A 144,179-nucleotide genomic window follows, 5' to 3' on the forward strand; every position below is an offset into this window, starting at 1 on the left:
TGCAAGGGTTCAAGCATTCACCAAAGGAAAATAACCAAAGAAGTAAGACAACACATATGATAGGAAGAAAAACTAAACGAAAAAACTCAAAGACCTCCTAGTGATAGGGCTTGACTTAATGAGGAAACGATAAGGATTTAGTTGGGAAAAGCTAACATGCCTTAACCAAACTCGAGGGCAATAAGGTGAAGACTACAACACTAATTTACCCTATAACTACGTTACAAGCTTTTAAAAAGATCAGTGGCAAAACAATAAGGAAGTTAAATGTTAGATGTAAGTGTCAACCCAAACCCAGAAGGCCAAGAAGAGGCAACCCACCTCGACTCGATATTTCCAAGCTTGGGTCTGTCTGAGGCAAGCCTGAGCTCAAGCTACCTAGGCTTATCCAAGTGGACCACCGAGCCACCAACATCCTAAACTTACCAAATCTAAGTTGTTTGAGCCTCTTAGGGATGAATTCAACCAAATCTAGCATAACTAGGCCACGAGTATACTTATGTTAGGCCATATCAAGGAGACCTTAAGGTGGTAAGAACTCAACATCAAACACTTGCCAAGAACGCAAGGTCAAGCTCTTTCCAAGCAAGAACTCAAGAGTGAGATCTTGCCAACCACCTTTGCCAGGTAAAATCTCAAGGTCGAGCTTTTGTCAAGGCCAAGCTCTTAACAAGAAAGAATTCAAAGGCAAGCTCTTGCCAAGTAAGAATTCAAGGTTTTGCCAAGTAAGAACTCAATACTAAACTCTTACTAAGAACTCAAGGCCATGCTCCTGTTAAGCAAAAAGTCAAGGTTGAACTCTTGCTAAGTGATAACTCAAGACCAAGCTCTTGCCAAGTAAAGACTCAACACCAAGATTTTTCCAAACAAGAACTCAAGGTTGAGCTCTTACCAAGCAAGAACTCAATGTTAAGCACCTTTGGTAAGAAAAAACTCAAGCCAAGTTCTTGCCAAGCAAGTGTTGTTTTACTTTTGTATACTTAGTTTTGATAATGAAAAAATAATATTTTATTTAATCCCTAAGTTATGAATCAAGGTTGTGGTTTTCAACATAAATCAATTTCAATATCAATGTTTTTTTACTTTTGTATACTTAGTTTTGATGATGAAAAAATAATATTTTATTTAATCCCTAAGTTATGAATCAAGGTTGTGGTTTTCAACATAAATCAATTTCAATATCAAGTATTACTTTATGAGAATGAAAACCAAATGAATTTTAAGTATCGACAATTCAAAGTCATATTTTTCTAAGTCTGTAAGGTTAGCACCCTATAAGGAGACATATATAAAAATGTTTTCATTTTAGAAAACTAACTCCCAGTAATTCAATAGCTAACATTCATTAGTGATAAAATGATTTTTAATGAATTTTTTAAAAAATAGAAAGTGTATATCTTGGAGGTGGTAAAATCACAAAATCCTAAGTTCCTACTAAAACCCAAATTCTACTTTTTTATTCTTATGGATTTTGATTTTTTAGATATTTTTATTGAATCCAAATGGGGGCTACTTTCTTATTTACATTTATGTATTAAAGTAAATGGAAGGTAAAATATAAATTAAACAAAATAAGGACATTTATGTAAATATCTTGTAATATTTTGTATCAATCAAGTGTGCTTATTCATGTTATCAATTGAGTTTTCAGTTTTTCATAATGGATAGTCAACTATGTGGTTCTGTGCTGTCAACTATGCCCTAGGATAGTCAACTATGCTTGATTGTTCTGTCGACTATGTGTGGCTTCTGTCAACTATAATTCATTCTATCGACTATTGTGTAAGGATAGTCAACTATGCTATTTTTTCTGTCGACTATGTTTGTTCGTGAATTTTAAATTTTTCCTTGTATTTTTGATCTGTCGACTATGTAAAAGGATCTGTCGACTATGAGCAGTTTTGGTTGAGAAATAGTCGACTATGCTTTCTTGTCTGTCAACCATGCCTAGTTTTATTTGAAGAAATAGTCGACTAACCCATTTTATCTGTAGACTGTTTGTTTCTCAGAAATCAATAACGGCTAGTTTTTCAATCTCCAATGGCTAGTTTCTCATTCTCCAACGGTTCAATAACGGCTAGTTTTGGGCAAGACTCTTTGAATGCTTATATATACATATCAAGGAGATCAAGAGAAGGCTAATGGACGGGAATGAAATAATTTGAGTTTACTTTTACTCTCGTTTGTATTTACTCTCATTTGTTTTCTGTTTCTCTCTTCAAGGCTTTGATTTTAACTTGTATTAATTCATTCAAGCCTTGTTTTCTTTGTGAGAGAACTTGTAACTAAGAGTGCCAACTCTTAGCATCTCGTTTACATTTGTATCACTCTTATTTTCCTAGCTTTATGCTAGAAGACTTGCTCGTTGAAGCAAGGGGCTATAATTTCTAGCTAAGTGCTAGAGGGCTTGCTTGTATAAGCAAGAGGTTGTAATTCCTAGTCTTGGACTAGAGAACCTACTTGGTTTAAGTAGGGGTTTTAATGGATTGTTTGCAAAATCCTTAGTGAGGAGTTAAGGTAGTGGATTAGGCTTGGGTTAAGCCGAACCACTATAAATCCTTGTATTTCTTGTGCTTGTGCTCTTTGATCTATTTATCTTTCCAAGCATTTCATTATTCCTCACTTGGTTCATATATTTATCTTTGTAAACTTACATATGTCATTTTTATATACTTCACATTTTATTTCCTAAAACCTCAATTTGTGTTAAAAAGCTTTTCAAGTTCAATTAAGTTTTTAAAATAACCAATTCACCCCCCCTCTTGGTGTGTGTCATAGCACCTCTCGTTCTAACAGCAAGAACTCAACACCAAGCTCTTGTGAAGCAAGAACTCAACACTAATAAGTAAAAGTCAACCAAGGAAATTAAAAGCTAATGAAAAAGACTGACTTGGAAGCCAAGCTCTACTCTGAAGCCATGTTTTGAAGTCTTCAGCTTTGTTATTCCCTAAACCAAGTTATACCCATAGCTTAGTTCACAAAGTGGGAGGCAAGTGATCTGGCATAGCAAAATTACCAGAATGCCTCTCCAAAGAAGCCAATCTAACCTTGCCATGTGTCCTAAATTTAGGCCCATGCGACAATGACACATGTCATCTCTTCTAGTCCAAATTTAGATCTAAAAGATTAATCCAGATCTAATTCATAAACCTCAATCTAAAAGGACCCAAGTCAGATTTAACAAAGCTATCCTAATTTAAATTCAAATTAGACATTTCATTATATGGTAATAGTTAAACTTGGGAATCTTGGAAAAAATCTCAAGAATCCCAACAATATCTGACATAACTCTAAATATCTTATTTCATTCAATCTATATAAAGGGAGAATTTGATCTATAGGTAAAATCATCTTACTAGAAGCTCATCGTTATTTTCTTTGAGTGCCATTACTAATTTAAACGTTAAAGGCCAAACTAAAAAACTTAGCCCCATCTTATTCTCTTGCAAGTACAATTTCCAAAGTGTCACTCTAGAGATGCAAATCTTAAGGCAATGCATGGTGATCAATTCTTCATTCCATTATCAATATGTATTAAGCAAGCATATAAATATTTGTACCTAAATTCATTATAAAGGGGTTTGAACTTTAATCATAGAGAATACACTATAATATCTTATTAGTAAGTACAATTCTTTATTGTATAATTTATAATCTTTTTTTGAGAGGCTTAATACAACTCATGAACTTTGAATAATTGGCAACATAAGTAGAGGTGTCAAATAGGCACCGCAGGGCATGTTTGGATGTTTTTTGAAATGGGTCATGTTGGCCTAGCCCATATTACAAAAAGGGAGGCCCGACACAACCGCTAAACCTTTAATAAAAGGGTTGGGTGAGGCTATGAGCCAAGAGGTCATGTCACGTGCCAAGCAACCTTGGTCCTAGTGGACCTGTTTTTAAACCTTTAAATTAGACCCATAATTTTAAAAATATAACTTTAATTTATTGTGATTAATTGTAATATTACTAATGAGGTTTGTCAATGGGTCGTATCATGCTAATATGACAAGTTGTATCATGTTGCAAGTCACATACTCTTAACCTAGCAGGACTTACTTGCTATAGCAACAAGTTATGTTGGGTTAGCTAATAAATGGAAGAGTTAGGCTCTATAGACAAGTTTTTAATTCAAGACTTTTATATTTATTTTTATTTTTATTTTTATTATGATAAAAATTTATAATCATTATCCTTCAAATGGGAATTTACAGATGATTTGGCTAAATTTTTATAGCCTTTTGTACAGAATGAATAGCTCAGAATATAAAATATGAAATATTTGCATTGATTTTTTTGCTCATTATTTTACATGAAATTCTATTTAGTAGAGTTATGAAACGAGATAATAAATATTGACACAACAGAACACTAACGGGTCGGACAAAAACAAGTGTTGAGAAATATTTGCCAGAACCCACTAAAGTTATGAAAAAAATGGGTCAAACAGAGCAGGTGGTTGTTGAAAAACAATTCCAATTATCAAGGCAAATGGTTATATCAAATGATAAACAGTAATAAATAATAATAAATGGACACATTTAATATTAGGATTATGTGAAGAGTAATTAATATTAATGAACATTTAATGCATGTCTGCGCTTGCAGTATCCCAAGGCGCCAAGGCTTGGAGAAAGCGCGTTGGCCATGGCCCATGGCTCATGGCCCGTCGCTGGGCACAGCCACAGGCACTGGCAGGCATTCCCTTTGAGATTATCGGCACAGCATTTAAGTCAAAACTCAGTCGCGGGGGAGAGAGAGAGAGAGAGCCCATGGATCCCGCCCTCTTTTAAGCAATAGTTTATTATACAAAAATTGCTCCACTTTTGCATCAGTCAGTAGTCCTTCTAAAATTACAGTTTGTTGGTTTTTCTGTTCAAAGCCTCAACTTTGGATTAACATATTATTTATTGGTGATGTGATTGGACATGCAATTTGGTTTACCAAATTTAACGCGTGCCTTTCCTCCAAGAGAATATTTGCCTCAGGAGAAGAATCCAACACGTGGAAGCATTAGAGAGATATCAATTAATGACAGAGCACCGCATACTGGGGAGGTATGTGTATTTGGTTAATACGTTCGCAAAAGTTTTGTAATTGTGTTCAAACTTCAACGGATATAATTAAAAATTACATAAAATATATACCATTATGATTAGAAAATAAAAAAATATCACGATTATGGTTACAATTATTATATAAAAAATTATAATCATAATTAATTTGCAACCGTAATTAGAAAAGCAACCATAACCGTAATTAATAATTATCTATAATATAATATTAGTTAAAAATTAATAATTTATTTTTTAATAAAATTATTACCTTAAAATATAATATAACAATATTCACAAAAAAATTAGTAAAATCATTTCCCAAACAATGTGCAATCATTTTAAGATTTTCAATTTAGTTGCTTGCTAGATTTCTTGAGGCTAATTTTAATTTTTTTAATCATCAGTTTAAACTTAATTTAAATGTTTTTTTTTTCAATTTTGATTGTCAATTTCACTTATTTTTGATGTGTTAGTTGTCTATTCTTTAATTTAAAAAAATATTTAATTATGTAATTTGTGAAAATAGTTATGAAAAGAAATTGTGAGTATTGTTAATCTATTGGTTACGGATATAATTATAAAACTTTACAATTAATTACACAATTACAATTACAAATACTGGACCATACTAATTCTATTGAACCTAGCCCGGCGTTAAACTCATAGCTTAGTAATGGGTTCATCCCATCAACGTTAGCTCAGTAACATGTCCCATCGCATCAATGTCATGCTTAGATCACTCATGCCCATGACAAGCCTCAATTGCCTCTGATCGAGATCCTCGGCTCCGTACTCACCTGCAACAAACGACAACACATAAGGGGCTCTCCTCTTCTCCTATATATATATAAGCTAGCCCACCTTCAACAAAGATATGTTGACTTTCAAGTTTCAACCTTAGAAAAAATTTGTTATCTTGAACTCTCACTCATTTGAGCGTCTGAGTTTGCAGGTGTCAGTCATTTCTCATCATACGAATCGTTGTCGTCTCAATCCACCTATCCGATCATCACATTTGAGTTGGAAGAAACAAATACGATTATTTTAAAAACCATAACCGAACTCATCTGCCCCATATATTCCTACTGTAGAGCTTACCCCCATCCTGTCCACGCTAGGAAAAAGCACACTACCAGCCAACTCTACAGGCCTCACGCCAAATGCAAAAGAGTTGTCTAGCACCATAGCACCCTTGCTCAACCAATGTTCCAACAAAGAACAAGCAGCAATGAGGATTGGCCAACAACGCAATCGTTCCCTTTTTTCAGAGGACCATTACGATACAAACTATATGTGGTGGATCACAAATAGCTATAGAATTCTCTATCTCTCCTCTCCCTCTCTCTCCCTCTCTCATATGTATGCAGGTATACCCACTCAATCTCCATCTCTCCCCTCACTTTCGTTTGACTTAAACATTAAAGAGTCAGATTCTTAAAAAATTTAGAGACAAGACCATCGCCTAATATTAGTTATTGGAGTGATACTTAAGACTTTAATTCAGACTTTTAAATAAAATTCAACATATTCCCTAGGTGGTGCAAGAGCAAGATTAATGGGTTATCAAGTGGATTATCATTTTTAGAAATTGTGAAAGGGAAGTCTATTTAGAAATGAACAAGCATTGAATTTTTGTTTCTTCCTCTTATATTTTGTGGGTGTAATTTATTTTTATTTTATATGTCTCCTTAAATCCGAACAAAATAATATAGACATCCCAAATATTCTTTCCTCAACTTGTACAAACAATTTTTTACATAAAATATAATCAAAATGATTTGCTTTCATATATATTAATTCATTTGTTAAGAAATAAAACATCCATACTAATTAATTTCTAGGATTGAACAATACGAGAGTTGGCATTCCTTGGTAGTTTGAAAGGACCGCATTTTCTTATCGCTCATCGGGATGCCCAATTAATTAATTTGAATTGAAGTTGTCGGTGTGGCCGATCGATCAGAGACTGAAACAATAAATAAATAAAATCACCACTCACTCAGCAGGCAGTAGTAGTAGATGACAATAGTAACTGCATCAATTAATACAGCGCCACAATAAATAAGTTTAACAGTAGGGTACAGCAGAAACAAAAGCTGTTCTGCAAAAAGCAAAGAGAAAAGCATTAACCCTAGCCAGCCATGTCTCTCCTTGGCTTCCTTCTCTCTCTCTCTCGCATTTTTTTTTTTTTTTTTCAATTCTCTGCAGACACACCATTGCTAATGCTAGCTAGGTAGCTAGACTTCCCATGACCTCATTAAACCATGGTCGGGAAAAGGCTGAAGCATTGTTTCCATATATAAGCTAAGCTCAGCACTGTGAATAAAATTAAAGAGATAAATATATATATATATATATATAGAAACAAAGGGCTCCTAACAGAAAGAACTTACACTACTGCTCTGTTCTTTCCTGTTACGATCTCAAGAAAACCTTTCTGTTGTGTGATCATTGAATGGAAAAATGAAGTAATTATACAATAAGAAGATGACGAAGAAAATAATTAATAATAATTAAAGATCAATGTGAACAAGACATGAATTTATGTGATTCTACAATGTAACAACATTGCTCCCTTACATCTCATGATTGATGTAGAAAACACAGCTCTTAATTACCACCAGGGTGGTAGCTCAACTGATTTGAAAAATGACGTTCGTCCAAAATGATCGTTGACCAAATCTTGAGTGGAATTAACAAGTCTCGAGCTTGCCATTTGAACCTTGCGTGGTCCTCGGTCAGCATGTGTGGTCTGGGTTTAAGGGGTGAAATAACTTATCATGCTGTCGCTGAAGTCTTAACAATCGATGAATAGTCGCTTGAGTCAAGGATATTACGCAAGCATGTAAATCGCTCTTAAAGGATGGGCATATAACTGAGACTGTGGATCCTAAAAAGAAACAGAGGGAGAGAGAGAGAGAGAGAGAGAGAGAGAAAACCAACTCTTAATGTAGGACAGTCGCTGTTCTTGAAATGCCTTAGTTGTGAAGAGGGTTTGGGCCTGTGTGAACTAGTCTTTTGTCTTCTTCATCGTTGCTCACAGACTGGAATGGACTTGAAGCTGAATGGAAAGTGTTGAAGAACCGGGTTTTTCTTGGGTTAGACCGGCTGGACCGGCCAACAGCTTCTTGCTCTCCAGAAGATGTACATAACCTAGAGAAAATTAAGATGGCAAAGAGGAAGAAACCTGCAATTCTAGATGTGTCTTGGCTGCTTCTTCTTCTCGCCATTTTGCCTTGTGAAAGAACTGTCACTGCACCAACTGTTCTATATATGACCAGAAGCTCTTAATTCACCAGCCAAGAGAAGACCATTGTAGCCCGACTGATCAGATCTTTGAGTCAAAGAAAACACTGTGTTGTATGTAGACTGAACTGGGAATTGGGGAGAGAGAGAGAGAGTGCTTCTATTCTTGATAATGACCCTTGATTCCTCGAACCTTCTTATATATATCTTATTTTCACTTTCTGAGTCTTCGAAGTCTGGAATCTGGACCTTCTAATTGTAAAAGACACCAAAACCTAAAACTTTAATTTGTTTGGCATTTGAGCATCTCTTTTGTTTTGAATTTCTTCTCCACCGTGAATGAACTGTATATATATATATATATGAGGCTGTATATTATTATATTATACATGCATGGCGAAGGCGAAGGGTGGGAAAGTGGGACTGTCCAGTATTAATAGCCGCTGTCCCCGGAATGTTGAAATTATTTTATTATTATACGAAAACGGATGCATTGACCTGCCCAAAAAATTAAAAAATAAAAAAGGAAAGGAAAATGGATGCATTGTTAAAGGAACTTAGTTGCAGTAATAAACTCTTTTCTTTAATTATTTTAAAAACCCTTTTACTATAGAAATTATGAGAATTACTAATTAATATGTTATTTATTATATTTAATTTTATACTATTGTTATGTCACTTTTAATTAATTTTTGTGAATATTTATTAATTCGAGTAACATTTCATTAAATTTAATTCCAGCATATTAAATACTTAATATACTAATACACTTGTAGTGGCATTTTGTATTAATGTCTCACACATTTGAATTAATATTGATACAAAATACAAGATATTAATGTAAAATGTGATTGCAAATATCAAATTTTAAGTGTCGAAATAGTATTTTTAAAATTTAAAATAAACATATATTTTTACCTAATAAAAAGAAAAAGAACCAACCGTTCTTATTTATCTATTAAGCACGTGTAATAAGGGTAATTAAGTTCTATAAATATAAATCATAGACACTTTTCATAGTGTAAAGAGAAATGTATAAAGTAAGCAAATAAGAAAATAATTTGTTCAATTTAGCTAAAGTGAGTAGCCAATTAAGTGTCCCGCGCGCCCCTCAACTTAGATTTCAAAAACAAGTTAAGAAATAACTTTGAAATTTCACCCCTGACATAGCAAATGAACTGAACTATTTGGTAGAAGACAAGAGTGGGCGAAGGCGTATTTAATATTTATAGTGGATAGCGATAGCGTGGACGCCCTTCGTCGAATAAAAATTCACCTTTTAATCTACGAAGTGAAAAGTCTGCACCTGCATGTCACCGAACGAAAAAGGCCAAGTCTAGTCCATACATCATACATGCATATCCATAATCCAACTATATATATATATATATATATCCATGTTTAATTTTCTTTTTTCACGGGCCCAACTTGGACTGCACTAAGGGAGGCCTTCAGCCCACAACTAGACTTTCTCTCGTTCTGAGCAATTTTGCGGGCAGCCTGGCTCGAGTAAGGATTTGGTCACCCTTTTTTTAGCGGGATGAACATAACCCATTAGTTTTTAAAAAGAAATCTACCCTCTCTGGCAAGGTTCTCTCTCAGATTTTCTTGTTAGCATAGAGAGTTCGAGAAAAGATCTATCAAAAATGAATATAAATATAAAAATATTCAAAATTTTTAAAAAATTTCTTTTCATTCCCATATTTGCTCACTATCAATAGCAACCCGAAATAAATATTACACATCTTTTATATTATCATCTCAGCCTTATTGTCCATACATTTTTAAAATAAAATGACACTAAGACTTTAAAAACAAAATAAAATCCTTTATTTTTTGCCCTCACATTACACCCATGGATCTTGAGGTTGCAACATCTCTGTATACATCTAACCAGAACTCGCCTAATGTATTTATCTTCCACTTTCCTAAAATAACAAAAAAAACAAAGTGATTCACAAAATTTAACAAGTATATAACAATTGGAAACATCCATAAAACAATAGATAAAGGCATGAATAACTTAGAATCAAAAGAAAATCACTATCTGACATCAGAGCCCGGCCCAACCAATTTGGGGGCTCTAGGAAAAAAAAAATTGAGGCTTTTTTAAAAGTATTAATTTTTTATAAAAAATAAATAATATATATTTTTTCAAAAAAATTCATCATTTCATTAAATTAAAAAAAAAGTTGAAGTTCAATCCACTACAAAATTTATTAATTTTTTATTTCAATCAATTACATAATTGATGTCATTTTTTTATTTTTATTTATTAATTTTTTAAAAAAAATTAAAAACATCGTTTAATTTTACTAAATTTGTATTCAACATCAAATTCATACTATGGATAAAAAAAATATTATTGGTAGACCTACATTAATTCAATCATTACAATTATTAGTTATAAATTAGATGAGTAATTTAATTAAAGATTAAAAAGAACCAAATAATTTTTTAAAAAAAAATTACATTAAACCCATGAAAAATGTATTATAAATTTATATTAGACCACATCTCAAATCATCTATGTTAAATAAAAATGGTTGGAGATACATGTTGGTTGAAAGTAATAAAATAAAAAAAAAGACAACTAGTTTAACTGTTAATCAATAATCACAACACAATAATCAATAAATTAAAGCCAAAAAAATACCAACACAAAGAATACAAAAACCTAAAAACAACATATGTTGTACACCCAAAAATAAAATTTAAAAGTAAAAAAAATCAAAGTTACCGAACACAGATATTGCTGTTGATATCTGTAGTCTGTTGAAAGGGCAAAGCCTGAAGATTGAAGTTGAAAGCTTGAAGCAAGGCTGCAAATCGCATTGTGAGTTTGTAAAACTAAGTCTGAAGCTTGAACTTTGAAACAAGCAAGCATGAGAGAGAGAGAAGGGCATTGAGAAGTGAGAAGAAAAAGTGAACTAAAGAAGTGAAGAAAAGAACACACAGTGAGCTAGTGACCCAGATTATACAGAGAGGGAGAGAGAGAATAAGGAAAAGTGAGTTTAATTGGGATTTTGAGAGAGAGAGATAGGAGGGGAAAGTGAAAAGTGAGTTTAATGGATGAGTTTAAGAATTGAGATCTGTGAATACATTACAAAATTAGGCAAACAACGGTATAAAATTGGACATAGAGCATGGAAATGAAATATAAAATTAGTGTTTTGTATTTAATTTTTTAATAAAATATTTATTATTAAAAAATAAAAAATATATATAAATTATAAAATTTTAAAAGTGGGGTCTTATACAATTGGGGGCCTTAAGCAACAGCCTATTTGGCCTTACAATAGGGTTGGCTTTGCCCGACATTTAGACAACCATTGAGTTCATGCCTTCTATTCTGGACAACAAAAGCATCCTCAAAGAATTATACTTTCTTATGTTTCATCAAAACACATTTTTTAAAGTGAGCTATAAGATTCGGCCAGTACATAAAAACAATGAAAAATGGATATAGCCAGACTTTCCCTGAACATCTTGTATATCATGTCGTATATGAAATCACACATCAGTCTCATATACATAAACAACACACAATCCATGTCATGTGGTCATATAACATAATACCCAGTCATAACATAAATGCATAGATACACACATAAGGTCCTTGGGCCTACATAAAATGTAGACATTGGCACCCAAGAACCGATATACAAACCTGCTAGTAGCCAAGAGTAGGCTTGTAACTCCCCATTTTCTGAGCGCGCTATAACTTAGGACAATTCTAAAATAATAATTTTTTTTTCAATACTACTAAAACTAAACCATATCATTGCTCTTATTCATCCCAAAATTTTTATACATTTATCTCGAAAGAAAATCAACACAAATATTAAATACGGAAGCTAGAATCAAACCTAACATCTTAACATTAATCATAAATCAATTCTTACATTCTCATTAACCATAAATAAGGTTATACATCATCATTAACTATAAATGAGACTATATATCATCATTCATCAAAACATTCAGAATTCAAAGTAACATAACTTAAATACATCAGTTACATAACATAAATTCAACTCATCATGCACTTTGCTAAGTGTCAATTCATGTCTTATTCATTCTTCTTTCTGTTACAATTTCCATCTGGAACGTTTGAATATTCCAGGGGCAAAGCCAAAGTTAGATGATAAATCATCTAAGTAAGGGAACAAAACATTTAATGCCCATATATGTATGCAATGCACATAACATCATAACTCTCATGTTTGGGTCGACTGCACCTTAAGATTACCCGCCATTTTTACAGTCTCCCTGCTAAACCGGGGTGTATGGGTGCACCCTTGGCAAAGCAACAGCGGCAATACTTAATTCCAAACCCATGCAACGTATGACTGTAAATCTCATCATTCTCATATGCATATTTCATAAATCAAAACATGTAAATGCAATTTACATGACATACTCATATCAAGGCATGACAACATGACAAAATCACTTACATAAAATCGAATTTTGGGTTGAACCACTTACAAATCAAGCATTTTCATAAAACTAAATCTAGTTAGGAAGTACTACTCACCTTGCAAAAAGATAATTTTACTCCTAGCGTAATTTTACCTCAAAATTCACATCAGACTTCCAATCGTACTCAATTATGAACCTTGACGTACCCTGAGCATCATAATTACTTAAAAAAAATCAGATCTCTAATTTTCCTAATTTCTCTCATTTCCTCAAGATTATGAAATAAATATTTTCTCATATAATTTTCTCAATTTCTCTTCACAATAATTCCTAAAACAATATTTTTAAACCCTAGAAATTTCTTCATAATTTTCAGAATTCATGTTCTATTTATTTCTCATTTTCTCTTTGATTTTCAAGCATCTATTGTCTCAAAAATCCATAATAAATACTAATCATCCATTTCTCTTCCAATTTCATAATCAACAATTCTAAAATATCATTCTCATATTTCTAGAATTTTTGAAGAAATTTTCAAAAATAACTCACCTTTCTACAGAACGATTCGATATTCTTCTATACTGCGACGAAATTTCGGTTTGCGTATCCAAAGACGTATTTTGTCACAAATTTTTACACAAACTACTAAACCCAGCCTATAGAATTTTTCTAGAAATTTTTGATATTTTTCTCTATATTGTTTTTCCTATTTTCTTTCTTTCTCTTTTTCAAATCTCTCTCTCACTCTCACTCTCAAATCTTTTTTCTTACAACCTTTTTCTTTCAAATTTAAATTCTCAAACCTTTCAAGTTTCCTCTATTTATACAAGCTTGAATTAAGCTTAGCATAATTGTAGTGACCCACTATCTTTAATTATTTTATTACCTTTCTTAATTATTTTTCACTAAATCTCTCACATAATCTTTAATTATTTATTCACATCATACTTTGTCTCCCATATTTCTCTATTATTTCACCTATTATTTTTTATTATTTATCCACACCCTATTTTGTCTCTCGCATTTCTCAATTATTTCAACTCTTATCTTTAATTATTTTGTCACATTTCTTAATTATTTTTCAATAAATCTATCCCATAATCTTTAATTATTTGTTCACACCCTATTTTGTCTCCCACATTTCTCAATTATTTCACCTATTATCTTTGATTATTTGTTCACACCTTATTTTGTCTCCCACATTTCTCAATTATTTCACCTATTATCTTTAATTATTTTGTCACATTTCTTAATTATTTTTCACTAAATCTTACCCATAATCTTTAATTATTTGTCCACACCCTACTTTGTCTCCTAAATTTCTCAATTATTTCACCCACTATCTTTAATTATTTTATCACTTTAATTATTTTCACTAAATCTTCTTTTGAATAGATCATTCTTTCATTTAATTCATTAATTTTAAACTCACTTTCTTAGCTTACTAATTCTAAGCCAATTTACTTAGTGTTTTATTTTTTTCAATTTAGCCCACTAACTCTAAACCCATTTACTTAGCATTTCTTTTTTCAAGTTAGTCCACTAACTCTAAATCCATTAGTTTTCTCAATTATAATCTCTAATGGATGTCAAAAAATATTTTAAATACAAAAAAATTAATTATTATTATTTTCAAAATACTAGGATATTACAAGGCTACCAAAGACTCCTGAGGTATACGCCAAATCATTCCCCAGAGTCTCAAGAATACCCGTGAAGTATACACCAGATCAATCTCCAACGAGCCCAAACAATTTCAATGTCCCCGATCCAATACCCCCAACCTTTGGCTAGTACATGGTACTTGGTTCAGTACTCCCAACCTTTGGCTAGTACACAGATCTTGAGTCCAATACCCCTCATGCAATGCAACATATAAGGAATGTAATGGTTTTTACAACATTAATGTGATGTCAAGGCCCTCATAAACCAAGTATTAGACCATGTTACGCCCACGTAAAAATTCACACACACGAATGCTCTAATACATATACTCGCCTAACATACATAAGTCAGCACTCACAAGCCAATTGTGTCATGCCAATACTCACACTCCTAACACATACAAAGTATGACCTTCCAATGAATGCATCCAATACAAAAAATCAACGTTTTAGCGACAGAAAATTCCATCGCTAAAATATCAAAATCCGTCGCTAAAAATGGCGTTACTGAAACTTAGCGATGGGACTTTTTTAGCGACGGGTACAACCCCGTCCCTGAATTCAACGATAGAATTTTCGTCGCTAATTAGTGTTGAAATTATTTTCTGTCGCTAAATTCAGCACATGCTCCAAAAATTCAATGCACTCAAGCCCCTGCCCTCCCTTCATGCGCGCCACGTGGTAGCCCTGGGATATTACTCCCAACTATTATCTCAAGCTCTCTATCAAATTCGAACCCCCAACCTCTCATGACCATGTTTCACGCACTAGCCAGCCGATCTGGAAGCCTCATTGTCTATTAATATGTATAAAATATATTTATAGTATTCTCTTCCAAATTTTTCAGAATTATATTTACACTTCAAAATTTCTCAAACTTATTTAATGATATTAATTTTAATATTAATGTTAGTAGAAGGAAATGAATATTAATTTTAATTTTATTTCGTTATTAATTCAAATAAAATTTTATAAACTATTATATTAGTAGTTAAAGATTATGTTCTTATTTTGATTTTAATTTGTAATATGTTTAAAAAATTATTATTTTAATTTTTACTAATATTAATGTTAGTAAAAATTATTATGATATGTTTAAATGTAATTTTTAGTTATTTTAGAGTATCATAAAAGTTATATTTATATTTGTTTAAATAATTTAAATTTTAAATTTCTTAAATAATTTTTTTTAATTATTTAGCGATCGAATATTCTGTTGCCAAATAATTTTAATTTTTAATTATTTTTTAAATTAATTTTACTAAATTTTAAATTTTTATTTAATTTTTTTTATTTTTTAGAGATAGGTGTGACCCCATCGCTAAATTTTAATTTTTTATTTAATTTATTTTTAATTTTTTAGCGACGGGATCACATATGTCACTAAATTTTACATTTTTTATTTTTACTTTTTAGTGACGAGTGTGACTCCGTTACTAAATTTTAATTTTTTATTTAATATTTAATAAATTTTTAGCCATAGGGTCACACCCGTTGCTAAATTTTAATTTTTTATTTTTTAGCGACAAGTGTGACCCATCACTAAATTTTACATTTTTTATTTAATTTTTTTAATTTTTTAGCGACGGGGTGACCCTGTTGCTAAATTTTAATTTTTTATTTAATTTTTTTCAAAATTTTTAGTGATGGGTTCACACCCGTCACTAAATTTTATTTTTTCATTTAACTTATTTTTATTTTTTAGCAACCTGTGTGACCCTGTTGCTAAATTTTATATTTTTTATTTAATTTTTTTATTTTTTAGCGACGAGGTGACTCGTCGTTAAATTTTAATTATTTTTTAAAATTTTTAGTGATGGGTGTGACCCCATCGCTAAATTTTAATTTTTTTTTTTATTTTTTAGCAACAGGTGTGACTTTGTCACTAAATTTTATATTATTTATTTATTTTTTAGTGACGAGTTTTTTATTTAATTTTTGTTTATTTTTTAGCGACAGGATGATCTCATCGCTAAATTTTATTTTATTTTTTATTTTTTAGCAACGGAATTTCTGTCACTAAATTTAATGACAGGTTTTTCGTTGCTAAATTAAAAAATATTTAAAAATATTAGCGACGGAATTTTCATGACTATCCATCGCTAATTAGTGACGGAATAATTCTGTCACTAAATTCCATCGCTAAAAACTATTTTTCTTATAGTGATCTATGACCCACCATTATAATGTGAAACAATATAGTAACACAATGTCATGCAACACAACCACGACAATGCTATAACAAGTGATATTCACACACACCCGCAATTATTACCCATTAATGTTCTTGGTCATTTTACACAATTCATATTTAAATAGATTCCACCTCATCAATTAAGGGAAATTATTTTATAATATTGGTAATCGAGTCAAGGTGGAAGTATTCGCTTCAAAAATTAAAGATTGAATGAAGTTTAAGGAATGAGGATGCTATGAATCAAGCATATAATTTAAAGGAATCCCAACGGCTCAATAGTTGTTCAAATGGATCAAATACGATGCCAAATTGAAGCTTATCGAGTTAGAGTCACAACAAAAAAAATGGATCTTAATTCTAATATCAGGACAAAAAGTTACGATGAAAAGAGTGCAACATGTGCAACGTTAAAAGAAAGGAAAGTCGACTAATAGAATGAATAATCGACTAATGGAAGGAATAGTTAACTAAGGAAATTCTTAGTCGACTGAGCAAATTTGTAACGCCCCATTTTTCCCAAGCATGCGTTAATTCAAGATTTCGGGGATATTTTTTTTTTCAACAATTATTTAACATACACTCAACGTAAATTAAATCCCGACAATCCCGATCTACCATCTCAACATATTAACTTAAAAGAATAAGGTAAGACTAGTAATAATATCACATCAGCGAAAGGAGAATTGAAACCTTAATAATACAAAACCATAATTTCTTTATTCATAATATAAAGTTCGTACCATCGATATTTAACGTGACATCACCAAAATCATACGCCTATAGCTAAATATTTCGTACATAATAAGAAATTACAAAAGATCTATTATGTCACTATCAACTATATCTTGATAACGCCCTTTCCCTTAACGACGTATCTTGACATAAAACAAAAATATTTTCATGAATATATGTAAGATCATAAAACAAAATCGACATATCCCGACATGTCCCAACCCAAGAGAATCTCACACAACACTTAACTATACTTGGGGAAAATACAATCTCTCTAAAGGCAATACAACCACATCGACACATTGGCATAACACAATCCTACTTAAAAGGGACAACCTCAATGCATGAACCCGGGTATCACCCCTATATCATATTAGGCATTACGCTCCCACTCAAAAGCATTCTGGATCTCAACACAACCTTGCCCACAAGATGACCAACACTATCTCCAGAATCAAAATCCACCTAGACAATAATGCTATTTCTCAAAGGAACCTGGGGTGGTGTCCACTCTCAACCCCCGCCACTTGAGCCAACATCCGGGATGGTGTCTACTCTCACCCCCGCCACTTGAGTATCGTAGGTGAAGTCCGTCTCAACCTCATTCCAAGTGAGTCACATAGCATTAATTCTTGACACGCATCTTGAGTGTTATCACTCAAATGCCACGCACGGGTTGACAACCCACATTCCACATAGACCACACATAAACATGTCAATGGCACAACACAAAACATGCATCATATAAACTCAACATTTCAAAGCGTGAATTTATAATGCACGAAATTCGATGCACATGCATAAAACAATTTGGGACAAACCTCCCACATGAAATCAACTATTCACAGGTCAAATCGTTTGTATAAAATAAATCAAGTACATGGTCGAATCACCCCAAATAAACCAAGTTTTTAAGTAAAAATACTCACAAGTTTTGGGTAAGAACCACTCGCAAATCAAACCATTTGTATAAACAAGTCAAGTTTTGATAGTACATTACTTACTTCGAACGTAACTTAGAATGCCTCGAATAACGTGTTCGATCTCGATTTTTGTGTCAAACCTTAAGTAATCGCACTAATGCTCAACCTCAAGGCTCAAAGATCCCTAGACATCATATTCATTCAAAAAAATATCAATATCTATTTTTCTCAATTTTTCATAATTTTCTTCCTATTTTCTCCTTGCAAATTTTAAAATAAATATCTTCTCAAGGTTTTTCTCAAATGTTTTTTCAAAATAATTCATAAAACAATGTTCCCAATTTTCTAGAATTTTTTGGGAATTTTACAGATTTTTCTCTAATTTTCATAATTCTTTTTTTCCTCAAAATTTTTAAAATAAATATTTCTAAAATAATTTCCCAAACTTTTCTCTACAATAATTCCCAAAATATTTTTCTAGATTTTTTAAAATTTTCTAGGAATTTTTCAAAATTGTATCTTTTTTGTTTTCTTTTCTTCTTCTTTTTTTTTCTTTTTATTTTCTTACCTTTTCCGGCAATGGCGACCGGCAACCTGCTCCGATGCTCGATCCGACTTTACCTCATAGAAGATCTTCTTGAGCCGATCACAATGACACCCTCCGATAGTTGAAAAACTCACCAAAAATAGCCTGAATGATCGATTTACAGTTTGGCTTCGATGACTTTGCAATTTTTCGGCAAGGCTTCAATACCCCTTCAAACCTTAATGAAAACTCAACAAACTTTCCAAAATTGCTCCTCAACACATGAAAAATAAAAGCCCCTTATCCTTGACCTTCGATTCACTCTCATACCTAGTCAAATCGATGTCTCTCAAGCTTGATACAACCATACTCTACCCTTATTCAAGTGAATTTTTCTTTGATTTCCTTTCTCGAAAATTCGATGACCCGAGGCCATGCCTCGGCCATGGCTGTGCTTCCTTTTTTTTTTCTCTTTTATTTACACTTTGACCCCCTTAATTTTTGAAATCTCTTTTAGGCCATTCCATGAAGCCTATTGAGTTTCCCGAAATTCCACAATGCCCCTTAGAATTTCCTCTTTCACATTATGCTCTCTGAGTTTCATTTTACCACTTTTAGACCAAAATTCAAAAAATTACACTTAGGCCCGAAACTTATGAAAAATTACGTTTGATTGAAAACTCAATTGTTTTATCCCAAACCTTCTTCGGGGTTGTTTCTTATGCAAAATTTAACTTCTTTCGAGATTCTGTTGACTTCCCAGAAATCATTTATAATTATTCGATTTTCTCAGACCGAATCATAGTTGTACCAAAAACTGTTTCAATTCTGATTTCTTTTAATACCATAAATCTTATCTCGGAAGGCTCGTCAATGCCGTATTATTTTTCTTAGACATCCAGGTTCTAGGGCACTCCCTACAACTGATTCGGCGATTTATTTTACTATCAAACCCACTTTTCGGTATTTTAAACTCCTCTAAATTATGTGACACCCTTATGCCGTATTATAAAATTGATTAGTCGACTGGGCCAAGGGCCGGCACTAAAATATGAGAAAACAGGCATCTGTTGAGTAGACTAGACCCCAAAATTAGTCGGCTAGACCCCAAAATTAGTCGACTTGATGCACACAGAACACACAAAATGCACCCAAAATACCCCAAAACGACCACCACTAGCTTCCTAACCCATAAATGTCATTCCTTGAATAAAAAATAGGGTGAAGAAGCCCTAAGAGACCAACAAAATGACCTAACCAAAGTTTTGACATAACATACAGTTCGAAGAAAATATACAATCAATACAACAACAAAAAATAATAATAATGAGAAGGTGAAGAACCATGAAGCATTTCGATGTCGCAATGAAAAAGAATGAAAGCTTGCACAAATTAAAATAAAAATGTAAGGAGAAATTGCTTTTGAAGATGCTTGGAAGAAAAAGCAATCCATTAGAAGCTTAAACCCTCATCTCTTGAAGCTCCAATCAAAAAGAATGTATGAAGAAAAAGAAAATAAAAAGAAGAAGAACATTTGAGAGAAAGTGAGAGAAGAGCAAGAAGAAGAACAATTAAGAGACATAGGAGGAATGGGAGAGGAGTAACTTTCACACCACCTCCAACTACTCCCCAACTTTTCTCCTCCTATTTTGCCCCTCTACACAATACATACTTCACTAAATATCTAAGCCCCTTTCGGTCATTTGCCTTCTTTTTTCTTTCATTTTCTTATTTTCCTTTTTACTCATTAATACATATCATTTTATGAGCCCAAAGCCCATATCACTAACCCAACTCAAAGTGGCCCATTTTCACCATAGGCCCCAATCAAAATCATTCCCATTTAATTAAAAACACAACCCACTAATACATGGGCTTAGGCCCAAATGAACAACCCAATCTATTAAATTAAACACATAATTTATTTACATATATGTTGTCACATAAAAATATTTTTTACATTTAATTTAATAAGACAAAATTTTCAATTATTATAAATAAAATATTAAAATAAACTTCTAAACGCACTAACAGATGATTACACTTTCTTTTCTTGATCTTTCTCTTATTTTTTCCTTCAACACTTTCCGTTGTCCCCAACCTTCCCGTCGCCTAGTGGCTCATCGTCGATTGCTAAAGGAAGAGACGGAGAGATAAAAAAGGAGGGTGGGCGGGTTTCTTTTTTGTTAGTGAAAATTAATGAGGGTTTCTTTATGTTCACCCCCCTTTAATGGGGTGAAAATTAAAGAGGGTTATGTTTGCCCTCTCTAATGGAAGTGAACGATTCCTTACTCCTGACCATATTATTTAATTTTATCATGCGGAGTCGCTGTGGGCTGTAGTTTTGTTTGTTATTTATTTATTTTATTATTGATACATTAATTTACTTGTTTTTCAAAGCAGTTTGCTTGTTTTGAAATTAATCCATTTCGTTAGCGCTTATTATCTTGAATTTTGACCATCATTTCAATATCAGCGCACTTCTCTGTTTTGGTACTTTTGGCACAAATAAAAGCTTATTGTACTCCATTTCTTTGTTTCCCTGGCTCACAAATGAAGGAATTGTATGTCTTACAAAGTTAATATTTTGTTCCGTCTTTTTGGGTAAATGTGTAATATTATTGTCTATTTATTGCTTACATTTTAAAATATGCTATATTTAGTCTTGCTTGTAATTCATAGAAATACGATTTCTTATTATTGTATCATAGATAAAAGTCTATTAAAATTAAAAATAAAAATTAAAAGTCCAAAATAACATTTTGATCTAAAAAAGTGTAAATTTTCTCTTAATTGAGGGGATCTCACGCAACGCACAAATTAGATAATTTTGATATCTCTCGAGAGTTCCATAAAAAAATAGACGTTATCCTTTAAGAATTCTAGTAAAACTTTAGTATAAAACGGATAAATACTATCTATTAAAAATCTTAATTCTAATGAAATATTAGAATATTTAAATAAACATCATCTATAAAAAATTTCAAACCAACGAAATTTAAGATTACATCATGCTCCTCTATAAAGAAGCATGTCTTCATTCCAGAAAAAAATACTTCTCTGAGTAGAAATTTTGTTCTACAGTTTTTAACATTCTCAATGTCTAATTTAAATATCAGAGTATTTGTGTGGTGACATTTCTCACACCCTCTAACTATTTTTTTCCTTGCAATCTCGAATCACATTAAGTCATTGGACGAAAACCTCAAGACGAAGATCTTAAGACGACGTCAAGTTTCGAGATGAAGGTCTCACGACGATATTAGATCTTGAGATAAAGGTTTCAGCACAACATTAAGTCTCGAGACGAAAAAGGTTTCGGGTCTACGACAATCTTAAATGGCTTGAGGATAACGTTTCTATCTCCATAAATTTATTATTGTGTTCGATCGATAACATTTATTATTCTTACAACTTTACAGAACTTTTAAGAGGATGATATGTTTATGTAAAGTGTTGTATTACAACTATGGGAATAAATGGTGTATTAGAAGATGATTTAGGTTCAACAATTGCCAAATAGAAATAATGAAGAAATCAAAAATTAGAAAAGAATTTGATTCAAAATTTGAGGAATATATATTAGGGCTATGAGAAAAAGATACGAGCGGGGAGAGAAAGAGAGGGGGATAGAGATGGCACTTCATTCATGGTTTATCGGCTTCTTTGTAAAATAAGGAGATGGTGGCACTAGCACCAAGTGATAGATCCTACACATTTTTCTTATCATCTATTGTCTGACTTCTCTTTGTCCCTAACTTTACCTCATCGCAACCCATTAGCTAGCCACACTGGTTCAATTATCTCTCAAAGACGTAACATTATGGTGGCTTACGCAACATCTAAATATTTTATTTGAAAGTCTTGTAATGGTGAATTTGACGTTGTAAGCGGCGACTAAAATAACAAGTTATCAGCAACCAAATGCTACTTTGATCACTTTCTGAATTCTGGTGTCATTGAGTCACTGGTGCAACAGTGGAGAGTGGGGAAGAGAAAATAAAAAATTAAAATTATATATTTTTTTATAAATTCATCATGTAATTGATTCAAAATTATATAATTTATGAATATAATTGAAACAGTAAAAAATTTGAAAGTGTAATTAAATTAAAATTATATAATTTTAGAATATTTTTAAAATAATAAAAAATATATAAATATAAAAATTAAAATATATATTTAACCATTTTTATTATTACCCCCGAGTTTTGATTTTTGTGGGAGTAGTCAATATGAATAGACAAGTACCCCTCGCCACACCACAAGTCTTTGAATTGGGGCACAAAGCCAATGTGCCAATCGAATATCCCCCTTCCATTCCAGGGAAGATTCCTGTATGCAACTAAATTCGCATCCTTTCTCAGGAAGATTCGTGTGCCCATGTGAATTCGCACGTTTTCCCCACCATATTTAACGATTTGCCATTCTTTTTTCCCTCAAGAACGCCTTCGCGGACTCCTCGAAGGTTCGATTCGAACTTGATCAAATACGCGCGCTTGCGCTTGCGCTTGCGCGCGCACACACACACGTAATCGTCTGTGTGTGTGTGTGTACAGAACCTCTGGTGCATCGCCGCATTACACCCTCAAGGTTTCTCTCAATCCGGGAAGATTTTTGGATCCGTTTATGGAATGTTTTGATTTCGTTGGTTTCACTTTTGGTGCATCTGTTCTGTGATTTGTGTTTCCGATTATAATTTGAGACCCCCTTTTCGAAATTTTGAAGAATTTAAATGGCTTATTCCGGAGGGAGTATGGGAAGAAAGGGGATTTTTCTGTTGATTTGGTTCTTCTTTTGGGTGTTTGTTGGCGAAATTTGGGTTAATGCTGATAAGGTGTTCGACAAAAGTTAGCTTTGAAAACAGGAACCAGGTTAGATGACCCAAACTTTTGGGAACTTAGAGGAAATTGAAAGGGAACATCATCAGAAGTTGTAATAGCCTGGAATTTATGCATATTTCTGAATTAAATTATTGATAGATTAGGGTTGGGTCACACCAATCTGGTCTGATTTCAAATTTTAGAATAATTTCATCATCACGAGCTTGAGACTGCAGAGTATGCAAGTTTAATGTTTCATCTTGCTACCCTATTGCTTTTTTTTTCTCTGATTGTTGCTTTGGTAATGATAACCGTACTTGTGTTCTAATCTTGTTCTGGTCACCAGTGGTATAATTGTATTCTATGGGGAAATTCTCGATCATTATAATATATGATGGTATACCAATAATTTTCCAATATAGGGAACACGTTTTTCTAGTTTGTGGTTTAGTGAAGCATCTCTATGTTTCCCTATGTTGTTGATGCAACCTTTTTCAAGTTGTGGTGTTATATATCTTCTTCCATGTGGGTTAACTCACTTTCAATTTTCTTTATGTTATGAAATCATTATTCCTTAGCAAAAGAGTACGTTACTAACATTTCTCTATTTCTATGTTACAGCATAAAGCAGTAATTTTTTACTTGCTGTCTTGAATTGTGACCTCCAAGCTCTTGGTGGCAATCAGTTGAATCGACTGATTGCCGTTAGCTTATGAGTCCCCAGGGTACATTGAACGGCAGTGCAGCCCTAGATGGTGTGCATGGAGTGCATCTTGTGCCTCACTCGCCATTTGCATTAGAAGAGATAAACCAACATGGGGACATTCATCAGCCAATGTGTGGAAATTCTCTTTTTGGAGCTGGTCAGCGTCCGACAGTTCAGTGAGTAAAGTAGAACATCTCAACCATGCAATTATGTTTTACGAAAAAATCCTAATTATGGTTAAAAAAAAAAATCCTATATATTGCTAGTGAAGGTGGTCCAGTGATCTACTCAAATGTTTGTGATATCTCAAAAATTTTGGAACATGGTTGATAGTTTTTTATTGATTACATGTTATTTTACATGTTTCATCAGGAGAGTATGGGAGCAAAGACCTGCTTGTCTGAGGCCAGTTCATTGTAGTCTGAATGGTACTGCACAGATAAGATTTATTTTTGTCATTTATCCTCAGTCTACCTAATGAATGCTTCTAATATCGTTTTCTATTCCTTGCGTTAGGTGATAGGAGCATTGCAGAAACAATTGCTAATGTGATTACTTCACTTCCTTTTGTTGCTCTTGGACTCCAGGCTCCAAGGCAAGATATTATAGTTAGTTTGCAGGATAGCTGCAGAAAAGTTGTCTTGCATATTCTTTAATCTGATTGTTTACTTTTCTGGTGATGCAGGAAGAATCTGAACTGCAAGCTCTATGCTAATTCATTAATTGGAGTTGGAGTTGCCTCAAGTTTGTACCATGTTTCAAGAGGAAAACTGAGAAGGTATCTGAGATGGGCTGATTATACTATGATAGCCACAGCAACAGTGGTAAGATACAATCAATTCAAGACATTTTTAAAGTTCAACCTCGGTATGGTAGCCACAGCAACAATTTAGAGACATAATCAATTCAAAACATTTTGTCTTTGTTCTTCATCCTTTAGTTGAAACTTATTGTCTTTGTTCTGTAACATGGTTTACTTTCAACAACCTATACTCATTCTTCATTTAAAATAACTTTATCCTTAAATGAGAGATTTCGCATATCTAGAATTCTTATGAGCTATGGCAGAAAAGGAAGAAATCTTTTCAAATTGTGGCCATGTTTAATAAGTTTGTTAATTGTCTAATAGTGCGCCTAGATTTCTGGCATAATTATAGTTCATGAAAGTAGTGGTTCTACTTGTTCTTTAGTTGCTTCCATATTGTCTACCTGCTTTTCCTCTTAGAAAATTGAAATATAGTGTCACAATTAGCTAACCAGTTACAGAAATTTTGATTTTTTATTGCTGTAACCTTTACTGTTTCTTTTACTACTGTAATTCTTGTTATTCCTTTACTGCTGTAATTCTATTAGTGAGTTTGTTAGCCTAGAGGTTGCCCACGTGTAAGGGCTGGAATAGGAGTAGGACAAAGGAGTTTGTTTCAATCACAAGGGAGAGAATGATCTGTTGTGGCAGCGTCCCTGGATGTATATACTCCCCAAGGCTCCCTTGGAGAGGACATCGATTATCTAAGAAAGAATTCTGAACTCTTCCTCAAATTCTCTCATCTCTCCCTAATTCTCTCTCTCTTTCTTTCTTCTCTATTCTCCTATGTTTCTTCATTCTTCACTTCCTAATTCATACCGAGTTAGGAGAGCAGCCATTGTCACGGCTTAGCAGTGACATATAGGTGGCTTTTCAAGGATCAAGTTTTGGATTCTTAAAGTGTTATGTCACACTCCTAGGGTTTAGAATGGAATCAGGAGAGAGAATAGAAAGGTGTTAGAGCTTAGATCTAATAATGGGGAATTCTCCTTTGTAATGGTGAGAATTGAATGAGAGGGAAGAAACAGGGAATTGAGGGAGGGTTTGAGAGAGAGAGAGAGAGAGAGAGAGAGAGAGAGGCGGGAGAAGTGAGATATCTATATTCTAGAATGATCATCAGGAGCGACATTAGTGATTATTTATATTGATCCAAGCTCGGTAAAAGGTGCCAATTGGTTGCCAAAATTCAAACAATACATGAGTTTAAAAATAAGCTATAACTACCTAAGTAACTTCCCCACTAGCTACAACCTTACTAAATTTCCCGCCAATTAATTACATCCTATTTCCATGACAATTCCCACCCCCCTTAAGATATTTCTTGGCCTCAGGAAATCTAGAGGAGCCCAGCCGCCTTTTGAAATTGGGAGAGAAGATTTGGGAGATATTCCATGTCTGTAGATAACCCTCTTGTCTATGGTGGCTGAAGGTTTTGGATCCTCTTAGACTTTAGGGAGTAGGGTAGGAAAAGTTGTACTGATTGTGTTGGTCCTTGTTGACTTTTTTAAAAGGGACACATGGAATACCGGATGTATCTGAGAATCTTCTGGTCACTAAAGCCTATAGGCTACCTGCCCCACTCTTGCCATAATAGGCTAGGGGCCATAGTACTTGTGACTTAGCTTAGTGACCTTGCCTTATGCTAGATGGGCATGCCTTAGTTTCAGGTAAACTCTATATCCCACTACAAACTCCCGGTCACTCCTCCTTTGGTCTGCAAATTGTTTGGACCTGTTCTTGGCATTAGCCAACTCCTTCTATAGCAACTTAAGTATGTATTGCCTCTGTTGTAGGTTGGAATCCTCAACAACAACTGTAGTAGGCTTTGAAATAAATTGTATTAAGGATGGTTTATATTCGTATAGGGCTTCAAAGGGAGTCATTTTGATAGAGCTATAATGGCCAGAGTTGTACCACCATTGAGCTAAGGATAACCACCAATGTCAACCCTTGGGTTGTATGAAGCAAAGGCATCTCAAATAGGTATCAAGGCACTGATTAACTCTCTCAGTTTGACCGTCTGTCTTTGGGCGGTACGCAGATGATATTTGTAATTTGGTCCCCAAAAATCTCAACAACTCTTTCTAGAATAAGTTGGTAAACACTTTGTCCCTATCAAACACAATGAATTGAGGTATTCCATGTAGCTTAACTACGTGGTCTAAGAAAAATCGGGACACTTCCTGTGTTGTAAAGGGATGTGACAACCCGATGAAGTGGGCAAACTTGGTGAGTCTGTCCACTACCACAAATACACAATCCTTCCCCTTTGACTTGGGTAGTTCCTTAATGAAATCCATAGACACACTGTTCCATGCTTGCCCTGGGGTGGCTAACGATTGCAGCAACCTAGGAGGAGCCACTGTCTCATGTTTACACCTTTTGCAAGCATCACACTTCATAACATACTCTACTACCCATGCTTTAAGGCCAATAAAAAGAGTTGTTTAACTCGGTGAGAGGTTTGTTGTATACCTGAGTGGCCCCCTAAGGGGGGGTCATGCAAGGCCTGGAGGATCTTATCCATTAGCTGATCATAATCTCCAATCACCAGTCTTCCTTGGTACCGGATTATCCCATTGCTTAGGGTGTATTCTGTTCTACTACTAGAATCCAAGATGAGTTGTTCCAGTAGTTCCTTTGACCATCCCCCTTCTCATAACTGGCAATGATGTCCTGATACCATTCAGGCACTATTGATGTAATTGAGGCCAGGGCTCATTTTGCACAATGAGATAAGGCGTCAACAACCTTGTTTTCTTTCCCTTTTCTATATTGTATTACATAGTCTAGCCCCATAAGCCTTGTCATCCCTTTTTTTGTAGGTGGGTATGTAATCTTTGTTGCAGCAAAAAATTTAAGCTCTCATGGTCAGTCTTTATGATGAACTGACCCCCTTCTAGGTAGTGTCACCACTTAGCCACTACAATGAGTACTGCCGATAACTCCTTGTTGTATACATGTAGGCGCTGGTGTCTGGCTGCTAGGGCTTGGCTAATGAATGCTAGGGGTCTCCTCTCCTGTATAAGAATTGCTCCTACTCTAGAGCTGCTTGCATTTGTTTCTAGCATGGAGGGCTTAGAGAAATCCGGTAGACCAAGTGTAGGTACTTCAATCATTGCTTTTTTAAGCCTCTGAAAGGCTTCTTAAGCCTTTTCACTCTATTGGAACCCATCCTTCTTCAGTAGATCTATAAGGGGTTTACTGATCACCCCATAGTCCCACACAAACCTTTGATAGTATCTGGTAAGCCCTGGGAATCCCCTCAAAGCCTTCACATTCATTGGTTGTGGCCAGGCCTTCATAGCAGCCACCTTCTTAGGATCAGTGCTCACCCTTGCACTGGATATAACGTGTCCCAAGTATTCCACTTGATGTTATGCAAAGGCACACTTCGATTTCTTAATAAATAGTTGGTTGAATCTAAGGACCCTTAATGTGGTTCTCAAGTGTTATAGGTGTTGTTGGAATGAATGGTTGTATACCAGGATATCATCAAAGAAAACTAGAATGAATTTCCTAAGGTATGGCTCGAAGATTTGGTTCATGAGGTCTTAGAATGTGGTTGGGCGTTGGTAAGCTTGAAAGGCATTACTAGGAACTCATAATGCCCATGGTTCATGCGAATTTGGTGACACCCTGAATGTAGGTCCAATTTGGTAAATACAATGGCATTTTTTAGTTCATCAAGTAGGTCTCTATGATTGGTATAGGGAATTTGTTCTTAACGGTAAGGGTATTCAACTGTGTAGTTGACACAAAAACTCCAACTATCATTTTTTTTCTTTACAAGAAGTGTAGGGGATGCGTTAGGGCTCTGGCTAGGTCTGATGATGGACTTTTGAAGCATGTCCTTAATCATTTTTTCAATTTCTTCTTTTTGTTTGGGTGGATAACAATAAGCTCTTGTGTTTACTGGTTCAAAATTAGGTTTAAGTGTCGCGGAGTGATCAAGGGATTTGTTGGGAGGAAGGGAATTGGGTTCCACAAATAGGTCCTCGTATTCAACCAACGGTTTATCTAGAGAATTGAGTTGGTGTACCTTCCAGTGAGGTTGGGCATGGCTGTTAGCAGTCAGCCTCAATTTGTTCCCCTGCTCCTGATCTTCCTCCTTTTGTTCCACTGCATGAACGGAGAAGAGTTGGGCCACCTGTGCCCACTTATTCTTGAACATCTTTTGTAGTCTTTTCCCCAAAATCATTTTACATACCTTAGTCTCCGTACTGCCAGTAAGTATCATTTTCCTCCCCTCTTTTTCGGAAGTCACCTCCATCTTGTTAAAGTCAAAGCTAATGGGGTTTATTCCTTTCATCCAATCAACCTCTAGAACAATGTCACATCCCCCAAATTTAAGCAGCCTTAGATCAGCCTCAAAGGATTCCCCATGCATTTCCTAGCAAAATCCCACACATGCTGATTTATAGATTACTTTGTTACCATTGGTCTCGGTAACCGATAATGGTTGGGTTCCTATGTGCTCACATCTCAATTTCTTGGTTGTGTCCTTATCTAGGAAGCTATGGGTGCTTCCACTATTGATTAAAACCTTATGTATGCAGTCTTGGGCCTTCCCTTCTACTTTGACGATCTTGCTATTAGTTAATCTTCTTAGAGCATGGAGTGAGATCTCCACACTCTCTTCCCTTTCCATCTCTGTTGGCACCATAACTTCTCCTTCGACTGCCTTAGATTCTTCCTCCCCTTCCAACAATAGGAGTTGTCTTTGGCATTGATGTCCCGAAGTGTATTTGTCCCCACATCTAAATCACAAACCTGCCTACCTCATCTGCTCTATAATTCTTCCATTGTTAACCAGAGCAAGGACAATGGCAGTTGAGTTACTAACTCCCTTCATGCTTTGGTTACCTCTTCCATTCTCTCTAGTGAATCCCCTAGTACTAGCTTGAATGATCCCCGAATTCAATCCCTTCATCTGCCACCTTTGTTTCTTCATTAAGGCCTGAATCGATAGCTCCTGTAGCCGTACGCACTTGGCTGCTTGTTTAATAGTCTTAGGGTATAGCATCTCCACTGTGGGTCTCAGCTTTTCACTCAAGCCACTCACAACGCTAGAAATGAAATAAAAGTGTGGATTTAGGATCAACATGAGTGATTTGAGCTCTTCAAACCTTAGTTGATACGATTGCACTGTGCCTTCTTGCCTTAGATTATTGAATTCGTCCACGACATCCATCATATTCCACTCCCCAAATCGTTCACACAAATCTTCCACAAATTTAGACCAACAACAATTCTCCTTATCTCTTATCCATCCCTAGAACTACGCATCTCCCGCGTCATTGAGATAAGCAGCAGCAAGGGTAACCCTCTATTGTTTAGGTATGTTCTATACACTGAACATTCGCTCACACCTCCATACCCACCACTGCAGATTCAATTTGTTGAACAGGGGAATTTCCAATTTATGCCTGGGAAAGCCAAGTTAATGATGTACAACCTGAGCTCCTTGCCCCCCTTTCCACTACATTCTCCACTATAGCTGCCAGATCGACCTCGAATTTTGAGGATCCTTTCATTCGGTGGGTAGTGCCATGCCTTGGTAAGATCGGATCTAATCTCTCTCTAGGGGGAAACTCAGGAGGGAGTCTTGGTTGTGGCTCATGAACATTTGCATAAATTGTTGCATTTGGTCTCTCAATTGGTTATTCTGTTCTCGGCTCTCTTTGTGCCACTTCTCCATTGCTTCGTCTATTCTCCTTTCTACCACCGTTTCCACCATTGATTCCAAACTTCCCATCCTTACTTGCATTTTCACCACTGCGGTGGTCACCTACTGCAATTGCATCTCCATTTGTTTCATGCAAGTTCCGTCAGCCATCTGTCATGACTTTGGGGATACAGTTGTAATTGGGGGGGTAATCCACGGTGTATAGGTTGTAGGAGGGCTAACTGAAAGGGGTTAAGAGGTTCTGCGAGAAAAGGGAATAACTAACTCTTTGTTAGCGTGGCTGTTAGAGTAGTTAGGTGGTTGGAAACGGATGGTGATGTGGCTAGAGGCTTTTTAAAAGAGACCTATGGCAGATTGGAGAGATCATCAAATGAATATACAATCGTTTCTCTCTCTTACATCTCTCGTTCTTGCACTGTGAATTACCTAATTGCCCAGCCCTAATTCAAGGGCTTGACACCATCACATCGGGCGCTGCTCGAGACCGTGCTCTAATACCAGAATTGTCAGAGTTTAGATCTGATAATGGGGAATTCTCCTTTGTATCGGGGAGAATTGAATGAGAGGGAAGAAACTGAGAATTGAGGGAGGGTTTGAGAGAGAGAGAAGGATAGGTGGGAGAAGTGAGATATCTATATTCCAAAATGATCATTAGGAGCTGGATCAGTGATTATTTATACTGATCTAAGCTCGGTAAAAAGCGCCAATCGGCTGCCAAAATTCAAACAATACATGAGTTTAAAAATAGGCTATAACTGCCTAACTAACTTTCCTGCTAGCTACAACCTTACTAAATTTCCCGCCAATCAATTACATTCTATTTCCATGACAAAAGGGAGGGAGAATTAAGAAGAAACGAGAGAGAGAAACAAAATTTAGATTTCATTTATAAGCTGCTATTCTCTACTTCTTTAGCCTATTTATAGGCTGTTACATCCTTTCAGTTAGTAACAAACTAAAAGTACATGCAAGAGAACAATTACTCCTTTGTCCTTTGGCTTGTGACAATCCCCCCTCCTTAAGAGTTTTCTTGTCCCCAAGAAACTTATTACAACTGTGCCTCCTTCGTCACCCAATTTTTGCCGGTTCTTCTTCTCCAGTTTCGTCCTCTACTACTCCTATATTCAGTAACTGTCTTTGACATTGTGGCCGGGACTGAATTTATCTCCACATTTATAACATACTCCCAACTTCCTTCTCTGCTCCATAGTAGATGATTTAGCTGCATTAGGGTTAGGGTAAACCCTATAATTTGCATTTCCTTGATTTCCTTCCAATTGTTGATTGAACAAAGGCTGAATTTCCGTTGAGATCGTGTACTTGTTGAAAATCGCTTCCAATGCAAGTTCTCGTAGCCTTGCCTTCTTAGCAGCCTGCTTAACAGTAGCAGGCTGCATCATTTTTACAATTGGCCTTAGTTCATCCATAAGGCCATTTATGAAGCTGGAAACAAAACAAAGTATTGCTCTGTTAAAGCAGGCTGAGAATTCAACATTAAAGACCTTAATTCTTCAAATCAGATCTGATACTCCATCACAGATCTGTCTTGCTTTTGTTTGTTAAATTCTTTAACCACGCTGGTCATTGACTTCTCTCCAAACCAGTTACATAGATCCTCCATGAACTTAGTCCAATTGGCCTCAAGCCTTCTCATCTTATTCCAGCCTTGATACCATGAATTAGCCGTATCTTTGAGATAGGCTGCTGCAAGGTTAACCCTTTGTCCTTCTGGTATATTGTAATGCTGAAAAAATCTCTTGCATTTGCTGATCCACCATCTCGGTTTTGATTCTTCAAAAATTGGTATCTCCAACCTTGGCATGGGAGTATAGTGAGAGGTTTGAGAAGAACCTCTTACCTGGACTGCTGGCTCTACAATCAGTAATTCCTCAACTGAAGCTCGAGGAGGAATCTCATCACCATGCAAGATTGGATCAGAAGCAGATCTTGGCGGGAACTCCAACTCTGAAACTTGAGGAAGAATTCCATCACCCGGCAGGATTGGATCGGAAATGGACCTTGGTGGAAAATCAGCTGATAAACAAAATTGAGGCAATAATGTTGACAACAGCATGTTGAACATGCTGTCTATTCTCTGGCCATATCGATCCATTGTTTCCCTGTTCTTCTCCAATTCTCTTTGCATACTCTCTCAAGTTGCAGTGAGATCTTGCTGCACACTCTCCCGTATGGCCGAGCTTTCTTCCTTGCTGGGACTCACCGCTTCCTGAATCTGCAACATCCCCAATTCCAATGCCTCCATCCGTGCTTCTAGCTGCTTCATCCTAGTACCTTTGGCCATCCCTCAGCAGTCTTCCCTGAATTCACCTTTAATACGCATATAATTGCTGACCCCATTCACTACACTGATCGCCGATGATCACGATCACCAATGGCATGCAGTGAATTGCTGACTCTGATATCGGCACTGAAACAGTCTCCTGAATGGATCAACTGTGATAGCACCTCCTTAAGTTGATCAACTCAGTTGTTCTATCAATTCTATTGCTGCTTCCTATGAATCACCTACTCCAATTCTGTAACCTAGATCCAGCCACTCGGATTTCACCTGGATCTGCTTTGCTGGGACTGCTTATTGCAGAATTGAAAGTATATTTTCATATTTCATTCACTGTATAAAGGTGTATATATACAAGGAGAACCCAATGAAATCTTACCTGATTGGACTCCTAAGAATCATCAATCAATCTCCTAAAATTGATCAATCAACCAACTAGGAAAGCAATAAAATCAAATAACTGAAAACAAATCAAATCTTCCTAGCTGTAATTCTGTCTGGCTGTACATATTTTAAACTAGCTGTATCTATTTTAAATTGTAAGGGATTAAATGTTGAGAAATGAGATATATCCACACTCCCCCTCAAGCTGGGGTGAAGATATTATTCATCTCAAGCTTGGAACTTAGATCTTCGAAGCATTTTCGTGACAGGGGTTTTGTTAGAATATCTGCAGCTTGAGAACTTGTTGGTGTGTAGACTAGCTTGATAACATTTCCTTCGATTTTCTCCTTAATGAAGTAACGATCAATCTCTACATGCTTAGTCTGTCATGATGAATTGGGTTCTTGGCAATACTAATGGCAGATTGATTGTTACATAAGATTTTCATAGGTCCCTCGGTTCTCACTCTAAGTTCTTCAAGTAACCTTTTTATCCACATATCTTCACAAATCCCATGAGCCATGGCACAGAGTTCTGCTTTAGCGCTACTTCTGGACACCACTGATTGTTATTTGCTCCTCCAAGTAACTAGGTTTCCCCACACATAGGTACAATATCTAGATGTAGACCTCCAATCTATGACTGAACCGACCTAGTTTGCATCACTATAGATTTTCACCTTTCGATTGGAACCTTTTCTGAAGAAGAGACCTTTCCTGGGTGTTAGCTTCAAATATCTTAAGATTCTGAGAACTACCTCCATGTGAGTTTCTCTCGGATCACTTATGAATTGACTAACAACACTGACTGAAAACTCGATATTAGGTCTAGTACAAGACAGATATATGAGTTTACCTACTAGCCTTTGGTATTGACCCTTGTCAATTGGAGTACTCTTCTTTTCCCTCCCAAGTTTGGTGGTGGCTTTCATTGGAGTGTTAGCAAGTTTACAACCTAGCATCCCGCATTCCTTTAATAGATCCAAAACATACTTTCTTTGAGAGACAATGATTCTACAACTAGATCTAGCCACCTCCATCCCTAGGAAATATCGGAGATTCCCTAAGTCTTTGATCTCAAACTCTTTGGCAAGGATTTTCTTTAGATCACTCATCTCTTCTGTGAAGTCTCCTGTAACAATAATATCATCAACATATACAATTAAGATTGACATTTTACCTTCGAAGGACTTTTTCACAAATAGAGTATGATCGGCTTGACATTGGGAGTATCCATGAAGCTTTACAACTCATGTGAATCGTTCAAACCATGCTCTTGGTGACTACTTTAGACTATATAGTGACCTTTTTAGCTTGCACACTTGGTTCTTCATAGCTAGGGAATCTTCATATATACTTCTTCTAACTCCTCTTTTAGAAAGACATTCTTTATATCAAGTTGAAATAACGACCAATCTAAGTTTGTTGCTAGGGATAGAAGAACTCGTATGGTATTGAGTTTGGCCATTGGTGCAAATGTCTCTTGGTAATCAACTCCATAAGACTGGGTAAATCCCTCTGCAACAAGACGAGCTTTATACCTGTCAATACTTCCATCTTCCTTGTACTTAACTATAAATATCCATTTGCATCTAATTGGATTTTTACCTATAGGCAAGGTGGTAATTTCCCAAGTTTGATTCTTTTCTAATGCCCGTATTTCATCCATCACAGCAACTTTCCATAAGGAATCAGTGAGAACCTCTTGAATATGAGTCGAAATCCGAATTGTATCCAAACTGGTAACAAATGCTCGAAGCTTTGGTGAGAGACTTGTAAGACATGTAATTGTAAAGAGGATGTTTTGTACATGATCTTACCCCCTCTTCCTTTGAGCAATTGGCCAATCCAATTCATTCTTAAGTGTCTCACTAGCAATATTTTTAGAATTAGTGTTACCTTCATTCATTGAATCCGGATTGGATTGGTGGTCAGATTCAATTTGTGCTCGGTGGTCTCCTTGATCTTAAGCAGTTCCTCTCCTGGAGTAGACACGAAACTCTGTAGTTGGTAAACCTTGATTGGTTGGATTAGGTGAGTCCATGGGATTAGGAGAAACATGAGACTCCAAGTGAGTATCAATTGGTTAGACTGGAGATGGGATAATGGTAACAGTGGGATTAGGAGATAGTAATGATGATGGACAATCCTCAACATCCCAAGATTGATATTCCCTTGTGGTGAATTCACTCTCCCCCTGAATGGTAGGATTGGGATAAAAGGGCTGAGATTCAAAGAACGTAACATCCAAAGAATGATAATATTTCTTGGTGGAAGGAGAAAACCACTTATACCCTTTTTGATGAGGAGAATATCCTAGGAAAATACATTTGAGGGCTCAAGGATTGAATTTTCCATGAGTAGAGGCATGAATATGAACAAAGGCTGAACAACCAAATACTTTAAGGGGAATATTGGACACAAATCGAGAATTCTGGTAGATAGTGAAGAGTGATTGGATCGGAGTTTGAAACTTTAGGACTATAGAGGGCATCCAATTGATTAAATAGGTGGCAGTGAGAATAGCATCCCCCAAAAAATGTGCTAGAACATGAGTAGAAAACATGGGAGACCGGGCAACTTCAAGGATATGTTGATTTTTCCATTCAACAATGCCATTTTGTTGCGGAGTATTGACATAAGAACTTTGATGGATAATGCTTTGGCTCAAGAGATAATCACCTATGATGGAACTGAAATATTCTTTGGCGTTATCTATCCTTAGAATTTGAATGTTAGTATGAAATTGAGTTTGAATCATTATATTAAAATTTTTGAAGACTCGAGCAACCTCAGATTTTTCTTTTAAAAGGAAGGCCCATTTTAATCGAGTGTGATCATCAATAAAAGATACAAACCAATGATAACCCAAAACATGTTTAGTACGAGAAGGTCTCCATACATCACTGTGAAACATGGCCAATGGACGAGAAGATTTATAGGGTTGAGATGGAAAAGAATGGTGAGTATGCTTAGACAATCGACACACATCACATTGCAACAAATTGGAAATTTCATTCTTGAATAGTGAAGGGAACAATTTTTCAAGATAAGCAAAATTCGGATGCCCTAACCTAAAATGCCAAAGCATGGCCGGATTATTAAAATTGAGAATAGAAACGGTGAAAAAAGAACTCAAAGAAGCCGGATTACCAACTTGCAAATCTGGTCTACTTGTTGAAGGAGTGCTTGTGAGTAGGTAAAATCCCGAACACAGCCTAGCACTACCAATCATCCTCCTCAAATTCAAATCTTGAAATTCACACGAATTTTTTAAAAATTTACAAACACAATTATACTCATGAGTAAATTTGCCGATGGATAACATATTGCAATTTAATTTAGGGACAAACAAAACCAAATGAATATTAAAATTGGGAATAGAAACGGTGAAAGAAGAACTCAGAGAAGCCGGATTACCAACTTGCAAATCTGGTCTACTTGTTGAAGGAGTGCTTGTGAGTAGGTAAAATCCTGAACACAGCCTAGCACTACCAATCGTCCTCCCCAAATTCAAATCTTGAAATTCACACAAATTTTTGAAAAATTTACAAACACAGTTATACTCATGAGTAAATTTGCCGGTGGATAACAAATTGCAATTTAATTTAGGGACAAACAAAACCGAATGAAGTAGAAAACCCTTGGTTAACTGCACTGTTCCCACGCTGGCCACCTGGGACTGTGTTCCATCAGCAATCTGAACTGTCCCCTTCTCTCTACAAGGGCTGATATGAGTAAACAGCCTAGAATTGCCTGTCATGTGATCTAAAGCCCCGGAATCGACAATCCACACATTGGACTGATTGCTGTTAACAGTAAGGGCATTTATAGAATTACCTTTATGAGCCACAGTGCCAGTTGCAATTGCTGAGGAAGACGGACTGCTTGGTGGCAGGCCAAAGATTTTCTGCAAAAACTCCAATTGCTCTTTGCTGAAAGGAGTGGCTTCGGAGACATTTGATTTATCCTCTGAATTCACAACAGCACCTCTACTTTCTCGTCGGTTCAATGGCTTTAGGTCTGCTGGTTTGCCATGTAAATTCCAACATTTGTCCCAGGTGTGGCCAAGTTTATGGCATTAATCACACTTTAGACGATCCTTCTGCTGCTGCTTGTGGTTTTGGGGGGGGGGGGGGTGTAACTGCCACAGGCAGCAAGGGCAGTGGATTCGGGAGACGGATTAGGAGTCCCCATCATCACCTTTTTCCTGCTTTCTTCCCATCTTACTTTAGTGAAGGCTTCCCGAAGGCTTGGATCCAGATCAGAATGATCCGGGTGATGGACGACAGGGACAATGACACGGAAGAAGGTGCAATGGGCATTACAGAAGTGTAGAAGGTACTTCGTGATCGAGCAGATACTTAAGCTCAGTCGGAGATGGATGGGTTGCCAGCGATTATGGCCGGAGAGGACAGGCCAGAGAGGACAGATACATAAAGGATTATGCTCTGATACCATGCAGATCTGAAAGTATATTTTCATATTTCACTCACTGTACAAAGGGGTATATATACAAGTAGAACCCAATCAAATCTTACCGGATTGGACTCCTAAGAATCATCAATCAATGTCCTAAGATTGATCAATCAACTAACGAGGAAAGTAATAAAATCAAATAACTGAAAATAAATCAAATCTTCCTAGCTGTAAATCTGCCTAGCTGTACATATTTTAAACTAGCTGTACCTATTTTAAAGTGTAAGGGATTTAATGCTGAGAAATAAGATATATCCACACTTATGATCAGCAATCGCCAGGGACTTGCTTCCAGCAGTCACCTTCCTGATTTGCTTCAGTAGCTGAGGACTGCCTGGATTCACAGCCGAGAAACAGAATTCAGATTTCACTCATAAGCTGCTATTCTCTACTTCTTTAGCCTATTTATAGGCTGTTACATCCTTTCAGTTAGTAACAAAACAAACTGAAAGGACAATGCTACAACAGCCTAAGGTACAACAAAGAAAAATACATGCAAGAGAGCAATTACTCCTATGCCTTTGGGGTTGTGACATGTTAATGCTCTTCTGGAAATAAATTGTGCCCAAAGCTGCAAGTTTGCTAATGGTGTTTAACTAGATTGCTAGAATTGCCAATTGAAAAGCCAGCTTTTTGTGAAGAGGTGCCTTCTCTGTATAAATGTTGAATCAAGATTTGAACCCAAACTGAAGGGGCTGCTGGCCTGTTGTTCGATTATGGTGTTCTCTACTTTTGTTCTTCTCTCTTCATTTTATTTTATTTTGTTTTCTTTTCTAAAAGTACTACTTATCTTCTTTCTACATTGCTTTTCCCTATTAATAAAATTTTGCATTGCCTCAATAAATTAAAGTTACTCATGTACCTGCACACCTGCCCCCCCAGAAAAAAAAAATAAAAATAAAATAATGGTATAACCAGTAAAGATGACCCATTGAAAATTGTGGAGATAAAGTATACAACAACAACATACCAAGCCTTTATCCCACATTGTGGAGATAAAAGTATGCTTTCAAAAATTTGAAGTTGCTGAAATACTATCCTTGTAGTTCTCTTATAGAAATCACTAGTCACCTAATTTGAATATAAGCTATAACTAGAATGTATAGCTCTTCATATCATAGGGAAACAATTTTACAACTTTTTCAATGCTCATATTATAAGAAACTATGATTGGAAAGTTGAACTTTTCTAGTGCTGCATTATCTGGAAGTATTGGACTGACTCATTATTATGGAATGGTTCTAATACCCTCATTGCTTGGCCTCTGGTCCTATCATGATGTTTTTTTTATCAGCTCAGCTATCCACACAATTCATAACTGACTTCGTTCTTGTAGTGTCTGTCAAGAGCCCTGAGTAATGAGAACCCAAAGTTGCTGATGGCTGCATCTGCAGTGTTTCTCCCAGTGCAGCCGCTCATGGTTTCAGCTGTCCACACTGGGTTGATGGAGGTAGTGATCTGCAATTCTTTGCAAATGGTGTTTCTTGAGTATACCCACCTAGTGGGATTAAGGCTTGTGATTGTTGTTCTTGTGATGTTGAGTATATTAAATTCAAAACTGACCTCACTCTTTTTTCCTTTATCATCTGAGTTCTTTTTCACTATGTTCTTTTGTCAATATTTATTTGTTGATGTTTTGCAGCTATGCCCTATGATGTTTTCCTTTCTGAGAATCCTGTACACTAGTTGGACCTAGGATTTAGGGAAGAAAAGAAAAAGGAAAGGAAGATAAATATTCTTATGTTATCTCCTCCTGGGACAGTCAACCGATTCTGCGCATGTTTTAGTGTTTCAACCTGCAACTTGCTAGAATTTCACAAGCTGCCCCAGCCCCATGTTTTATATATCCTCTTATCAGACACATTCATATAGCAGTAGATGGAAAGGGCTAGAGAAGTTGCTAAAAAATTTATCTTTTTGTGTTTTGAATGGTCTCTGGAATTCTTCCAACTCTACGCTCATAGTAGGCAAGGGGCGTGTATTTGCATTTGGTTTGCGGAACATGCACCTAAAGGTCATTATCGTCCACATGTTGAAAATAGAAGGCAACTCTTGACCAAAGCAAAAAATGATAGTCGACAAAAGCATTTCTTTGTTGCTTCCATTTCAATGAGCTGCTTATGGATAATTAGTCATTAATTGCCTCACACCGGTGACCCAAAATTCCTCCCAACTTTTCCAATCTGCCATGACGAAAAATTTTGCTTGTAGGTCATGTTGTTGAACTTATTCGCCAATTTCATTTTCCTGGCAGGTAGCCTTTGCAAAAAGAGCATTGCAAGATCCAGAGCTGAGGATGGCTCACAATTTGCACAAGATGTCGTCGCTTTTAGGAGGCGCCCTTTTCATTGCCGACGACGTCTTCCCGGAAACTCCATACCTTCATGCTGCTTGGCATCTCGCTGCAGCTGTAGGTGTTAGTACTTGTAACGAGCTTCTCAGGTAGTGTAGATATCTCAAATCCCATTCTTTATATTGAATTTACCCTTGTTCCCGGGATTTGTTACAAGACCCGGATAAACTTGTGGCAATGTCCGTTGCCATCTCATATATCGAGCAATATGAAACCAATTGACGTGTTGTTTTCTATCTGCCATTAGAAAACCTTCACACGCTACTGTTAGGGTTGGCAATTATATCCTGGCCGATTGAAGGCGAGGATCCAGATATATTGGTATCGAGAGAGAATACACTCTACTGTTAAGAGGGATGAGGTCAAAGATTTATATATTATACTCCACCAAAACGCAAGCTGGGACACAGGGTATTGGTATCGAGAATAGGGCGGTGAACAAAACTTGACATTCCCGTGCTCTTAAAAAGATAAAACGGACTCAAACACCAAGCTAAGCTTTTTCTGTAGTAGAAAAGAAGGGTTCTTAAGTAGATAAAAGCATTTGTTGGGTCTGCTTTTATTATGACAGCTATTAGTTATTTTTCTATTGTAGGGAAGCAGCAAGAATTTGAAATTTCTGTTGAACAAGGGTGGCAAAAGTTAAAATAAAATAATAATAAATAAAATTATTCTTATAATTAATTAATTGTTACGACAGCAACACCAAACAGCTCTCTCATCAAATGCTTGAAGATCTATATAAACCCAATGAATTATTGAGTTATGGTGGTTCTAAGAATCTTTGCTTGAATCAATGCTATAAATACATTGGAAGGAAGAGTCTTCAGGAATGAACCAAAATGGATGAATAATTTGCTGAGCTTAACAGGATTTCATGAAGGCCTTTCGAGCATGATACTCCCTAAAATATTTGATACTTCGCACTTCGGCTAAATCACTCTTAAAACATATTTTGCTCCTCCTTTTCTGATTTAGCATTGAGTGGTTCTTTTTTTATTTATTTATTTTAGCAAGCCTAAAGACAATTTTCACTTATTTCTGTTTTGTAATAAGCTCCCCAATACTTTTTAGAGGCTGTTTGCCTCACCTCTTTTATCAGTAATTTAAAAGTTGTTAAGCTTTAAGTTGGTGTAAAGTTTAAAAATTAGGTAGCGTTTAAATTAATAACGTATTGGATAAATGTATTTTTAAGTTATCAATTTATAGTTATGTGTTTAGTTTGAAAGATTTATAAACTATTAGAACTTGATAAAAATAGATAAATTGAATAATATAAATAAAATTTATAAAAATATTAAATATATTAATTTAATATATATTTAACTATATATACAATGAACGAAATAGAGAGAGGAGGCGATGGACAACGATGGCAAAGGTTGGGGTGACGACGAAGGTGGCGGTCAAAAATGGGTTCGACGACAGCGGCAACAGAATTTTGGCAAGGAAAAAAAAAAGATATAGGTTGAAAATTTATGTTTTGTTTGAGGGTAAATGTGTAATTTAATCTATCAACGCAATAAACTCTTAACGACGTTTTTTGAAAAGTTGGAGGGGGAGCTTTTGGCAAACGTTGGTAGATGAGCTTTTAAGTTTAGTAGCATTTAAATTGTTGGATGCTTGCCAAATATTAAATAAAATAAGGTTGACAATTTATAAGCTAAAGTAATATTTATTAATTAAGATATAGATTGAAAAAAATAAAATATAAAAAACATCTCAAACTAAAGTACTTTTCATTATGTTTGTTAAATTTATCTGAAAAGAAATCATGTAACTTCTTATCTTGAATTTTTTAGATAAATTTATCTCTCATTTGAATAAGTTATTTAGGATTTTATAGATAAATTATTTTGATATAATTTTATCTTACTTATTTTTAACAAATAAAACTTAAATAAATAGCTTATAAAAGATCAAATCGATAAGCTAAACACCCTCATAGTGACATCTTGCAAAGGACCTCAACAAATATAATGGTGGTTGCTTTATCACAAGGGTTCTATTCCTTGTATGTTTTAAAGCAACCATGACGTCTTTTTTAGAACTTTTAACTATACTCAAAAGCGAAGTTGTTCTTCTTTAAACACTAATTTTTTAATAAAAAATAAAATTATACTTTAAAAACACAATAATACCCTATATTCTCATATTTAATTATTACACACTACTTTTATAATATTTTTTTTTTTATTTGTGCACACTTCTTTTACGCAACCATCACAGGACAACACAATAATAATACCATATTGAATATGTATAATGATCCAATCTGCCAAGTGGTCTCTAATAATTATCTTTTTAAAAATATGTTTAAAGCTTACAGACCCAATTTCAATTCATGAAGTTGTTCTTAACCTTACCTCTTTTTTAGGTAAATAAAATCCAACCTTACCTTTAAAAAAAAACAAAGAATCCATATGTCAAAGAGAGGTCCAAACTACAATGAATGGCCATTAATTCTGCTACCAGAATGGTATTGCATCCATTTGGAAGCCCATCATCAGACTTGTTCACCCCAACCAACTTTCTAATACTCTTTTGAGTTTCCACGTAATGTGTACGCACGTGTTGTAACTCATATTTAATATTTGAACAGTTACTTGTAATATTTTTAGTGACACTTGTACACTAATATATCATATTTTATGTGACATCAATACATAAATTTATTAAAAGGATCGCAATTAAATGAAAAAAAATAAGATTACCATTATAATTGTTGCATGCTCAGATTACAATTTCCCACTTCTAACTCATAAATCTCGACAACCAATACCATTCATATTACTTTCCAAATATGTAATGCTCTCTCCATCAACATGCATGAGTAATGCTATATGAAAATAATAATTTCTGAACAGCATAATTCCCCTATAGAGTGATGTGATGTGACTCATTTACAAACGCATGCATTAAAAAAAAGAGCAAAAGAACTCACTAAAGTAAATTATCAATACAGAAATCTTTTGTCTTAAAAAGAAATACAGAAAATATCTATTCTCAACTACCAAATTCGGAATCACAAGGACCATGTATTAAAAGCATTGGGCTTAGAGGTTGAAGCCCATGCGCATTAGTATCATTAATATACAGACTTAAAAAGTTTGCTTGCAGATAAGGTTCATGAACTGAAGTCAATAATGTAATTCAATATAGGTGGCCTGGTACATGATACATGATACATGGCTGAAGTAACAAGTTTAAAAAAGCCACAGATATATATGTTTCTGTAGTGTACTTTCAGAGACACAGAGCAAATAATTCAGCGAATTATTGAGCTTTTGGTTAAACTTAAGACCCCACTGTAGAACACTTTGCTGCTGCAAAGTGTCCCTATTGTAATGATGTCTAGAGCCCAAAAGGGGGCATGGGAGTTAATGTTTGAGAATGCCATTGAAATATGCACGAGTGGGGGAGTTATCATCCAAGAATAATGAACAAGCAAAGATGTTAAATGGTCAACAATAATGGGTCCGAAGATGGTTGAAGCTTCCCACCCGGAAAACCCTAATTAAGGACCCTGCGGCCACTATGTTAAAGACAAGCACTTATATTCTTGACTAAAGTGAGAGTCCATTTGTTTACAATTGGTTTTGTATGGGGAAAAACAAAGTGGAGGGAATGAGGATGTCGAAAGGCAAAATACCAATTAATTTTTTACATCAAAAGTAGCCAACCACTGAAAGGCAAGTTAAAATGGATAAAATTGCTATATTTCAACTTTTAACTTGCTTTTCGCATCAAAAGTAACCCCAACAATGAATGATATGCAAGTTAAAACATGAAAAACACATCTCACAAACAATGTATGTTTATTATACCTTATTTTTTTAGTAAGTACAGTGTATTTTTACACATCTCACATACAAATAAAAGTATTTAAGGTCTGAAAACAAGATATAATGAAAACACTTTTTTTTTAAAAAACTGTATTTATATAACATAAGGGGAACCCCTATTTTTTATTATATAGATAAATAGCTCCTGATTTTGGTATTAAAGCTCTATTAAAATGATTTTTTAAAATATCATTACATATTTTACTTAAAAGCTAAAAGGCACGCAACATCACACACCAATTCAACTCAGGACTACATGTGAGAACCACTTAACAAATGAACTACATTCAAATTTTACTTGAAAACAAAATGAAAAACAAAACTATAGATACCAAATATCAGTTATTGAAATGAAATCCTTTTTTCTTTTTTTTTGAAAAAATTATATTATTTTACTTTTACCATGCACGAGCTAATTCTCTAATTTTATATGATTTAAAGTCATTATGTGAGACAAGCTTTTTTTTTAAAAAAAAATTATTGAAAACAGTGGGAAGTGTGAGGGTAGTTGAAGAATCATAAAACAGAGAGGGGGGGGGGGGGGGGGGCAATTTGGAAAGAGTAGAAGGGTGAAGGACACAGTCTAGGGTGATGAATGATAGATGGCGAAGTTTATCAGCTCATTACACTATTCTCATGATTGTCAACTCACATTTATTTCCCTCCTCCCAACAACTCCAAGAGAATTGTAAACCCACCCTCCATCCCCCATACATAGACATACACATGCACATATGTATATATATGGATAATGCTACTAGTTCACTGGCGTGTATATATATATATCACACAGTTAATATTCTAAACCTCTAAAACGCGGATGATGATGGGCTGCTGCAGTGGTGATGGTGCTGAATCAAAGAAGTCAGATGATGGTCATTCACATAATTATAAAAAGTCTATCAATGGCCGGAAACTTCGCCCCCTCATGCCACGGCTTCCCACACACTCCGCCGCGCAGCCCAACCTTTTCACCTCCAACGATCACCATCCTCGTCCTGGTACCAGCTCTACCTCATCTCATCTCCTCTTCATAATCTTTGATGAGTTTTTTTTATAGATTGCATTCGGTTATTACACATGAATGCAAGCGTGGCTTTTGTTATGAATCAGAATGAATCAAGAGTCTTCATTACTTGAAGGGTGTGTACCGGCCGAAGCACACCTAACAGAGTTACTTCAAGTTTCATTTTGATATTTCGCAGCAGCGCTTATAGTTTAGTAGTAAATAATAGCATCGGTGATTAAGATTTCAAGTTTAATCTCAAGGGCCTTAGTTATAATCTCTTGCTTACCCAAAAAAGATGTATATACTGCAGTTACTACCATGAAGAAGAGAAGTAATAAGGCAGATACCAACACAGTGCCATTGGTGAGTGCAAGGTGGTGTCCGACACCGGAGCAGCTCCATGACCTAGAAGAGATGTATTGGAGCGGAATCCGAACGCCGACGGCCGATCAAATCCAGCAAATTGCTGAAAAGCTCCGGCGTTTCGGTAGGATTGAAGGGAAGAATGTGTTCTACTGGTTTCAGAATCACAAGGCCAGAGAGAGGCAGAAGCGCCGGCGGTTACTGGAATCAGTAGCTTCACAACAGCAGCCGCCATGTTATATAGAGTGCAATCTTGAAAGAAATGAAAAAGGTTAATTTGATTTGTAAGATCAGAATCAACCTACGTTGTTTCAGGAAATTATAATGTCAGGCTGATCAATTTGCTTTGCTTTAATTTCTTCATCCCTACAGGTTTTGAGGTTGTACAGGCAAAGAAGAGGGTAACTTCTTCGAATGGCAGTACACTTTCAGAGGTCAGTACATGTGTAATTATATATACATACATACATACATACACACACACACAATAGCTTTATCTTATATTGGAAATGGAAATATCCAAGTGAAAACAAGCGAGTGAGCCACCCCCCCCCCCCCAAAAAAAAAAAAGAGCAAGTACTTGTCCCTACTCTTCAACCCAAAAAATTAGAAGGATGGATAATTGAAGGGGCAAGAAAATGAGGGGGAAAAGTCAAAGATGTGTAAAGCAGAGAAAAGGGGTTGGGTAGCTGCTTGCTTATATAGACTACTTTCTGTTAGGTTGAGTTGTTCTCAGAAGGGGTAGAATTTTATGGGAACCGTGCAAATCATATATCTGATCACAGCTTTTATTATGTTGTTTATATATATAGGAATCTGTATCAAAGGGTAGAGAAGTTCCATCAAAAAGTAGCACAGAGGACTACTACTGGCTTCAATTAAAGGAGAGGGAATTAATGCAGCAAAGAAGCAGCAGCAACAGTAGCACAAAAACCAAGGATTTCTCTTGCCCTTTGTCGGAGACACAAGTAGTCAATGTCACCAACTTTGAGGAGGAGGATGATCAAAGAAGAAGAGAAGCTCAAACGCTTCACCTTTTTCCACTTGATCATGGCAGTAGCAGCGGGATATTTAAAAGTAAAACCACGATCACCAAGAAACCTCCAGTGCCTTTGGCAGCCATGGACGCCGGCTTCAGTACTCCAAGATTACAGTTCTATCAGTTTCTTCCACTGAAGAACTGAAACAATTAGAGCTTGCCCTTTGAGTTTAAACAAGTTATTGATGGTCCATTTCAAGCTCATGATGATTTAGTTTTGTTATTGTTTGGAACCAGTACGATAGTGGCATATAGGGTGAGTGGCGGGGTGGATGAATGTTATCAAAATCACGAGTTTAACTTGGCCAAATAATTTCATTAGCTAAAACAATGGTCACCAATGGTGGAAGGCGAACTTATCTTGAACTATTCTAGGCATTTCTAGGCACATATATGGACATCATCTGCGTGGGAACAAGATTCGTGCATGGAGCTAGTTCCCAAGGAACAAGGTAAAATTTAATATTAAATTTTTTCAAACTAAACCTCGAACTGGACTATTTTCCAAAACATAACTTTGTTCTTCATGTCAAATTGACAACTCCAAAAGGCAAAAACCGCCAACACCCAGTGCAAAAATCGTCATATGCTATTCTGCTAAAAGGCCAAAACTGCATTTGTGGTTTTTGTTTCTTTAGGCAGAAATTAATAACGTATGGGGAATTTGTGGTGTCAGTCTAAATCGAGAGAGAGAGAGAGAGAGAGAAATCGCATTTGGTCCACACTTTGTGCAGGTTTTGCTATAGAAACCTCAAATGGGATTCTACCCAGAAAGGCAGACAAGATTTTTGCCTTCTGGCAATTTTTTTCATTTTAGTTATCAATTTTTTATCTTGACGCAACTAGGATAGGTAAGATAATTAAGATAAGACATGTAAAAAGAAGACAGAAAGTTGATAAATAAAAAAAATAAGAAAAGAGGTAGAGGAAAACGAAAGCAACTTAATAGAAAACTCATAAAAAATGAGCATATAAAATATAATATACTTACAAATGAAATAATATGGACGGAAATGTCTACAAATGTAGAATTCTTATAGATAATCTACTACTCTAGTTAATGAGATTAAAAATTTCTGCTTGGAATTAGAACAGAAGCAGGTTGCTAATCTATCAGCAAAGAGATTGAATTGAAATCAATGTTTGCCCCTTCGATCTCAAATGAATACAACCACCTTCGTTTTCAAGCAAGAAACGGGAAAAGTTTTAGGGCAACCATAGAAACTATTCCGAGAAGAAACCATATATAAATATAATAGTCAATAATTGATGCAAACAAGTAGTCCACCAACATGGTCCATTTCTTATGTACGTACGAGAGGGATAGAGACAGAGAGAGATCACTGTTTGGCAGAAGAGGGGGTAAGGGGTTTGCTTATTTTTTGCTGCCAGGCCAGGCCCGCCCTTTTCATCCTTGACTCGGGGGAACAGCACAAACATTTATTACATATACATTCACTGACATCTCTCTCTCTCTCTCTATATATATATATATGTGTGTGTGCAGAGAGAGAGAGAGAGCGTATTGCAGAGGAACCGACCGGCTAATCTTGCAAACAGAATCTAGAAGGATTTCACACTCACTTTTTCACTGTTGGCACAGCTTCCTACAGCTATCAAATTCTATTTCATGCATTTAGCTCCACGAATGCCGCCCCCCCCCCCCCCCCCCCCCCCTCCCGGCACCACGCCTTCGCCCACTCTCTCTCCCCCTCTGAGCCCCCCCCCCCCCCCCCCCCCTCTCCCGGCACCACGCCTTCGCTCACTCTCTCTCCCCCTCTGAGCCTAAGCAAAAACCTACTTCAACTATTATATATACACATATACATACATATATATGCGCATGCAATGCGTGCAGTTTCTGTAGGTGTGTACTGTCGGAACTCTCTAATATGGGGGTCGCTTAGTTGTGGAAAATAAATCTCCAATTTTATCTTTATTTAGAATTTTTTTTTATAAAATTTTTAATTTTTATTTTCATAAAAAAATTAAAAACACGTGTTCAAATGTTAGAAGTAAAGAAAATAAATTCTAATTTAAAAAATTAAAACATTTCTTCAGAAAATATAGAGAGATTTGAACAACTCGTATAACTTGTGTTAGAAAAGAAAACGAACATGATTTGAGAAAAAATTTGTAAAGAACTGCATTTTTCAAATCTCAAATTAGTAAAGAAAATTTAGAACTCATCTTGAAAAGTTTTCTAAGTTTGGAGAGCCATGTTTTCTAAGTCTCTATTTTTTATTTAATTTTTTTTTTTGTATTTGAGCAAATTCTCTAATTTTTCATTTTTCGTGAAATATTTTTTCTAAAAACTAAGACTGATTACCGTAACTAAACAGCACCTAAATTACTCACATGAATTATAAGCAGAAGAAGCTATATTATTATTGAATATTTCTCTCACGTATACTGAAGATCCTAATCTCCATAAATATGTATTGTAGTCGCTGAAATCCTTTTCTTACAATACTTCAGATTTAAATCCTCTCCTCATTTAGTATGAATTATTACCCTAAATCTGCTAAACATTGGATTAACTATTACTAATTTACCTAAAATAGTTAATATTGAGACTTATGCTTGATTTATCTGTCTATAGTATTGAAAGAAGTTTGAAGAAATATACCATAAGTGAGCATCTATGTATGCTTCACTAATAATGGCTAGCTTACTAATTTTACTTCCTACACTGCATCGTTCACCTTCATTCACCAGCTTTTTGAATGCTAAAACGTCACATCTCCATCACATTATCATTTCAACATTTAAGAAAAAGGTCCCTTTCATGTTTTTTTCCTTTTAACTTTTAGTTTTGGCATGTGGTGAAAAGCCACCATTAAGCATCTTTATCTTATTAGGGAGTTAGACAACCTTGACATGTGTTGTACCCTCTCTCCGGAGGTCTCTTGAGAAGAATCTCTCCAAAAGACGCTATTGAGAGATCTCTCGAGGAGGAGTCACCTCCGACAGAAGAGTCCACTCTTCGAAAGACGCTATTGCCTCGGATGCATCACTTCCGGGGTCCTCTCCGAGAGAAGAATAGTTGACCCACACCAGACCTCTATAAAAGGCAAGACACAACACAATAGCAAGGATCGGAACATCGGGTAACCCATTCATATTCTCTCTAGATTTTCTCTTTCCGAAGCACTTGGATTCCTTTCTGCAGCTATTTCCTTTTTCCTGGGTGCTAACTTGCTCGTCGGAGGGTCTTCACGGGAATTTCTTCCCGCAAGCCTTCTAACTTTCCTTCCTAGTTGCATCCCTTTCGGGAGCCCCTTTGACTTTCCCTGAGAGAAAACCTGCTCTCTCCAAGTCCTTCATAGCGCCTTCCCGAGAGAACCCCCAGCTCTCTCCGGAAGCCGATCAAAGTCTCCCTTACAGCCGTTACAATCAAAGCCTCCGAATGCCAAAGAGCTACCTCATTCCTTGGAAAGACGTCCATCCGCAAGACCGATGATGCCTCCGTAAGGGTCCTTTCCACAATTCCTTTCCGAGAGTTCTCCTTCTCTCCGAAAGAATTCCTTCTCCCTGAGAGGATTTTCTCTCCATAAGGACTACCCTACCAGCCAATCCTTTGGGCATCGAGCGACGGTTTCCCCTACCTTGAAACAAATTATATTGTCGTAGTTTTCGGGCTGCAACAATTGGCGCAGTCTGTGGGAGGAAACTAGCAAAAAGCCAAAATGACAAGGAATGCTCGATCCATCGGCCTAGGAAGTCTGTCACATCCAATGCGGAGGAATACTCGTTCCCGAACAGCGGCTATTGTAGAGGCTAGCCTGGTGCCAACTCCACAGCCAGCACCTATTGGCCCTAGGATCAGGAAGCTCATTCCAGACGTGTACCCCAGTCAAAAAACGATCGAACCAGCGAACATGGGGGCAATCAAATTGCCCAGATGGGTCCTGTAGTCGATGTTGGAGGCCTTGGGCAGTCAGAGCAGGGGGAAATACGCATTACCGATTTGGGTTCCATATTGGCAAGACAAGGGAGGCAAGCCACGCCCCCGCCCTGTGCGATTCTTGGGCCGAATTCTCTTGGAGAGTCATCAGCCCCATGGGGAAGCCCAACCCTATCCTGAAGGGGAGTTTCTGGACGCTCTGGAGTGGCATCCCCCGTGGTACCCCTTGTCAATTATGAAAGACTTCAGAAAAACTATGAAGAATTGAAGTATCAGAATGAGGAGCTACAGAGAAGCAATGAAGATAACGTGAGAAGAATGCAGGAATTGATGCCTAACATATACATTCCCCATATCGGACACAATGAGGTCAGAGGAAGTAGTTCCAAAGGATGAGGCCAGGCCCCGAGGGTAAGACAACTGGGGATGAGAACCGAGATACCAAGGCAAGATGACCGCGTCCCTAGACCGTCAGGACCGCCAAAAGAAAGCAGCAAGCGAGCGAGGAAAGCTCCAATGTATGAAGAGACAGCCGAGAATACCCATTCCAAGGCTCTCTACCTCCCTCCTCTTCAAAAGGAAGAAGAAAAGAGCGAAACGCTAGACACGACAGGCGTTAAGAAGCTTATAGAGGAAGTGTTAGAACAGAAGCAGGTGGCGATGACACCCATAGAGACCTCTAGCAAAGGATTCCCTCTGTCAAAAGAGCTCCAGCAACAGCTTGTCCAATTGGGATTCAAGCTGTCACAACTCCCTGTTTACTTTGGAAAAGAAGACCCTAAGAGGCACCTACAACATTTTGTAGCCGTGGCTGTGCTCCATGGTTGGAACGAGGTGACTAAGTGCCGAGCTTTCCTTCTCTCCTTAGCAGGGCAAGCACAGCGGTGGTTCACAGATTTGCCAGCCGGGCACATACAATCATTTGGGCAGTTGGAGAAGGAATTCTTAGAAGTATTCTCGACCTACGTGCCAAAGAAAAAGAGCACGATGTACCTGATGAGCTTACAGCAAAGACAGGGTGAACAGTTGAAGCAATACATGGAATGATTTCGGGTAGCCACGTAAGAAGTACGGGATCTCCCGATTGGATTGACAGCGTCAGCTTTACTCCACGGGACTATTTATGCACCGCTCAAAAGGTCCCTAGCCTTCTCTGAGCCTAGCTCTATGACCGATTTGTTCGCCCAGGCAGAGCAATATATAGTTCAAAAGGAGATTCTAGAAGCCTGGGTAGCAAAAGGGAGAGGAAGACCGACCGAGAGAATCGGAACCCGATCGGCCAGTGAAAACGCAAAGAAGGGAAGAGCCTACCAAGAACCAGTTTCGAAGTTTCACTCCCCTTAGAAAGCCTAGGGCGGCGATCCTCTCATCCATTGCGCACATGGGGCTATCAACTTCCCTTCTCATTCCAAAGAGCCCCTGGGAAGAAATAAGGAAGCCTTCTGTAAGTTTCATGAGTCCTCAGGCCATGATACAGAGCAGTGCAAGGAGTTACGTAACCAAATTGAACAGTTGATCCAGGATGGGAAACTTGATCGTTTCATATTGGACAAGCCTAAAAGCCAGCAAAACAGGGAGGATGGGCAGAAGAGAGGTAATTAGAGAAGGCCCCCTCGTCCAAGGGATCACTCCCGAGACAGGGGAGATAATCGGCAGCGCTGGGAAAGAGAAAGAGAAGGGAGTTCCTTGAGAGAACAAACGAGACCAAGCACCGGATCAGCGGACAATGAGCCCACCATGGATAAAATTAATATAATCTTAGAGGGAAAGAACATAGCAGGAGATTCTAATGCGGCATAAAAAACCTACGTGCGTCAGGCGCTACATGTGGACTCAGTGGCGAAAGTACTAGAGGACGAGGATCCCATTATTTTCACGCCTGGAGACCAAGGGGACGTGCTATTACCCCATGATGACCCCCTAGTGATCTTTGCAGTTATCGCAAAACATCCGGTGGAACGCTGTTACTATTTTGCCTAATGTAATTGGGTGCTGGAATTATGGGAGAAATCAGGAAGAAATAAGAGATGATTTGGCAGCAGTTAGTTAACAGGACATAAATGTAACTAATTGTATTTTCTAAGGATAGTTTTGACTTTTATGAGTTAGTTATTCTTCCTTTAGTAGTTCCGCCTCTCTATTCTATAAATAGAAGTGGGCGGAGGTCAGTCTGATCATCGAAATTGTTATATCTTTCATTCCTTGTGTTCGAATACAGTGAGAGACGACAGAAAGAGCTGTGCAATTATAGTTCTTGTTGTCTTCGTTAGAGTACTGTATTTGAGAGGCGAGGTGTGGTGAAAGAGGGGTGTTCTTGTACTGGTTTCTCATACGTTTCTAGTGGATTGGTTGCTTCTTGGATTGCTGGATGTAGCGCCATGTAAATGACTTGAACCAGGGTATATCATGTGTGCTGCAATCTGGTTTGGTAACGTTTTCTTTACATTTAATTCTATTGTATTGTTTTCATTTCAATCTTGAATGTTGTTTGAGTTTCAGTAAGGTTCTTGAGTGATTCTTGAGAGATTATAGTTCTCGATTTCAACAATTTGATATCAGAGCTTTAGGTCATTTAATCAAGAAGATTTTAAGAATGAAAATATATAGAGATAGGAAGAATAAAACTCTTCAGCTATCCCAGAAAGTCTATTTACAAAAAATTATGAGAAAATTTCATATGTTAGATGCAAAAGTACTAAATATACCATTTGCTCAACATTTTAAACTTTCTCATGCCCAATCTCCAACAGATGAAAAGAACCTATCAGAGATGAAGAGAATTCCCTACTCTAACGCTGTTGGCAGCATTATGTATGCAATGGTGTGTTCTAGGCCTGATTTAGCCCATGCCATGAGTGTGATAAGTAGATTTATGGCAAATCCAGGGAAAGAACATTGGGCAGCAGTTAAATGGGTATTTAGATATCTAAAGGGGTCAATTGACAAGGTTTTGATTTATGGTGGAGCTGATGACTTTGAAAAACCAAACATTATAGGATATTTTGATGCAGATTATGCTTCAAATTTAGATAGGAGAAGATCTACAACTGGGTATGTATTTCAATTGTGAAAGTCTATAATTAGCTGGAAATCTAACCTTCAATCAGTTGTAGCACTATCAACAACAGAATCTGAGTACATAGCTGTAACATAGGCTGTTAAAGAGTCTTTGTGGTTGAAAGGTTTGGTTAGCGAACTCCTAGGATATGATGTGAGGATTATTTTAAATTGTGATAGTTAAAGTGCCATTTATTTGGCCAAAAATCAGTGTCATCATGAAAGAACAAAACACATTGACATTAGATATCATTTTATAAGAGAAGTCCTTGAGAGGAAGGAGGTAGAGCTTATAAAAGTTGTTGGAAGTGAAAATGCTGCAAATATTTTCACTAAGGCAGTCCTAATGTCCAAGTTACTTCATTGTTTAATGTTGTTAAAGTTTGATGTGTTTTCAGGTTATTCAAGAAGTGAGCAGAGCTAGAAGGTTGAAGTTCCAGAATTATTTAGAGCAAAATGGTGGAGATTTGTTACTGTTTTGCCTAATGTAATTGGGTGCTGGAATTATGGGAGAAATCAAGAAGAAATAAGAGATGATTTGGCAGCAGTTAGTTAATAGGACATAAATGTAACTAATTGTATTTTCTAAGGGTAGTTTTGACTTTTATGAGTTAGTTATTCTTCCTTTAGTAGTTCCGCCTCTCTATTCTATAAATAGAAGTGGGTGGAGGTCAGTCTGATCATCGAAACTGTTATATCTTTCATTCCTTGTATTCGGATACAGTGAGAGGCGAGAGAAAGAGCTATGCAATTATAGTTTTTGTTGTCTTCGTTAGAGTATTGTATTCGAGAGGCGAGGTGTGGTGAAAAGGGGGTGTTCTTGTACTGGTTTCTCATACGTTTCTAGTGGATTGGTTGCTTCTTGGATTGCTGGATGTAGTGCCATGTAAATGGCATGAACCAGGGTATATCATGTGTGCTGCAATCTGGTTTGGTTTTCGTTACATTTAATTCTGTTGTATTGTTTTCATTTCAGTCTTGAATGTTGTTTGAGTTTCGGTAAGGTTCTTGAGTGATTCTCGAGAGATTATAGTTCTCGGTTTCAACAAACGCATTTTGGTGGATAATGGAAGTTCCGTAAATTTGCTGTATTGGAATGGTTTCGAAAAAATACACATCGCGCATGATCGATTAAGGATAGTTGCATCGCCATTGTACAGCTTTACAGGAGAAACAGTTTCAGTAGTGGGGGCGATCCAGCTTCCTATCACTCTAGGGAGCTACCCACAAGTGGTCATTAGACAAGTAAGCTTTATGGTGGTCAAAACCTTCTCCCTCGCCTACAATGTGATTTTAGGGCGGTCTCTACTGAATGCCATGAGGGCGGTCATTTCACCCGGATATCTCTTGATGAAATTTCCCACACCTCAGGGTACGGGCCAAGTAAGAGGTAACAGAAGCAGGCTAGGGTATGCTATGTTAGCTCAACCAAGAGTAAAAAGAGAAAAGAGAAATCGACAGCAGAAAAGACCCTCAACAAAGAATCCCTTGAAGATAACAAACCCTAGCCAGTTGAAACACTTGAGGCAATCCCTTTGCATCCCGGCAATAACAGTAAGCAGGTGCACGTAGGTCCAGTACCCCAGAGAAAGAAGAAGTCATCAAATGCTTCGGTCTTACGTAGACGTATTCGCTTGGACTCTGGCCGACATGCCTGGGATAAGCCTAGCAATCATATCTCATCAACTAAACATACACCCGGAAGCCCGGCCAGTTAAGTAGAAAAAGAGGCATATTGCCCTAGAGAGGTTGAGGCACCTGGAAGAAGAAGTGGATAAACTCTTAGAGGCAGGATTCATTAAGGAGGTCTAGTACCTCGAGTGGTTAGCGAACATTGTGATGGTGCTGAAAGCCAATGGAAAGTGGAAGATGTGCATCGATTTCACTAATCTCAATAAAGCCTGTCCGAAGGACTCTTACCCGCTCCCTAGAATAGACAAGCTAGTGGATGATACTTTCGGGTACGCGGTGTTAGGCTTCTTGGACGTGTTTTCTAGATACCACCAAATCAATATGCATTCACCCGACACAGAAAAAACAACATTCATCACAGAAAATGGGACATATTGTTACCGAGTAATGCCTTTTGGCCTGAAGAACGCTGGGGCCACATATCAGAGAATGGTCAATAAAGTATTTAAAGATTTGTTGGGGGAAGTGATGGAGGCTTACGTGGATGACATGATAGTGAAAAGTAAGAAGGGTGAATCACACGCCCAACAGCTAGAAAAGGTCTTGGTTGTCTTCTGGGAGAATAACATGCGTTTAAACCCAAACAAGTGTGCTTTTGAGGTGAAGTCCAAAAAATTCTTGGGATACATGATTACTCACAGGGGAATAGAGCCCAACCCAGAAAAGGTGCAAGCGATAATGGACATGTAGCCCCCTGCATCAGTACAAGAGATCCGAGGTTGACGGGTTGGCTGACAGCCCTAAGTAGGTTCCTCTCGAAATATGTCGAGCGCAGCCTCCCCTTTTTCAAAGCCTTAAGAGGAGGAAAAAACTTTCAGTGGACAACTGACTGCGAAAAGGCCTTTCAAGAGTTAAAAGAGTACCTGAAAGAGATTCCCCTACTAACTCGGCCGAAAATGGGAGATAGGCTATGCTTATAGTTGGGGGTCGGCCTATACGCTGTGAGCACAATTCTTATCAAGAAAAAGGAGCAGGTGGACAACCCAATTTACTATGTGAGCAAAGTGCTGCAAGGAGCTGAGACTCGATATCCTTACACTGAAAAAGTCGCCCTGGCACTGATAACAACAGCGAGGAAACTGAGACCTTACTTTCAATCCCAAGTCGTGACAGTGTTAATAGATCAACCGTTAAGGCAAAACCTGCAAAAGCTTGAGTGCTCAGAGAGGTTAACCAAGTGGGCAATTGAGCTCAGTGAGTACGATCTCAACTTCGAGCCCAGGAGGGCAATAAAGGGGCAGGCGTTAGCAGATTTCATAGTGGAATGCACCCACGGCAGAAGAAATTCAAAAGAAAGAGTAGATGTTATTTGTGGATGGAGTGTCCAATACCAAAGGGAGTGGAGCAGGAGTAGTACTAATCTTGCCTAAAAAAGAAGTGTTGGAGTACTCCCTACGCTTCACTTTTCCCAATTCTAATAACGTGGTCGAATATGAAGTGCTACTAGCAGGAATGAAGCTGGCTGAAAAATTGGAGGTGAGCGATCTAGTGGCCCACAACGACTCTCAACTTGTGGTACAATAGTTTCAGGGTACCTATTAAGTGAGAGAGCCAATGCTGGCCCAATATTTGCAGAAAATGAAAGAGTTGGCACACAAATTCAGCCGCTTTGAACTAATTCAAGTCAACAGATCGCTCAATCAGCATGCTGATGCGTTATCCAAATTAGCCTCGGCATGAGATACCCCAGGACGATTGATTCACATGTAAGTCTTGAAGCGACCCAGTGTAGATGAAAAGGAAAGAGAGGTAAACTGTGTTGATACAGCTGGAGACTAGAGGACGCCCATACTGAAGTACTTGCTTAATCAAGAACTTCTCGCAGCACCCTCCGAGGCTAAAAGACTGGTGACTAACACGGCCCACTTTATAGTTATCGGTTGTGAATTGTACAAGAGAGGGTATTTTGCACCACTGTTAAAATGTTTAGGCCCCTAGAAGCGGAGCAAGCACTGGATGAAGTGCATGAAAGAGATTGTGGAGAGCACCTTGGGGGGCGAGCTTTGGTTGGGAAGATCCTGCGAGCCGATTTCTTTTGGCCAACCCTGAGGCAGGACGTAGCTCAAAAAGTTTGGACGTGTGATAGGTGCCAAAGGCATGCGCCTCTGGTGATCCACCCTCCGTCGGCAATGCAGCCGATATTTCATCCATTGTCGTTCATGCAATGGGGATTAGATATTGTGGGCCCATTCCCAATGGCGTCGGCACAAAGGAAATTTATGTTAGTGGCTACTGATTACTTTACGAAGTGGATTGAGGCAAAGCCCCTGGCAACCATAACCGAGAAGAAGGTAGAGGGAGTGGTGTGGAAAGACATAATCTGTCGATTCGGCGTCCCTCGAATTCTCAACACTGACCACGGAACACAATTCGACTCTGAAGCTTTCAGGACCTTCTGCTAAAAGTGGGGAATCAGTCTGAGAATGTCATCTGTGGCATACCCCCAAGCCAACGGGGCAAGCAATTAAACCATCTTGCATGGGCTGAAGACCCGACTAGAGAAGGCGAAAGGCAAATGGGCCGATGAATTACCCATCATTTTATGGGCCTACCGCACAACCAGTCGCATACCTACAAGGGAAACACCGTTCAACTTGGTGTATGGCACAGACACTCTCATCCCAGTGGAGGTAGACCTCACCTTGCCACGAGTTATGGCTTTTGATGAAGAAGGGAATACCGATCGCCTGAAGGAAAACTTGGACCTAGTCAACGAGCTGAGGGAGAATGCAACAAACAGCTTACCAAAGAAGGATTTCCCACTACTACAATGAAAGAGTTCATCCCAGGACATTCCAAGAAGGGGACTTGGTGCTTAGAAAAACAGCTATCACAAACGGTCTCAGGGAAGAAGGAAAGTTTAGGCCAAATTGGGCAGGACCGTACAAAATTGTGAAGATGCTGGGACCAAATACAAGTGTGCTAGAAACATTATAAGGCAAAGTGCTAGGTAAGACATGGAAAACCGCGCATCTCAAAAGATACCTTCCAGCTGCACCGGTTACAGTAAACATCAGGAGGGGTAACTAACAAGGTGATAAAGAGTCATATGCCGCAAGAAATGTTCCCTAATCGTGTCATGGATCAGGATCCTTTTTCCTATTTGAAGTTCCATATATATTGTAATTTCCCTTTTTTGTTGAATAAAAGAAAACACCCCTTGTACTTCTGTGGAAGTGGGCAGTGTTACTGACTTATCCCCGTAAATTCTTTCATACGTTACATGTATTCATATGCATAGTTTTCATAAAATTTGATGTAGGAATTGAGGTGGAGAATAAATTATAATGAGTCACAGCCCTGACAAGGGTAGCAGCAGCAAAATGGAAAAAGCAATGGAAAGCTTACGCCCTAGGGGGTCCAGTTTTATAGGTGGCGTTCTAGCGCCAAGACCAAAGAAAATCATCAATAAGACCCAAGGTGAGACCTTGCGATCCTTATGATCCGCGCTAAAACGAAGGGCGTGAATTCCCTCTAGCCAAAGTTCGGCACACGATGAGGTAGAAAAAAAAAAATACCCTTATAGTAAGCAACTCATGCCCATTACAAAATAAGCAGATTGCCATATGAACGATGTGTGAAGAAGGAAAAGCTGATGCTATAAATCAAACACATGAAGAAATAAAGGGTTAAGGGGGAAAGCGTGCACGCCCCAAGAGCCACCTATGTTTGAAACAAATGGGTTCAACACAAGAATACGAAAACTAATGATCAAAATACATCTTGAGCCCGCAAAAAGAAAAGGGTACAAAAGAGTCCTATGCTAATCTTGGTCAGGGGGATCGTCTGCCCTCCTTGAGCCCTGTCCTTGGAACTAGCATGGCGGAATCTGGTTGGTTGTGTCCACCTCCAAGCCTTGCTCGATGAAATGGATAGTATCGGCCAGGGTGGTGGTAACGTTAGCAACAGCAGAACATGCATGAACCTCACCCTTCTCGGGGTCTGGGACAAAAGGACTCCAAGGGCCCAATAGATTGCTTAGGTCGTCTTCCAGCGCTCGCTGCACGCTCTCGTCGGGCCCCAGATCATTCGGCTCGTACTTCCGCCAGTCCAAAGGGGGGACAGTAGTCATGGCGACGTCAAAAACCATGTCTTCAAAAGACTCATGCGGTCGAGTTGCCTCTAGAAAAGTACGACCGTGATAGAAGCTGAATTTCGAATAGTAGGAGGCATACTCGTCCTTCCGACGAAAGCAATCCGTAAAAAGACGATAATCGCGGACTGCTTTCTTCACGGCCTCTTCTATGTCCCTTTGGCAGTTGCCCATTGCCTCCTCTTTCTCTATTTTCGTTCTGGCTCTTTCGGAGAGAGTATTTTCTCTTAAGAGTAAACACACTGATCTTAGAGAGAGTTGTCGTCGTGGACAACTTCCTTCGGAGAGAGAATCGCAGAGAGCAAAAGAAGTGTGGCTAAAGAAGCACGCTAGCGGGAAATTGGTATGGCAGCGACCTATTTATAAGCGAATCCTCGGGAATACAATTCGGCATGTCTCTCGGAGGGATATCTTTTTGGGAAAAATGAAGACTCTGCTTTTGCCTAAACTTAAAAGCAGAGACTGGGGGGCATTTGTTGTACCCTCTCTCTGGGGGTCTCTCGGGAAGGATCTCTCTAAAAGACGCTATTGAGAGATCTCTTGGGGAGGAGTCAGCTCCGACAGAAGAGTCCTCTCTCCGAAAGACGTTATTGCCTCGGATGCATCACTTTCGGGGAGGAGTCCTCTCCGAGAGAAAAATAGTTAGACCCATACCAAACCTCTATAAAAGGCAAGACACAACACAATAGCAAGGATTGGAATATCAGGTAACCCATTCATATTCTCTCTAGATTTTCTCTTTCCGAAGCACTTGGATTCCTTTTCGCAGTTATTTCCTTTTTCCCGGTGCTAACTTGCTCGTCGGAGGGTCTTCGCGAGAATTTCTTCCCGCAAGCCTTCTAACTTTCCTTCTTGGTTGCAGCCTTTCCAAAAGCCCATTCGACTTTCCCTAAGAGAAAACCTGCTCTCTCCGAGTCCTTCATAGCGCCTTCCCGAGAGAACCCCCAGCTCTCTCCGGAAGTCAATCAGAGTCTCCCTGACAGCCGTTATAGTCAACACCTCTGAATGCCAAAGAGCTGCCTCATTCCTTGGAAAGACGTCCATCCGCAAGACCGATTGTAACACCTCCTCGATTCAAGTATCACAAGTAGGTATACACCTAATCGCCCAAGAGGTGTTAGGAAACCCTAAGCAGTGAAAACCATGGATCGAACCTACCAGAAACTTTGAAAGGGTTTCCCATAGAAGCATAACGAGTATAAGCCTTTCATTACGATAGAGTTTAAGTTTAACATAAGAAAAAGAAGTATAATCTCCGAATTATTACAACACTTCTGAATAAGATTACATAAAACAACACAAAAGTATTAAACGTCCATAGTTTATTTTCCGTTTGCCTCGCTCTCCTCCTTAGTTCCTGAACTACCAAAGATACCTGGAACGCAGAACGTTCCAAGGGCATTAACCCAAGTTAGATCACATGAATCTAAGTGGGATGGTTTTAAGAAAGAAATAAATCATGTATGAAATGCAAGTATGCAAAATGGAACCCCCTTTGTGGAATCCATGCCAAGATGTTGCAATCACCCTCGCACACGCCATGCTCACCTCAAACACACATATGTGACTCTAAGAGCCACTCATGGCGGCCACTAGCTTGCCACAAACAACCACATGCCATGAAGTGATAAAACAAGTAAAGTAACATGCTAAACAAAGAGAGCAACTGAGTAGGTCCACATCCAATACAAATGATTCAAGCCATGTAATACCCCAGAATTTAATGTAAAGCTTGGATGTTGCAATAAAATGAATAGTATTTAGCAAATGTGAAAAAGAGGTCAAAAGTGTTTCAAATGGAAGTTTAGAGCTAAAGTGTAAACATGAATGGTTTTAGGGCATTAAACCGGACCCAAGTGCAAATATCACAACTTGTAAAAAGGTTAGCTTGTTTCCAACTAAAAGGAATAATTGTAATGATAATTCCTTATCCTAAAAGACATGAGTTAGAGAGATAGGATTGGTTTGGGAATTTTACCCTAAAGTCTCAAGGAAGAAAGATTGTAATGATTGATTTCACCCTAAAAGTCTAAAATGACATAACTTGTAAGACTTGTATTGGCTTGCAAAAGAAGAAGATAATAGAGCTTATCTTAAAGGCCACGTAAGGGTGTATTTGGAGGCTTAGGATTGGAAGGCATGGAGGCTTGCATTGAAAGATAGAATCAAAGGAGGAAAATTTCAAGGTTTGTAATGATTGCTAGGGTAGAAAAAAGGGTTAACTTAGGGGCTAAGAGAAATCTTGAAGATTTGGGATTTGAGAGGCTATATAAAGGGGAAGAGGAGAGGCCACGTGAAGCTAAAGTGTAAGAAAGAAAACAAGAGCAAGAGATCCAAAGAAAAAGCAAAGAAGGAAAGATAGAGACACCTAGTCGAAAAGCCGCAAAATCAGAAGGGAATTCGAAAAGGTAAGCCAATTTTTTTTCCGTAGGGTCGTAGAGCACGAAAAGGGGAGTCCATAGGTTTAAACGGAAAGTGAATCGGGGTTAAAATGAATGAGATATAGCCGTTTTAATTTTTAGGGCAGAATCCGTAAGAAGGAAGGAGACGGCGCGTGCATCACACGCGCCAGCCGCTGCTGCGTGTGGCCACCCTTTTGGTGGCGCGTGAGGGCGCGTGGCAGGGCCTCTTCCTCTTTAATTTTGTGGTTTTGCTCCTTAAATCATTCTCTATGATTATATGTAAAAATATCTTTGATTGGTGACTTGAACTATATGAAACTGCAGCTAAACCGGGCTAAAATTCGTATAAACGGTGAACCGTTAAGACCAACAGCTAGTGTGAGTGGTTTCTTGTATTATTTGTGCTTCATATTGATCATTCTTGATTTCATTTGTGAGTGGTTCTTATGCATGCTCCTTGATTCCTATTGATCACTCTTGGTTTTCTCTTATGAACGATTGTTGCTTACATCTCATGTTTCCTTACTTTTGAGCGTTTCTTTCCTATTTTGCTTGCATCACGAAGTTTGTTGTTATGGTTCATCGATGGGATTAAACATGACTACTCTTGCACGTAGCTTGTGGTTTGCATATCATATTTTCCTTGGTTTGTGCACCGTGCCTACAGGTGAGGCCGTGTTTACTTGATATTCCTTAGTTTGTACATATTCCTTCTGTTTTGTCTTCCACATGTTATTTGGTGATAGTTGCTATCAGTGGATCGGGAACTTGTATATGATGGTTGGTCGCTTGTTGGAGAAGCGTCACGATGATCGGGGATGGGGCGATCCCGTGCCTAGAGGTGAGGCATGAGGGGTTGGACCACGATCACGTGCCTACAGGCGGGGCTGAGACGTTTCACATAAGTGCCGGCAAGGATGATGGTGACTCAGGGAGACTTCTTGTTATATTGCATTTTGCTCTTGCATGCGCTGTTTTTTTCTTTCTTACAACTCACTTAGATGTAACAATCTAACTCGGGTGTTTCATACTCCTGGGACATTCAACATCCCAGGTATCTCAGCGTGTTAGGTACCCAGAGATAAGCAAGAGAAATAGATCATGTATGAAATGCAATTATGCAAAATGGAACCTCCTTTGTGGAAGCCATGCCAGGGTGTTGCAATCACCCCCGCGCACGCCATGCTCACCTCAAACACACATATGTGACTCCAAGAGCCACTCATGGCGGCCACTAGCTTGCCACAAAAAATCACATGCCATGAAGTGATGAAACAAGTAAAGTAACATGCTAAACAAAGAGAGCAAGTGAGTAGGTCCACATCCAATACAAATGATTCAAGAAATGATCAATATGAAACACAAATAATGCAAGAAACCACTCACACTAGTTGTTGGGCTTGACGGTTCACCGTTTGTACGAATTTTACCCCGGTTTAGCTGCAGTTTCATACAGTTCGAGTCACCAATCCAAGATATTTTTAAATATAATCATAGAGAATGATTTAAAGAGAAAAATCACAAAATTACAGAGGAAGAGGCCCTGCCACGCGCCACCAGAAGGATGGCCACGCCCGGCCACGCACAGTAGCGGCTGGCGCGTGTGATGCACGCACCGTCTCTTTCCTTCTTACGGATTCTGCCCTAAAAATTAAAACGGCTATATCTCATTCATTTTAACCCCGATTCACCTTCTGTTTAAACCTATGGACTCCCCTTTTTGTGCTCTACAACCCTACAGAAAGAAAATTGACTTACCTTTTCAAATTCCCTTCTGATTTTGCGACTTTTTGACCAAGTGTCTCTATCTTCCCTTCTTTGTTTTTTCTTTGAATCTCTTGCTCTTGTTTTCTTTCTTACACTTTAGCTTCACGTGGCCTCTCCTCCTCCCCTTTATATAGCCTCTCAAATCCCAAATCTTCAAGATTTCTCTTAGCCCCTAAGTTAAACCCTTTTTTCTACCCTAGCAATCATTACAAACTTTGAAATTTTCCTCCTTTGATTCTATCTTCCAATGCAAGCCTTCATGCCTTCCAATCCTAAGCCTCCAAATACACCCTCACGTGGCTTTTAAGATAAGCTTTATTATCTTCTTCTTTTGCAAGCCAATACAAGTCTTACAAGTTATGTCATTTTAGACTTTTAGGGTGAAATCAATCATTACAATCTTTATTCTTTGAGACTTAAAATTCCCAAACCAATCCTATCTCTCCAACTCATGTCTTCTAGGATAAGTAATCATTATTGCAATTATTCCCTTTGGTTAGAAACAAGCTAACCCTTTTACAAGTTGTGATATTTGCACTTGGGTCTGGTTTAATGCCCTAAAACCATTATTGTTTACACTTTAGCTCTAAACTTCCATTTGAAACACTTTTGACCTCTTTTTCACATTTGCTAAATACCATTCATTTTATTGCAACATCCAATCTTTACATTAAATTCTGGGGTATTACACCAATGATGCCTCCGTAAGGGTTCTTTCCATAGTTCCTTTCTGAGAGTTCTCCTTCTCTTCGGAAGAACTCCTTCCCCGAGAGGATTTTCTTTCCGGAAGGTTCTTCTTCTCTCCGAAAGGACTACCTTACTAGCCAATCCTTTGGGCATTGAGCGACGGTTTCCCCTGCCTTGAACAAATTCTATTGTCGTAGTTTCCGAGCTACAACAACATGTTAGGCAAAATGGGCTAGTTTGGCATGTTAGGCAAGGTGTCTAACCTTGTTGACTATCTTACCTTGCATCCTCTATATATACCCATTCACTCTTTTTGTATAGTCATCCCTAGTTAAAAGGATCATCCAAGCTTGAGAGGATCCAGAGAGAGAATGTGTGAGAGTTTTTTGTAACAGAGAGTTTCTTATGTAAATACTTTGTTAAATTTATTCTAGCGAAATAGATTTGGTTTTTCTCTCATTTTATCTCTTCATTCGTTGTTTATATTCTCTGGATTTCCCAACAAGTGGTATCAGAGCATCAAGTTTGAGTATTGGTGAGAGAAATTGAAGAACAAAGCTTTTGTTCTTCAAACTCGAATTTTTCGAACACGTCGAATTGGTATATTTATCATACCAAAAGACTCCTCATGCCAAGATGAGAACGCTAGAATTTTTAGCAGGTCAAACGAAGCCTGCACGCACCTACACATGCCACCTAAAGATCAGTGCGTAAAGACCACGCGCGGCTAGAGGTTGAAGACAACCATGTGGCTGCCACGTCAGCATACGACTTTGGCAAAATTGCAAGTTGGTCCCTGAAGTTTTATGGAATTATAGTTTGACCCCCTAAACTTTCAGAAATTATACTTTGACCCTTGAACTTTTTTGAAATTGCAACTTAGCCCTTGAACTTTCAGAAATTATACTTTGACCCCAAAAGAGTCAAATCTGCCATTTTCGACCCTTCCAAATGCAACGGTGCACTCTATTTTGGAATAATCAACTTTGATTTTGATCAAGTTATTGTTAATAGAGGAGTCAACATCATCATGAGCTATGATAAAGCTCATTTCCACCAACTATACACTATGGAGACCTCGGATGGAAGACCTTCTCAGTTGTAGAGATTTGTACAATCCTTTGGAATTATTGGGTGTAAACCCTGATCCTTCCAAGGAAGCAAAGTGGAAGAAATTAAACTGAAAAACTATCGATTAGATCCGGCAATGAATTGATCATAGTGTCTTCCACCATGTCGCGCAAGAAACAGACACATATGCCCTCTGGGCGAAGCTAGAGGAAATGTACTAGCCCAAGACCGCTCGAAACAAAGCCCTGTTAATGAGGCGATTAGTCAATCTAAACTTGAATAGTGGAATTTCAATTGTCAAGCACACAAGTGAGTTCTAGAGGTTGGTAAACTAGTTGTCGTCTGTAGAGATGCTGCTTGGGGATGAAATATAAGCGCTCCTACTTCTCAGTTCTCTTCCCGACAGATGGGAGAATCTAGTAGTCTCTCTCAGCAATTTGGCCCCAAATGGAAAACTTACCATGCCCATGGTTAATGATGCCCTGTTTAACGAGGAGGCCAGAAGAAAGGACATGAGCACAAACCAAACTCATACCCTTGTAACAGAGAATATAAACAACAAATGAAGAGATAAAATAAGAAAAAAACCAAATCTATTCCACTAGAATAAATTCAACAGAGTATTTACACAATAAACTCTCTGTTACAAAAACTCACTCTCTGGATCCTCTCCAGCTGGAATGATCCTCTTAACTAGGGATGACTATACAAGAAGAGTGAATGGGCATATATAGGATATGTAAGGTAAGATAGTCAACAAGGTTAGACACCTTGCCTAACATGCCAAACTAGTCCACCTTGCCTAACATGCCAAAATTGCCTAACTCCCTAACAAAACAAAGATGCCTAACTCTCTAACAAGACAAAGATGCCTAATGGTGGCTGGACTTCTTCAATTCTCTCCCTCCAATCATATCTGGATCAATTGTTATCTATCAAGCATCCCAGCTATGTCTCTGCATCGCTCTAACTTTTCTTGAGTAACAACTTTTATTAACATGTCAAATGGATTCTCAGGTACTTAAAAGGTACGCCAAAAACATGTCTTTGTTACAGGGGAGCTGATCCAATCTTGGAAGGATATACGGATGCAGATATGGTGGGAGATCTTGATGGTAAAAAATCTACTTCGGGATTTCTCTACACTTTTGCAGGGGGAGTCATCTCATGGCAATCAAGATTACAGAAGTGTGTTGCTCTATCGACAACAGAAGATGAATATATTGCAGTAGTAGAAGCTGGAAAAGAAATGTTGTGGTTAAAGCGCTCTCTTCAAGAACTTGGGATCATGCAAGAGGACTACAAGATACATTGTGATAGTCAAAGTGCTCTAGATTTAAGCAAGAATTCAATGTATCATTCTCGTACAAAGCACATTGATATTCGCTATTATTGAATACGCGAAGTGATGGATCAACAAGAGACTAGTAAATATCCATACGAAGGAGAATCCAGTTAACATATTAACAAATGTTGTTACTCGAGAAAAGCTAGAGCTATGCAAACATAGCTGGGATGCTTGACAAATAACAATTGATCTAGATATGGCTGGAGGGGGAGAATTGAAGAAGTCCAGCCACCATTAGGCATCTTTGTCTTGTTAGAGAGTTAGGCATCTTTGTCTTGTTAGAGAGTTAGGCAACCTTGACATGTTAGGCAAGGTGAGCTAGTTTGGCATGTTAGGCAAGATGCCTAACCTTGTTGACTATCTTACCTTGCATCCCCTATATATACCCATTCACTCTTCTTGTATAGTCATCCCTAATTAAAAGGATCATCCCAACTTGAAAGGATCCAGAGAGGGAGTGTGCGAGAGTTTTTGTAACAAATAATTTCTTGTGTAAATACTCTGTTGAATTTATTCTGGTGAAATAGATTTGGTTTTTCTCTCATTTTATCTCTTCATTCGTTGTTTATATTCTCTGGATTTCCCAACAGGTGGGTGCCATGTAACTTTATAAGAAACAGAAGTCATATTTATTGATGTTATACCTGCTCTAATATCCAGCTACTTCTATAGGTTACTTAACAAATGCTAGAACATTTTTTAATCTCCTTCACCATTTTCCTCCAAAAACATTCAAGCAGTAAGTAGAGCTAGGGTTTTCTGCATAACTCATACTAGTATAAATCTACTCTATGAACTTAAGGATCAATTGTAAATTTGGGAGGTGTCTTTTGTTGTGTGTGTGTGTATATGTGCCTGTGTGTGTGTGTTGTCCCACGCCGATGGTGCAAAGGAGATGTTAAAAGTATGCGTACTCCTTCCTTGCACTTGGAGTTGGGCCCCAAGGGGCACTCAAATTTTGCGAGAGGGCGAGCTCCTATGCTCCCGTGCGCAACGCCGTTTGTTCAATTAGTCGAAACAATATTATATATATTTTTGCTACCTGGTGGATTTAATTTTTTGGAGAGTTTCAGATTTATTTAATTGTTTTTGGGATCCAATCAGTTTGTGTTTAATTTATAGCGCGCGCTTAGTTTTCCTAATTTTCCTCCAATCGTCTGGCAGTTTATGGCGCGGTTTATTGCTGGGTTTTATGGCGCGACCTTTCAGTGTCCTGGGTATCAGTATATATAGTGGGGCCTCTGTCTGGTCTGCACTAAGCTTATGATTTTCGAGTTTCCTCTTCCTCTGTTGTGAGTTCTTGGGTCCCTTAGAGCAAATATCAATCTAAGTTCTGTCAGCTCCGGCCGTTTGTGGTTGTCGTTCTGTTGGGAGAGATCGTTTCATCTTGCTAAGACAATAGTCGGAGTCTGCTTGCCACCAGTGCAGGGCATTTACTGTCTTCAGGACAGCACTAGGCGCGACTTGATCTGCTCCTATCCCTCGATCTTCTTGTCGTTCCAGTTACAGCGGTGACCGTAGATACTTCCTGGGCATTCGCCATTTGCGCCTCCGAGGTCCCCTAGTTTGCTATTCTCACCGCTCCGATTTACTGCTACTGTCCATATATATAGATATATGTTCATTGGTGCTGTTAAAGATTACGGTTGTTGATTTCTTGTTGTAATATCCATAAACATACTGCAATATTTTACTGCTATAATTTGCATACATTTACTGCAATTGTTGCGATATATCCAACAATCTGAAGACAGTAAACATGGTCACCAACGCTGCTGTTGCCACTGCTCCTATTACTATCTCTACCGTTGCTGTTGGGCTGACCGTAAAGGCGACTCCTCATGTGGAGAAACCACAGCAATTCAACGGCGAGGACTTTAAGAGATGGCAACAAAAAATGGTGTTCTATCTCACCACGTTGAACCTCGCTCATATTCTCAAGGAAAAGTGTCCAATCACTTTCGAGGAAGACATCACTACAAAGACTATAGCTGCTAAAGAGGCGTGGATGCATTCGGATTTCCTTTGTCGGAACTACACACTGAGCGGACTGGCAGACGTTGTACAACGTCTACTACATTGCCTATCAAACGTCCAAGTAGCTAAATGAGAAGCTCTGGACAAGAAATACAAACTAGAGGATGCTGGCATCAAGAAGTTTCTCGTGGGAAAATTTCTAGATTATAAGATGGTTGATACCAAGTTGATTATCAACCAAATGGAGGAATTGCAAATTATCATTAGTGATTTGCACAGTGAGGGAATGGTCATTAATGATCATTTCAAGTCGCGGTTGTGATTGAGAAATTGCCCCCTTTGTGGGAAGACATCAAGAATTATCTCAAACATAAGCAAAATGAGTTGTCCATGGAAGATCTAGCTCTGAGCATAGTTCTGAAAGGCACGAGGCGAGATACACCTTTGCGAAGTGAGGCGCACCATTAAGAAAAAAACTCAAAATCTTATAAAATCATAAAAAAAACTATCAAATTATCAATAATAACACATGCATATCATTAATGATTCATTATCTTCAAATTCTAAACTAACATCATCAAAGTTGATTCATTCATCATCATGCAAATTCTAAACTAGAAATATCATCAAAATTCAAACTTAAAGTCTCAAACTCAAACAAGTACCAATCATCATGCAAAGTTCTAAATAAACAGATAAACACTACAAGTCCACAATCAAGAAAATGTTTTCATTTTGAAAAATGCTATTTTTCTAAGTCTGGAAGATTAGTGCATTATAAGGAGACATATAAGAAAATGTTTTCATTTTGAAAAACTATCTCCCGATATTTTGATAGCTAATATTCATTGTTATTAAAATGATTTTTAATGAATTTTTCAAGAAATAGTAGATATGTATTTTGGGGGTGGTAAAATCGTTAAATCCCGAGTTTGTACTAAAACCAAAATTATATTTTCTTATTGTTATGGATTTTGATTTTTTAGATATTTTTATTGAATCCAAATGAGGGATACTTTCTTATTTACATTTATGTATTAAAGTAAATGGAAGGTAAAATATAAATAAAAGAAATGTAAATAAGTTATATGTTGTAATGTATACATGCTGGAACCAAGAAGAGGGAAGGAATTGGGCTGCCCAAGTTTTAAATTAAAAGCAATTTCATGAGGCACGCCTCTCACCTCACTGTGCAAGGCGAGAGCCTCATTGAAATCGCCGAGCCTCAGCCCAGGCGAGGCGCAAAACTGGCGCCTTGCACCTAGGCGCGCCTTTAACAACTATGGCTCTGAGACTCCGCATAGAAGAGGACAACAGAAAGGGAGACAAGATCTCTCACAGGTTTGAAGCTAGGGCCAACATAGTTGAGGCTCCAAGGTCCGAACCCAAGAGGTAACAGGCTAAGAAAAAGAGCGAGCAATTGAGTCCTAGGAATAATTCCATTAATAAGTGCATGCAAGGCAGTTGTTGGGTGTGTGGAAAGATGGGTCACCAAGCTATGGACTGCAGGCACAAGAAGGGACAAAGCTCCGGCAACTACCAGCGCAAGGCTAGGCCTAGTCATGCCAATATGATCGAAGATGACAACCTTGTTGCAGTTGTCACTGATGTTTGTATGGTTTCAGACAACAAAGTCTGGTGGGTGGGTCGACACTAGGGCTACACGGCACGTTTGTGGGGACAAGACTCTGTTCACCACGAATGAGAAGTCGGATGGCACTGAGAAGTTGTATATGGAAAATGCTTCAGCTTCTACTGTGGAGGGAAAAATAAAGGTCTTGTTGAAGTGGACCTCTGGGAAGATACTTACCCTCACTGGTGTGTGCCATGTGCCAGAGATTCGAAAGAATCTAGTTTCTAGAACCCTGCTGAACAAAAATAGGTTCAAACTTGTATTTGAGTCAAATAAATTTAATTTGACTAAAGGGGATATGTATGTGAGAATGGGCTATCTGCATGATAGGATGTTTAAACTGAATGTACTAACTCAAGTTCCAAAGAATAATAAAAAAGAACAATCCTTTTGTTTATACTGTTGAGTTGTGTGATGTTTGGCATTCTAGGTTAGGGCATGTCAATTATTGTTTTTTACAATGAATGATACATTTAGGATTATTGCCTAACTTTAACATTGATAAGAGGCACAAATGCAAAGTTTGTGTTGAATCAAAGTTTGCTAGAAAGCCATTTTCATCTGTGGAAAGAGATAGTGAGTTACTTGATTTAATTCCCAATGACATCTGTGACATGAAAAGTACTCTTACAAGAGGCAGGAAAAAATACTCTTATCACATTTATTGATGACAGTAGTAAATATTGCAATGTATATTTGCTACATAGTAAAGATGAGACCTTAGATGTATTTAAAACATATAAGGCAGAAGTTGAAAATCAACTTGAAAAGAAAGTGAAAGTGCTAAGATCAGATAGAGGTGGTGAATATGAATCATTGACTCTTTCTGAGTTTTGTGAAGTTCATAGTATAATCTATCAAACCACAACACCTTATACAACACAACAAAATAGTATAGTTGAAAGAAAAAACCAAACCTTGAAGGACATGGTTAATTGTATGCTAAATAGTTCGGAGTTATCCCATAACTTGTGGGGGAAGCTATGTTTACTGCAAATTTAATATTGAATAGAATTCCACGTAAGAAGACTGACAAGTCTCCTTATGAAGTGTGGCATGGAAATCAACCCTCTTACAAAATCCTAAAATTGTGGGGGTGTCTAACAAAGGTGCAAGTTCCTTTACCAAAAATGACTAAACTTGGACCTAAGACTATTGATTGTGTTTTTATTGGCTATGCCTTGCATGGTACTGCCTATAGGTTCCTTGTGGTAAAATTAAAAATTCTTGATATTAACACCACCACCATTATAGAATCTATTGAAGTTGAATTCTTTGAGAATATATTTCCTTTTAAGAAAGCGAGACACAATGATGGTGGTTCCAAAAGAAATTATGAAGCGAGTTTCTCAAAATGTCAAGATAATCAGGAAACTGACATTGAACCTAGAAGAAGCAAAAGAGCTCAGAAAGCTACTTCATTTGAACCAGATTTTATAACTTATACGTTAGAGGATGAGCCTCAAACATTTAATGAACTTATGTCATCTTCTAATGCTCCATATTAGAAGGAAGCTATCAATGATGAGATAGAATCCATTATACAAAATAATACTTGGGTATTAGTTCACTTACCTCCTGGAAGTAAGCCAATTAGACGCCAATGCATCTTCAAAAGAAAATTGAAGGTTGATGGCACTATTGATAAATATAAAGCCTGTTTAATAGCTAAAGGCTATCGTCAGAAAGAAGGGCAAGATTTCTTCGATACCTATTCTTCGATAACGAGGATCACATCTATAAAGATGTTGATTGCTATTACAACATTATATAATTTGGAAATTCACCAAATGGATGTAAAGACTGCATTCTTGAATGGAGATTTAGAGGAAGAAGTCTATATGGAACAACCTGAAGGGTTTGTTGTAAAGGAACATGAAAAGAAAGTTTGTAAGTTGATAAAGTCTCTTTATGGGTTGAAACAAACATCCAAGCAATGGCATGAGAAATTTGATCACACTATGTTATCAAATGGGTTTAGGATAAATGAGTGATAAATGTGTTTATGTTAAAATCATAAATTACGAATGTGTCATTGTGTGCTTGTATGTGGATGATATGCTAATATTAGGCACTAACAGAAGTGTCATAGAATCCACAAAGAGAATGCTGAATTTTGATTTTGACATGAAAGACCTTAGTCTCGCTGATGTTATTCTTGGAATTTGAATAACAAGAAATTTAAAAGGATATGTATTTTCTCAATCACACTATTTCCTTTGGGGTGATGAATATGCACTAGCTACTTCAGGAGGACACTCCTAGTGGGTTGTGCCACAACAATAGCTACCTGTTCTTTGCTCAGATTGAAAGTCAGAGAGAAGAGTAGAAGAAAATGAGGGGGGGTTATTTCAAAGGAGGCTAAGCTCACTCCAAGCGCATGCCTCGACTAGGAAAGAAAAATGAGGCATTGTTTGAGATTGAGGACGCAAGGCGGTTGCTCGGGAAAGAAAGGAGAGAGTTTTTGGTGCGAAGAAGCGCACAATGATACTGTGCCTGTTTAGTTTCCGGATGCGGGCAGTGTTATTAAAGGTGCGCCTAGGAGCAAGGCACACCCTGGGCGCCTGAAAGCCTTCCAGGCAGGCGCAGACCAAAAGGCACGCGCCTTGGGCTTTTTAGCTGTTTTTCAAGCTTTTTATTTTACTGTTTGTTACTTTATTTAATTTTTTACTGTTTAGAGTTTAAATTTATTGCTTCAACTATAAATTTGACACTAAGTAAAAAGGCTACTACTTCAAATACTCCAATTGAATTTGAACTAGATGAAGATGGATAGGGAGAATTGAACAAATTCGAGGCATGTGATAACAAAATACAACATTAAGTCACCAAAACAAACAAAGATGCAAATTCGAGTCTAATATAACCTACTAAAAAAATGTATGAAACTATCATCACACTTCTAAACCATAGAAATCATCCAACAAGAGGAGTAGATGATGTGGAAGAAGATATTAGAGATGATGCTTATAATGATGAAAATATAGAAATATTTGGTCTTTAGAGTGATTTTTTTTATAACATGTATGTTAAAATATTATTAGAAGTTAAGACCTATTTTATACTTTTTTTCTTCAACTATATTTTTATTTTATTTTTTTTATTAACCTCCGCCTAGTTCCACCAGGCTTGCGCATTACGCCTCAGGCTCCAAGACCCTCGTGCGCCTTAATACGCTTTGGGCCTTTAATAACACTAGATGCGGGGTCTATAAATAGTCGGTGGTCTCTAAGGGTCCCTACTATCCCGCCGCATTGAGAAAGATTAGCACATAGGGCTTGTCTCGAAGAACCTCGATTCTTAGAGGAACAATTACCCAACACGATTTTCTCTTGAAGGGATTTTTGCTAGATAATGCGTTGCTTCTTAAGGATGAAAGAACACATTGCAAAAAAGCGCACCTAGGAACAACGAACGAGGGTTGCTAGAGAGGAGGGTTCGGGAAGCCTTTCCCAAAGCAAAAAGTCGAGACAAAAGGCTAGGTGTTGAGGTTTGCCTAGAGTTTTTCGATTAGAAGATCAGTGAGAGTTATTAGACAGTTAGGGTTTTTTAAGCCAAAGTGTAATTAATGTAAACTTTGGAGTCTAACTATAAATTCCCTATAATTGTTAGTTTTAAAGGGATTCTGCCTCCTCTATAAATAAGAGGGCAAGGCGGCAGTCGAGGATCATCTTCTGCTTTCTTTTCAAGTTCTTGCTTACTATTGTGAATATCTTTGTTCTAGAGAAAGTGAGACTTGTGTATTGACTTCTTGGGCTTTTTTGGAGTGAACAAGGGATTGTACTTGAGCAATGGGATTGTATGAGGGCTTGAGTTTTGTACTGATCAGTTTCTTCTCAATAAAAGATGCTCGATTGAGGTGTTGGACTGCTAGATGTAGAGCCAATTAAATTAGCTTGAACTAGGATAAATCTGTTATGTCTCCTTTATGATTTGATATTTTCAATTCTGTTAATTACTTTCTGTTGTTCATTTTCTGTTCTTATAATTCCGCTACATCCATGAGTGTTGGAGAGGGTTTATGAGAAAGTTTTCTCGCCTAAGGGTATAATCTAAGAGTCCTAAGGTTAACTAGTGTTATTAAAGGTGCGCCTTGATACCAGGGACAAGCCTGGCGCTTGAACCGAACCAGGAAGGCGATATCTACCCAAGCGCGCCTGGGCACACCCAGGCCCTCAGGCGCAGCCTTGGGCTAAGGCATGTCAAGGCTGCGCCTGGTTTGTTTTAATTTAATTTTAATTTAATTTAGTTTAATTTTAGTATTTCTTGCTATATTTTAATCAAATCTAATCCTAATTCAAATTATACCTAAATAAAAGAAAGCAAGATATTCTGAAAAGTTGAAACAAAGGGACTTAAGATAGAAGAAATCTCAAAAGTCAAGCTTGCAGTTATCCTCTCCTCTCCCTTCTTTGCTATTCTCGACTATCCTCTCCCTCAGACGACAGTAATGGCACAGCTCCAAGACAACCAAAACTCCTCTCCCTTCTCGGCTTTCCTCTCCCTTTTTAAACGGACGGCTGCAACGGCACAACCCTCTTTTCTCGCTCGGCTCTCCTCTCCCTATTCAAACAGATAACACAGCCACCCTTCTCGACTCTCCTCTTCCTCTTCAAACGGACAACACCCTTCTCGGCTTTTCTTGCCTTCTTCAAACGGACAGCACAGCTCCACAACTTGTCTCCTTTCTCGACTCTCATCTCTCTTCTTCAAACAGACAGCATAGCTACTGCAATATCTACCTTCTTGGCTCTCCTCTCCCTTCTTCAAACGGACGACCCAGCTTTAGGTAGCAACGGGAAACAACAAACATCAAACAAAGGAAACAACAAAAGGTTTCCAGGTATGTTTATTCATTTTTGTCTCCTCTCTTTATTTATTTTCTAGTTTCGAGTTACAAGTTTCAACACAAAAGGCAGCAAACCAGCAACTGTTGATTTCTTATTGTTTTTGGATATTTGTTTCTTCTTGGAGGAGTTATTTTATTACTCCTAACAGTTTATTACTATTCTATAAATAGAATAGTGGTCAGCAGCTCTCAGTAGCATAAGCTGCATGGCTACAATGACCCTTAGGCTTTAGCAATTCTGCCAGTTCAATACTGTTCATAAATAGAACAGTGGTCAACTACATCAACACTCAGCAACATGAGCTGCATAGCTACAATGGCGAATGACCATTTGCAGTATTTTTTTTTTTTTTCCTTAAGATGGTCTTTAGAGTGGTATTGTTGTTGACATGTGAATCTTGCAAGAATCAAAATTTTAAAATGTCATCCAACACTATTGATCCTAATCCTCATAGTAGCTCTACTGGTAGAAGAAAAGATCTAGCATGGAAATATCATAGTTTGGTAAATCCCAAAGACCTTAACACTTTCAAATGTAATTTTTGTGGGAAATTAACTAAAAGAGGTGTATACCGAGCCAAACAGCACCTTGCTAGAGGTTATAGGAATGTTGAAATTTGTTCAAAATGTCCTCCTCATGTTAGAGACGAAATTATAGTTTATGTCAAAAAAGAAATGGAAGAATAACTTTGATGATATGCCAGATTTTGATGATATTGACACACTAGGAGATGATGTTGATGAAATGGATGTAAGGGCCTTCCAAAGCCATGGTAAAAGCCCTATGTAAGGACAAGGGTCATCTATGCAACAAAAAAAACAAAGGCAACAGCAAAAAGGGCCTCTTGATTTGTTTTTATCTGCTAAACCTAAAGTGAGTAATCAAAAGGAAAGCAAACTACAATAGAAAGTCATGTCAACAAAGAGTTGAGAGAGAATGCATGTGTTTGGTTCAGTAGATAGATGTATGAAGCTAGTATACCATTTAATGCAGTCAATTATCCTAATTTTAAGCCAATGATAGAGGTTGTTGGGCGAGCTGGTCCAGGAATGAAACCCTCAAGTTTTCATGAGGTTAGAGTACCTTATCTTAAGAAGGAGGTGGAACACAAAAGAAATTATGAAGAGTCATAGGGAGGAATGGTCAAGATATGGATGTACAATCATGTGTGAGAGTTGGAAGGATAAGCGAGATAGGTCTTTGCTCAACTTTTTGGTAAATAGTCCAAAGGGGAGTGTGTTTATTGAATCTATTGATACATCTTCCTATGCTAAAGATGGAATGAAACTTACCAATTGCTTGACCGATTTGTGGAAGAGATAGGAGAAGCAAATGTCGTTCAAGTTGTAACTGATAATGCTTCAGCTAATGTTCTAGTTAGTAAGTTTTACTTTTACTAATTTATTTTTTTCTTTTTAACTTTTACTAAAATTAAGGACTAATTTTTTCCTTGAATTAATGTCTTGTTGGAGAATTCTTAATGACTAAGCACAAGAATTTGTATTGGACGTCGTGTGCTGCCCATTGTTTGGACTTGATGTTGGAGGATATTTTTAAAATTCCTAGACTTAAGAGCACATTTCAAAAGGCATGTTCAGTCAATGGAAACTTATATAGCTCTGCACAAGTATTAAATATGATGAGATCATTTACACAAAAAAGAGAGATGCTAAGACCTGGGAAAACACGGTTTGCCACAGCTTTCCTCATCCTTTCAAAATTTCATAAACAAAAAACTAATTTGAGGAAGATATTCACTTCAGAACAATAGACTAAATCTAGATTTTCAAAGGAAACACGAGGTAAGCAAGCAGCTCAAACAGTGCTCCAGGAATCATTTTGGAAAAATATTCTTTTTGCTCTCAAGGTGTCTGGGCGTCTTGTCAAGGTGCTTAGAGTGGTGGATAATGAAGACAAACCTGCTATGCCTTATATTTATGAGGCTATGGATAAGGCAAAAGAAGCCATTGCAAAATCTTTTGATGATGAGAGCAAATACAAGAAAATATTTGAAATCATTGATGAGAGATGGAATGTTCAGTTGCATCGTTCTTTACATGCAGCTGGATATTATTTGAATCCATTATTTTTTTACTCAAATGAAAGTATTAGACAAGACAACGAGGTTATTGAAGGGTTGTATGCTTGCATAGAGAGGCTGGTTCCCACTGTAGAAGTGCAAGACAAACTTTCGAAGGAGTTGAGTTTTTATAAGAATTTTGAAGGGTTATTTGGCAAACAAATATGTATTAGAGGAAGGAATCAATTATCACCAGGTAACATGGTTTTCTAAATTATCTAATTTAGATTATATCAATAATTTATATTTTTAATTGCTAATTTGTATGTGTTTTTCTCAGTTGGTGGTGGTCTCAATTTGGTACTGGAACCCCTAATTTGCAAAAGTTTGCCATGAAGATTTGTAGTCTCACTTGTAGCTCTTCAAGCTGTGAAAGAAATTGGAGTATCTTTGAGCATGTAAGCATTTCAATCTAATTAATAATATTAAGTATTAACTAGATGATTTCTTATATCTTTTAACTTACTAATTCTAATTTAATTATTATGGCAACTTCATAACAAAAAGAGAAACCGATTGGAGCAACAACGTCTTAATGATTTGGTATTTGTGAAATATAATAGAGCTTTGAGACGTCGCTTCAATTTACGTAAATCAATAGATCTCATTTCCTTGGATGAAATTGATGAAGTAATGAGTGGTTGCTTGGGACAATTGACCAACTTGATGAGTCAAATAATGAACTTGTGCATGAGGCAATGATTTGACATGGGCTGATGTTTCTAGAGCTTCCGGTGTTGAAAAAGCTCACTATGCAACTAGATCAAATGCTCCAACTCCAAATTTGACAAAGAGTAGAAGGGGGGCTACTACTTCAAATGCTCCAATTGAACCTGATGAAGATGAAGAAGAAGAGAGATATGATGTGGAAGAAGAGGATATTGGAGATGATGTTTCTGATGATGGAAATATGGGAATGTTAGATCTTGATGTTGACAATGAGGATGATTTTTAGATTATCTAATCTTAATTAAGATTTAAGATCTACAAACCTCTTTTGGATTTAATCTAATTTTAGTCAAAGACTTTTCTTACAAATTTTTTTAACTTCTGTGATACTTATATTTTGGTTGCTGAAATATGTTTGGATTTGTTGTGCTGGAATTCACAGGTATGTAACTTGTTTTAATGTTTATTTCTCTTAGTAGTTTGCACATGTTGAATTTTTTATTTTTTTTATAACATGCTTGTTAAAATATTATTAGAAGTTATGACTTATTTTACATCTTTTTCTTCAACTATGACATATATTTTTATTTTATTTTGTTTTTATTAATTTGCGCCTAGTTCCACCAGGCTCGCGCCTTAGACTCCAAGACCCTTATGCGCCTTGCGCCTTTAATAACACTGAGGTTAACATTAGCTTCTCGCACCAACCAACGTTGATCCCTCCACCGACAATCCCACAGCCAATTGAAGAAGCTCGTGAATTAGCAAGGGGAGAGCCTTTAGGATCCTCACAAGGCATTATTGCCTTTACAGAACAACTCGAAATGGAGATGGCGGAATAATAGGCGTGGCCAAACACGAAAATTTTGGAGAAGCGTTGATTTCTGGGAATGATGAGGTGTCCTTCGTGGCAGTTGGAATGTCAAGACAAGAAGATACTAGAGCTGGAGGATCCCTGGTAGCTACCGATTTTGCTAAAGATGCCTTCCATTCAAGGGGAGATGATTTTGAACGATGGTCGTTGACTCAGTGACAAAACTTTTCGTACTTGTTGTTAGGAATGCACCAACGCTTAGTGAATCATGCAAGAGAACAACTGTGGTTTTCAAAACTTTTCAAAAACACACACATGTAGTAGAAAGGATACAAAATAACCCTTGCAAGACTTAGTATAGACAGCTATAAGCATAAAATAAAACATCAAAATGAAGAACCAAAGTAACCATTACCTCACTCCATTGAGATGTTGTCAGTTGCGCTTGTGATGTAAACTTGAACTCTTATGAACATGAGTAGTCTTCTTCCAACAGCTTTTGCCAAGTTGGTCCACTTCGATACCTATTTCTTTGGCTGACCAAGCCAACCCCTTTAGCTGTAGGGGACCAAATCGATCCACACCTAGGCAACACCAGAACCCTTTGCCCCATGCACATGCTAGACAAGCGAGAACAAATGTGACTCCAAGCTATGCTAGGTTCTTGATAGGCCGCCGGTGCACCGAACCTATCAAAGACGCAGCAAGCAGCCAAAGGCATGAAGATGGGAGTAAGGGGGGGTCCGCACATGCAGGTGTAACAACCAGCATGTGCGCATGGGAGGGGTAGAAATGTAATCCACATTGCTGAGAGAATAATCAGCATGTGAATGGGGAATTCAGTTAGAGAGGTGGCAGGGAGAGGTATAAGTAGGAGGGGAGGAGAGAGAGAGAGGTAGTTGTTTTTTGATAGAGAATTGGGAGAGTTAGGGCCTCTCGAATGCCCTGTTTTATTATTGTTTTTCTGCTGAAAGGTATTGGAAACTATTGATATTGGATTGCTATTGGAATTCTATCGGGATTCCTATCAATTTGGTATCAGAGCCATTCTGAACCTGATGGTGAACTTGACGGAGAGAGTTGGTGAATTGGAGTCGAAGATGGAAGGAGTACAAAGGGGAGTCGAAGACATTAGAGGGAATGTCTAGGCGGTGGAACGCAATGTAGCGGTGATACTTGAACAGTTCGCCTTCATGCGAACGAAGTGGGACGAGCAGAAGTGGGAGAGGAAGAACAAGTCCAAAGAGCGAGAAGGACCTTCGGAATTCACCATGGATTCCGAAGTAACCCCTAGGGTTGTGGGGGGTTGCGACTCAAAAGGGGGTATCGGGGGCAGGTACCGGTCGGACCTACGTGGAAGACGATTGGAGATGCCCATTTTCGAAGGAGAAAATCTGGATGAGTGGATTTTTCGAGCCGAGAGGTATTTTGCTGTCAACCAACTAACGGACGAGGAGAAGATAGAATCCGCAGCCCTGTGTTTCGAAATAGCAACACTGTCTTGGTTTCAATAGGAGACAAGACGAAGAGGAATTCGGAGTTGGGAAGGCTTGAAACAAGGAATTCTGGGCCGATTTCACCCCACTCAAGAGGGGTCGCTAGAGGAGCGTTTCTTGGCTCTTCGGCAGGAGGGATCGGTGAAGGAGAATCGCTTGAAGTTTGAGACCATGGCCGCGGCAGTGCCTGATGTTCTTGAGGCATTTTTGGAAGGCCAATTCATCAATGGCCTCAACCCAGAGATAAGGGCTGAGATCAGGGTGTTGCAACCACGGGGGCTCAATCAAATTATGGTGGTGGCTCAAAACATTGAGGACAAGAACGTTACTCTTCAGAATTGCCATCGGGCAACCGGACCAACCAGGAGCGGATATTCCATAACACCCACGATCGCGAGTCAGATGTCACCAGTTCCAGCGAAGAGTTTGGGTTCCTCCCAAAAGTCAATAAATCAGCCAAGCCCCAGGTTTCACTTCGCTGAAATGGTGGCAACTTCCCTTTCAAGAAGCTTAGTGAGGCTGAGTGGAAGGCAAGGCAAGAGAAGGGCCTTTGCTTCCGCTGTGATGAGAAATATTCGATTGGCCATAGGTGCAAGAACAAGGAGCTCCAAGTTTTGATTATTTATGACGAAGAAATGGGCGAGGCTGCGGCAGAAGAAGAAGCCGTGCAGGGGAGCGATGAAGGGTTGGGATATGGGGGAGAGGTGATTGAATTATCCATGAATTTGATTCTGGGAGTAACTACACCTCAAACGATGAAGCTAAGGGGACTCATAGAAGGGCAGCCGATAGTAGTTCTGGTGGATGGAGGAGCAACTCACAACTTCATAGCATCTGAATTGGTGCAACGCTTGAGTTTGCCGAGGATAGAAACGGTTGGGTATGGGGTGATAATGGGTACTGGGATGGCTGTTCAAGAAGCAGGAGTGTGCAAAGGGGTGAAACTGACACTTGATAACCTACAGATAGTGGAAGATTTTCTTCCCCTTGAGTTAGGAAGTTCTGATGTCATTCTTGGCATGAAGTGGCTGGCTTCGGTGGGGAAGACGAGTGTGGATTGGAGGAATCTGACCATGAAGTTTCTAGTGGGGGGAATGACCGTGACATTGTAGGGTGATCCTAGCCTAAGTAAGACATTAGTCTCCCTAAAAGCTATGATGAAGGCGTTTAAAGAGAATGGGGAGGGAGTGCTGCTGGAAATTGGAGAGGTGGCTGTCGAGTACAATGAACTGCAAGTGGGACTGCCCCGAAGTTTGAAGGAATTATTGGCTGAGTTTGGAGGGGAGTTTTCCAGCCCGGAGGGATTGCCACCCACCAGAAATAAAGACCATGCCATCAATCTTCTACCCGACACTTCCCCAGTTAGTGTTCGGCCTTACCACTACCCGTATCTTCAAAAAAATGAGATCGAAAAGATGGTACGTGAGATATTGGCAGCTGGTATTATTAAACCAAGAGTCAGCCCCTATTCCATCCCGGTGTTGCTCGTTAAAAAGAAGGATAGGGGATGGAGGTTTTGTGTAGATTACCGGGCTCTCAACAAGGTAACAGTTCCCGACAAGTTTCTTATTCCAGTCATCGATGAGTTGCTGGATGAACTACATGAAGCAAAGGTTTTTTCAAAATTGGATCTCAAATCTGGTTACCACCAGATTCGAGTCAAGACTGGAGACGAACCAAAAACTGCATTTCGAACACACGAGGGCCACTATGAATTCCTCGTCATGCCTTTCGAATTGACGAATGCCCCGGCCACCTTCCAATCTTTAATGAATGATGTATTTAGGGAGTATTTGCGTCGGTTTGTGTTGGTATTTTTTGATGACATTTTAATTTATAGCCAAAATTTTGAATAACATTTGCAGCACTTGCGTTGTGTGCTGAAGATGTTGGCTGCAAATCAGTTGTTTGCAAACAAGAAGAAATGTTCATTTGGGCAGTTGGAGGTTGAATATCTTGGCCATGTCATCTCCCAGCAAGGCGTGTCGACTAATCGCTGCAAGGTACAAGCCATGTTGGACTGGCCTACGCCCACTTCCTTGAAGGAATTGAGAGGATTCCTTGGTCTTACGGGGTAGTATGGAATATTTGTCAAGGATTATGGCAAGTTGGCGTGGCCCCTCATCGAGAAACTAAAGAAAAACAATTTTTGGGGGGATGGGGAGGCTGAACGAGCATTCCAGCAGCTCAAAACAGCAATGGTGTCGCTGCCAGTTCTAGCACTACCGGACTTCGATCAGCCCTTCATAATTGAGTCTGATGCTTCAGGGCAAGGGTTGGGGGCGGTGTTGATGCAGAATCTTAGGTCGGTTGCGTACTACAGCCATGCTCTTAAACCATCGGAGAGAAAAAAATCGATTTACGAAAGGGAGCTGATGGCCATGGTGTTTGCAATCCAGAAATGGAGACATTACCTCTGGGGAAGGAAGTTCATAATAAGGACAGATCAAAAAAGCTTGAAGTTTTTATTTGAGCAGCGAATGGTGAGCCCGGAATATCAAAGATGGATGTTGAAACTGACGGGCTTTATTTTGAGATACACTACCGGCTGGGGTTGGAAAACAAGGCTGCAGATAATCTTTCGAGAATCAATCACCCAGCAGCCCTATTCGCACTAACGATTCCAAAGGAGGTGCAACTCGATCAGTTGGTCCAAGAGGTGGAGAAAGATGCTTATTTACAGGGAATCATAAGAAAGTTACAGGAGGATCCGGCTCTCCGCTCAGATTTCTAGCTAGTGGGTGACCAGCTCCTTTACAAGGGGCGGTTGTTTCTGCCTAAGGGTTCTTCCCTAATTCCATTAGTGCTCCATGAGGGTCACGATGGCAGTGTAGGGGGTCATTCCGGGTTCTTGAAAACATATAAACGAATTGCAACGAGTGTTTATTGGGCTGGTATGAAGCGGGACATACGTCAATATGTGGGAAATTGTGACGTTTGCTAGCAAAATAAGTATGAGTCTTTAACGTCAGGGGGTCTTTTACAGCCTCTTCCGGTTCCTGGCCAGATTTGGGATGATATAGCTATGGATTTTATTGAGGGGTTACCGAGATCAGGCCATATGAATTCTATACTTGTGATTGTAGATAAACTCAGCAAATATGGACACTTCATTGGTCTCAAACACCCATTTACAGTAGGAACAGTAGCTGGGATTTTTGTAAAAGAGGTAGTGCGGCTGCATGGTATGCCTCGGTCTATTGTTTCGGATAGAGACAAGGTGTTTATGAGCCGTTTTTGGGATGAGTTGTTTCGGCTTCAAGGTACTAAGCTTAATCGTACTACGGCCTACCACCCACAAGCGGACGGGAAAACGGAGGTTCTCAACCGGACCCTAGAGACGTATTTGCGTTGTTTTGCATCAACAAGACCTATGGGGTGGTATGTGTGGCTGCCATGGGCTGAATTGTGGTATAACACATCATACCACACTGCTTCAAAGGTTACTCCCTTCCAAGCTATTTATGGGAGGGAACCACCAACCTTGATCAGGTTTAACAAGGGATCAACCCAGGTATCTGTCGTAGAACAGCAACTGATGGAGTGGGATTTAGCATTGGAAGAACTCAAGGACCAGCTGGTAAGAGCTCAAGCAATCATGAAGAGGGGGGCTGATCGAAAAGAAGGGATGTGCAGTTTGAGATTGGTGACTTCGTCTATTTGAAACTAAGGCCGTATAGAAGGAGGTCCCTAGCTGCCCGCCCTAATGAGAAGCTAGCTCCTCAATACTATGGGCCGTTTGAAATTGAGCGGAGGGTGGGACTGATGGCTTATAAACTTAAACTACCAGCCCACTGCCATGTTCACCTTATTTTCCATGTGTCTCAGCTAAGAGAGGCCAAAGGAGAGGTGGGAGCAAGGGTGCAGATTCCCCTCCAACTGCAGGCTGACTTAGAAATAAAGGTTGAACCAGAGGCAGTGCTGGGAGTTCGGCCTAGAAAGGGTTCTAACTTATGTGGGCTGGATATCTTGATCCAGTGGAAAGGCTCACCACCGTTAGAGGCAACTTGGGAGCCCTACAACATGATTCAGCAACAGTTTCCAACTTTTCACCTTGAGGACAAGGTGAAAGTGCGGGAGGGGAGTAATGATAGGCCGCCGGTGCACCGAACCTATCAAAGACGCAGCAAGCAGCCGAAGGCATGAAGATGGGAGTAAGGGGGGTCCGCACATGCAGGTGTAACAACCAGCATGTGCGCATGGGAGGGGTAGAAGTGTAATCCACATTGCTAAGGGAATAATCAGCATGTGAATGGGGAATTCAGTTAGAGAGGTGGCAGGGAAAGGTATAAGTAGGAGGGGAGGAGAGAGAGAGAGAGGTAGCTGTTTTTTGATAGAGAATTGGGAGAGTTAGGGCCTCTCGAATGCCTTGTTTTATTCTTGTTTTTCTGCTAAAAGGTATTGGAAACTATTGATATTGGATTGCTATTGGAATTCTATCGAGGTTCCTATCAGTTCTCCTCGGATGAAACCAAAGTCATCTCACAACCCTTTGGAATAACAAAAAAAAATGAGCGAGAGGAGAATATGAGGTGATTGAGCAAGAAGAAGATGGACGGCAAAAAACTAAGAGAAAAGGGGGTAGCGGGTTTTTGCTTCCTTTCCAAAAATCTGATGATGGGGAGGGAGAGAATCGAACGTGCTTCGCAAGATGCTTTTTTCTCCTTTTCTCTCTTATTTAATGCGTCTCAAATGCAAGTGATTACTTCATGCTCTGCCGATTGAAACGATGGATGAAAAGCACGTGAGATCAAATCTCGTCTAATAAAACTCTCAATCATTTGAGACAACCAATCGATAGTTTCAAGTAAACTGTCGACTGCTTAAGAACACTGTTGACCGTTTCAAGCCTTTCTTTCCAAGTTTCACCAAATTGTGCTGGAAATGTGCTCAAATTAAGGGAGATTTGACTTTGATCCTAGAATATTCTAGGATTTATGTTTTATGTAAATATAGTAAGTAAAAGATGTAAATTATGATGCTGTCTATATTTAGTTTATTTCTTTCCTTCTTTGTTCATAATCCTCTCTTTAAAAGAGGATGTTGTTCTTGCTTATTTGTATCAATCAAGCTATATTATCCTTGATTATTAGTTCTAAGATGGTATCAGAGCCTCAGATTAAATCTCAACCATCCATTACCTAGGCCCTTTGCCCTTTGCCCTTTGCCATAACTTGCGACCGTCGGAGCCTTTCTATTGGCCGCTGAAGCTCAGAGCTGGCCACTTTTAGTCAATCGGTTGTGGCCACCCAGATCGCCAGCCGTCACTGCTCTCGGGACTACAAGTCGTTGCTACCCAAGGTCGTCTTCTCTCCATTGTCAACCGCCAAGATCATTTCTACCTCCTGCGAGTGCAAGTTCTCTTTGGACGAGATCGTTTCAACCGCCAGATCGTTTCAGGAAGGAGACACCCACTTCGATTGGGTTTGCTTCAGCCACCGATTGCTTGCAGCCTCTCTGCCTTGACCGCCTACTGCTTGCTTCAGCCATCGATTGCTTGCGGTCTCTTTGCCCTGGCCACCTACTGCCTTGGCCATCTTCCAGATCTTGGTAACCCTATTGTTTCTTCTTGTCTTTTTTCTTTCCACTCCCAAGTGATAAGCTATGTCGGAAGTTACTTCTGAAACTACCCTAAACCCTACTGCTACCATCCGAACAAAAATTCCAGCAACCCAGCCAAACCATTCTAGCACCCATTCTGTCCAAATCACCACCATTCATTTAAATGGTGATAATTTTCTTCATTGGTCTCAATCTGTCCGGATGTATATTCGCGGGCAAGGAAAAATTGGCTACATCATTGGAGACAAGAAGGAACCTGCAATAGATGACCAAGCACATTCCATTTGGGATGCTGAAAATTCTATGGTCATGACTTGGCTGGTCAATTCTATGGATGAAGATATTAGTTCCAATTATATGTGTTATCCTACTGCTAAGGAATTGTGAGATAATGTAAATCAGATGTACTCTAACCTAGGTAACTAATCTCAGGCTTTTGAGTTAACTCTGAAGTTGGGAGAGATTCGACAAGGAGATGATTCTGTTACTAAGTACTTCTATTCTTTGAAGAGATTGTGGCAAGATCTTGACCTCTCCAACACTTATGAGTGGAAACCTACTGAAGATTGCAATCACCACAAGAAAATGGTTGAAGATGGTCGTATTTACAAGTTTCTTGCTAGTTTTAATATCGAGTTTGATGAGGTGCGAGGGAGGATTATTGGCCGATCTCCCCTTCCTCCTATTGGTGAAGTATTTGCTGAGATTAGAAGGGAAGAAAGCCGAATGAGTGTCATGCTTGGCAAAAAAACTGTTGGTGAGTCGATTGAAAATTCTGCGTTGTTTACTGATTCTACTACCTTCAAGGCTGCAAATTACCAGCGTATGAGCAATGAACGGTCTCGGGTCTGGTGTGACCATTGCAACAAGCCACGCCATACTCGTGAGACCTGCTGAAAAATTCATGGCAAACCTACAAATTGGAAGAGCAACAAGCAAGGAGACAAGGGCAGTAACCGTGGGGTCCCTACTGCGAATGAGGTTGACACAAGTCCCTTCAACAAAGAGTAGATTGATCAACTCTTGAAGCTGTTACAATCCAGTTCCTCATCTGGTATTCCTAGTGTTTCCTTGGCACACACAGGTAGAAAACCTAAAGCTCTTTCTTGTCTACATTCCTCTCCATGGGTTATTGACTCTGGAACCTCCGATCATATGACTAGTTCTCCTTATTTATTTAATACCTATCATCCTTGCTCTGGCAATGAAAAAATCAGAATTGCCGATGGAAGTTTTTTATCTATTGCAGGAAAAGGAATTATTAAACTAACTGAAAAAATTAATCTCAATTCTGTCCTTCATGTTCCTAACTTGGCCTGCAATCTTTTGTCTGTTAGTAAACTTTGCAAAAATTCTAACTGTCGTGTCACCTTTTTTGAATCCCATTGTGAATTTTAGGACCAAAACTTGGGGACGATGATTGAGCGTGCTAGGATGATTGAAGGTCTTTACTACTTTGATGAAATTTCGTCTGGTAATAAAAAAGCTCAAGGCTTTAGTAGTACTAGTTCAATTCTTATTCACGATACAATTATGCTATAGCATCTTAGACTAAGACATCCTAGTTTTGCCTATTCGAAACGTTTATTTCCTGAATTATTTAAAGAAATGAATTGTTCTTCTTTTCAATGTGAAAGTTGCATCTTAGCAAAAAATCATCGTTCTACATATTTACCAAAACCCTACCAAGCATCCAAATCTTTTTATATAATTCATAGTGATGTTTAGGGTCCATCTAAAATTTCTACTCTATCTGAAAAAAAAAGGTATGTTTCCTTTATAGACAATCATACCCGTTTGTGTTGGGTTTATTTGATGCACAAAAAATTTGAATTGGAATATTTATTCAAAAACTTTTACACTGTGATTGAAAATCAATTTTAAACCAAAATTGGCATTTTACACTTTGACAATAGCACCGAGTATTTCAATGAGCACTTGGGGGATTTTTTGAAAACCAAAGGTATTCACCACCAATCTACTTGTCGACATACTCCTCAACAAAATAGCATTGCTAAACGTAAAAATAAACATTTACTCGAAGTAGCACGTGCCATCATGTTTTCTATGAATATTCCAAAATACTTATGGGGTGAAGCTGTTTTAACAGCATCCTATTTGAAAACAGGATGCCTACTAAAGTATTAAAGTACCAAACACCCCTTGAGTGTCTAAAAGACCTTTTTCCCAACACTAGATTACATTCGGACCTCCCTGTCAAAGTTTTCGAATGTACTGTGTATGTTTATATCCCTACTCAATTTCACTCAAAACTTGATCCTCGAGCTGTCAAATGTGTTTTCTTGGGCTATACCTTTCAAAAAAAGGGCTATAAGTGTTATGATCCTCTCACAAAAAAGATCTACGTGAATATGGATGTCTCCTTTGTTGAAAACAAACCCTATTTTTTCAAAAATTTCCTTCAAAGGGAGAAACATGAAGATGAAGACAATTTTTGGGATGTTTCTGTCCCTCTTCCAAACGCAATCCGTCCTACTCAAGAATCGCATGTTTCTGATAATGGTCACGTAGGAGATTCTGGTTCCTTGATGCCAAGTAAAGGGGTTTCTCGGGCAGAGGGAGAATTACTACAAACTAATCATCATGATCTAAATTATGAGCTTCAGGTTTATACCAGGAAGAGATTTCATCAAATGAACAAAGACTTGAATGTCAATTCTGCACAAAATCAGTCTGAAAACCCGAGAAATGGCACTGTAAGTTCAGGAAATCCCACTTCAACATTTAGTCCACCTCCTTCCACTTTACCTAATAGTTCTCAAGTTGATTCTTTAACTATTTCCAATCATTTACCTACCATTTCTGATCTTGATGTTCCTATAACAATTAGGAAAGGTGTCAGAAGTTGCACTAAATATCCTATTGCTAAATATCTCTCCTACCACAGACTATCAAAGAATCATAAGGCTTTCACATCTAGGATTTCACACTTGTTTGTGCCAAGGAATATATAGGAAGCTTTGGATGATCCAAATTGTAAATTAGCAGTTATAGAGAAGATGAATGCTCTAAGGTGAAGGGGAACTTGGGAGATAGTTAATCTGCCCAAAGACAAAAAAGTAGTAGGGTGTAAATGGGTGTTAAAAATAAAATGTAAGGCAGACGGGAGTGTTGATAGGTACAAAGCTAGACTAGTGGCTAAAGGTTTCACCCAGACTTATGGGATTGATTATCAAGAGACCTTTGCTCATGTTGCAAAAATAAACTCTATTAGAGTCTTGTTGTCTCTTGTAGTAAATTCAGATTGGCCTCTACACCAACTTGATGTCAAACATGCGTTTCTTAATGGTGATCTTGAAGAGGAGGTCTTCATGAGCTTGCCACCGGGATTCGAAAATAAACTTGGGAGTGACAAAGTATGTAGACTGAAGAAATCCCTGTATGGTCTTAATCAGTCCCCAAGAGCATGGTTCGAACACTTTGGAAAGGCAGTTGCCAGTTATGGCTTCCTTCAAAGTCAGGCAAATCACACTATATTTTATAAACACTCAAAAAATGGTAAAGTTGCAATTTTGATTATTTATGTTGATGACATTATGTTAACTAGTACTGATGAGACAGAATTAGCAGTCCTCAAACAGAAACTTGCAAAGGAGTTCCAAATCAAGGACCTGGGGATCCTAAAATACTTCCTTGGAATGGAGTTTGCAAGATCCAAAGAAGGCATCTTTGTTAATCAAAGAAAATATGTTCTTGACCTTCTTGGAGAAACAGGTTTACTTGGTTGCAGGGTGTCAGAAACTCCCATCGAGCCTAATGTGAAACTAGATGCCGCCAAAACTAAAGAAGTAAAGGACAGGGAACAATATCAGAGACTTGTGGACAGATTAATCTACTTGTCTCACACGCAACCTGACATTGCTTTTGCAGTAAGTATGGTGAGTCAATTCATGAACTCACCAGGGCCAGAGCATTTTGAAATAGTCTACAGAATCCTAAGATATCTGAAAGGGACTCCTGGAAGAGGCTTACTGTTCAAGAAACATGGCCACCTGCAAGTTGAGATCTACACTGATGCAGATTGGGCAGAAAGTGTTAATGATAGGAGATCTACTTTAGGCTACTGTTCTTTTGTTAGGGGAAACCTAATCACCTGGCGAAGTAAAAAACAAAATGTGATGGCTAAAAGTAGTGCAAAAGCAGAGTTCAGAGCTGTTGCTCATGGAATTTATGAGAGAATGTGGATCAAAATGATACTTGAAGAACTAAAGTTTTCTCAGTCGAAACTAATAAAAGTCTATTGTGACAACAAGGCTGCCATCTCTATTTCTCATAATCCGTTGTTACATGATCGTACAAAACATATAGAAGTGGACAAACATTTCATCAAGGAGAAACTCGATGCTGGAATAATATGCATGCCATATCTTCCAACAACTGAACAAATTGCTGATGTTCTAACTAAGGGTTTTCACAAGAAGCAATTTGATAAACTTATTGGCAAGCTAGTTATGGAAGACATCTACAAGCCAGCTTGAGGGGGAGTGCTGGAAATATGCTCAAATTAAGGGAGATTTGACTTTGATCCTAGAATATTCTAGGATTTATGTTTTATGTAAATATTATGTAAATATAGTAAGTAAAAGATGTAAATTAGGATGTTGTCTATATTTAGTTTATTTCTTTCCTTCTTTGTTCATAATCCTCTCTTTAAAAGAGGATGTTATTCTTGCTTATTTGTATCAATCAAGCTATATTATCCTTGATTAGTTCTAAGAAATTGCATTAAGGCCCACCATTAACTCATAATGACACTTCCACTAACTCACAAGACCCCATTAACTCTTAACAATTTGTTGATCTGTTTGTTAACTCTTAATAATACATCCATTATTATCATTAACTATTAATGATGATTGAGAACAGACGACAGTAAGAAATCACTAATCCAATGCATCACCCAGTTTGTGTGTGAACTTCTAGATTCACCACCATGTAACAATCATAACATGTCAAGTTCTTTGACGTCGATCGAACACTTCGGTCTATTATGAGAAACTCTTTATTTCCTTACAGCACACCGAAATGCATTAAGTGACCTCTAGCATAATATCAGGACGAACAAACCTAATGGTAATAAGTCAATACTTTAAATGAACCTATTTGGGCTTTCAATTATCGTGCACTATAATTCTTCCACTGACTAACATCCCAACTGAGTAAGCGGCATAAACTGATTAAATTCACAAGACTTGGTAACTATGTCAATATCCAATACGGTGTGATTAAGATGACATATTGGAACTATTTCCAACATCGAAAACTCTTTCCAATCATGCGTACTATGGTCAAGGGTTTTCCAATCACAACCTAATTGAGATCGCATAAGATGTTCACCCCCACGCCGGAGGTTAATCGATCCCATTGGTGAGCATCTGTTTTCATACACCACTGCACAGAGACCACATAGAAAGCATTCACATCTCTTACATCGAATGATTTTGCTTCATGACAAATTTCCAACATCAGTGCATAAGAAAACTCTATCACCTCTGGTCTGAGGACCAGATACACAATAAAAAACCAACAACAAATCATTAATCCTCTCAGCCATGTGATATGTCACAAGCATCACATTTAGCAAATGTTCAACCAACATCCACCAACATGTCTACTAGCTGCACTTCATGTAATATGGCATGTGACTCACCATACCAACTGCAAAGACAATATCCAACCGTGTGTGAACAAGATAAATTAGTCTGCTTATTAATCTTTGATACCTTTCCCAGTCCATTATCTCTTTCGTCGTAGCCGGCTCTAGTTTCACATTAGGCTTTATAGGAGTATCAGCTGCCTTGCACCCAAGCATCCTTGTTTCTTTTAGTAAATCAAGGACATTTTCTTTGATTAACAAAAATCCCTTCTTTGGATTTTGCAAACTCCATTCCAAGGAAGTATTTTAACATACCTAACTCCTTAATTTCAAACTTAGCTGCAGGTTTTTCTTTCAATTATAGGATCTCAACATGATCATCTCCAGTTATGATTATACCATCGATATACAAAATTAGAATAGCAATTTTACTTCTTTGGTGTGTTTGTAGAATATAGTGTAGTCTACTTGGCTTTGGTGGAATCCATATCTCTTGATAGCTTTCCAAACTACTTAAACCAGACTCTTGAAGATTGTTTGAGCCCGTATAAAGACTTGTTCAGCTTGTAGACCTTGTCAATACCAAGTTGTTTCTCAAATCTTGGTGGTAGATCCATATAAACTTCATTTTCCAAATCTCCATTTAAGAATGCATTTTTTACGTCCAATTGATATAGTGGCCAATTGGAATTTACTACTAAGGAAAAAAAGGATCCTGATAGAGTTTATTTTGGCCACGAGAGCAAAAGTTTCCTAGTAGTCTATCCCATTGGTTTGTGTAAACCCTTTTGCCACAAGCTCACCTTGTGTCTCTCCACGCTCCCATCTACTTTATAATTTACTGTGAACACTCATTTGCAGCCAACAGTCCTTTTATCTGTTGGCAAATCAATCACACTCCATGTATCATTTTTCTTAAGCAACCATCTCTTTCATAACTACTGACTTCCAATTCGAGTCACCTAGTGCTTCTTGAACAGTTCTTGGAACAAAGAGGTTAGAAATCCTAGATACAAACACCCTATGATTATTGGATAATTTTTCATAGAATAGGAATTTAGCAATAGGATGTTTTGTGCAAGTACGAATTGCTTTCCTAGTAATAATTGGGAGATCTAGGTAAGAAAATAATTATGTTGAAGAAGACAGAATAGGAAGAGAATTACTCTGAGTTTATTGTTGATGGATCAATACTCAACAGATTTAATCGAGCTTGTGCTGGAGAATATAAAGGAGATGTATAGTCTTTGTGCCATTTCCTTCTAGTATAAACCTGGAGCTCAGATATAGGATCATCATCATCCTGTTTTAGTAATTCTCCCCCTATTTCTGACACAATGATACTACTTGGCAAAGGTGTTTTCGGATTTTCCTCATTTTCTATATTTTCAACAACATTTTCTTGCATTTGTCTGTTAGAAATGATTGGTGAATCAGACCTAGGTAATGTGGATTCCAAAGTAGGTAAGGGTAAAGGGCTCCAAAAAAACATCTTCTTGATTTCTCTTTTGCTCCCTTTGAAGATGATTCTTGGGAAAGTAAGGTTGATTTTCAAAGAAAGATACATCCATACTGACGAACAATTTTTTAGTGACAAGATCGAAACATTTATACCCTTTTTTATAGGTGCCTAACCTATGAAAACACATTTTTTAGTGTTTGAATCTAATTTGGACCGAGAATTGTTAGGTATGTAAACACAACATGTGCAGCCAAAAAATTTTAATGGAAGGTCCAAGTTCATACGACATGTGGGAAAAGATTTTTTAAAATGATTTAAGGGAGTCTCAAATTTCAAAACCTGTGTTAGCATTCTATTTATTAAAGAGGATGCAATTAGAACAGCCTCACCCCATAGGTACTTAGGAATATGCATAGAAAACATAATAGCATAATTCAAAGTAAAAGACCTCAAGCACCTACAATATTTTCTTAGGATAGAAATTGCTAAGAGTAAAAGGGGAATATTTATTCCCCAAAGGAAGTACACTATGGATCTACTGAAGGAGACAAGGAAATTAGGATGTAAACCTGCAAGGACCCCCCTAAATCGAAACTAGAAGCATAAAATTATCAAAGAAAATCTACCAGTTGAAAGAAAGATATATCAATACTTTGTGGGGAAACTGATTTACTTATCTCTCACCAAGCCTGATATTGTTTATAGTGTCAATGTGGTGAGTCAATCCATGCATACCCCTACAAAGAGACATTTAGAAGTAGTGAATCAGATTCTTCGCTACCTAAAGAGTACTTTGAGATAGGGTTTACTATTCAGAAAAAATGATCAACAAGGTGTTGAATGCTATGCAAATGCAAATTAGGCAGGTTCAATTGAAGACATGAAATCCATTACTGAGTATTACACAAGTATGGGGAAATGTGGTGACTTGGAGAAGCAAGAAATAGATAGTAGTTGCAAGAAGTAGTGTCGAGGCTAAATGTAGGGTAATCTCTCATGGGGTGTGTAAATCTAGATTAATAGGTTGCTATAAGACCTATCTATTCTAATGGAAAAGCCTAGACCTATCTATTCTAATGGAAAAGCCTATGAAACTATATAGTGATAGTAAATACGCTATTAGCATAGTTCATAATCCTATTCAACACGACAAGACGAAGCATGTGACATTGACAAAAACTTCATCAAGTCAGAGATCGACAGTGGGACATTCACCTTGCACTACGTTCCAACAAAGCGACAGGAAGCTAACCTCCTTGCAAAAGCCCTGTCAAAGCCAAACTTTGAAACAAATGTTAACAAGCTGGGAATGATATATATCTATTTACTAGCTTAAGGGGGGAGCGTTAAAAGATCGACAGTATCAAAATCAAATCGAAAGGATTTTCGATATTTTCCTTTTGCATTGTTTCCTTTTTATAGCTTATTCCTCTTTCAAATTATTTCCTAGATTTGAGATTTAGTAGCTTTCTTAATTTGTTCTTTCCTTGGCCTATATATTGTTCTCTTTGCTATGGGTTGTATTATTGGAGAATACATTTTAGCAATAAATACAGTAATTTCATATGTAAATTGGTTATTTAGGCAACATTTTCTTATTTTGAATAGGTTATGTATGTTGTTCCGCCAGGATTGCCATTTTGCTTAGGTTATGTATTTTTATATTAGGTTATGGCATTTTTTAATTAAAAATTTATTATAAATCCAAAATATTACCTTAGGACCGCCTAGTACCAGAACTGTACTGTCAAGAACTAGGTCTTGAATCTAGAATTTCTAATTTAAAATGGAAGGAAGAATGAAAAGAGAGAGAAATGGAGATAGGAATAGAGAGAAAATAGAGAGAACACGGAGAAATGAATTAAGAGAGAATACGAGAATGGTATTCAATTTCTTTTTGTTATCTAATACAAGTTGGTGTAGCTTTATATACAGCTAACCAAGAAAACAGTTACAGGATGTAACTGACTGCTACCCACCAATTGTAGAAAAATAATCTGATACAATGGTCCTCCCAATATCTCCTGCACCCTACGAGCTTGACACATACCAATAGCAATTATGGTACCTTGACTAGTACTATTAACAACTATGTACCTGACATAAACCCTAAGCTTATCCATAAACTTGCTAGCAGTTGTAGTCTTTTCATAATATTCAAACAATAATTAAGAGCCTTTTCACAATACAAACATCTATAAAAACCCAGGCTTACTCATATTTTCTTTGCAAGTAATTGTATCTAGTTTGGAATTTACTTCAAAGAGTAGGAGGATAATAATCAAACAAACAAGGCACTGGAAAATTTGAGATGGATTAGCAGAAGGATAAAGGGATTTAACGAAGGGGTAATATAATCAAAAGGGTTGGGTATATAATTATTCAATGAATGCAATTATCTAAATTGGAACTATGGCTTCCAGTATGTGGAGTATGGTAATAGAATCTATTAGGATCAACCCTGCCAAGTTAAAAATGAGACCAAACAGGTAACCCAATTAGGATTCAACAAATCTAAATATAACATTTATGCAAAGTTAGGAAGTAGGATATGGGGAATGAGCACTATTCATAACGGACTATGGGAACCCAATTAGAGAATAACCTTGCACCACATAATACAATGACAGTAAGCAGTTGAACAGTGTCACAAGGAGAAAGCAAATAACATTAAAATGTTGAACCAACTTGTTAGCATGCTCTCTTAATTAGGTTGTTCAAAGAGAAAGTTCTATATTATACATACCCTAGAGACTTAAAACTATGTTGTTGTTTTAGCTTCACTCAAGAAACATAAAGGGGCTTGGGATCCACTTTTCTTCTGATCCTGAAAGTAAGATATCAGCAGGAGACAGATCAGAGAAAAAGTCAACAAGCTAATGTAAGTTAAAATAATGATTATGGACAGGTTAGAGACTTCAAATTCGAACTACTGGAACAAATATTAGCCATTCAACTGTTGTTAACGGAAGGAATGAGTTTGTTTAATTCATTGAATAGGAAAAGCAACTCAAAAACAGAAAAGAGATTCAGCTCCAGCCAAAAAAAACCAAAGAGATTGAGCATGAAGAATATCTATCTACTGACCAATTATCAGGAGACCATTCGCAACCAACAGTATCAATTACATGTAAGCTGTAGGCATGCCTTGATTTTGAAGACTGGTTCTCAAAACTGTAAGGCAAGCAAGAAGATAAAAATTAAGAAGTGAATTTTTCCCTCCATATAGACAATTTTTCAATGGCCAACCTTTGATGAATAAGATCACCATGAATCACAACCAAGGAGCCAGCTTTGACTTCAATAGGTACAAAATCTTTTTGGTCATAGGATGGCAAGGGCCGATCAAAGTGCACACCCTCTTCATTCCTAAGGAATCTTCTCAAAAGACCATCTGTAAGAAGATAAGCAAAAGAACATGTAATTTGGTGCACTTTTATGCTTAGCAGGAATGAAACATAAGTCAGATACAAGAAGGTTACTTTTGTGGGATCCAGGAATAGCCCACAGGCAACCATTTATTATGGTTGCATCTTCTAAAGCCAACCATAGCCCCGTGCAAGTTGTTGGTTCAGTATAAAGAAATGAATTATCTTGATGAGGCACCACTTCACCACCAATACCTGGTTGCTGAAATAAAATTATTTATATGTTATGAACACATCTAGTGGAGTATGATTAAGACGTGAAAATGGAATAAAGTTTAGCTGGGAGACACTTTAACAAAGGTAGAAAATTTTCAGCATACATCTAAGCTGTAATAAAATAAGACTGCTCTATTTACACTCAAATTATTAAACCCTAATAAAGAGAGGGCTAAATTATAATCAAGGCACGCATGTTGAAAATTTACTAGCAAAATGGGCCAACTGAATTCATGGTTCAAGCAGGCCAAGTTATAAGTTGCAGTGGGGAGAGAAGGACACTTAAACAAATGTAAAAATTGTTATTTCCCATACATTTTCCTCAAAAACACTACAAAGATAAGCTGACTCAACAATACCTTAAATCCAAACAAGTAGGGTTCTTGAAAATAATTAACTGAAATCCAGAAAGAGTAATGACCTCAGTTCGTCATACATGCCTTCCACCAGTTAACATGGTGTCTGTATATGATACTCAAGTTTGGCACTTGAAAAGAAAGGAGAAAGTCAGTCCCTTATTGACATCCCTATAAAGCCCTGTTGGTGTTTTGGTCTTAACTAGTGTCAAAATAGGTTTCTAGTAGTATTTTCTATGACTTTTAGATACTATCTTCGATTGAACTAGCTAATATCTATCTTTAGCTAGACATATCTATGATCTTTTAGACTTTCTAGAAATTGTTGGAAGATAATAATAGCTTCAACACTCCTCCTTGATACTCTTCTTGCAAACTCTGAGCTAACTTCTGAAATATTCAAATTTGTCTTTTGGTGGAGCTTTGGTAAATATGTCAACTAGTTGGTCTTTGCTGCTGTAATCCTCTAGGCTAACTTGCTTGGTATGTTCTGCTTCTCTGACCAAATGAAATTTAATCAGATGTATTTGGTTCTCCAGTGTTGGACTGGATTCTTGGCAATGACTACGGCTGACTTCTTGTCACAATATAGCTTGATGGGATGTGATTGTGCTTCTCCCATATCTGCCAAAATCCTCTAAGACAAATTGCTTGATTTACTGCTGCACAAGCTGGAATATACTTGGCTTCAGCAGTGGATTGTGCTACTGTCTATGAGAGTCAAGAAAATATTCTACTGCCAATAGTAAATGCATACCCTGATGTACTTTTCATGTCATCAGTGGAACCAGCCCAGCACTGTCTGTGAAGCCAACCAATTCTGCATTTTCAGTAGCAGTGAACTTTATTCCATAGTCAACAGTTGATTTAATGTACCTAAGCACTCTTATAGCAGTTGCAAGATGAAGCTCATTTGGTTTGCACATAAATCTAGAAAGGAGGCTTGTAGCATACATGATGTCAGGTCTGGTAGTCATGAGATAAAGAAAGCTTCCAACTAATTGTCCCCCTCTTTCAGTCTAACTCTCCCTCCCATTCTCTCTAATTCTCGAATTCTACCCTAAATAGCCTTTGATAGATCTTAGGATTAGACAATTGGTATCAGAGTCGATCAATCCTCAACTGTAATTCCGGCAAACTTTGTAGCAAATTTGAAGGCGAATTCCAACTTTGGATCCAGACTGCTCATTCCTCGGCTGTGACTTTAGGTGGCCCACGGCTACTAAAGCAAATCAGGAAGGTGATAGCCAAAAGCGATTTCCTATGCAATTACTAACATCAGAGAATTGATGATCATAAGCAGTCCTAGGTGAAGTCAATTCAGTAATTCCGATCCGATTTGAAGACATCGTAATCGAGCAGAGTTGATGATCTCTTGAAAGTGACACAAAGCTAGTGGTCCTCGGCCATCAAATCGAGATTGAGACGAGTAAGAAGGCGCTGGGTTGAAGCAGATCCGAGCGATCTTGAATCGGCAGTGATTGCAATCAGATTTGGAGTTTGCTGATCGATGGCAATCAGTTGCAATGGTTTCCAACGATAGGATTGGATTGGGGGAATTGTTGAGTTGCGGCCGTTGCCAGTCCTGATTGGCCATCAGTCGTAGATCAGAGGAGATAGTAGTTACAGATCAGAAGTGAAAATTCAGTACAGATAGGAGGAAGCAAATTAGTTGCAGAACAGAGAAGCTAATTCAGTTGCAGATCAGAGGAGGTCATTTGATTTGAGGTATGGCGAGGGGAACAAGAATGAAACAGTTAAAGCCAGGCTTGACACAATGGAACTAGGGCTGCTCTAGACTTAGGAGGAGGTGAGTCATGGCAGAGCTGAGAGTGTCGCAGCTAGGGAGGCAGTACAGGTTTTAGATTAGGGGATGGAGGAATTCTCCAGAATTCATCTGGATATTGCCAATGTAAATCAAAGGATCGATAGTGTCCTTGATATGTTTTCTAGGAGGCCCCAAGTGAGTTTGCCAGCGGAATTTCCCCCTAGATCCACGGCAGGAGCAAGAATTATGTCGCATGCTCCTGATTTACTGGTAATGGATGATCAGGTTGACTCTGAGCTGTAAGTCCAGGTAAGAGGCACTTATACTACTCATCACCATACCCCAATGCCTAGGTTAGAGATACCAATTCTTGAAGGAGACAAACCTAGGTGTTGGATTAGACGGTGTGAGAGATTCTTCCACCACTATTAGGTGGCTAAGAATCAGAGGGTAAACCTGGTGGCAGCACATCTCAGTGATGTAGCTGATGCCTGGTTTCAAGGATGGAGCTGAATGAGGAATGTATTGTCATGAACCTAGAGTTTAGCCTAGAATTGGAATGACAATCGGAAGGAGCTGATGAATAGAATCAAGAACAGAACATTTGAGAGGAAGAAATGGACAGAAATGGGGGAAGGATGTAGAGAGAAATGAGGGAGAGAAGTAGATGTCATGACCCTATGAGCAATAAAAATGTATTATTATAATAGGATAAAATAGTTTGTTAGGGATATTTTAGCAAGTGGTTAGAAGCACATGGGAGCATGTGCTAGGCTGTTAAAAGGCAAATATGCCTATAAAAGATTACTATAATGGTTTGTTTTGTTATCCAAGAAATTAATGAATTGAAATCTGTTTTTCTCCTCTTCCAAATTCTCTCCCCTTTCTTGATCTTCATCTCCCTCTTTTTATGTTCTATAATCTCCCTAACACTTCTTCTAATCTCTCCCTCATTCTTCCAATTTCCTCTTTAATTCCCTTCTATTCTTGGCGTAGCTGAATCGGATTCTTCCGATTCCCAAACTGATCCTAGGTTAAGCCCTAGGATCATGATAAATCGGTATTAGAGCAGTCCATCCTTGGCTGTAGTTTTGATTCGAGTTCCGACGATGATTATCGGTGAGTTCCGATGGTGATTATCGATTGTTGGTAAGCGATTGTTTCCAATTCGATTTGGAGGATATTAAGGTCAGTAGTGAACGAGTGAGAGCAAAGCAATTCTCGCCAACTGCATCAATTAATCCTAAGTAGTTAGAAATTGAAAGGTGGAGTAGCATCAGGAGGTGACGGCCACGATTCTCAGCAACCCAGGCGAATTGAAGGAGCTACCATTGGCTAGTGGTCCTCGGCTCAGGAGGTCGCGACTAGCGCAGGAGTTGCAACCGATCGCGGTTGTGCAGCGGGTTTCTAGCGATCGTGGTTTGGTCGGTGATTGGGCAAAACCTAAGGAAGGAAGCGTTGATTCATCACTGGTTGGGTTATCACTGGCAAGAGGTTCGCGACTGGAAGTGATCGTAGGTAGAGCGAAATCGAAGGAAGGAGACGAAAGGCTAAAAAAACTTGCCGACTGATTGGGCCAGCGTTTGTCTGAAGGGATTTTCTGGAAGTAAGGCGATTCCAACTGGGAGCATGCGACTCAAGAGGGTGACCTCAGAAGCAGAGTTGCGCAATAGGTTTCCGAAATACACGATGTGCAAGCAAGTCTGATCCGACTTCTTTGCTTGTGAGTTCCGACACCCTAGGCTGCTAATTTCCAAGTCGGAAGGCGTTTGAGGCGAGAATAGGAGGCTAGGCAGCAGGCAAGCCTGGAAGTTGCGACTGGTGTAGGAGTTCCAAGCGATCGCAATTGTCCAAGATTAAGCAATCTTGGTTGAAGATTTAGAGCCGGTGATTCTCTGCGGCTCCCATGAGCCATTCAGCGATAGAGAACCCATAGTAGCACTGGCCGATTGGCTTCGAGGGTAATCAAAGTCGGTTCGGCGGAAGTTTGGCAATTCTTGTTTGTCGTTGGGAGGTGAAGTAGGTTAGGCAAGTCCTCCAACCAGTTCTTGATGGCTCTGAAGGTGGCGGAATAGGTCTTGGATCTCGGCTAAGAAGCCCAGCAATTTCAGTACTTGATTCTAGCAAGGTTTGGAGCAACTGGGAGTGGATTGTGAAAGGCGAATTTGGATGGGTGATTATTGGCTGTGAATTCCAACACTCTTTTGTGGTAATTCTGATCCAACTTCATTAACGAAGTAGTAATTTCAGGTGGTAATTCCAATCAAATCCTAGGCTGCTAGTAAGGTAAACAAAGCTTAATTTTGAATTTTGGGATAACTTGTTTGAAGAAGAGCAGTATGTATATAGCTCCTTGGTCTTCAAAGTATGCCGATTGTGAAAAATCAGCTAAGGGGAGCAGTGCATGTAGGAGACCATGGGAGCCTCAATTGCAGCAGAAAAATTCGTCATTTTCAGTTGGAATAGAGCCTTAATGGCAGCCAAAGAAGGCTGCATTTTCAGTAGGGTGTCCTACTCATGAAGCTAGGGGAGGCAGTGCATACATGAAGCAGAATGCTTCACTTTCAGCTGGAATGGAGCATCAATGGCAGCTAAAGAAGGTTGCATTTTCAGTTGACAGCAACAAGGACAAAGGAACAAGCAATGGGATTCATGAAGAGTGCAAGGAATTCGATCAAATGTTCCGCGAGAAACTGCAAGAATTTGCAATGATACTTATTAAGAAGTATCATTACAACTTTCCGGTGGAATATTTTAATGATTATCACGGAAGTTTTAACAAGGAGGAATTCCTTGGAATGGAGCAGCAGGAGGAGAAGCTGAAAGAAAGAGCAAACAAGGAAGCAAGGAGCATTGATTATTTTATGGAAGAGTTGGAGCATGAATCAGAAATGAAGGAAAGGCGGAATCAGAAAACAATAGTGCTAAGAGCTAACAAGAAATTGGGAGACTTGGACATGAATTTGGCCACAGCTGCTTTGCAACCAGCTCTACAACAATGGAGAGAGTTAATGCCTCGTCAGAACTGGCAGTTAAAAAATGAAGGATTATTGAAGGAAGAGGAAGAGGAGGATTTAGTTGATAAGCAAGCTATAATTATAAATCGTGTGCGAAAAGATGGAAAGGATGAAGTACATATGGCAGACGCTGAGAAATAATTGGCAAGGATTTAAGTGGCAGCAGATCCTAATGTTAATGCTCACAAACAACCTTGGTATGAGCATTCAAAGCAAGTCTACAAGTCCCCATTGCTGCATTTCGAGGCTGTTGTTGATATTTTTGCAACAAAGCATGGCTGTGGGTTGAATGGGGGTACAATAACAGCAACTACGGTCGTAGATCTGCTCTCCTTACTTGTAGTGGAGGGTAATGAAGTTTTCCCTAATAAAATTCTGGGCCAATTTATACTTGGAATTAATCTTGAAAACCTAAGAATGAAGAAGAAGAGACCTAGAAGTAGAAAAAAAGAAAGAAAGGAGGATAATTCGCATAGAGAAGGTTGGAATTGGATGAAGTGCAACGGCTACTCACGGCAAGTTCTTGGGGACAAGAACTCTCTTAAGGAGGGGGGAATTATCATGACCTTATGAGCAATAAAAGGGTATTATTGTAATAGGATAAAATAGTTTATTAGGGATATTTTAGCAAGTGGTTAGAAGCACATGGGAGCATGTGCTAGGCTGTTAGAAGGCAAATATGCCTATAAAAGATTATTGTAATTGTTTGTTTTGTTATCCAAGAAATTAATGAATTGAAATCTGTTTTTCTCCTCTTCCAAATTCTCTCCCCTTTCTTGATCTTTATCTCCCTCTTTTTCTGTTCTCTAATCTCCCTAACACTTCTTCTAATCTCTCCCTCATTCTTCCAATTTCCTCTTTAATTCCCTTCTATTCTTGGCTTAGCTGAATTGGATTCTTCCGATTCCCAAACTAATCCTAGGTTAAGCCCTAGGATCATGACAGTAGAGAGAAAATGAGAGGGAGAATTGTAGAGAGAGAGAATTAGATTTTCTTTAATCAATTCAAGAGTATTCATTTCCTCCTACAATGGGCCTTTTTATAGGCATAGGTAGCTCCTTAACTAATTTCTAACAGCACTCATGTGCTCCTAACAAACAACCAAATATCTCCTAACAAACTAATATAAGCCTATTACAATATTACCCCTTTATTATATCCTTATCTAATATTATCCTTCTAATCCTCCTAGGGACATGACATGTATGTAGGTGGCAAGAGTTTGCGGAAAATTTCTGTGAGCAAGTTGGAGAACGATCAATGAAAGATGTTATTGAAGAGTTCAACAAGTTGAAACAAGAGGGATCGGTTATGGAATATCAAGTCAGGTTTGAGGAATTGAAGTCACTCAATGCTTAATTCCCATCCAACCTTGATCGAGTCCTATTTTGTATCGAGTTTCATTAGTGGACTGACATAGGAGCTATGGCCTACAGTGAAAATGATGCACCCTGTCATTGTAAAGCAAGTTGCTAAGAAAGCAAGGTTATAGGAGCTTGCTCTAGAAGCAATCTTCAAAAAGCACAGAATCCTACCGAGAAATAACCCTCCCACCAGCTAGCAGTTGGAAGGCAATCCTGGGGCTACAACAGTAGGAATGAACCAAGGAAATCCCTAGGTTTATGCTAACCTTAATGCAATCAAAAATTCGACGCTAGAGCAGAGGAGGCAGCTAGGATTGTGCTATAAATGCGGAGACAAATTCCGTCCAGGCCACCAATGCAGAAGACTATTACTGAACATGAGATGATTAAAGAAAAAGAAGAAGAAGTTGTTCTCTAAGAAGAAACCAATGAGTGCAAGGTGATCACCAGGAAGAAGTTGCAGAAATTATTGCAAAAAAGGGCTCAAGAGTCATAGCTATACTCTATACAAGCTGTGGAGTTTGAAGAAAGGACAAAGACAGAGGAAAAACATTCCCAAGCTACAAGCACTGCTACACTTCGACTCCTCAATGAGGAAAAGCAAAGGAGAAAGAAAGAGAGAAGGATAAATCAGACAGTGAAAGCAAGGATTGGTTGAACTGTAGCCAGTCACTGCAAGTTCTTGAGGACAAGAACTCTCTTGAGGAAGAGGGTTGTCACGACCCCAGGGGTATCCTAGTCATTACGCTATTAATACATAAGTTGTGTTGTACCCTTCAATTAGTGTTGTAATTGATTGTACCTTTTCAGTTAGACATTACAACTGAAAGGAAGAGTCTATAAATAGGTTGTAACCTAGAGAATTAGTCATGTGAATGATAATTGAATCTTTTCACTCCAACTTTATGTTCTCTCTCTCTCTAGAACCCTCTGTTCTCCCTCTTTCTTGTTGTTCTCCCCCTCTTTCAGTCTAACTCTCCCTCCCATTCTCTCTAATTCTCAAATTCTACCCTAAAGCCTTTGTCAAATCTTAGGATCTGACAAATAGGAACACTAACAATCTTCGAGACCAATTTCATTAGGGCAAACATACAGCAAAACATGATGCTATGTCTAGATTTTTGGAGAGACATTAGGTATGCTTAAAGAACCATCAGTACTTAAACATGTGCATGCGCGCACCTCTGCAATATATGAGAAATAGTAACAATCTATAAACGATACTGCATATAAGCAAGGTTGTTAAAATCGGGATTTTAAGTGGGATCGACAAAGGGTCCATAAAATCGGATCGTAAAATCGTAAGATTTTAGAGATAATTAAAAATACCCTTTAATTTTTGTAAATATATGTTTATAATAATATAATTTTGTAGAAAATGAATTAATATTATTTAATAACTTGATTATTCCTTATTATAATTCAAAAAATGATACTTCCCAAATATAGCTCAAAAACTAGCAGGTTGGTATAGGCAATTTAGAGACAAAATATAGGTAATTTAGAGGTAAAATATAGCTTAAAATTCTTTAGAGGATGTTTCCAATGTCTTCCATTAGATTTAGATTGCAATTTTTTCTTGATTTAACATTGATTAAATCAAGTAATATCCCAATTTGGGGTTGGGTGGTCCATTAATTAATTACTTGTTTGTCTTGATTTACTTATGCAATCAATGTTAAATCAAGTAAAAATTATAATTTAAATCAAGTAAATTGGAACTTATGCAATTAATGTTAGATGCTATGTGACATTGGAATTTATGTAATCAATGTTAAATCAAGTTCTAATTTAGAGGCAAAATATAATAATTCATTGCATAAGTTCCAATGTCAAATGTTATGTGACATTGAGACGTTGGAAGCATCCTCTAAATTACAACTTAAATCAATAGAGGTCTTTGAATCATAAAATCATTTAGGGATCTCTAAAGCGTAAAATCGTAAAATCGTACATGTAAAATCGAGATTTTATAGGATTTTATCCCAAATTGGATTTTACATGGGATTTGAATCGTTTGGGGGTCTTTGAATCGTAAAATCGTACGCGTAAAATCGGGATTTTAACAACAATGCATATAAGCATGTCATTTTACTCTTAGTCAACATCTTTGCTATGAGCTCTTCATATTACATTGAGTCTTAAACTTTTATGTGCATGCACAAGATCTACTTAGAATGCAGTGAGGCGATTTTGTGGAATGATCCTTTGATTCTCACCCTCTGCAAAAATGCCAATCATGTGAATGAACTAATCATCAATCCCTAGTTTAATATAATGTAAATCATGAACTTCTCTTCTACTAGGCATCAATCTCAAAGTTATAATTGTAATTAGCCCATATTTCATTGAAACAAGGACTTGTAAGGTGCTGGTGCTCCTTATAGCTTCATTTTTGTTTTTTGTTTTTTTGAGATCTGAACACAAGACGTCCAGAGATGACTGAGGATTTGTTGCTTCTAGTCACCATGCACATGTCTGAGAAGAGGCTGACATGTAGATTTCCACCAATGATAAGTAAAGCAAATGTCTGTGAGAGATTTAAGAATACTCCCAAGCCATTAGAGGTAATCCATTTATGGGATGGTATGGTAAGAGACTGAGAAAATGCAACATTTACCCCACCAACTATTAATTTCAAAGAGAAAAAAAGAACATAAGTTAAGCTATTTGAGATTGCAATTTGTTGTGACCAAAGACAAAAAGGCATGTTTAAGCTATTGGATGCATTAAAGTGCCATATAACAAAACATAAGTGTATCAGTAACATACTAAAATAAGTTTCGAAAAGTCAATTCCATAAAGATTTAAGTACCTTAAATATGTACATTGACTGAATGATCACTGGCCTCTTATAATCTAATGATATGAATAAGCTTGATACTTTATCTGAACTAGAGACTCTTTTGAAGACCGGATCTATCTCGTGCAGCGCTGCAAAAGTACAACATGGGTAAAATATCAGCAACTAGAAATCATAAGGCAATACCAGTCTGCACAAATTCATATATGTATCATTAGGATTCTAGATGCAATTTATTTACAAACCTTAGTAGAAAAAATCAGATTATCTGAACCAAAAGGCACAAGCTGTTCAAAGTTTTAAACTAGAAGTTATAAACAGAAACATCTAAATCATAATTCTAAAATATAATGGTGGAAAGACATATTCTTGCATACTGATGTACATCCAAGAAAAACGAAAAGAGTATTCCTAGCATACCATGTCCAACTTTGTTAATTGACAGTTCCTTAGGTTGCTTTAAGTTTCCGTCACCATCAAATGCTTTCTCTGTCCAAACATACCAAATGTCAGCAGGACGAAGTAATCACTAAATTCTATCAGGGCTTAAAGTAACAAATGCACTTGGATAAAAGATATATGTGCAACAGGAAAAATGCAGGAATTTCTGAAATATTATTTTCTTAGAAATCTAGAAGTCATTTTTTCTTCAAAAAGAACATCAATTTATAACTCCCCCCCCCCCCCCCCCCACACACACACACAAAAAAAAATCAGCATGCTATCTGAAAGTTAACACCATTTGATTTTCTTTTCTTAAGTAGACTGTAGATTCAAAGGATCAAGATTAAATGTAGAGTTATGGCATGAACAGGTGAAAAACACATAAAAATCTGTAAACCATCTTTGATAGTGCTACATAGATAAACAAGATTGCATCCCCAATTTATGAAACCCCATTTATAGGTTTTTATTAGAATACACAAATTAGTGGTACTATTTGTCTATGCAGAGCCCCCACTAACCAAACACCAAAGCTACTCGTGAACCTCTTACACATGTTCAATGTGGTTGTGCCACAGGGCATCCCCCCCCCCCCCCCCCCCCCCCCTTATTGAAGGGTTGTGGATCTAGGCTCCATAAACAGTGTAATAGCCTCAAGTTGCAGGAGTAGGAAATCAACAGAGAGACCCGGGTATGCTCTGCACCTACCAAGTGAACTCTCTACTCGAGCACACAAATGCCATGTGGAAGGCTCCCCCTTGGCTACACCTTCACCAAGAAGAACTCATCCAAAAGCACAACTCTTATTGAAGATGATAGAATGTCAAACATACAGAACAAGGCACCCATCATTGGAGATGTACCTTAGCATGTAGTGTGGAAAAAGTCCTCCCTGTTCAGACACCTACAGAGAGCAACTATCAAGATCTCAGTGGTGGAACCAGTGTATCATATTCCTCCTTGACTGAGTCTTACACCAACGGAAGCTCTCTCTCTCTCTCTCTCTCTCTCTAAATGTCCCATCTCTCACCCTCTGATAACTTAGTAATCCTATATCATGCGGATCAGTTCGTGAAGGGCACTGAATCAGAATGGTCAGGATCTACCACGCACAACTAACAAAGAGATATAAACGGTAGCACTGTATTGCCAGCACAAAGGAGACTTCAACGTTACCATATTAAACCTGACTCCTAAATTCCTTTCTATAAAATCATAGATTTCATAAGCAATGCTACTTTAAATTCAGAACTCTATGAACTGTCTTCACCGTCACCAGATCATTCGCCCACACATAATAATCAAGAAATTTAAATAATTTGTTGTAACTGTGAAATCTGTAGTAAAACGGCCCAATCAACGCATTGCAAAGTCGACGACAGGGCAGACGTCAACGATAGTACCTTCGAAGAAAAATGATATCTTCTCCACGCTATCGTAGAAGTAATCATCAGAAGTCCTTTGCTGAAATTGAAGGGAAAAAATAAATATATAAAGTACCGATAATTTGAGACAATTTGGAGTTCAGATTCAGATAAGAAACCTGGTTCTTGGTGGAGAAGATGGAGGCGGTGGACGAGCAATCAAAGTCATGGAGCAATTGGTCCATTCTGGTCCTCATAGCGACCACTTCTTCATGGCTAGCAAATGATTCAAGAACTAGAAATCCTGCCCCCAAAGATTGATTGATTCAGAAGGTTTCTCAAATCAACAAGAGAACACATACAGATAGAGAGAGAGATGGGGGGGGGGGGGGGGAGGAGAGAGAGAGAGATGAGCATAAGATAAAGCGAGCAAACGTACCTTGAGTTTGGAACGATTGGAGTTGGCTTGGAGAGAGATTTCTGGCAATCCCCATGGCTGAGATCTTCCTTCCTCCCTCTTCCTCTTCCCCTTTCTTTCGCTGCGTGTCAAGTGGGTTCAGTGCTTTGAGCTGAGCACTTCAGATTGGGGTGCGTGAGGTGGACGACGCAGACCAGATACCCAATATATAACCATCACGCTTGAAAAGCATTTGAGTTATTAAATTCCCAAAAGTCTTTTATATATTTTAATTGTTTTTAATTAAGTACGATTGGCATTCCAGTCTGAGTCTCGCCGTTAAAACGGACTTATTAGACAAAGGCGGTTGATTCCACTATGATTATAGTACAGATGGAACATGCTTGAAAATCATTTTTAGAATATAAATATTTTAACGAAAAATAAACAAATAAATATGACCAGCCATTTAATTTGTGCTTTCAACTAATAAAATAATACTATAAATAACATTTGTATATGTGCGAAGCTTATCAATTAAAAAAATAAATAAAAAATAATTATCTAATCATTTATAGTCTTATTAATTGTGAAAATAAGTTTTAATTAAAAATTCAAAAATAGTATTATTAATTGTAACTGGTGGTATGCTTGTGCTATGTAAATAATTATACCTACTTAGTGTTCGGCTCAATAAAAGTTCATTTAAGTTCATATGTTAATATAAATAAGTTTAATTTGAGTTTAATTCTGAAACTCGATTCGTAAATAAGTTGAATTTTAGCTTAGTAAAACTCAACTTATTAAGACTCGTGAATAAATTCAAATAATAGCTCGCGGACGAGTTCGATTAGAAGGCTATGAACACACTCGATTAAAAACTCATGAATAGACTAATGAACATGTTTGTTTATAAATATATTAATAAATTTATTTATAATTTTATAAATATATTATTTAATATAAAATTATTAAAATTTTAAATTTATTTTTTAATAGAGATGGCCTTAATTTTTGTCTCTACACAAGATTGGGCATTAATACAAGTCCCATCAATCTCCCTTGCTTTCACCGTAGTTGATCACCTCCACCACTATTGCCTTTGTCGCCTTTGCATCTGCTGCTATTGCTATCATCATCGCCTTCATTGTCCTTCACCGTTAACATTGTTGACTTTGGTTGGAAGTTCTGTGTTGTATATATTGAAGAAAAAAGCGATAGAGAGATAAAGAGAAGGATCCAAAATTTTCATTACTTCAAAAACTTATATATTTGATACAAAAGTATAGGTTAATACCAAATCTCCATAATTTAAGGAGAGTTGTTCCCTTGTCTAAGGTTGAAATTTAGCTCCACCACAATTCATTCAAACTTCAAGTATATTAATTAATTACATTACAAAAGATTCAAAAAGAAACATAATTAGTGCATAACTTTGTATCACACACAAGAACCTCATCACTCTTCCTTGATGCAAGAGTTATGCACAACACCAAGCTTGTCTCTAAATTCTTCAAACCTGTTCTTCTGCAACCCTTTAGTAAAACTATCAACAACTTGCTCTTTTGTTGAACAATGCAATAGCACAACTTCACCTTTATTTTCTGCTTCTTTAATAGCATGATATTTGATTTTAATGTGTTTAGTTTTTCTATGAAAAACTGAATTTTTAACCATTGCAAGAGCAAACTTGTTATCACACAAAATCTTTGTAGCAGCTTCTTGCTTAAACTTCAAATCATTCATAACTTTTCTCAGCCATAAAGCTTGATTAACATCAGTAGATGCAGCCATATATTCTGCCTCTACAGTTGATTGAGCAAGAGAGCCTTGCTTTCTTGAACTCCAACATATAACACTTGATCAAAGAGTAAAACAATAGCCTGAGGTGTTTTTTGAATCTTCAAGTTATCTAGCCTAATCACTATCAGTGAATCCTAGCAAGTTTAGAGCTAGACTCCTCCTAAACATCACACCATATGAAATTATCCCTTGAATATACCTTAGGACTCTTTTGGCTACTGTGAAATGATTTTTAGTTGGCATGTGCATGTATCTTGATAGAATGTTGGTTGCATACATTATGTATGGCCTTGTGATTGATAAATACAACAGAGAACCAACCAGACTCTTAAAGATTGAAGGATCAATAGAAGCTGACCCATCATCAGCTTGTAATTTCAATCTTTGAATTGATAACTTTGCAACTGGTTAGAGAGAATTTCTTCAGCAAATCTATTGCATATTTCTTTTGAGAAATGAAAATGCCTATTGAAACCTAAGACATTTCTATTCCCAGAAAATAACACATCTCCCCCAAATCATTCATCTAAAACATGCCCTTTATTTGTTTCCTAAATTATATCACAGAATTTGAATTACTTCCAATAACAAGAATATCATCAACATAGATTGAAGCAATTAGAATTTCAGCACAGACTTGCTTCACATACAGTGTTGCTTCATTGATGCTTCTTTCAAATCTCAAGTCAAGCAACCACCAATTTTTGCATACTAGACTCTAGGAGCTTGTTTTAAGCCATATAGTGCTTTTTTTCAACAAATAAACTTTATCAGCAGCACTTTCAATACAAAACCATCAGGCTGCTCAATATAAATTTTCTCCTCAAGAATACCATTAAGGAATGCAGATTTAACATCAAGTTGATAGACTTTCCAGCCTCTGTGAGCAGCAATAGAAAGCAACAATCTAATTGTATCAAATCTAGCTACAGAAGCAATAGTTTTAGTGAAGTTAATACCTTGCTCCTGAGAATAGCTTTGCTTTGTATTTACTGATTGAGCCATCAGGATTCATCTTCACTCTGAATACCCACTTTGTACCAATTACTTGTTGATCTTCTAGTTTGTCAACAAGTAACCAAGTGTCATTTTTTACTATTATGTTAAATTCTTCCTCCATGGCTACTTTCCATTTTGGACATTGCAAAGCTTGATCAACTATGATAGGTTCTAATGCAGCAACATTGCATCTGTTGTAGATATCTTATAGAGTTCTCATACCTCTCACGGCATAATTTTCATTATCAGAGTCCTCCTCAATGGTTTCACCATGAATCTGTGATGCATTTTCACCATTGGTGTTTTGGTTTGAAGACTCTTCAATCATTTTCTCCCAATTTCAGGCATCTTTTTCATTAAACTTCACACTCTTGCTTACATAAACCTTCTCAGTTTTAGGATTTAAAATCCTATATCCTTTTGAAGTAGTACTATAACCAACACATATACCAATATCAGATGCTACCAAATGCTACCATATACTATAACCTTCTCAATCTTGATCCAATTTGTCTCTTTTTGCCTCTGGTACATGGGCATAACAGATGCTACCAAAGATTTTTTAGATGTCTCACTGATGGTTTAACACATGTTCAGACTTCATAAGGTGTTTTACCATTAATAGCTTTAGTTGAAAGTCTACTTTGCAAATACACAGTAGTATTAACTATTTTAGCCCACAACTTCTTTAGTAATCATTTTTCAAACAGCAAGCACCTTGCCATGTTTATGACTGATCTATTCTTTCTTTCATTTACATCATTTTGCTGAGGTGTATAAGTGACTGTGAGTTGATGATAAATGCTTGCCTTTTGAAGGAATGACAGGAATTGAGAAGAAATATATTATGCCCCATTGTCAGATCTTAAAGTTTTGATCATTTGCCCACTTTGATTTTTTACCGCAACCTTGAACTTATGAAACATTGAAAATATTTCAGAATTGTTTCTGAGAAAATCGACCCAGCAATACCTTGAAAAATCATCAATAAACAAGAGAAAATATTTGTTGCCATTGTAAGAAGGTGCACTCACGGGTCCACATATATCTATATGAACGAGCTAGAGCTTCTCAATTGTTCTCCAAGCTTGGTTTAGATGAAATGGAGTTTTGCTCAACTTACCAAGTTACAAGTACCACAAACATTAGAAATTACAGTCACAACAGGAAAAATCATTCACCATTTTTTCCTTTTCAAGCAACTTCAAGGCATCATAATTTATGTGCCCTAGCCTTTTCTGCCACAGACAAGAGTTTGATTCAATACTAACTAAAGCTTTAACTTCATCATGTTTCCAGTCAATATTAAAGCTCTTGTTGTACATTATGATTGTTAGAATCTTTGTACTAGAAGGATCTATAATTTCACATAACTTATTTTTGAATTCAAGTGAATAATTCTTGTCTAACAGCTGACCAACACTTAGTAAGTTATGTTGAATCTCAGGCACAAACAACACATTAGAGATAAGCTTTATACCTGATGAAGTTTGCACATACACAACAAATTTGCCTTTGCCATCCACTAGTCTCCCATCACCAAGCTTTACTTTGGAAGAATATGTTATGTCCAAAGTTTTAAAATTTTCAAAGTTTGATGTCATATGACGAGTACAACCACTGTCAATCATCCAAGCATTAGTGTTTTGTGTTGCAGTTGAACATCTCTAAACTGTGGTAGCAAAAAGTTTCTCCTCTTGAATTTTAGATCCTTCTATGACTTGAGCAGGTTGAGCTTGATTTTGTTGACTAGAATTTCCTAGACAAACCCTTTTAACATGTCCAAACTGTTTGCAGGATTTGCATTGGACCCCCGGTCTGTACCAGCAATAATTTTCAGTATGATTGGTCTTTTTATGGTAAGGATAAGGTGTATACTTGCCTTTACTGTTTCTTCATTTGTTGTTCTGATTGAAGTTTTTATCTTTACCTCTCTTACGCCTTTCTTTGCATCATTTGTTTGCATTTTTGCCTTTTAAGATGCAATAAGTGCACTTTCAGTTGAGCCTTCTTCTTCTCTAAATGCCTTTCTTTGTTCAACAACTTGTAGAGCATTTACAAGCTCTGTGAGAGAAAGTTTAGATAAATCCCAAGCATCTTCAAGTGAAGAGATTTTTGCTTCAAATCTTTCGGGAAGAGTAACTATTACCTTTTCCACAACTCTTCTTTTTGGTAAATCCTCACCCATCAGTCTTACTTGATTAACTTTAATAACTCTATCAATATACTCTTTCACATTCTCGATTTCTTTTATCCTGAGAAGTTCAAACTATTTCCTTAAGTTGAAGATCTGCAGCTGTTTAGTTTTTTCATTTCCTTGAAACTCTGACTTTAGTTGATCCCAGACTTCTTTTGCTATTTTGCATGCCATGACCTGATAAAAGTAGTCTCATTTACTGCTAAATGAAGAAAACTTAGGGCTCTATATTTTCTAGAGATCTTTTCTTCATATATTTTGAGTTGATTCAGAGTTGGATTTTGTGGCACTTTAGTTTCAAAGTTTGATTCAACAGCTTCCCACAGTAGCAGACCCCTGAGATGTGCCTCCATTTTCACAAATCAAACATGATAATTTTCTCTAGTGAAGATTGGAGGAGAATGAGCTGAGATATTGCTGCTTGAAGCCATCACAAAAATCACTTGAATCTTTCAAGTGTTTTGGCTTTTAAGTGAGGTTTTCTTACTTGTTTTCTCTCACACATAGTCCCACTAAGATCAATAATGCTCTGATACCAGATGCTGGAAGTTCTGTATTGTATATATTGAAGAAGAAGGCGACATAAAGATAAAGAAAAAGATTCAAATTTTTCATTACTTCAAAAACTTATATATATTTGATACAAAAGTGTGGGTCAATACCAAATCTCCATAATTTAAGGAGAGATGTTCCCTTGTCTAAGGATGAAATTCAGCTCCACCGTAATTCATTTAAACTTTAAGTACATTTATTAATTACATTACAAAAGATTCAAAAAGGAACATGATTGGCGCATAACTTTGTATCACACAAAAGAACCTTCATCAACTTTGTCCTCTTTTCATTTTTGTAGGTATACTTTCTTGAGTTTGATCTCGAGCCAAAACTCAGCTCGATTGCATCCCAAATTCAGTTGCCTCAAAAGGGCTATACTTCTATTTTTGTTACTTTTTTTATATCATTACTTCTCTATTTGCCACTGATTTGTTAATATATGTATTCCCATTATTGTATTTGTGTTCTTTTGTTGCAGCTCCATTGATTTCTTGTTGGGTCTTAGAAATGGCCATTGATGAAGAGATAAGATTATTAGATGAAACCAACTCTTATATATTCAGTAAAGATTATGCAGAAATTAGAAATGTGCTATTTAATATTTAGGACAAACACCCAAATGTAGCGAGTCTAGATGGAAGACTGTTTGTGTTATCAGAAGTTGAAAAAATATTTTTATCTAAGCGAAAGGGACAAACCACAAAAGATTAAGGAATATTTCAAGGAAGTATTTTGCAAAGTTTTCTGCCTTAAAGACATCAAGATATGACTGAAGAGTATAGAGGGTTAGTGGAATGGCTGGAGACCTATGAACAATGCTAAATTCTAATTATTACACGAGAGAAAGCATATCTTAGTATGGAAGATGATCACCTAGATGGTAAGTGTAATATGATTTCTATTTTAAAATTTTATTTCTATATTTTTGCTTGAGTTTTGAAATCTCATGTGCATTCTGTAGATTTTATAAAAGCAATGGATAGAGCTATGGAATTGAGATCAAAGGAATTTGGACTTCTTGTTGTAATTAGGTACATTTATACTTATTTTGAATTCAATTTCGTTATTTATTATTGTTGAGCCAACGTGCTCATATTAATTAAGTTTTAGTAATTAACTTAAAGAGAATTTTTAATATACATATTATAGTATTTTTGATAATTAACAAAAAGAGTATTTTTCTTAAATATATTAATTGTAGTATCAAATTATTTTTTATTAATTTATAAAATATTTTCTTCATAGCATATGTATTACCAAAAATATTATTTTATGTTATAAATATTTTTTAAATTAATTTATAAAATATTTTCACGCATTATTAAAAATATTATTTTCTATTAAAACTATTTTTTAAATATATTTTAAATTAATTTATATAATATTTTTATAGCATATGTAACTCAAAAAAAAATTGTAACAATTAGGTGTACATCCCATAGTTTGATCTAACAACCTCAAGCTAGCTAAAGTCTTCTCTTGCTAGCTAATTTACAAGCTCTTCTGAATATTTGAGTGCACATTAATTTTAAGTTATACTAAATTTTTCTATTATAACGATCAAATTTTTGACCGTTGAAAAAGTGTCCAAAATTGTTATAAATACTTCCAAACTCATTTTTTGAGCATTCAAGTATTTCCATTGCATATGTAAAGCACCCAAAAGCTCTCAAGCGCTCTCAAGCAAAGCATTCAAACAATCCGAAGCTCTCAAAGTATTATTGATTTAAATAATATTTATTTATTTCAATATTATTGCCTTGTATAAATTGTTCGTAATTGCTTATTTGTGTCCAATTGTGGACAAATTATTTGTAACATTTAAATTACTATTGTGAATTGTATAGGTTTCCTAGAACTATTAAAATTTGGATGAATCTAGTTTTCAAGATAAGTTAGAAAAAAAACATTGGTGTAGTGGTTGCCTAAAACCCGTTGTAATCTAGGTGTGTATCTAGTTTTCAAGGTGAGTTAATGTGAAAACTTTGGTGAAATTATTTTAGTAGAACCCCAAGAATGGTTATACCTTGGAAGAGTGGACTAGGTGTGTGTGAAGACACCGAATCATTATAAATTATTTTGTGTCTCATTGTATTTATTTTTGTTATATCTTATGATTTACATTTATTATTAATCTTAAATACAATTTAATATATTTATCAAATATATATTCTTAAATAATCATTAATCAAGAATATTTATTAAAATTGAGAAAAAATTTAATCACTCAATTCACCCTCTCTTGAGTGGTTATACCTTGAGAAACCAACAATTATAAATTTATATTTATTGTTTGTTTTAAATTTTTTATTTTCAGTGACAATTTAATATCAAAATCTTCGTATTCCAAAGCTTCAGAGCACATGTAGAGCACATGTGCTCTGAAGCTTTGGAATATGAAGATTTTGATATTAAATAAGAAATTCAATTTTTTTTTATCCCAATTCTATGAATTTGTCCATTGTTTTTATAACATTTAAAGAATCCACATAAAATTTCAAAATTCATGTAAAAATATAGAAATATAATTTAAAAGTAAAAATTATATTACACTTATCACTTAGGCAATCATCTTTCATGTTAATATATGTTTTCTTTTCACGTAATAAATAGACGTTTCGTCCTATCTTGATGTCGTAAGACAGAAAGTTATTCTTTTAAAATATTTTTTAATCTTATGTAATGCATCTCTTTCACCTAGATAAAAATCTTTTTTTATCTTCGACAACACAATCAAAGTATTCTATCTAGACGACATTTGGGTGTTTGTCCTGAATACTAAGTAGCACATATCTAGTTTTTGCATAATTTTTACTAAATATACAAGAGTTAGTTTTGTCTAATAATTTTTTATCTTTCATCAGCGGCCATTTCTAACACCCAACGAGAATTAATGGAGTTGCAATAAAAAAGAACACAAATACAATAATGAGATTACATAGATTAACAAATCAATGGCAAACATAGAACGTAATGATATAGAGAAAGCAACAAAAACAAAAGTATAACACTTTTGAGGCAATTGAACAAGGGATGCAATAGAGTTGAGCTTTGGCTCAAGTTCAAACTCTAGAAAGTATACCTACATAAAAGAAAAGAGGACAATAGCGACAATGCTTCTAGCGACAGATGGGGGAGGTGACAATGGCAGCAATAACGGCGAATGGCGAATGCCATAGAGGGGGAGAAGGATGGAGGAGTCGACTAAGGCGATTGGCGACGTCAATGGCTGAGACTCATAGAAGGAAGGAAGAGATTGTAGAAGAAAGAAAGGAAAAGATTTGGTAAAAAGTAAAAACGCAGAAGGAAGGTGTGGAGAGATTGTAGAAGAAAAGAATGGAGAGATTTGGTAAAAATGCAGGAGAAAAGTGTGTAGAGACGGAATAATTTCTGTCTCTACATTCGTCTTAGAGACAATTCCAGATTAGAGACAGAATATTTCCGTATTTAAGGTCATCTCTATTAAAAAATAAATTTTCAAATATAATAATCTTATGTTAAATAATATATTTATAAACAAATCTATTTACCAATCTATTCTTGAGTTTATAATCGAGCATATTTATAAGACTCTAATCGAATATGTTCAAATATGTTCACGAGCTACTATTCAAATGTGTTCGCAAGTCTTAACAAAATTAAAAAACTCATTTACAAATCAAATTTTAAAGTTAATCTCAAATTTAATTCACTTATCTTAACAAACAAAATTGAATGAATAATTATAATTAGTCCATTTCACTAATTATAATTAATAATACTATTTTAAAATTTATAATTAAAAATCATTTTCACAAATTTCAAACCCTTCATTTTACTTTTTAGCTTTCATATTATTATTTTTTTTATATTATGAAACAATTTTTTTATAATTTTAAAGTTTAAAATAATTTGAGATTGTTTTTCTAAAATGAGTTTTAACTTTTAAGAAGCAGAGAGTAATCATCGTTTATGAATGTACCACTGATTCAATCATTTCAGAAACCCATTCAAGTTTGTTTTACCACTTTTTAGAATTTATTTTTTGGGTTAAATTTTATTCACAACTTTCTTTAATATCAGGAGTGTTTCTATTGTTTCCTATATCTATATAATAATATATTTCATCTTTTTTTTTTTTTGTAAATACTATATATCATCTTTTTTGGACCTAACGATGCCAATAATTTCAATCTAATGCCTTGTGATTATGAAAATATAGAAAAATAAGATAAAAGAAGAAACCTTGATGTGATGACAATAACAACAAAATTCATTCATCTGTAATGAAAGCAAAAAAAATTAAATTTAAAAGAAAATTCAGACCGCACAAAAATGACTCACCTGAATTTCACAAATATCCTTTTGCAAAACCAAGAGGAAGCGTCCGTACACAATAGTGAGCGAGAGAGAGAGAGAGAGAGAGAGAGAGAGAGAGTGGTAACAACAATAACATCCTCCCTCACGTAGCCCAATTTCATTATTGCTCATTGCTCAAACAATAGTTTGCAGCATTTTCAAGAACCCAAAAAGTTGAATCAAAGAATCAGACGTTCTACAAGCACCCAACTAAATCAGTAATCTCACCTTGCCCCACAGGCTACAGGCTACACACAACTAATTCAGAATTAGCTCAAAGGGAATTACAGTCCATGACAGAGAGAGTGCAATTTGTGGGAGAAGAAAAACAAAAAACCAATTCAATTCCCTGATTTTCATCATCAATGTATACAACGTATCCTGTAAAACTAGAGATCAAAGCGTAAACTAATTTACACAAACTAGAAATATGGCAGAATCCCGATAATGAAGGTATTATGCCAGTGTTTTTGCAGCAGCAGCAGCAGCAGCAGCAGCCCGGGCAGCCTCCCCGCCTGTCCCATTTCCCCGTGTCCCTTCTCCTGATTTCATGTACAAAAAGATGCGACTCCCCCCTCAAGTCAATCCCCGGGAAATAATCATCCCAAAAACTCACGTGTGTGGCCCTCTCCCCAGTGGGAGGAGGAAAATAATGAAAGAATTTGCAACCAAAAAAAAAATAGAGGGTTAGCAGCCAGATGTCCTAGTCACAAAATTATATGAACACCAAATCAGAATCTCCAACAATCACGTCGCTGATAATGATCTTGAATCTTCTGATTTGTTTGCACGGCACATACAATCTGGGCAAGGAAATGAATATATTGAGTCATTTGGTCTTTTGAGCTCAGTTCCTTTTGAATCACTATGAGCTCGCATACTCAACATGTGACGCCTGAAGCTTCTCCACCTGGAGATGGAGATGGAGATTCAAAAACTAAATAAATAAACTAAGTCATATAAATCACCATTAAATTACTTCATTCTTAACAAGTTTCTTCTAACCCCATTCAATGCCATAATAAACAATGAAAGAAAGCATCAACAAATTCACAGATCCATATATTCTACGTCACTGTCCTGTCACTTTTTAGCCAATGATAACATCAAAACTTACACAAGTAAAAAGTTTCCTGAATAGTCAAGTATTGGTAACACTTGATTCTCAGCAAAACATGAACATTTTTTTAAATAATTTGGTTTGGTTTATCAGGCTGATTTTCGCTGAAATCCTGACAACGAGAATTCAACAAATAAAAGTTCCGACAAATATTGGCCACCAGGTCTGCCTTCTGCCACCAAACAAGTGGGAGAAGGAAGTGTCACGGCTTGTATACAAGCTTTTTTTTGCCAAGATGTGCACGAATTTTACATGCGTATTAAGATCATTTATTTTTCTTTCATTTTCTTTTCCTTCCACAAATCCTAATTCAAAATGTAGAATAAAAAATGTCATATAGTTTATATTAGCTTCTATTTCAGCAAATTGGCATGCATGTAAAACAATTTTCCCACCTACAAGTAAATAATGAATTTTGCACTGAAGGAAAACCACAAGATGAGATGAAGTATGTACCCAATATTGGGATTATCAAACAACAGTGCTAACTTCCGCTTGTCAGGCCTGATTGTCTGGGAGTGACCACCATACAAATATCTCCTGTGGCCCAGCATAAAATGAGGAAAGTTGCCACCTTGAGTTGTAACAAATACTTCACTATGAAGACAAACAGTGTAGTCTATTGCGGCCATCCTGGAAGAATAATTCTGACAAAGCAATTAAAGTCAAAAGCATTAACCTCAAATCAGATCGGAAGGGTTAAGTAAAATTTGAAGGCCATAAAGCACACAAACCTTAAACTGAGCAAGTTCCTCAGAGGATGCAAGCATCTCTTTAGTTTGTAAAAGGGGAAACATTTCTAGTAGTGGAGCCATATTTCTCTCAGCATCATATATCTCACCAGAGGCTAAATAAATTGATGTACTTCTGTTAAACCCCATACCCCTGAGCATCAGGCCAACCTAACAAGATACAAGAAACATTGAATTAATCATATATAAAGTGAATACAATCAATGATGGCACTCTTAATTATTATTTTATTATGTTTACATATATTTGTAAGGAGAAATAAGTGAGCCAACAGTCGCAGCAAAGAAATGACTATGTCAGACACCTTCTAGACCCACAAGCATTACATATTATTTTTGATTGTTTCTAGAAACAGAAACCGCAATACATTTTAAGTGACATGGGATTTATTTACTCCAACAGTCTATAGAAGGTCTCTGATGTTTCTCTTATTCTTATTTGAATGTAAAAACTCCACTAAAGAGCACTATATACAAAATTACTGCATGGAAAGAATTTTGATTTGTCCTAGAAAATAATAGCACAAAAGAAAGTTCAAAGTTCAATGCAAGCCACTTCAAACATGTAGAAAGCATTGTGCAAGGGGATTACTCTAGGAAATAGTAGATTATAAACAGGAACCATGTTCCCACATGTAGCATAGTCTCCTTAAGCACATTTGTATTAGTTATGTCAAGTTGAGAAGATGTGTATACACACACACACACACAAGACAAGGTACAATAGGAAATGCTATTCACAAGCAATATAACCAAGTTAATGAAACAAAGGATGGACTACATTACAAGACTTTGAAGAAAAGCTTTAGAATGTTCTAGTGGAAAAAAAAAAAGAAAAAAGAAGAAGAAGAAGAAGAAGAAAGAAAATAAGCTTTTGAATGAAGATGTTTAATCTTAGTATGGATAAATAGTTATTAGTGTTCATTGACTCACAGAATCAAAGTAAAATAGTTAGCAGGAGGAATACTTCTCGTGTTCAATGTGACCAAAGTATACCATTGCTATCAAATGAATTGTACAGGGCATATATGAGAACACTCTTGTTTTATAGTATGAAGCGGTGAGCAATCAAACAAACAACATACTAAAAAAATGATTGTAGTGGAGAGAAGGATAATGTGGTGTATCCATTGTAAAATAGGAGTGGCACAGAATTAGGAAGGAGCAAATCCATAAGATGATGAGTAGTGCCTGTTTAATATAAAATCAGAGAAAATTGATTTGAGATTTTTTGGAGATATAGAAAAGGACCCGGATTGCATTGATTAGCCAACATAAATCCATATTGAAAGTAATGCCAGGGCAAGTAGGTGTGCATGCAAGCAAAGAAGCTGTTTCCGAAAAGCAAATACACACATGTAAGGGCAGATACCAATATAGAAGTGAAAATACACGTCAGCCATATTTGAAGTAGATCAACAGTAAAGTGAGTTTCAGGCACAGAAGTGATGTGCTAAGTAAGAAAGGTCTTTCTTTTTCTTTATCATAAAACTAGGCAACTGAGGTAAATACAAATATATATCTTGGCACAAGGAAAAACCGAGAGACATTTTTGTAAATGATTTGCAATGGTCAACCCTCAAAACCTGGACCTCAAAGGTCAACTTTCATATGTGGTTCACCCCATATCTACAATGTGAACATCAACTTGGATTAAGAACCTATCACCAGATCTTTAGAAAATTAAATAAATAAATCAAAAAATAAAATAAAATACTTTCTTTCTTGCCTTGAGCCCCTTCTGTAAAATTCGCTAATTTACTAAGTGAATATCCATATTGCAATCGGCATAAATTAGAATGAGTAGGTTAGTTTAGACAGCCCCTTTTTAGGGATCAATAAGGGAATCAAGCACATAACATTTGTGGAATTCCAATCAAATTCCAGCTCAGCACATTCTCTCATTTCCCAACTTTTTATTATAAAAGAGTGAAAGTGTCATTGAGTATGCTCCCCAACCTCTGTAGAATGGTTTTGACTTATACATTTGTAAAGCATATTTTAGTTATTGATTAATATTTCATTTGACATTATTGGCATAATGCTTTTTCCAGGGTTCTTTTCCAGAAAATCCTGCCATAAAGGTGGACAGAAGGCCTCAACTTGTCACCGCAAAAGCCTGACATGAGTGAAAATGCCTAGTCTGTGCCTGAAATGGATGAAATCCAAGAGCACAAACCATATAGATGGGTATTTTAGTTCCATATACAAAATAAAATTTAGACAAGTAATTTCCCACTACCATATATGACAGGATTTCCATGATGGGACACCAGAGTAAAAGTAAAGGAATTCGCAAAGTAATATATACTACCTCCAAAGGAGTAAGGGGACATTTGCCATTGATCCTGATTGCTCCAGGACGAATAACTCGACCTGGTTTAGTGAACTTCCCCTTCCAACCTTTCTCCCTTGCAGCATCCATGTCTTGCTTCTCTTTTACCCCACCATCAAAAACACAACAAGAAAAAGCAACCATATCCTGCACATGGAAAGATCATCAAACTCATCCCTGCCATTTTTAAGAATTTCAGTAAATGCATAATCAACAGATAAGGGGTCGGAGTTTTTGGATCACAGACAATCAATCCAAGAACACACCCAAACATAAATGCTAGAAGACAATAAAGACCATAGTTGTTAAAGGCGCACCTAGGCGCAAGGCGCCTTAAGGCACCAGTTCAGCGCCTCACCTGGGCTGAGGCGAGGCGATTTCAGCGAGGCCCTCACCTTGCACAGTGAGGCGCCAAGGCTAGGCGCACCTCATGAAACTTAGGTTTTAATTAACACCTAGGCAGCCCAATTCCTCCTCTATTCTCAGTTCCAACATGTATATAATACAACATATTTACATTTCTTGTCCACATTTTCTTTTATTCATATTTTACCTTCCGTTTACTTTAATACATAAATGTAAATAAAAAAGTACCCCCCATTTGGATTCAATAAAAATATCTAAAAAATCAAAATCCATAACAATAAGAAAATAGAATTTTGGTTTTAGTACAAACTCGGGATTTAGCGATTTTACCACCCCCAAAATACATACCTACTATTTCTTGAAAAATTCATTAAAAATAATTTTAACAATGAATATTAGCTATCAAATTACCGGGAGATAGTTTTTCAAAATGAAAACATTTTCTTATATGTCACCTTATAATGCGCTAATCTTCCAGACTTAGAAAAATAGCATTTTTTAAAATAAAAACATTTTCTTGATTGTGGACTTGTGGTGTTTATATGTTTGTTTAGAACTTTGCATGATGATTGGTACTTGTTTGAGTTTGAGACTTTAAGTTTAAACTTTGATAATGTTTCTAGTTTAGAATTTGCATGATGAATGAATCAACTTTGATGTTGTTAGTTTATAATTTGAAGATAATGAATCATTAATGAAATGCATGTGTTATTATTGATAATTTGATAGTTTTTTATGATTTTACAAGATTTTGAGTTTTTTTTCTAAAAGGTGCGCCTCGCTTCACAAAGGTGCGCCTCGCCTCGCACCTCAAGCTCCAAGACCCTTTGCGCCTCGCGCCTTTCAGAACTATGATAAAGACTTGCTAGCAAGATTGTGTTGATATCTAACTTCAGCTGGTCATAATAAGTATCAATCAGGAATAAAGAGTTTCAAACACTCCGCAAACTGACCTCCTCAAAGCGAAGATGCACAGAAACATACTTGCCGCTACTATTAGCACTTCGATCTTTCATTCTTGCAACAAGAGTTTCACCCATAGTTAATATGGGAGCTGAAAACCTCAAAGCTTCATAATTTGCCAAACATCTAAGACGTTGAACTGCGGGAGGAGCATCAAATGACAATCGGTTTGCAAATGGAGAAATCCGTATGATCCTGAATTAAACATTTGCAGGAGAGAAATTTAAGCTAGGCAAAACTAAACAGTGAAATCAGTTCATGCATAAGACAAGAAAGGAAAAATGCATGCAAACTTGCAACCCCACACTTAAAAACCAATGGGAAGATAATAAGATATATAGACTATTCATCATTGGCCATCATAACCATTGAGGTAAAATGGCAATACAGAAATAAATTAGCTACAGTTTCTTTTTTCACAAGCAAATACATTTCATTAAAGGAGCTAAGGGGGTACAACCTCATATACATTCTGTAAATTATTTTTGTATACAGAGCAAAATAAAATCCCTCAACCCCTCTACTATAAAATCTATAAGGTTGTGTTTGGATAGGGTCATTTGATCCAGTCATTTTTCATTTGGAATTTGAAATTCCAAGTCTTTTGTTTGGTTACATAGTTGTTGGAAGCATTTGAATTTTCGTTCAAATCCACCCTGATTTTGGATCCAAAGAGTAAGAAGGATTTAAAATGCAAACATTCCAAATTACAGAATTTGAAAACATCATTTGAAATCCTTCTATCCAAAAGCAAAGGCAAGAGAAAAGAAAGATCAACAGATATTTCCAGTAAATGAAATGTTAAGTTTGAAAGGATACAACAACAATAACATACCAAGCCTTTATCCCACTATATAAGGTTGGCAATGTGAATTCTAGCTTTTCAATAATTTCTATCCATGGCATTGTCTTTTGTAAAACCCTTATAACTAATATCATATCTATGTTTTGGTAAAAGTTTGAAAGAATAAAGTGTCTTTCACTTATTGTACACTATCCTCCCAACAAACAAGGATGGGAGTGTCTCCTTAAGACATTAAGGGTCCATCTGGCAGGCTTTTCATTTTCATAATTTTGGAAACAAAAATAGAAGATAGTGTTTGGTTATCTATTTTTATTTAAAAAAAAAAAAACATTTAGAAATTGTTGGGGAAAAAAATGGACACACCCCCAGATTGTTTTCACTGTTTCCATTCCATTTTCTTTCTTCAATCATTTTCCCCCACAATTTCCCCCAGGCAAACATTTACCCTTCCCCTCTTTTCTTGTCCTTCTCTCTTTTTCCCTTTTTCTCTTCTTCTTTTCCCCCCCTCTTTCTTTCTTCTTTCTTTTTCCACACCAAATCTGGGTGGTAAACCCAGATATGGGTTCATCACAAACCAGATCCTTGATCTGGTTTGGGTTTCTCATGATCCCAGACCAACAGTAGAGGAGAAGAAGAAGACAACAACAAGAAAACAACAATATATCAAGTCTTAATCCCATTATATAGGGTTGAGTATATTAATTCTAGCTCACCAATCATTTCTATCTATGACCTTAGCTTACTTAAAGCCCTTTTTAACTCATTCCATACCTAAAATCCACCACCACCTTCTCTCTCTCTCTCTGGTCTTTCTCTTACCTCTTTTGCTAAAGACTTGTACCATTCCATCCACTCTCCTCACAAGAGTCTTTATTGACTTTCTTTACACATGACCAAACTATCTTAATTACATCTCATGCATGATAATAACCACATTTCCAATTTTATCTTTTCCTGTATAAGCTCAAGCCAATAGTAACATCTTCATCCCCACTATGCTTATATTTTGCACAAGTTGGTGCTTTGCTACCCAACATTCTGTATTTCTACAACAAAGTTGGTCCTACGATCATCTTGTATAATTTTTCTTTTAACTCTACTGAAATCCTACCATCACATAAAATGTTAGATACATTTTCATTTTAACTAAGTTGCCTTAATTCTACAAGTAACATCCTCGTTAATCTCCTTCATCTTTTTGGATAATTGATCCAAGATGTATGAATTAATCTTTTAGTGGGACAAATAATATTCAAGTTTTACCATAACATCATCTACACATATTTTTATTTAACTTATGTTCCATATATTCGGTGTTCACTTTGCTTAACTTAAAGATTCTAAAGTATCCATATCTTAAGCTAAAGTATTCACCATTTCTTTTGCCTCATCCACCAAGACAATGCCATCTATAAATAGCATACAATAAGGCACCTTTGCCCAGATATACTTATGTCAAGACCCTAGGTTTCGAATCTAGGGGTTTCTAGTTGGCAGTCGTGGAAGAAGAGAGAGAGAGAAATTAGGGAGAAAAACAGAGGGAAATAGATAATGGATAGAGAGAAAATGAGAGAACTTGAAATCAATTCATTCATAATGTCTTTTGAAGGTGGTATAGCCTTATATATGGTTATCCTCAGCAATTAATTGGTTACATTGTAACTGACTTCACTAATAGCTTATAATAGTTACAGTGGTTTGTTGCAACTACTGTAACTGTAATAATTGTATTTAAAACAATTTCATCTGCTTTTTGCTCTCTCCTATTTCCTAATTCTGTTGAACACGACAGTTTAGTGAGTTCATCAATTACTAGAGCAAAGAGATAAAGTCTTTAATGCAAATCATCGATGTAATTGAATTATAATTGTACAATTCCCGATATCTCCTCCACATATGTTGGCACGTGTTTCTACTCCACGATACATGTCTTTAAGAAACTTCTAATAAGCATTTCAAGCTCCATTCTTCTCTACTATGCTCCATAAAACTTCTTTAGGAACTTTGAATTAATTTTTTCTAAATCAATAAACACCATATTTAAATTGTTTTGTTTATCTATATATCTTTCCATTAGGTGCCTTAGCAACTATATAGCTTTCATTGTTGGCCTACTAGGCATGAAAACGAATTCATTTTCAAACACCTTAGTTTCCCTACTCAATCTTTGTTTTCATTATGGCACGTTAGCTTCGTTCCCCAATAATTTCCACAAATTCATACATCTCCTTTATTCCTAAAGTGCTCTTCCTTCCTCATCAAACATCCTTTTTTAAGGATCATACTAAATAATTTCATTAACCAAAAAATGCCAACTTCTCTCACACATTTCCATGCTTCTATTGGAAATAATCTAATAAACCTCTTTTACTCTTCTTCATTCTTTTTAGTACTTGTTTTTATTTGTTTAGATATACATGGCCATAGAACATGTAATTCCTATCTTCTTCAAAGTTACTAAGATGCCTCAACATGACACTTGTTTCTCCACCTTCATTGAGTAACTTCAAGAAATACTTCTATCTTTAATTGATCGTCCCCTCATTTTCTCATACTTTTTAGTTGTCTTATGCATTTCAGTTGGCTCAAATCCCTTGTTTTTCTCTCTTGCCATAGCTTATATATAGGCAACAACTGACAAGAAAGAGATGCAAGCATAAAAGCTTGGTCAAGTTATCAACCATCTGAAGTTTGCTTAGCTCATCAACTTACTCACAGTTAAAAAAAGAACAGTTCTCTTCACTGTTTTTCTTCTGCAGAGGTGCAGGGACAAAATGTCTTGGGTAGCAATCAAATTCCATCTGATCCAGCTAACTAATAGCTAATAAGGTTTACTACATAACATGTTTCTGAAATCAAGGAGAACCATCAGATAATAAGTTAAGACAACAGCAAGCATGGCCAAACCAAAATAATGCATAGATTGAATACATTATTTTGCCATATTTTTTGTGTAGAAAAAGAACATGCTAGCTGGAACTGCAGTAGCTACAAGTTCTACTCACTTTTCTTCAAGCAGCTTTGGAAGAACTGTATCTACATAGTATTGTATTGGCGACCATGCCTTTATCCTGAAGTTGTAAACATTGCTCATATTATGGTCAAATCGTTCCATGATATACTCAGGAATGCTGTTAACTATCCTAACTTCATTCTTCAAGGAACCAACAAAGAAATCTTGATCATAGATTTCCGTGAATTTGCTGCACAGATAAGAGATAAAACATAGGGTTAGAAGGTAATGAAACTGACATAACGATAAGCTGACAATGAACTGTTAACTGAAAAACTGAGAGGAACATTTCCTTGTAAATTTTCACAGATATTGACCAATATATACTGCCATGTAATACTGAAACAGAGCAAATACAGATATTTTAGAGTACCAGAACAGTTTTTTGAAATTGTAGGGCTTAATCAAAGGAAATGCTTCATGGGAAGAACTAGACATTCTCCTTTAATTGCTTCCTCCAAAACCTGTAGGATAGCTCCAACACTTTAAAAAAAAAAAAAAAACCCACCTCCACACTCTCCTAAATCGTTTAAAGAAAAAACATCAAAAGTGTAGTAGATATGGGAAGGCTGATTCTGTCAAGCAAATACATCTAAGGAGAGCAGAAGCCAAAACAATCTATCCTGAATGGAAAAACCACACATAAGATTCTTCTTAAAGAATGTATAACAAAACTCTATTTGACAGAAGCCAACAGAAGCCCAGGCACACAACTTTTCCTAATGCATGCATAGTGTTTTGTTCTCAAAATGTTACTGATGGACGGCCTAATGCTCCATTTATTTTGACATAAACCTATTTTCTGGTGTTTGGATAGGAAAAAGTTAAGAAAAATATGCTTCCTTGGAAAAAAATTTACATCCAAATATGGAAAATGACCTTACCTGGAAAATTTGATAAATCATGTTTCATTTTGACATCAAAACTAAAATTTCACTATTCTAACAGGAAACACCTACACACAAAATATTGACAAATTTTCTGATGTTGGCCTTTTTTTACATAAAATATTTTATGTAAAAGTAAGACAAACATATTTTTTTACATTAAATATTTTTCAAACAAAAACATTTTCCCAATGATTATGTAAAATATATTGTTTCAATGTATATATCTTAGATAAAATATTTTATGTCCAAATGCAGAACAAGCATTTATATGTATTCAAGGGAAATGACAAATCAAGCCTTTATCCAACTGTGGGATCATCTACATGAATTCTAGCTCTTCAATCATTTCTATGATTTCATCAATGACATTCTCTTCTAGGGCAGATTTTATTTTTTTAGAATTTTTACATCCGAGCCAAATACTAGAAAATAAGATTAAAAAATAATGTGTAAATTTTTTTTACATAAAAATTATTTTCCAATGCAAAATATTTTACATTTAAACAAAGGTGCAAAGCCCAAGTCCGGAGATTTTAGGAAATTCTACTCTACGTATGTCTACAAGTTAGAAAATTAGCAAACTTTAACTTTATGTTTGCTTCCAAATTAGTCTTTTATTATTTCTTTAATTTTAGTTTTTTCCTGAATAGGATTTATTAGCATTTTATATAAACCTCTCCTAGTATCTTTGAGAGGTCAGCCTTCAGTATTGGATAGAAAATTAGAGCTAAGAGTTGTTTCCCTATGTTCTTGTGTGTTTTTGATGATTTTGTTCCTAATTCTACATCAAGTGGTATCAAACCAACCCTAAATCAATTTTTGATCAAAGCCTTGAACTTTTCTTCTGTACCTTCAAACCAAGAAAATGAATAAACTCATCTCTTCAACACAACAACAACATATCCAGCCTTTATCCCACTATGTGGGGTCAGCTACATGAATTTTAGACTTTCATGTATTTCTGTATTTTGTCATATCTCCATTTAGGCCCATACACTTCATATCAAACTTTAATGTCTCTCCCAAAGTCTTTTTGGGTCTACCTCTATATCTTTTTTTGATTAATTGTTCCATTTCATCAACTCTCCTCACATGAGCTCTCTTGGTCTTCTTCTCACATGATCAAACAATCTTAGTCTAATCTCTCTCATTTTCTCCTCGATTGGCACTACTCCTACCTTATTACGAATAATCCCATTTCTAATTTTATCTTTTCTTGTATGGCCGCACATCCATCTTAACATTTTCATCTCTGCTACGCTCGTTTTTTGCTCATGCTAGTATTTGATTGCCCAACATTTAGAGCCATACAACAAAACTAGTCTTATAACTGTCTTATAGAATTTTCCTTTCAGTTTTAATGGGATTTTACCATCACATAACACCCCGATGCATTTCTCCATTTTAGCCAACTTGCCTTAATTCTATGCGTGACATCCTCGTGAATTTCTCTATTTTTTGAATCACTGATCCCAAATATTGAAATGGTATTTTCTTTGTATGATTTGGTCTTCCAATTTTATTATAACACCCTCAACTCTTACATTTTTACTAAATTTACATTCCATATATTATGTTTTTCTTCTATTTCATTTAAATCCCTAAGATTCTAAATTGTTTCTCCACAACTCAAGCTTAGTGTTCACTCCCTCTTTTGTTTCATCCACCAACACTATGTTATCTGCAAATAGTATACACTATAGCACCTCTTTCTAAATATGTTTAGTGAGTTTATCAATTACTAAAGCAAATAAATATGAACTTAGTGCAGAACCTTGATGTAGTCCCATTGTAATCTTAAACGGTTCAATATCCTCTTCGCATGTTCTGACCCTTGTCTCTGCACCGTGATACATGTCCTTAAGGCCTTGTATATAGACTATTCAGACTCTTTTTTCTCTAAAATCCTCCATAATACTTCTCTAGGAACCCTATCATAGACTTTTTCTAGATCTATAAACACCATATGCAGATCTTTCTGATGATCCTGATACCTTTCCATTAGGCGCCTAAGTAGGTATATACCTTCCATTGTTGACCTACCAGGCATGAAACCAAACTAATTTTTCGAGACGTCTGTTTCTTTTCTGAGCCTCTGCTCTATTACTCTCTCCCAAAGTTTCATGGTATGGCTTATTAACTTAATTCCTTTGTAATTTTCAAAGTTTTGAACAACTCTTTTGTTCTTGTATAAAGAAACCAAAGTACTATTCCTCCACTCATATGGCATCTTTTTTAATTTAAGGATCACGTTAAATAATTTCATTAGCCAGGAGATTGCCCTCTTCTCCCATGCATTTCCATGCTTCTATTGGTATATTATCCGACCCACTGCCTTATGACTTTTTATCTTTTTTAATGGTTGCTTTATTTCTTTTGAACTTATGCGTCGATAAAATGTATAGCTCATGTCCCTTTTGGAGTTACTAAGATGTCCCAACCTAACTCTTGTGTCCCCACCATCATTGAATAATTTTGTGAAATAATCCTTCCATCTCTCCTTAATTGTTCCCTCATTCACTAATACATTTTGGTTTTCATCTTTTATGCATTTCACTTGGTTTACATCCCTTGTTTTTCTTTCTCTTGCTTTAGCTAATTTATATATATCCCTTTCTCCATCTTTTGTATCAAGTCAGAATAAACTCATCTCTTCATTAAAAAAAAAAGTCCTAGTTAGAGTTGAACAAAATCAATGGCTGTAACTACTCAAGAAACTCGAAAGTGATGTGGATTCACAGCCATCGGTTTAAAATGGTTGTGAATGAGAGGACTGAGGAAAAAAAATGCTTGTAATTAGAACCACACAGCCTCTATAAAAGAAGAAAATGTTGAGCAACTCAAAAGTAATACTGTTACATACAAGGATTAAAAAGAAAAGAAACGATGTATATATCTACATGTATCAAACAGAACATGCCACTTCCTTAAGAGGCTAGTGACATGTCAGGAAACTTATAACTGGACAAAAAGCCATGATGCACGTTCCTGTGTACACAAAAGGAACTAACAGGTCAAAATTCATCCATCATCTATATGATTCATCTAATGCTTAAAAGGGAATACAATTTGGAGTAAGAAATTCATAAGTTAAAATGGTAAAAAAAAAAAAGAGTATTATGCAGCATGTTTTGTTGACTCCCAAAAAATTAAACAAAAAAATGCCCCATTACTACACATTTATTTTAAGAATAAAGAATGTCAAGGAATGTAGACCTGGGATCTCTCCAAATGCTGTGATAATGAAAATTGGGAATCACGAGAGTTGCATTCAGATAGCCCGCCACAGCAACAGCATTGCATATCTACAATGCACAACAACAGCACACGAAGAATGCAGATGCATAAATGTACTGACTTGAAATCCTTCCAGGCAACACCCCTATGAAAAATGCTACTAAGGTTTAACATTTAGACAATCTAAGAAATGACCAAGGCAAGAAACTTCTACCGATGCCCTCTGCTGATTCAAGCCTCCATTTGCCTCAACATAAATGTAACCATTTGATTCAGGTAAGCCTACAATACAACAGACAACAATAAGATATCCAATACAAAAGCAAAGATATGTTTGTGTAATATTTGCAAATGTGCATAATGATCCAAATACCAGAAATACAAGTCTAGTAAGTCAGTCTACATAATTCTAAGGAAAGAGCATGGGAGTTACAAGAGACAATATATGTAATATTGCATCTTCTTGTGCTTGGTACAAAATGCTCTATACATATACATGATCTTATTGTGGCTAAGAAGAAAAATAGGTTGTGAAAGTCCCCTGGTGCTAGCAAAATTTGAAATGCTGGAGGAAAAATCTTGTATTAAGCTTCTTGATCCTTTTTCTGTCCCCTTGAACATCAAAAAAGATTTTTACACCATCTAAACTGCAAATGTATGGATATTAATTAAAATACTAGAAATGTTACAACCAAAATTCACTTCATCTCTGGATGCCTAATTCATTTATAGCAGAAACAAAATTCAAAAATACTTTTGTGAGAAATAATAACCTAATACAGTAACATTCTATTAAGCAATAAAGGTACAGCTTGAGGATAAAACACATTTTACAAGCAGTAACATCAGGTTCTTTTTTATTTTTTATTTTAAATTTTTGCAAATACTACGTATGAAATTTGCCAGACCAAGAAAATGGCCAAGCTATTTAAATAATAGAGAACTATTATATCAATTCTCACACTAAAATGCTACATCTTGTTTGAAGGTTGGCACATTGCACTATATAGTTCTTTTAATATTTATTGTGCAAAATCTGTCTGAGAGGATAGAAATACACCCATAGCGGCTCCTACACTAGGCAAGCAACAGTGAAAGATTATTGTAGCATATTACTAGCCCAAAATTCCCAAACTAACCAGTTTCAGATAAGATTGACATATTATCTCTAGCATCTAAATAGATTTCAATAAATGATCCTGATAGAATGACAAATATGAACATAATAAGAATAAAATGGTCTCCCAGGTTCAATATTGACCCTTTCCATACCTCCTGATGACTTATTTATACACGGCCTCCATTCACCACCTTTAGGGTGTTTCCATATCGTCGATATCTGCAGTAGATATCATAGCTTATGTCAAATACCATGAGTAAAACAAGATATAACAACAAATTGAATTATAAAATCACTACAGAGTAGATGTTATCCAAACCATAACGGAATCATTGTAGTAGTCATGCAAATCATCTTACAGCGAACATGTCATGGAAATGTTACAAAGATAGGAAACAATAATAAAAAACAACAATTGCCAAGTATTTCTAAGTTTTTGGTGCACACACATAAAAGTATCACAACCACCCAGACAGGTAGATTCCAATCATAGAAAAATGCTATAGGTATTCAAGATAATTTAGAGGTAGTCACAAAAGTATTTCCTGCCAGATAAAAACTTCCATCACCATGAGATCTTCAAAGCTCCATTGAAGGATCCATTTTCCATCCCCCTTCCTTCAGCTCAATATGACAATTTTTGGACAAAGCAACAGTAACGTTTGCAGTAAGTATCAATTAATTGGGTGGGATAAGGTCTGTTCTCCTTTGCACCACATGGGCGGACAAGGCTTGGTGAAAGTCAACAAAAGAATATACATACATGACCGCTGCTTCTGTGCTGGCTAGGCTTGTGGGATTAAGGCTTGATATGTTTTTGTTTTCGATGTCAAGACTGCACAGAGACAAATATCTTTATTTAAGATAATCATCCTCATGGTTCATTGAAACAGTCAAATAGTGCACTGAAACTAATATGGTTCATTCTCCATTCCCAGGTCAACTAAAAAACAACTTTTTGAAACAATTTGTAGTACCACACAATTTGAGTGGCCTATATTAGACCACTATCATTTCACCCTACTCTTAGTTGATTCTGGCAAGTTGCTGCATTGGATTGCACATAGAATATCAATTAGAAAGCATGACCTGAAAGAGCACACCATAGCCATTTAGATTCAAGTGCATCAATTTCCAACAAACAACAAACTAATCTCTTGAGAAAAACAAAACCCTCATTCTTCCGTACAATGCGCTTGCTTGAATGTAAACTCCACACGTGGTAACCGAACTAGATAATAGAAAATTGTTGCCCGATTTGAATTCAAATATCCACGATTCAACCTGAGGAACAATCCATAGCAAGCAACAACAGCTTATGCATAATGTGATCATAGTGTAATTTTGTTTGGTTATCCATAAAGGAGGAAAACAAATGAAAGAAAATTAGTCGAGGTAGCTTCTCTTTTCCGGCAATTTTCGCTCGTAGTCGTAGTATATAACCAATTATGACTAGTCGCCAAAACTACCAAGTTCAGTACTAAATCTTAGCAAATGTCAAAACACACATGCATTGACAAAGGCTTACACAGTAGTCGATCGGGCCAAATCACGAACAGAGACAAAGAAATTATTGAAGAAATCGAATCACTGACCGCATCGGTGGACGAATTGTCCGAATCCATCTCGGGGCGGAGCTTGGCATAGAGCTGAGGGCTCCGGTAAACGGAGCCCGGGGAGGGGCGGTGCTTGATCACGGGGACGACGTCGAAGGAAACAGTCCCCATATAGAAGAGCATGCCAGAGATGTACAGCAGCGGCGCGAAGAGGAAGATGCCCTGGCGGCGAAGAAGGACGGAGAGAAGGAGTCCGGTGAGGCGGTGGGCGAGAGTCCGGGAGGCCGGCGTCCCGGGCGTGAAGCGGCCGGGTTTGGAGCGGCCGCCATGGCGGAGCCTGGTCGGCGACCGGAGGGGGGACGCCGGCGGCGAGGGGCTGTTGTGGCCGCTGCTGGGCAACCGATTGTATGCCATTCCTCTCTCTGTCTCTCTCCCCCACTTCTTATGGATTCATATTGTGAGCAACAGAAAGGTTTCTCTCTCTGTATCGCGCCGATTTAGAGAGAGAGAGAGAGAGGGAGGGAGGGAAGAGGAGGCGTGCGAGTTTGGGTTGGGTGTGGGAAATGGCTGATTCCGACAGGCCAGAAAGAGAGAGTGGAAAAGCACGTGGTGTTTGGATCCAGGGAAAGTATAATGTGGAGGGCCCGATCCAGGTTCCTTATTAACTTAAAAGCCCCTCTGTTTATACTTTTATATATATATATATATAATTCATAATAATAATTCTGATGATCTCATTACATTACATTAGATAAGATTAGTTTTTGGGAAATTCTTCTTAACACAGCTTAACAATGACTGACTTTGTTTGTTTGCTTCTTTTCTTTCTCGTTAACTCATCCATCTCCATCATCTGCACCAATCCATCATATGGTTTAGGGAGATGCATCAAAATCAGTTGTATTTGCATTTAATTCCCCCCAGGGTTGTTGATATGAGTTTGTTCACGAATTCATATTGTTTAATTCTAATTACCAAATAATTACTTATGAAACATTCTGTATACTACTCTCTCTCTCTCTCTCTCTTAGACCCATTTTAAACTTTGATTTAAGTAAGCGTAAATTCCACTCAAAATTTTCATGATTTGGCATAATAATATTCTTAAAAATATAACAAATACTCCATATTTAAATCAAATCTCAACAGTTATCTTATTCTTAATTTAAATATCAAATATTTCACGATTCTAGATGTGAGTGTGACATTCCATACTAATTGTAGACCCTTTGACCCTCTAACCACCTATCATTTTCTTATTCATTGAATTCAATACACTTAAAAAGATTTCATCAACGTCAACAACAAATTGATCAATTGTTTTACTAATTCTAAAATAAATAAACTAAAACACATTTAATGAACTACTTATCTTCGTTTTAAATATAATCACTAAATGAAAATTGAAAAAAAAAAAAGAAAAAAAAAAGGAGTTCCAAATGTTGATATTTTTGAAGTTTCTGTGGTCTTTATTTATTTCAGAAACAATACACGAAAGATAAAGGAATTCGACTTGAATCAAAATCAGAAGGTGACAACTTGATTTATTTACTATTATAAATAATAATAATAATAATAGAGTTGCAAACCTAACCGTTAATGGCTCGCACATGAATTATATAGTGGATGTCATGTCGTGTCGTGGCTAAATAAATCAAATTCTGGAGCTCCACTCCTAAATGAACACCCATTTTTTCTCCCACAATCCGCCTGCTAAAGAGAGTAGATTTCCGTTGCCATTCATCATCGTCCAAACTGATTCCTACCCAAACAATTAGAACACATCAAAAATCCACATTCCCTCTGTTCTAATAGAGAAATAAATTTTTAACTTCCACTCTCACTCGAACAGTGAAGCTAGATGTATCAAATTGGAGGAAGGAGTTGACAATAAATGCCACCCCCCAAGTTAAAAAGCATGGCGATATGTTCGTGATCACTCAAAATATGAATCATGGTCAAGTAACCAACACCAATAAAAAAAAATTATTCGTGTGACAAATTTTAATCTTACACCACTAAGATATTTTGATCTCACTAATAAATTGTTTAACATATTGTTATAAACAAGAATTTAATCAAGTTAAATTTATTTTTCACATACCCATAACTCCTCGTACAGACTTAAACCCAAATTCTCAAATTAAATTGTCACGCGGGTCCCCTACATAAATTCCAATTTTCAGTACATTTTAATCTATAATGTTATTTTCTATAAGGCTCATATCACAAATTCAATTTGTCATATGGGATTAATTAAAAAAAAAAAAAAAAAGCCAACAGGGCATTTGTTTTCCCACCTTGTTAAGTATTAAACCTTACTTGAATAACTCATCATCAAGCTCTTGAATCAATTCATTAATGGAAAGAAAGAAAGAGATGGCTCCAACTAATTTTGATGAAAAATTCTTCATGTTGACAGACAAGTTTACAGAATGAAGGATAAAAAATTAAAATATTCTCGTTCACATTGCATTGCACTTTTTTCAATATAATATGAGTAAGAACATTTTAATCTTTTAACTCTCGCCTGTCTATCAACCCATTTAGCCCCACAGGAGAACTCAATTTTGATACCGACCATAAGTTATAGAAAGGAGAGACAGAGCCCTAACGCACCACTGGATGGCCCCTTAATGTTGCATCCAAATTTAGAAACTTTTAAGGATCAATTAATGCACGCGTCTTTCAATTGGCCATATCGCTTTCTAAAATTGCCCTACACACAAAGGTCTTGCTCCTCCTATGGTTTGCAGATATGGGAATTTACACAACAGTTTTAAACGAGTTGGCTGGAAAGAACAAGCAAAGAAAAAAGACTGCATTTAAAACCCCTGCAGAATTTGAGACGCAGACTATGAGCCCTACTCCTAAATTTAACATTACAGCACAAACATGACAAACATTTAGCAAGCATTTCATTTGAGAAACTGGCATTAGCAACGAGAATGCAATGTTGCATCTCTTTTACAGCTCTAACCAACACAAAAATGCTTACACATCATAAGTATTGAGCATGCATCAACTGACAAAATTACAGACCAAAGATTCCCACATCCTCACGAGTATAACTTGGCCTATAACAGCATATCAAGTAGTTACCCCATCATGTGCAATTGGCTACCTGAGTTATAACTCGTCAATCATTTTTATTTGGCGTTAACTTCAGGTATGTAACCCAGTTGATATAAACAATACTGATAGGTCGAGTTGAGCCCATTAGGCAACAAACTGATGTATTACACAGCTAAGACAAAGTGTGAATTAATAATTACACTGCATGCTGATGCTAAATAAAGCCTAAGCGACAATGTACCAAGCATCAATCTCGCTAGGTTAGGCCTAAAAACCTCTAAAATGAGGAATGATTTTCCCCACATAGAGGGATCGTGCAAGCAAAGTATCTGTTACAAACAAACAGAGATAGCAAAATCTCCAAACACAAACACACCGTCAAAATCTCACACAAATGAACTCACACGATCTGAAAAATTGAACGCAGCCAATATTGACAGTAATTTAAACATAAACCAGAAACATGAGGCGCAAGATTTTATAGTGGTTCACTCCAAAAATAGGGCTACGTCCACTTGAGCTCCGATGAGAAGAGCTCACTTCCACTAATAGATTCAATCTGATTACAGCAAAACAATAACAAAACAACCCTGATTTTCAAAAACAGTAAGCCACGAAATCACTTACAGATTAGGAGCGTACCTTACACAAAACAAAATCAGGAGACGCATACAGAAGACCAACTATACAACATTTACAGAGAGAATGAGAGAGAGTAAAAATGAAACCCTAGAAAAATGACCGACCCTCTTCCAACCCCCTCATTCAAGCTCGTCTTCAATGCGATCAGAAAATAGCAATCTCGAGGCGAGATATAATCGAAATGAAAGGCTCGAATTGCCTCAGCAAAAGTAGCGCTGATGGTCTAGATTGAATCGTGCAAAAAGAGCAGCAGCAGGCAAAACGATAAGAGACCAAGAGGTATGAGAAACGGGCTTGGCCCAAGCTGGCTGCATCTTGCGGCCCTCCAGTGGGCGCCCAAAAGGGCAGCCCAGGTTGCCACAAGAGGCCCCCCAGACTTGGGCCTCTTTTATGTTTCACAAAATATAACAAACTCCACCTTGAAACATAAAAAGACTAAGTAATCAGATATGAAAATATAAGTAAAGCATGCTACAATTCTCACCTTCATAGCTCTAGATGACCAGAAAATTAGCCATCATCAATATGTAACAGTTTTAAGCAATGCTTAAATTTAGTTGCAGTTAATACCTTGGTACCCATGTCTGCTGGATTGTTGGCTGAAGATACTTTCTGAATTCCCACAGTTCCGTTGGATATCATTTCTCTTACATAGTGATACTTTACATCCACATGTTTGGTCCTATCATGATACACAGGGTTTTTGGACAAGTGGATGGCACTTTGACTATCCGAGAAAACCATCACTTTGCTTTGAAACAAGTGAATTTCTTTTAGTATGCCTTGAAGCCATATGGCTTCCTTAAAGGCATCTGTTACAGCCACATACTCTGCCTCTGTGGAGGACAAAGCTACAAGAGGCTGTAACTGAGACTTCTAGCTTATACAATTTCCACCCAAAGTAAAATAATAAGCAGTGGTGGATTTTCTGGAGTCTCTATCTCCAGCAAAATCAGAGTCAACATAACCAGTAAGATTTAAAGTGTCAAATCTTTTCTTAAAATTTAAACCAATGCATGCAGTACCATTTATGTACCTAAGCAAATGCTTTAAGGCATCCCAATGTGTTTTACCAGGGTTAGACATATATCGACTGAGTAATGAAATTGAATATGCAAGGTCTGGCCTAGTGCTTATCATTGAGTACATAATTGTTCCAATTACATTTGCACAAGGGACATTTTCCATTTCTATTATTTCAGAGTTGGATGTGGGACATTGTAATTTTGATAAAATAAAATGTCCTGCCAATGGAACTATGACAGTTTTACAGTTTCCCATTCCAAATTTGTGAACAGCTTTCATCAAGTAATCATGCTGATGTATCTTAAGGCTATTGTTGCTTCTATTTCTCTCAATCTTCATTCCTAGGATTTTCTTAGCATGACCTAAGTCTTTCATGTCAAAAACTGAATTTAACATAGATTTTAACTCATTAATCTTTGACTTAGATTTGCTAATAAGAAGAATATCATCTACATAAAGCAGTAGATAAACAAGAATTTCTGTAAGCATGAAATAGAAGCAATTGTCATATTGACTCCTAATAAACCCGGCCCCTAGAACAAAATTATCAAATTTTTTGTACCATTGCCTTGGGGCCTGTTTTAAGCCATACAAAGATTTTTTCAGCAAACAGACATGATCAGGTTTTTCAGACACAACATAACCATTTGGCTGAACCATGTAAATGTGTTCATCTAGGTCTCCATGCAAAAAAGCAGTTTTAACATCCAATTGTTCAAGTTCTAAGTCAAATTGAACTACTACTGCAAGCATCATGCAAATTGTCTTAAATTTGACCACAGGAGAAAAAATTTCAGTGTAATCTATCCCTTCCCTTTGTGTGAACCCCTTAGCTACTAGTCTTGCTTTATATCTAATAGGGTCATCCAGGGATATACCTTCCTTTAACTTGAACAGCCACTTACACTGGATCAGTTTATGATTTTCTGGACGAGGGACAAGAACCCAAGTTCCATTTTCCATCAGAGAGGCCATTTCCTCATCCATGGCTTGTTGCCATTTTTTACTTTCTTTTGAGCTGACAGCCTCCTCATAAGAGGAAGGCTCACTGCTCCTCATCTCAACACCTGCCACTAGGGCACAAAACACCAAATCTGAGAAAGCATACCTAGAAGGTGGTCTAATAGACCTCCTGCTTCTATCTCGAGCAAGTTGATAGTTTTCCAGATTATGTTGAGGAGTGTCAAATTGCTCCACCTCAATTTCTGTTTCATCATTTTGTTCCTCATGATCAGATTCATGATCAGAGGTCTGGTCTTGATTTGATGTAGGGTCTCATTCAGATTGAAGGACTGGTATAGTTGGAGCATTTGAAGGATTGTTATCTATAACTTGATGCTCCAACTCTATTTGGGTATCTCCTAAACTGGTGGATTTATCTATGTCATCAGTTTTAGATAATTTGCAAGGGAAGACTGATTCATTAAATATTACATCTCGGCTGATGATAATTTTTACACCCTTAGATTGCCTTTCCCATTGCCTATATCCCTTGGTTCCTTCCTGATACCCAACAAAAATATACTTAGTGGATCTAGGTTCCAGCTTACCTTCTGACTGATGAGCATAGACTTCACAGCCAAAGGTTCTTAAGTAGTTGAAGTTTAATTTTCTTCCAATTCACTTTTCTTCAGGGCATTTTAAATTAAGGGCTATGGAGGGGCTTCTATTTACTAGGTGTGCGGCTGTTGCTAAGGCCTCTCCCCAAAAGGATTTAGGCAAGCCAGATGTGAACAAAAGGCACCTCACTTTTTCAATGAGGGTCCGGTTCATTCTTTCAGCCACCCCATTTTATTGGGTGTATTCCTAACAGTCTTATGCCTGCTTATTCCTTGGGAGTTACAGAAATCATCAAACTCTTTATTGCAGAATTCTAAACCGTTGTCTGTTCTAAGAGTTTTGATTCTTCTATCAGCTTGGTTTTCTATTAAGATTTTCCAGGTTTTAAATTTTTCTAGAATTTGATTTTTTGATTTTAATAGAAAAACCCACACCTTCCTAGTATAATCATCAATGATAGAAATGAAGTACCTGTTGCCACCATGGGTGGGGACCTGGGAGGGTCCCCACAGATCTGCATGTAAGTACTCAAGGCATGCCTTCGCCAGGTGAGTTCCCTTATGGAAACTCATCCTGTGTTGCTTGCCAAGCACACATGGTTCACAAAAACTGAGGGTCTCAGCAGACACTGGACCAAGGTATCCTTGGTTTGACAGTGCCTGCATACCTCTCAGGCTCATATGGCCAAGTCTCAAGTGCCACAGATCAGTCTTATCAGTGTTAACATAGCATGCAGAATTTGATATAACAGATGAATGAAAACAGCCCTTTAAAACATATAAACCATTTTTCTTTAAGCCAGTTAAGATTAATTCATCTCCTTTAAAAACATTCAAGGAACCATTTTTAGCTTTGTATGAGAATCCTAACTCATCAAGTGTACCAAGTGAGATTAAATTTCTTTTAAGATCAGGGACATATCTTACATCAGTAAGAGTTCTAATTTTGTTGTCATGCAACTTAAGAGTTATGTCTCCTCTACCCTGAACATTACAAGATTGGTTGTTTCCCATGTACACTATTCCACTTTCTCTGTTATTAAAGTTGTGAAACCAGTTAATATTAGGACACATATGAAAAGAACAGTCAGAGTCCATAATCCATTCATTTAAAACTGAGCTTGAGGAAACATTAAGCACCTCAGCCAAACAATTAGAACTACTAGCTACTACTGTTACATTTCCCCCTTGCTTTTGTTTTTTCAAGTAATCGTAACAGTATTTCTTTATATGACCTTCTTTCCCACAGTGGTAACATTTCCACTTTTGTTTTTGTTTTCCCTTCTTTTCCTTCTTTTTTCCCTTATACCCTGACCCATTGTGTTGTTCAGTATTCACAGTATAATTTCTTTTATCTGTATTTCCTTTAACAAACAAGTTGTTGCCAGATTTCTTAGATGTACTAAGTTCTAGTTCTCTAGCTTTAATACCAGATATAACAAGTTCCATATTAGGTACTATACCAGTGTAACGTAAAGCATGTTTCACTACATCATAATCATCAGGTAAGGAATTTAACAAAATCATTGCCTCACTAGTCTCTCCTAAAGCCTGATCAGTACCTCTTAATAACAAAGTGAGTTTAGTAAATTCATCTATGTTTTCATCCATAGACTTAGATGTATTCATTTTAAAGTTAAACAACATGCCTTTTAAATAAACTAAATTTGGAGCAGACATTACAGAATATAAAGATTCTAATCTATTCCAAAGTTCAAGAGGTAGAGATATACCGTCAACCTTACGGATTACAGAGTCACCAAGATGAAGAAAAATCAGATTAAATGCCTCTTCTCTGATTTCATCAGTTCGGGCCAGCTGCTCAGGTGACCATTTCCGGTCATCTGTCTCAAGTGCTATAAGCACTTTGTGATGAGAGAGAAGAACCCTCATCTTCTTTTTCCAACTACCGAAATCCCCCTTTCCATCAAATGTACCGATTTCAAATCGGGTTGTTGTCATTTTCGTAATACACGAAAAATTTCACAAAAACAAAAAACCCTAGTTTACTGACTGAGACCCGTATAGCAAACTCACGCTGACAGGCTTTCTTCAGAAAACCCTAGAGTTCTTAAAAAAAAAAAACACTGACACAGTAAGGAAAGGAAACCCTAGGTTTTCGAAAAACAGAGTCGGTCGAGATTTTGACCCTAAAATGTTGGATACGATAAACCAGAGAGCTCTGATACCACTGTTACAAACAAACAGAGATAGCAAAATCTCCAAACACAAACACATCGTCAAAATCTCACACAAATGAACTCACACGATCTGAAAAATTGAACGCAGCCAATATTGACAGTAATTTAAACATAAACCAGAAACATGAGGCGCAAGATTTTATAGTGGTTCACTCCAAAAATAGGGCTACGTCCACTTGAGCTCCGATGAGAAGAGCTCACTTCCACTAATAGATTCAATCTGATTACAGCAAAACAATAACAAAACAACCCTGATTTTCTAAAACAGCAAGCCACGAAATCACTTACAGATTAGGAGCGTACCTTACACAAAACAAAATCAGGAGACGCATACAGAAGACCAACTATACAACATTTACAGAGAGAGTAAAAATGAAACCCTAGAAAAATGACCGACCCTCTTCCAACCCCTTCATTCAAGCTCGTCTTCAATGCGATCAGAAAACAACAATCTCGAGGCGAGATATAATCGAAATGAAAGGCTCGGATTGCCTCAGCAAAAGCAGCGCTGATGGTCTAGATTGAATCGTGCAAAAAGAGCAACAGCAGGCAAAACGACAAGAGACCAAGAGGTATGAGAAACGGGCTTGACCCAAGCTGGCTGCATCTTGCGGCCCTCCAGTGGGCGCCCAAAAGGGCAGCCCAGGTTGCCACAAGAGGCCCCCCAGACTTGGGCCTCTTTTATGTTTCACAAAATATAACAGTATCATTGTCAAAAAAGTAAACAATTTAACAGCCAATTCCAATGTCCAGCAGCAGCAGCTCATGTATTACTGTTTGCCAAGAGAAAGTTGTGAAATGAACCCACAAATAAACCAGTACCAGGCAGACATATCAGAAACAGTTGCAATGCCCAAGTTAAACACTTAGAAAGCACACTCTAAATTATTAAAATATTGAACAACCAAGTCCCAACTTTAATCTGTTTATATTAAATAAACAGTTTTCCTGTCTGCTAAAGAAAAGGTGACTACGAAATTCACAAATTAATCAACACTTGCAATCAAGAAGAAATTAAATTGCTGGAAACAAACAGATTGGCACAACATGAAATATGTGGCAAAAATGTCGTTCCATTTGGCATAACTAGCATCCAATCCAAGTAAAGTAACTGGCAAGAATGCCATCATTAATCAGCTACATGATTCAGGAATCTAAAACTAAGAAAACCCGACACAGCTACAAAATCTTCCGAAGATTAAACCACAAATTTGAAGCCAATTCAATCATGGAGAGTACCCAAAATGTCATCATCCCGGTACAAGTGATACCTGTAACAAAACATAGCCAATCCAAACCAAAAATTAAAAAAAAAAATCAAATAAACACAAACAAAAGTGGAAAAAATAACGTTTTTGCAGGTTACTTTCACTCTATCAACATTGTAATAGAACATGATCATATTAATTATATTCATCTCCCCATCATCTCACAGAAAAGTAGAAACACTTTCCATTCCATTGAGGATGGCATTGAAACTTTATCTCTCCATTCTTTCACTAGGGCATCCGACGCAAAATTTTTCCACATTGTTAATTTCATTGATTAGTATTTGTTTTCATTGATTAGTATTGTCAACATAGGTTTTTTTAAAAGTCATCCATAAATGCTGTGCCACGGATCTTAAATAGTTAAGATAAAATACAGTTGATGATGAAGAAAAGAAAAATTACAGAAGTATGGAGTAAGGGGAAAGTAGCATACTCTTTATCGCCGAGCTTGAC

The 144,179-nt window shown here is 37.1% G+C and overlaps 5 protein-coding genes across 11 annotated transcripts in view; 2 read left to right on the top strand and 3 right to left on the bottom strand.

Annotated features, from left to right (window-relative positions):
* Positions 1-23,031: 23,031 nt before the first annotated feature.
* On the top strand, positions 23,032-40,543 carry LOC127809895 (uncharacterized). 3 transcript variants are annotated; one of them, XM_052349056.1, is made up of 7 exons: positions 23,032-23,238; positions 24,215-24,475; positions 24,672-24,727; positions 24,816-24,894; positions 24,985-25,123; positions 39,291-39,404; positions 40,209-40,543. In XM_052349056.1, exons 2-7 carry the CDS (start codon positions 24,306-24,308, stop codon positions 40,398-40,400), a joined length of 750 nt encoding a protein of 249 aa, XP_052205016.1. In that variant the 5' UTR covers positions 23,032-23,238; positions 24,215-24,305; the 3' UTR covers positions 40,401-40,543. The 3 variants fall into 3 exon arrangements, with proteins under 3 accessions (XP_052205016.1, XP_052205015.1, XP_052205018.1); XM_052349055.1 differs by having other exon boundaries at positions 23,033-23,363; XM_052349058.1 differs by lacking the exon at positions 23,032-23,238 and adding an exon at positions 23,417-23,644.
* A 4,429-nt stretch (positions 40,544-44,972) lies between these two features.
* LOC127809467 (WUSCHEL-related homeobox 6-like) lies at positions 44,973-46,993 on the top strand. Its single transcript, XM_052348274.1, has 4 exons — positions 44,973-45,153; positions 45,472-45,795; positions 45,897-45,958; positions 46,337-46,993. Exons 1-4 carry the CDS (start codon positions 44,973-44,975, stop codon positions 46,706-46,708), a joined length of 939 nt encoding a protein of 312 aa, XP_052204234.1. The 3' UTR covers positions 46,709-46,993.
* LOC127809468 (phytanoyl-CoA dioxygenase) lies at positions 45,636-108,114 on the bottom strand. 3 transcript variants are annotated; one of them, XM_052348276.1, is made up of 10 exons: positions 107,947-108,114; positions 107,687-107,811; positions 107,547-107,607; positions 106,120-106,188; positions 105,712-105,830; positions 96,230-96,377; positions 95,997-96,141; positions 95,835-95,921; positions 95,494-95,574; positions 45,636-45,776 (listed from the first exon to the last, which is right to left on the bottom strand). In XM_052348276.1, the coding sequence occupies exons 1-9, from the start codon at positions 107,999-108,001 to the stop codon at positions 95,532-95,534; spliced, it is 852 nt and encodes a 283-aa protein (XP_052204236.1). In that variant the 5' UTR covers positions 108,002-108,114; the 3' UTR covers positions 45,636-45,776; positions 95,494-95,531. The 3 variants fall into 3 exon arrangements, with proteins under 3 accessions (XP_052204236.1, XP_052204237.1, XP_052204235.1); XM_052348277.1 differs by lacking the exon at positions 45,636-45,776 and adding an exon at positions 60,497-60,687; XM_052348275.1 differs by lacking the exon at positions 45,636-45,776 and having other exon boundaries at positions 95,300-95,574.
* Positions 108,115-117,875: 9,761 nt separating this feature from the next.
* LOC127810386 (protein ESMERALDA 1) lies at positions 117,876-134,561 on the bottom strand. 3 transcript variants are annotated; one of them, XM_052349844.1, is made up of 10 exons: positions 133,992-134,561; positions 132,549-132,615; positions 131,491-131,558; positions 131,256-131,344; positions 127,142-127,339; positions 123,322-123,526; positions 121,982-122,149; positions 119,651-119,818; positions 119,373-119,563; positions 117,876-118,706 (listed from the first exon to the last, which is right to left on the bottom strand). In XM_052349844.1, the coding sequence occupies exons 1-10, from the start codon at positions 134,364-134,366 to the stop codon at positions 118,544-118,546; spliced, it is 1,692 nt and encodes a 563-aa protein (XP_052205804.1). In that variant the 5' UTR covers positions 134,367-134,561; the 3' UTR covers positions 117,876-118,543. The 3 variants fall into 3 exon arrangements, with proteins under 3 accessions (XP_052205804.1, XP_052205806.1, XP_052205805.1); XM_052349846.1 differs by lacking the exon at positions 133,992-134,561 and adding an exon at positions 132,966-133,151; XM_052349845.1 differs by lacking the exon at positions 133,992-134,561 and adding an exon at positions 132,942-133,151.
* An 8,947-nt stretch (positions 134,562-143,508) lies between these two features.
* LOC127809511 (10 kDa chaperonin, mitochondrial-like) overlaps positions 143,509-144,179 on the bottom strand; it is a 1,049-nt gene continuing 378 nt past the window's right edge. The window contains exons 2-3 of the mRNA XM_052348353.1: positions 144,160-144,179; positions 143,509-143,726 (exon numbers count right to left, since the gene is read on the bottom strand). The exon at positions 144,160-144,179 is cut by the window's right edge and continues 120 nt beyond it. Coding sequence (XP_052204313.1) covers positions 143,678-143,726; positions 144,160-144,179 — 69 coding nt within the window. The 3' untranslated portion in view covers positions 143,509-143,677. The remainder of the gene's footprint in view (positions 143,727-144,159) is intronic.

The sequence above is a fragment of the Diospyros lotus genome, chromosome 9, assembly GCF_014633365.1.
Source record: "Diospyros lotus cultivar Yz01 chromosome 9, ASM1463336v1, whole genome shotgun sequence".
In the NCBI taxonomy this organism is placed as follows: domain Eukaryota; kingdom Viridiplantae; phylum Streptophyta; class Magnoliopsida; order Ericales; family Ebenaceae; genus Diospyros; species Diospyros lotus.

Coding starts and splice junctions, on each gene's coding strand:
- LOC127809895 (XM_052349056.1), top strand. CDS start 24,306: ATGAGTCCCCAGGGTACATTGAACGGCAGTGCAGCCCTAGATGGTGTG. Junction 24,728..24,815: donor AGTTCATTGTAGTCTGAATG/GTACTGCACAGA, acceptor TCCTTGCGTTAG/GTGATAGGAGCATTGCAGAA. Junction 25,124..39,290: donor TGATAGCCACAGCAACAGTG/GTAAGATACAAT, acceptor TCGTTCTTGTAG/TGTCTGTCAAGAGCCCTGAG.
- LOC127809467 (XM_052348274.1), top strand. CDS start 44,973: ATGATGATGGGCTGCTGCAGTGGTGATGGTGCTGAATCAAAGAAGTCA. Junction 45,154..45,471: donor CGATCACCATCCTCGTCCTG/GTACCAGCTCTA, acceptor TATATACTGCAG/TTACTACCATGAAGAAGAGA. Junction 45,796..45,896: donor TCTTGAAAGAAATGAAAAAG/GTTAATTTGATT, acceptor TCATCCCTACAG/GTTTTGAGGTTGTACAGGCA.
- LOC127809468 (XM_052348276.1), bottom strand. CDS start 108,001: ATGGGGATTGCCAGAAATCTCTCTCCAAGCCAACTCCAATCGTTCCAA. Junction 107,608..107,686: donor TCTTCTCCACCAAGAACCAG/GTTTCTTATCTG, acceptor CTTCAATTTCAG/CAAAGGACTTCTGATGATTA. Junction 95,575..95,834: donor GAATGGTCTCCTGATAATTG/GTCAGTAGATAG, acceptor TCTTACTTTCAG/GATCAGAAGAAAAGTGGATC.
- LOC127810386 (XM_052349844.1), bottom strand. CDS start 134,366: ATGGCATACAATCGGTTGCCCAGCAGCGGCCACAACAGCCCCTCGCCG. Junction 131,559..132,548: donor TATAAATAAGTCATCAGGAG/GTATGGAAAGGG, acceptor GTTGTATTGTAG/GCTTACCTGAATCAAATGGT. Junction 131,345..131,490: donor TGAATCAGCAGAGGGCATCG/GTAGAAGTTTCT, acceptor TGTGCATTGTAG/ATATGCAATGCTGTTGCTGT.